At 39.7% G+C, this 144,179-nt stretch overlaps 4 protein-coding genes across 6 annotated transcripts; 2 read left to right on the top strand and 2 right to left on the bottom strand.

Annotated features, from left to right (window-relative positions):
* The first annotated feature begins 21,874 nt into the window (after window positions 1-21,874).
* On the top strand, window positions 21,875-40,176 carry IVNS1ABP (influenza virus NS1A binding protein). 3 transcript variants are annotated; one of them, XM_082484332.1, is made up of 15 exons: window positions 21,875-22,094; window positions 29,118-29,365; window positions 30,655-30,781; window positions 31,001-31,170; window positions 31,256-31,331; window positions 32,027-32,200; window positions 32,589-32,714; window positions 34,089-34,196; window positions 36,356-36,482; window positions 37,040-37,264; window positions 37,425-37,546; window positions 37,729-37,855; window positions 37,943-38,074; window positions 38,236-38,409; window positions 38,755-40,176. In XM_082484332.1, exons 3-15 carry the CDS (start codon window positions 30,671-30,673, stop codon window positions 39,006-39,008), a joined length of 1,926 nt encoding a protein of 641 aa, XP_082340458.1. In that variant the 5' UTR covers window positions 21,875-22,094; window positions 29,118-29,365; window positions 30,655-30,670; the 3' UTR covers window positions 39,009-40,176. The 3 variants fall into 3 exon arrangements, with proteins under 3 accessions (XP_082340458.1, XP_082340457.1, XP_082340459.1); XM_082484331.1 differs by lacking the exon at window positions 21,875-22,094 and adding an exon at window positions 28,461-28,732; XM_082484333.1 differs by lacking the exon at window positions 21,875-22,094 and adding an exon at window positions 28,461-28,725.
* A 901-nt stretch (window positions 40,177-41,077) lies between these two features.
* On the bottom strand, window positions 41,078-81,086 carry SWT1 (SWT1 RNA endoribonuclease homolog; the record flags this gene model as incomplete). The annotated part of the gene is made up of 17 exons (XM_082484015.1): window positions 41,078-42,261; window positions 49,310-49,374; window positions 50,281-50,347; window positions 61,250-61,378; window positions 63,138-63,346; window positions 66,523-66,668; window positions 67,809-67,947; window positions 69,223-69,374; window positions 70,184-70,320; window positions 71,740-71,833; window positions 72,376-72,564; window positions 74,072-74,173; window positions 74,325-74,454; window positions 75,077-75,133; window positions 75,248-76,001; window positions 77,539-77,597; window positions 81,021-81,086. 17 exons carry the CDS (start codon window positions 81,084-81,086, stop codon window positions 42,156-42,158), a joined length of 2,601 nt encoding a protein of 866 aa, XP_082340141.1. The 3' UTR covers window positions 41,078-42,155.
* A 1,304-nt stretch (window positions 81,087-82,390) lies between these two features.
* On the top strand, window positions 82,391-103,561 carry TRMT1L (tRNA methyltransferase 1L; the record flags this gene model as incomplete). The annotated part of the gene is made up of 16 exons (XM_082484151.1): window positions 82,391-82,511; window positions 85,489-85,641; window positions 86,818-86,928; window positions 88,802-88,915; window positions 89,912-89,976; window positions 90,508-90,637; window positions 92,972-93,095; window positions 94,258-94,337; window positions 95,602-95,848; window positions 96,808-97,020; window positions 98,470-98,660; window positions 99,956-100,034; window positions 100,775-100,941; window positions 101,583-101,642; window positions 102,075-102,201; window positions 102,322-103,561. 16 exons carry the CDS (start codon window positions 82,391-82,393, stop codon window positions 102,635-102,637), a joined length of 2,298 nt encoding a protein of 765 aa, XP_082340277.1. The 3' UTR covers window positions 102,638-103,561.
* A 4,649-nt stretch (window positions 103,562-108,210) lies between these two features.
* Window positions 108,211-113,691, bottom strand: RNF2 (ring finger protein 2; the record flags this gene model as incomplete). The annotated part of the gene is made up of 6 exons (XM_082483862.1): window positions 108,211-108,312; window positions 109,256-109,427; window positions 110,564-110,836; window positions 111,650-111,865; window positions 113,084-113,244; window positions 113,605-113,691. The coding sequence occupies 6 exons, from the start codon at window positions 113,689-113,691 to the stop codon at window positions 108,211-108,213; spliced, it is 1,011 nt and encodes a 336-aa protein (XP_082339988.1).
* Between the last annotated feature and the right edge of the window lie 30,488 nt (window positions 113,692-144,179).

Here is a 144,179-nt window from a genome sequence, read left to right on the forward strand (position 1 = left end):
ATCCTGCTTGCTTCAAAAATCTAAGAGCTCTTCATCTCTGTGTTAGTTTTCTTTTCATCATTGTCATCATAAAAATGGATATGTAGTTGAAACTGGGTCATGTGAAAAAAAAAAGACCTTCCAGAAACGATGCTCCAAGACATAATCAGAACCCTTAAATACCTATATTTCACTGGATTCAGTGGAGCTAAGTAATTCTTTTCATGTTAGTCAATGATCAGAAAGTATTTCTGCATATTCACTAATTCTTCATCACTCATTCTTTACACACTATAATAGTTTATTTTTCAATTTGTACTTACAAATTTTGTCTCAGGAGGTTAGTGATATATTCACATATTCATATAAACTCTTAGTTTCATAAACGTAGTGTCATGAATAATTGTCATCACCCAAGAGGGATAAAGCCTACCAAGTTCTTCCTTAAAAAATTGAATAAACCTTATCTCACACTAGGGATTTCTTGGTTTTAAGTGTCTCCAATTAATTACTGTTGCCTAGTAGATTCATAAACTATTCAATATTTCCTGGAGAGATATAGAGGCAGAATTCTGTCAGACAAGCACATCCAGAAAATAACACTTGCTCACTACAGATAATACTTCCCACCGATTGCGTAAACAGCTAATGTTTCTGATGTCTTGAACAATTTCAGTCTTGCAAATATTTACAATTTATTTTTACCCTTCCTTTTTTCCCCTCTCTCCTGTGGTGTCATATGAGATCTGACTGTGTATCACTAACTTCTTGAAATGTCCTTGATGTAATTTGGAGCCAGGCTGTTTTCATGTGAAAGCATTTTAATGGATTTTAAGTAAGAAGCTCTTACTCCTTCTACTAAATATGGTTTATGTTAGCTTCACCTTTCAAACTGCCTGAATGCATGAAGTCTCCTGAAAATTTACAATGTATATACTATGAGGTGATACCTAATTCAGTTTATGCTATGGAAGTCTGATCCAGTTCCCATAGAAATAAATTAAAAACATTGTGTTGACTTAATGAAAATTGTATTCAACCCTAAAAGGGTAGGACTCTGCTTATATGAAAAGAAAGGAGAATATGGTATTTCTTTCAGTGTTTAAAGTGAGAATGAAAATTCAGGAATCTCTTATTAGAGAGGAGAGTGATAAAGACATAATACCAGTGAAGTCAGCAGAGATAAACTGATATAAATGTGTTCAGATGAATCGTACCATTCTGAGAAATGATGCAAAACCATAGTAGCTGTTACAGCCTCAGGTTAAAATCAAGACATAAAAATGTTTTGCATGATAGAGACTGTACTGCATTTATGAATGTATATTTAGCTCAGCATATATTTTATGAACATATATTTAGCTCACCATTTTCATCTTTTTCATTTTATACTTGCATTTATGATGTCATCTAGGTTTCCTACCCTTGTTTTCTTAGCAGTCATAAACTTGCTATGCTCCTTGATTAGGGACTTCATGAGCTATTATGGATTCTGCTTGGAGAATATATGTTTCAATCCCTATGGAGAACTGCATCCACACTATAAGATGGCTTTTTGTTGAACTCATATGCTACAGCTTTCATATTTTGCAAATAGTACTTCATGTAGGAAAAAAGAGTTCCCTGAAAAAAATCTTTACCACCTCAAAGTTGGTCCAAAGTTGTTGCTGTGTTCCACATAGAATAAGTTGGAGAAATTCTTCCTGAAGTTTCTGGCATGTTGTTCTTCCTCCCTTGGATCTTCCAGAGAGAAGCAAAGCAGCTGAAAAAATTGAATTGTTCTGTGCCATTAAAACTGTGTGACTGGGCATTTTGGGCTACACGTAATTAGCTATGAAACCCTTTCTGATAGCTTCCACATAGCATCAATCAGTCCAAAGCTATTATCACTCGGCGAGTGTGAAATGAGGTGGCACCCATTTGTTCCCTCTTTATCTAAAACTCTCTGCAGCATTAATCTCTAATAGGATAATTACTGTGTATCTAGATCCACCCTGTAACAAAGCTGGTCCTTAGAATGTGAATAATCATCACCAATGACATGTGGAAGCAGAATCTATTAAAGCTTCAAATACTTTCATACTTACAAAGACAGAGCAGTACACTTATCCAGAATCTGGATTTTTGGAAAATTGTGCTTAAATATAGCACATTTGGCTAGTAGTCACCACTAGAGAAAATAGAGTTGCTGAGCCTACAGTCAGCTTATACACTTTTTCTAGTTAATTGATCTGGTTTCGCAAGTGAAAAGGCGTATCAGCCATTTTTGGCGGGACAGCTCCCATAACTGGGAACTACAGAGAGACAGATAAATCACATGCTCATTTCAACTTTGAGGTTCTTCATTAAGAAAGCTATACATTAAGCATAGAATATAAATATTAATTTTAGAATAAAGGCAAATGAAACACTATTAGTAAAGACAGTGAATAACATAGCTGAGATGGACTTGATTAATACATTAGCAATAACAAAATAATTGAAGTAATGTTAAGTTTTCCAGCACTAAGTAACCTTAATTACATTCTACTTCTCTAATACAAACATATGTATACCACAGGGCAGCTATCCATTATGTTGAACAGTAAATTTATGTATTTATTTATATAATTCTCAGTATCAGCAGTCTGTTTTGAAAAGCAAAGATAAGGTAACATAAAGTTTTGTCCACCGAATCCCCAGCACTAAACTGAGCTTTATTAATGTGAGATGTTTTGTACCTGAGACCGTAATTGCTCTCAGGTCTATCTATCTGCCATCCACTGAAATAGTGTATTTACCACTTTTCTGTAAGTGACAGTGAGAAAGTGAGTACCAAAATTATGACTCCAGCTCTCTACCAGGTTTTACAGCTCTGTATTGCTGGGAGGCTGTAGAAATCAGCAACGACTAGGAAAGATTTGCTGCTGCTCAACCCTCAGCAGCCCCATCTCAGCAAAACCTGAAGCAAAGGCAAATTTCTCTGAATTCTCCCACTTGCATAAGGCCGGTAATGAACTTTATGCCCATGGATGTTGTGCGTGGTGGAGCCAGGGACCACACTGGTGCTTCCCAGCTGCGCTGTGTCTTTTCCTCCTTCAAGGGGAGAAGGGTGGACAGCCTCATACTGCTGACTGTGCAGCTCCAAGCATCTGCCATCTCTCTTTAGCAACAGTGTGCTGCCAGTTGACTGAATACCCAAACCCCAAATGAACTGTTAAAGGACAGGGAAGGACAAGGTAAGAGTTAACATGAAACATTTGAAACTATATTTTCCCATTTGCAAATTCTCTATATATTTTGCTGAGTGAAAATTATTTGTGAAGGGAAAGAGATAATAGCTGTTTATAAAAGTGCCGGTATGTGTTATTACTGTTAAATAAGACCAAGTCCTGAAAAAAGCAAAATTATCTAAATTATGAGAGGTGGTTGAACCCACAGCACTGACATTTAAAATTGTAAATATTGGAATGAAGCAAACGAGTGAATAATGCCTTTCCACAAAACACTGCTCATAATAATTGACATTTGCAGTCCTTATGTTAACGCCTTGTTGTATGTTAAATGCAATTGCCACATTAAAATATAAATTTCAAATTTGAAACATTACAGAAATAACTCCTCACTACCTTGAGGAAAGATGTCAATGCCAAACAAAACTAACTCATCAGCAAAAAACAGCTTGTCTCCGTTTATGGATGGACTGTAAAGAAATAACACATTTGTACAGAGGTGAACAGATTTGGAGTAGGGCATTATATTTACTATTATACATTATATTTTGTCTGTGTTGTACTGAGGCCATCAACTGCTGTGCATCCAGTTTTGGTCAGTGAACATCTGAGGTTTATTAATAAGAAGTACTTTTAATATTTAGTTTACTACAACCAAAGCCAGTTTTGCATTTCAAAGGGAATAATTGTATTTGTTCCCTCATTAAACAACCTATTTTTTCAGCTGGAGACAAGTTTCGTAATTTGAAGTGTTAATATTTAAAACTAATGTCTTCTTATGTTGACGATGTTACCTACTGATTAAAAAAGGATCCAGCTCAACTGGTCAAGTTACTTCATATCTCTCCAAGATGTCAGCACTCCTATAAGAGGAGATTAATAATACCTGCCTCCTTCAAGCAAAGATGGAGCAAGGTTTTTTAGCTCTTTATAATGTTTAAATGAAGGATGTTGATCCTGTGATATGAGGAAGATTTTGTTCTTCCTCCTAACCAGCATAAGATTTGTGTTTCACAGTCTGAAGCTGGCGTAGTTGAGCATTAGCCTATTGACCCACTGATTCGCTCAGACCTTAAGGTAAAATAAGCAGCACTTAGCTGAGCATTTTAACACCAAAATGTCTACTGTAAAGGTAAATTGATGCCAGATTAAGTCGCTCCCATGAAGTTTAGCTTCCACACTGAATAACGCATATCACATGAGGCAGACCAACTTTTTCTGAGTTTTGCTGTTACAGATAGCTTTTCTCAGCCTGTCACCACCCTGAGGGTGAAGGTTCTGCTATAGTGCGATGTTTTTAGGGCTTAACATATTTTTTTATTTTTATATTTGTTGTCAGGAAGTATTTGCCCAAGACTTTACAAGCATGTTATTTTCAGTGAAGGAGGTGTGTTTGTTTATTCTCAGATTGCTTTTGGACTTACAGACCTTTCCCAGCTTAACAGTTATATCTGAATTACATTCCTGATTCCAAGCTTAAGCAGAACAAGCTAATTGCTAAGAGACTTCATGTACACAGAGCTATTAATTCCAATTAGAGTATAATACACAAGAAGGCTGACAGAGATTAAATTTTGTTATCTGGCCTCAATCAACTCACATGGACTGGGGTTGTAAACTTTATTTCCCATCACATGACTCCTCTGTATATTCCTTGGTAGTCAGCCTTGAAAGACACCATTATTATCTACAAGCCCTATTAAATTTTCATAAATATTCAACTTCAGTGGTGATTTGCTGAGCACCCTGTACTTGATGTTCTCTTTCACCCTGGAGTAATTTCCCTTGATAAACATTGATGAAAATGCAACCAAAGTTAATTGACACAATTTCCCTGTTTCATTCTGAGTGTAGTTGCACTCAGTTTTACTCCGTTTGCACACATCAAGCATCAGTTGTCTTAAAGAAGGACTTATTCTGCCTGAGAGAGAAGGCTCCCTGTTAACCACAATATCTTGCCAGAGTCTGTGACAATGTCCTCCAGTCATCCAGAAGTCTTTTGTCAGCCATTTTCCTACTCAAGGATAGCATTAATATTGTGGTGGACAAGCTTATCAAAATGAAAGCTGTTGTCACTGTTAGCAATCAAGAAGCCCTCCTTCCCTTTCACACAACCTTGCAACTTCCCCCTGAAAAGATTCTTCCCAGAAAACAAATATTTCTAATTCTGCTTTAACCGGAAATAGCTAGGAGTGCTTTTTTGAAAGGTACTTTTTAGAAGTTTAGTTTATCTCCAAGAGACATGGTATCAGGAGTTTGGCAGTGTTTCATGTCTCCTAAACAGAATTCATAGTACTGATTTGTCTCTAATCAAAGCCCACCCGATACTTAGTGTCGATACCAGCTTCACTTGCTTAAAAATAACAGCACCGATTGCTGCATTCCTGAAGATTTTTACAAGATTTGATATTGAGATTTCAAAATAGGAAGATAACCGGAAAATATAAATGTATTTTTGTAATGCTTAACTTTGTTTATGATGACGTTATGTATACAGAATGCTTTCTGCAGACGTGCCTCCAGCTTACATATTATTTCCTTGCTCAAAGCCTTCCAAAGATTAGTGAGTATGTCAACATTGGTTTATACAAAAGCAGCCTCCAGGGCCAAAATGTGATGTTTGTAAGATTAGAAATTCTACAGTAAAAATGTCTTTAAACATATGAGTGTGTCACTTTATTCTTAGCTTAAGTTAAAAAACATCATCATTACATTAAGAATTTCAAATGTTCTCCATTGCCTTCAGTTTTACAGGAACCTTGTCACCATTCTTCTAAAGATTCCTGACTTTCAGAAATTTTCAAAAGCTTCTCTGCAAAAATTTCCAGTTTTGTTCCCTTCCATTTGCCAGGTAGTATTCCTGTTTTCCTTTTTTGCTGTGGTCGCAGGGGCCACTCTGGTTGCCTTTAGTTTGCATGAGCAAGACCATGCAGAGGTAATCAGACAAACAAATATGGACAGAATCAAAGAGCATCAAGAAAATTTGAGCCTTCAGTTCTCTCTGATCTCATCTTCCAGCTCACTGATCGCTGCAAGGCCAACTCCTCTGAGTTCCTCCTGCTATGGGAACTAAGATGTCCCAGCACCTTGCAACACTGGGCTCACTGTTTGTAGGTTACCTGTGATCAAACTGTAAGGGAAATTGGCACTGATGCAATTTTTAGGGGTAAAAAAATCACAATTTCCCTTTTTTTTTTTTTTTTTGTTACTGGAATTGTATAGCAAACTAATCCATTCCCTATTGGTTGGATTTTCAAAGTAAGGCCAGAATTTTAGCATCCAAAGTTGTTTTTCTTTAACATTAATTCCTTAATACCAGGTGTATGGAAGTATTTAAGCCTTGAAGGAAAGGAAAAGCTTCAGGTGTTCTTGAAAATATAAGCAGGCCTCTATATTTTTCACATGCTAAACAGCAGCCTCTTTTGTTGGAAAAGGCACAGGAGTCAGTCTCTTTGCACCAAAGATCAGGAGATAAAGAAAACAGTGGTCCTTGTGGAGAATTTATACTTCTTTATACAGATATCGGGCCATGATTAGATGTATTGCAGTTAAAAAATATAGAGAGATGCATACGGAGATGCACACAGAGAACAATCCATAGGGATTTACTCTACAGCCACACTGGGAAGTAAGATGTGAGGGGAGCATTTGGACAGAGAAGCTTTTTTTTTCTGCAGACTGTAAAACTTCCACATTACAAAGCAGACACAGAAAAGGAAATAGAAACCATGTCATGGGTAGGACTTATTGACAGGTCAGCAGATCTGAACCAGGGATTTTCTACATCTGGGGCATGACACGGGAGTGGGCAGGTGAATGGAAGTGGTAAAATAGCTGTTTGTGTAACCGGGAGACAGTCTGTGCCAGACTGAGGTGTGCAGGCATCACTCTCAGAAAGGATGTGTTCCCTTTGGGTTCTCCATGTCATTGTCCCTCGAACACAAACCAAGAGGCTCATCCGCTTGCAGCCCCTTGTGCTCAAAGACTATTATTTCTATATCATATAAACTAATGTAGAGTAAGAAATTACCTGATTAGGTACCCTGCTGCACTCTCCAGTCTAAGCTGATACTTGAAGGTGCGCATCCTTCCATACAGAAGCTGTAGGATTTGCTGTTCAGGGATACAAAACTGGTGCAATATAACAATACAATTGGTACAATATAATAGCCTAATTCAAAACCTCCTGAAGTTAGCGGAGTGACTCGCATAGATTTCAAGGGGATTTTGCTGAACCTCAGAGGACCAGATTTTTCCAAAGTTATTTAGATGCCTAATGAGATTTTTAAAATTAAGCATCTAGTTGCCCTGAGATTTAGGCACCTAATTCTCCTTTCATTAGAGTTTCTTTTGAAAATGCAATGTCTGGGTGCCAGCAGCATTTCTAGTGATACAAAGATCTCTGAAAATTGGACTCTCAGCAATTTGCCAGAAAGCACGTGCTATGTCAGTAAGCAAACTCAAGAGCACCAGCTCTGTAGTCTCTGTAGGGGCTGTGGCTCTCTTTTTGAAGCTCACCTGGTCAGCCTTGGGCGCTAATGAAATTTCAGTGCATAAGTACATCTGTTTGACATGATTAAAAATAATTGTAAATAAAGATACCAAAAGTAACTCCTCGTCCTCTCCATTCCACATTAAGTTTTAAGGAAGAAATAACACATATTTGTAATTATTACTCATAAAGGAAAATTTTAAATCCACTTTAATTTTTGGCTTTAACAGTCTGAATTAATTTATTTTTATCTCCTCTGGAGGTCTTTTTTTATTTTCCATAGTAGCTGAGAATTTCCTGTACATCATATTTACTCCCTATTTATTTAATTTTTAAATACCTCTTTTAAAGCTCTGTGTCCTCTTATTTTTCACAGGAATTTTTACCACTGAAAAAAGAGGAGCTGTCACAGTTAGGGTAAAGGATACCACTTTATTTGACTTGGCCTCTGCATGGACCTATGTATTTGTTTATGATTTGCAAGGTTTCTGCTTTCATCCAGGCAGAAAATGGTTGCTAAGCAGCAGCATTGCTTTTTAAAAGGCAGAGCCAGGATCTGATCCTGCACTGACTTGTGCATGTGGTTATTCCCAGGGTTATGCCCAAGGAATAGGAAGAAGGTAACTTATCCATACCTCCCACCTTATGCACTAAAATATGTCTCTGTATAACTCACACAGGTGTGTACATGTGTGTCTGTAGATATACGTACATATAGAGATAAAAATAAATGTTTGTATATGTATTTCTGGGTGCATCATTACAATTTGACTCAAAACCTACTATCTATCCTCTTAAATGAATTGATAATTGCCTAAACTGTGATGCTGGTTTGAAGCTGATCCACTGATTTTTTGCCTTAGAAAAATCTGTCATAAAAACCTTGCATCAGGTTTGGTTTTTTTGAGTTTCTCACCAGACTTCAAACACAAAAGTGAAAAGCTTTGAAGCAAACCAGAGAAGTTTGTAATACGTGCAAGAACTATCAAGTAATGTCTCAGCCTTTCTTTCATTGTCATGCCCCTGCCATTATTTTTACTAAAAATTACTCATTTATTGAAATTTATGCAAACGTGCAAGATGCATGAAACTAAAAACATTTGGAGATTTCGCTCATTAATCCTTCACTGAATTTTTACATTTGAACTTGAACACAGCAGCCAGGAGGATGCATGCTGGCTTCTCAGCTCATAAAACAGACCAAAAGCCTTAGAGGAGATGAGTGCGAATATATAGATTTCATACATTTATCATATGAATATAATATAGTATGATATACAGATATCATATAATTTTTGATGTGCAGGTGATGTGACTTTGACAAAACCAATCTAAACTACTGGAAAGCCACTGTTCCCACATGGTACCTAGCACTGGGGTGCTTTTAGTCTTCAGAGTGCTTTATACATTTTACCTAATTCTCAGTATTGCTCTTGAGGGACAAGTTGAGTATCTGGGTGCTGGTGCAGCACCTGGGAAGCCAGTCAAAACACTGCAGTGGCTTTTGTAAGCCCATTAAGAGGGAATTAGATTGAGGAGAGGTGGCATAAATTCCTCCCTTCATGAGCCTTGTGGTAAATAGGCCTGACTGCAGCCCATAAAACTAATGCATAAAATTTCCCGGATGTGGCACAGATTGCCAGGTGACTTGGGAGGAATCACTTTTCTTTGTGCATATAATTCAGTGGTCTGGCTCAGCTCTGGAGGCAACTTGAAGATACTGTGATAACAAACAGGGTGACGCACACGTGCCAGACCGCTCCATCTTGGGATCACGGCAGGACTACACACGGACACACGCTTAGAGAACTCTGTTTTCAGATCACTGTGCTCTCTCTTTTCTCCACCACCATCTGCATCTTTGTGGCAAATCACACAGTCACTAGTATTAAACGACAGGGAGCCAAACATTTTCAAGTGTAGCCACAATGTCTCACAAGAAACAAGGTAATTTTTAAAACAAGCTTCTGCCACGCTGTCTTCCCCTGTTGTTTTTATAAAAAACAGGAGGCTAAGTGAACGGTCAAGAGGACTGCAGCTTCTTTGTACCACTGGAGACGTTTTGGTCATCAAACAAAGTCTGTGGCCACAGTCTTGTCCAAATGAGCCCCTGTATGCAATCCCAGGGACCCAGAAGAGGAACGAGATGCCATTACTTCAGAATAACACAAAGAGTTCCTTTTGGATATACATCCAGGTCAGGTTAGATCCCTGGCACAAAAGCTGGAGCAAAACAAAACAAAGTTCAAAAGCAAATACAGAAAGACCAAGTTGTTATACCTCTGTTTGAAATACTACAGAAAGAAGACAAGGAAAAGCTGGTCTTAATCATCAGTGGTTGTTTTGCTAACCCAGATGGGATTACACAAGATACTTCAATGAGAATGTCAGTCTCACTCTGTTTATTATTTTTTCAGTATACCCGCTTTCGTGGGCTTCAATACTTAATTAACTATATACGAACACATTCCCCAAAAAGTGGGAGTGCAGCCTAAACTTCTCAATTGTTCCCACTGCTGCTAACATTAATTTGCTCCTACAAGGTTTTCTAGCAACCAACATTTTAGCCACTCTGATGCCTAACTTCATCAGAAAAGTTCTACACTGTCTGGTTATCTAAAATAGCTCCAGCAGCCCCTCAGCAGCTGTGTTTCACTATTACTTAAATAAGACAATTCTCGTACCTCCAATCTGAATTTTAGATGTACGTAATCATATATATTACTTCTCCCATTTTCTATAACATTGTGCCAATGTCAGAGTTTAAAAAAACTTTGCAACACAACCTTCTTAGCATATGAAAACTTACCGTTTTGCCCAAATCTCCAGTTCTTGAGAAAACTTATTGCTGTTTCTCTTTGGTGTTGAAAAGAAAAACTGATTTAAAGTATATTTTTAAAAAGCCAGTGGGAAGTTAAAAAGAGAAGTCATACACATGACTCATAGTCCTGGAAACAGCTGTACTGCTTTTGGTGACAAAGGGTTGGTTTTATGCCTTATTTAACTTCAGGAAAATCAATATGCAGCAAATGTACTGAGCCAGAAAGGAATTTGACCCAAAATTCTAAAAATAATACAAGCTGTCTCATCTTATATCTTTAAATGGGGGTTCTTTGTCCCTCCAAATATCTTACTTTTTGTCATGTCCTGAGAAAAGGATGAATGTTGTGTTTGCAGTAGATTGGGTCACTTGGGAACAGCATAGACCAGATGATAGGTTCAAAGTTAATCACTGCTATATCATGAGCGTTTAACAGTTTCAATAAAGAGTATGTTGGTCAATAACAAAATGCCAAAACTCCAAGTTGCACCCAGCCTAACTGCAGGCATCTTCATGAGAGATAAAAAGGGCTATATGGTACAACTGCATCTGTACAGCAGCTACCTTCTTCTGGACTTCATTCTCCAGAAATCTCTGAAAGTACTCCCAAAACCGCTCATTTCCACATCTCTAAAGCACTAAGGATTTTGTCATTTCAAGTGAATGACAACAGGCTGTGCAATAAACTATGGTAGTTTATTAACTCCAGTGTTGTACAGAAGAGTCCTGTACAGCAGCAAGAAAGGGAACCCTTCTTGTGACAGCTGATATTCTCATCCTCTCCCATTCTCCTTGAAGGGAAAGTTAGTATAGCTGCAGCTTGTATCTCTTCCTCTTTAACTCATTTTCTGTATTTCATTCATTTGAATCACGCATCCACCACAGAAATTAAAATTCCCTGAGAGTGAAGCACACCACCTATCCAAAAGCATGTGGCAACGCTCCGCTAGTACCTGAAACCTGCAGTGCATCTGATTCTCAGCCAGTATTCCAGTCCCACAGCACAAAGAGGAGGCAGAAGGTGAAAGATGCGGGATTATTTTGCACAGCTGACTTTCTTCAACCACCCAGACTCAGGACACATGTTTTCCATATCTAGGAATAGTTTTCTCGCCACCTGATCTCCTGTTCCTCTAGATACAGCAGCAGCTGCATGCACAGCGCAGGTGGTCCGAGATAGGAGAGCAAGTGTTTCTGCATCTGTCAGTGGGTTTGTGAAGGAATAACATCTAACTTCACCAGCTGCTTCTCTGACCTAAACTCTGAGTAAGGGAGAAAGGCAGCAAGGAGCTTGGGAGCATGCAGAGAGAGTCCAGAAGTGAGCAGTGTTGAAAGGTTTGTTAATAAATGAAGGGTTTCAGGCAGTGGAGCTAGAGGTGTGCCTGGGGATGTGAGTGGAGACCGGAAAAACGGCCACGGATAACAATGAGCTAAGCAAGTCCAAAGTTACAGAGGAATCAGGACTGGCAAAATCAAGTTCGTCAAGAGACTTAGGTTGTGGATGAAGACGAATTGAGTCTGTAGGTCAAAAGGGTAAAGGAAAATCATGTAGTGGCTACAGCTGAAAAGAAAGATGTCACAAAGTGTCAAATAATATCTCCTTCATTCTGTTTTTCGTTGTTTGGTTCTTTTGGTTGTTGTTTTTTTTTTTATTATTTTGAAATTCAGAAGTCCTGGAAAGCTCGAGAGTATTTTCTTCTTTTAATCCATCCACAAGACTTTTCACTATGATCATGCCATTACCCATTCTTTCACCAAATATATAGTTTCCTGGTCCCAATATTTTGTTTTTCAAAGAGGTAGCTAGGAAGTATAGGAAGATACTACCTGCAGCTAGCCATTTTTTTGGCCATCAACCTTCACTGATGACCTAAAAAATCACAAGGTTTTAATCTTATCCAAATGATAATACCTCTTTCTGGATAGTTCCTCCCTAAGATCATGCTGAGTTAATTCATATTTGTAAGGTGGTCCTCTTCTACATGGTTATATAGAAGTGAAAAAGAAGCATAGAGGCATGAGTCACAAATTATTCTTTGCATCACAACAGAACAATAGTTTTAGGGTGAAAGTGTTGATATAGCACTTGGGTGATACAAATTTAATCCACAATTTTGTTACATTCTTCCTTTCTAACTTGAACCAATGACTTAGTCTTTTTAAGCCTCAGTTTCTTAAACTATGAAATGAGGTCTATAAAGCTCTCTGAGTTGTTGCAAGACTACAATCATTAATCTCGGTGATGGGATCAGACATTACAGTAGGGAAAACTTTAAGAAAAGTAGCTACAGTAGAACTCCACATAAGGACAGGGCATAATCCTGATTCTCTCATAAAAAGGGAATGACTACAAAACCAAAAGGGATCCAGCTTTCACTTACAGATTTGAAACCTGTTTTCCTTCTCAACACTGTGGCTGCAACTTTACAAATGGTTATGCCACTTCCCCCTTCCCATCAAACACATTTCAGACCTCATTCATTTATAAACAAAAGGAAAAGATAAGGTATCCCATAAAAGTACCACAAGAGTCAAGCCACTGGTGATTCTTCTCTCTAATGAAGAGGCTGTAATTTATCACCTTCGGGTTTGCCAATTGACATAAAAGCAGACAATGAAAATTACTGAAGAAAGGACATTCAGAAGACAGACTGTAAATGAACAAGAGAAAACCAGAGAAATGACAAGAGGCAAAAATTAAGAGATTAAGAGAGTTTATCTGTTAACTTCTTTTGAGGAAATGCAAGCCAACATTACCAGTTTCTTTTCAGAACTTCAGGCCTCAGTGCTACAAAGTGAAAATGTTTTTTTGGACTGATTAAAATAAGCATCTGCTTTGTTTGCTCTAGTAACTATTAGAATTCACAAGAGCTGAATACACACTGTATATTTTGGAGCAGCCTAATGTTTTGTTCGGTCTGTGTGTATTATCTGAATACTGCTTGTTGAAAACCACTAACACCTTTCCCTCTTTTTCTTAAATTCATATAATTCCTAATGTTAGACACTTGCATGATAATTAAAATTGTAAAACTGTAAGTAAACCGTGCTGCAATTACTTGAGTAATTTGGTTCAAATCAACTCAAAGGGCTGATTGGATAAGCAAAGTAAATGTTACTAAAGTCTATTATTTCACACAATTACCCGAGGGGCCACTTCTTGTTCCCACAGAGTTCAAAGGTAAACATGCTTTTAACTATTATAGGAGTAGGAACTTGATGTTGACTGGTAGGGATGGCTGAAGAGCTTTGAAGCTGGAACAAAATACAAATGACTATCACACATCAGTAATTACCTTGGCACCATAAATATTTACACATCAGCATGCTACAAACTCTTCATGTTAGGTATGATAATAAAATCACTGAACCCTTAATGTGAGGACCAAAATATGGTATTTCATCTCAATAAAAATTTAGTTTATTCTTTAACTTCCTCTCCCAAATAACCTGGTATGTTAACATACAACACATAAGAATGGCACTACGTAATGCACATATATATATATATTTAAAGAAATAAACTGGTCATTTCACCACAGTATTTGGCCAGATAACCACACTATTAATAGTCTAGTATCATCAGGCGGCCTGTAGCAGTTATCATTCTCTGTGCTAAAAGGATGGATCCAAAAAGTGAGATGTATGACCTTATAATGGAATCTGCCATCCTCAGGAGAGCAGATATACATGACACTGAGTCTACGTTACACACTCTTGTTGCATTTAGTTTATTCCCATTGGCAGCCATCATGCTGGAATTTTAAATCTCTGCAGTCTTTTTGTCTCCTCTCAAGGCTGTGCAGTAATTCAGATTCTTGAAGGGACACTGGTGTTGCAGAAAAAGTAGTTTCTTGCTCCAAGTGTGCTCCTTTACAATTTCCCCCTGTGCTGCTCTATCTTCCATAAACCTTTCAGTGCTTGTCCTATTTACACTTGTGTGCATGTCTTCAAAGTGTATGGTATTTTGATTATGCACATTTTCTGTGACTGCATTTCAAGGTGTTGGCAACCTAAGGTGGCTTCTGTACATGAACTGATTCCTGACTAAATCTATATGTGGGCTGACTAGCTCTAAAATATGACCACTTTGTTCCTGTTTACTTGTATTTAAATTGAATATCCTTGTTAAGGGGAAACTTGCAGTTACTTGTGCCTAATGGGACAATTTCCTTAAGTATAAACAGGTCACACTACAGACATTAAATATGAACATCTCCCATTTAATTTTGAGAGATTTACTCATCTTAGAATTGTAATCAGAAGCTACCAGCCAAATACAAAACAAATAAAAGCTGGAAACCGTGACCTGCTCAGTTTTCAAAGGAAGCATGCAAGCAGAGGGGCCTCAGCTGCCTCAGTTATCTTTTTAGCCCAAACATTAAAGTGACTCTCACTGCAATAAGGTGTAAAATAAAGTCCTTATAGCCCCTAACTATTGTACAACTTATACAGCCCCTGTCCTCCATATCCCTTCCAGTGAGCCCTAGTCTCTTTAAGGCTCCAAGGAGAGTAGAAAGGTGCTCAAGACACAGGTAGTTACCACCCCTGCAGAACAGAGATCTAGGCAGAAAAGATACATATACACACACCCCTACCCAGCATATCTCAGGAGGGAGCACTTGGGTTGATACGCTGGAATTACCAATGCTACAGTCAGGACTGTGCTGGAAGCAGTTCGTTATGGCTCAGCACAACCAGATGTTAAAATCACAGGCAGTTCTCCAACCTGCCTTTAAATACCATTCCCATCATTTGCTTTCTGCTGCAGCTCCTTCTCATTATTCCCTCCCAGGTATTTTGGGTCATCCCTAGAACAGTGTGCCACACATATGCTGCAATTGAAGAAGTCCCACAAAAATTCTGATGAGTGCAGACTGTCACGATTTTTGTTTTATTGTATTCTCCCTAGATTCAAGAGTTGGGAAACTTAGTTTCTGCCAGTGTTGCCAGTTCTTGCACTTTTGTGATCTCGGGCAAATCAGATAGTTCTCTTCATGCAGTCCACTCATCTGTGAAAACAAACAAAAAGCAAAGCATAAATATAAAATAGTTATCTCCTCCTATGCATTTCTATGCTGCTGGATTAATTTACATACAGTTCTGAGGTCTTCAAACAGAAAGCATTACAGAATTGCAAAGTATTATAACTCATGTGAAAGAAATCATTTTAACACAAACTCTGATGGCTAAACTCTACCTTCAGCTCAAAGAGATCTCATTTTCATGGAAGCATTTCTCAGCCCTGTCAAAACCTACAATCTATGCCAGGACAGTTGTAGCACTTATCAACATTTTTGGAAACAAATCATACCAATAAAAGAGACCTGTCCCAAATGTTAAACAAAAAAAAACCCATGTTGAATGGACTCATGACATGGATGAAATCGAAGAGGATCTATATATGAGAGTTATTTTTTCAGACAATATCAAGCTGCTGCATAATACAGAGTGAGGACACAGTTATAATAAATTTCTGTGTTCTTTGGAATAAATGATGATTTTTAAAGATTAATTCATTGCTCTTGATCAAGAAACTATATAGCTCATCTTTGTCTTGTCCCTGTGCACATCTGAAAAACAACCTTAAAGGAGGCTTTCTCAATAACCTTCTGCCTTCCTGCTAGCATGAATATAGAATGGGAAAAGCTTTCCTTTCACAGGACATAAAGGTTTTTCTACATTTTTCTTCCTTTTTTTTTAGAGGAGGTTAGTCATAGCATTATTGTGGCTAAAACATACAAGCAGAGTTAAAGTGACTTTAGAAATAACGTTACTCTTCTGCTTGTGCAGAGATTACAAATGCACAGTCCAACTCTTAAATCAATTTTGTTCTCATTAGCTTTAGATGTTAGCATTAATTAAAAAAAAAAAAAAAAAAAACAAACCCAAAACTGAAGGACATCGTGTTCCTCTGCAAAAGCTGGAAAGAGAGCTTTACTTGAAAAAAAAAACACAAAACCAGGAGCTTTGGACCTATAACTACAAATCTTTGGTCATTACCTGGAACATTTTCTGAGGTGACAGTAGAACAGGATGTTTAATTCTCTTTTACTTTCCCAGAAAAGCAGATAAATCACTACCTGGTCATTCCTGCACTTACAGCATTTACATTATTTTAAAAGCTAACCTGTCTTGGAGATTGAGATGACTGATAGTGTATTCCCCACAGCTCCAGGAATGAAAACGGTCTGTCTTGGAGCACAGACATGATCTCCCCATCTGTTAGGATGGCGCTGTGCCTGCTACCAATGTTGTATTCTAGTGTTTCTAATTACAGTCATCACTTAACGACCAGATTAGGGATTTTAAAGTCTGCAGAACCATAAGTGACACACCACTGGCAAGAAGCAGCCTTTTCCAGTTGTGGTGGCATAAGAGGAGTCACTGATTCTTTGGCACAAGAGGCAGCTGCTGGGACATACACATTGCCCTTTCTTTCACCTCTGTGACCCCATACTAACATAGCTTTTCTTTGGGTTACAGGCAATTAGGTGTTTACTTGTTCGTTTTCCAGAGATTTCCAAGTTTTACCATACTTGATGTTTAAGAAACATTCTCATGATTGAAAAATTCTAAATTATTTTTCTTTACATTTTAATTTTTCATTAGGACATGAGTGAAAGTAATGATGTAGTTCTGGGGGGAGGGGAGAATGAAAAGCAAATTGGGAGCTACCAGACTGCAGTACAGCCAACAAACATATTTTGTGAATGCAACACCAAGGACAAACAGTACAAAGCTCTTACTTGCATGCACAGTCAGAAGCTGGCAGAAAGCTTCAGGGTCATGAAGGCAAACAATTTAAGAGCAAACTGGTTTACAGCCTTTTATTGTTAGCACTCTGAACAGGATGTTTCAGCCAAAGAAACTATTGTCCTTATGGAAGCAAGAAAGACACAGGTGTATGGAACAAGTCAGCATTTTTATAATGAACAAGTAGAAAATATTTGCAAATATCACCACCCAGCAATCGTAAATTAATACAGCTGGAAAGCATGGGAGAGGTAGTTTAATTTTAACTAGGCTTCCAGTTCTAAAGAACCAATAACAAAATTCTAGGTTCTACAGGAAAGCTATAAACTAGATATTTTTTAAAAGGCTGATTCCTGATCCAGCCCTTGGATTAGGATTCCCTTATGCAAGTGCTCTTGAACATGCACAGTCCAAGGGGCCAGACTTTAAGCAAGTCTCCTTAATATGTCCCACCACATTTGCTGGGGAATGAGATCTGAATATAAAATTTTGACTTGTTGGCTCAGAGAATAATGACAGGACAGATACCGCTTTGTGAACACTACCATGCAGTTGACATACACACATCCATACTTTCAAATTGGTGTTACATCTGGGTTAGCTACTGTGACAACTGACCCAGACCAAGCAAAAGCGACTTGTAACATAAATAAAGGTAGCATCTCCATGCATAGAATGGATGTGCTGACAGTTGCCTGTTGAGAATTGTCTTGAAAGAGCTAGAAAAGCTATAATTTTTCAAAAATCGTAGCTATTTTCTCTATGCAAGATATATTTGCAGCTGAGAGCTCCCATGATACTTCATTCTAAAAGCTGTGTTTTTGAGATCGCAGGATTGATCCTTCAAGGACAGGTAGTAAGAAGAAGGTGGGTTTTTTTAAGACATTAACTAGTGGCTCTGTCAGAATCCTCTGGATTCATCTCCTATGTATTTCATCCAATGTAATTAATTAAAATGACAAAAAGACTTCTGTTTGCTTAATGAAAATTAGACAAGACAGAATTTATAACCTTTGTATGGAAGAGAGTCTCTGGTTTTCTATCCAACACAAAACTATTTGAAATAAAGGAAGGTCACTGTGGTGGAAGAATGGTGTCTCCTGAAATGAAGGAGGAAAGTTGATTACACTGTTTAAGAAAGATGAACAGAGACTTGATGGAGAACCTGCCTTTAAAACTTCAGGTCACAGCTCTTAAAACTGGGTCTTTTAATATTCTCTCATACTGCATGTAAATTTCCTACAATCTTTGCTCCTAAGTACAGAAGCCATCCAAGATTATCATTGCTTTGCCTAAGAATAGGGAAAGGAAAGGAGACAAACTGCCCTCCTCCGAGCAGCTGTTATCAGACAGACAGATGGCAAACGATGTGCCGGAATTTACAGGAAACAGTCCAACACAGATCATTAATTCTAACACAGCCTCTATACCCTAAACACCATTAAAATGTCACTGCTAAGGACTCTGAGAGCCAAGGCACCAACAAAACATGTTCTACACAAGGATTTCTGCAACCATAATGAATTGTTGAAAATCCTTCCAAAGTGCCGTAAGGAAAAGTTATGGAATTAGTAGATTGGTATATGTGATAATTATGGAGAAGACAAGTAACCTTCAATTGCAATACATACCTATATATATTTTAAATTTATACTTAATAAATTATGTTTCACTAAATTGTATTCAGTTTCACAAAATGTTTTGTTTGTTCATAAAAACAATTTTCTTTTTAAAATAAAACCATTGATCAGATCCTTGACTAGCAGTGTCCCTCACTCAGGTGCTGTACTTCACTGAGCTATACTAATCTGTGTCCAAAGAGAAATGCTACATGATACTAAATTTAAAGATACATTGTAGAGTGGCTTATGTGAAGACAGGTCTTGTTCTTACTTCTAGGACTAACATATATTTTTCTACAATTTCTCCATTTTTAGTGCAGCAATCCAGGGCACATATTTTGCTCTCACCAAACAGAGTATTCTCCCCTCTCAGGTGATCTCCATGACTAAGCTTTGGCAGAAGCAGGGATTAACATTATGACATTAAGCTTTTGCAATGTCCAGAGTTAACAAATTCAGCCTTTCCTTTAGACATGAAATATTTAGGTGAGACATCTGGAGGCCCTTACAACAAGACAGAGACCCACAGAAGAGACACGTCAGACTCAGGGACACCTACAAACCGCTTGATTTTGGAGTAAGACACCATTTGGAAGAAAAGCAAGAGGGCTTTCCATTCATTAATTAGGAAGACTGTATCTTTTGTGGTGGGAGACAACAGGTATGCAGAACACCCAGAGCCTTCACAAGCATAACTTTACTCATTTTTTTTCTAAATACAGAGTAATTAAAGAAATGGTTTTGTTAAGGAAGTGTTCTCAACATCTTACAAACACTGTTACAGGGTAGGACAGTTGTCAAACCAGGACATCTAAGATCCTAACCAACGTCACTGCTCTGGTGGTTGCACACATGCTAACTAGCTCTTCTGGCTCAGCTCCCAGTAACTCAGTCGTCTGGTATCAACTCAATCCCACTGGTCCCTTTCAATAAAGTGTTCTTAGAAAAGTTTTAGCGAAAGCTTCATTGGGAAGGATTGCACAGTATCTAGTAAATTGAAATAAAGTTATTTGCATGTTACAGAAGTCTTTTCCATCATCATAGGAAATATAGTCACATCTCAGCTGGAACAATGGTGTTTTAATGATGTAAACTAATTTCATGTTGATTACAAAGCAAGAAGCAGAGGAAAAAAAAACTTTTTTTCAGTGGGAGGTAAGTTTGGGGGATCAGAATGCAACTGGACCAAAGGAGATGCTGCCTGAGCTACCAGCCTAGCCACGGTTTGCAAATTCCCAAACATGTTCCCCTGTCACAGGGATCTATGTATAAAGAACTGGAAACACCCATCCACTAACTCTGTATTGCCAGTAAGATGCTACACTTGCTCTTTGACGTCACTGATAATGAAAATTAATGGTGATTCATAAAGACATCTCCTAAGAATACTGGAACAGCAACTTACGCAATCCTGAGATTCATTTAATTAAGGAACATCCCCAGCACCAGTGATGCTTTATTTGATAACAGTTCCTGTCTCTTGTCTTCTCCTTCCTCTCCCTCCCAGCTTTACCACAAATGCCTTTGATTAGCACAGCCCTAACAAGAAGCTTCATCCAAAAAGAAAGCAGAGAGGGAAGGTTGACACTGAGGTGTGGCTGGTGATTCAAAAATTTGAAGGAGGGAGTGGAAATATGTCAGAGAGGTGATAAGTTGAGATGGTCCTGTTTGCTGCTGGCAAAATGAGAAGCTGAAGAGGGGGCCCAGCTGCAGCACGGGCACTGTGCTATCATATAATGTCTCCAGAGACAGAGGGATTCACATAGGTGAAGAATATACCTATGGCTTAATGCCTCTGCTCATTTCTGATGAGACAAGACCATTATTTTCAGTATTTTGAAGCACTTTCTGCTTGAAGCCTCAGAATCATCTAACTTCAGTCTTTCGAAACATGCTTGTCCACCGAGACTCTGGAAGAATATTAGAGAAATGGGTAAGCATCATATGTGTCATACACATTTGACAGCTGAGACACTGAAGCTGTATTTAACATAATCTCCTACAGGTTTCCTAGTTTCTGACCAAGGTGGCCACCGAATCAGGAGAAAGCAGGGGGCAGAAGAGTATCCCTGTCTTCCAGGTGACCTTGGTGTTTTAAATCAGGAAGCAAGCAAGGAACCTCAGGCTTCATCCAGCCCCGTGTTTTATTTATTATGATACTGCAGCAGCACTCTGGGCCCCAGCCATGAATCAGAAACCCATTACGCTGTCTAGCATGCAAACACGTAACAAACAGACAAGACTTCAAACACCCCTCATTTATCAGCAGTGATGTTTTAAAACTACTTTGCCTAGTAAGATAGGATTTATTGTGAAAAGTGGGGGGGTGGGGTGTGTGTGTGTGTGTGTGTAGATATTTCTCATTCAGATAAGAAAATGCCTTTCCCAGAGCGATTCAGGGGTGCCGGAGCCCGAAGCGGGGCAGAGCGCAGCCTGGCCTCCTGCCTGTACGGGACAGGTTCCCAGGGAGAGTTTCCAGCATTAAAAATGGTATTTTGTGGTAAAGTGGGTGTCTGTCTTTGCATGCAGATACGACGCCTCGAAGTACAGATCCGAGCGACGAGAGAAAAGGCAACGCCGGGTTTGAAAAAAATGGAATGACTGAACCAGGTGGGCCCGCTGCCGAGAGCTGCGAGTGACACTGCGGTGGCACTGACTCGCGAAAACGTGGGCCATCCCCGGCTTCTCCCGGGCCTGCGGATCCCGCCCCGACCCCTTCCACACCCGGCCGGTTTTCCCTCCTCGCAGCCGCTACCGACGCCGACGGCAGCACCGCCAACCGCCTCCCCCTCAGACAGCGGAGCTCCGGCCGCAGCACCCCCTCCCGCCTCCGTCACCTTCCCCCGACCGCTTCAGACGCGCAGGGAGGGGCGCGGCCGGACTTGTTTCTCGGCGGAGCGATGCTGCGCTCCTCAGCTCCGCCTCCTTCCCGCCCGCCCGCCCCGTCGGAGGCGGAGGGTTACGGAGTGAAGTGCCACGACCGCGCAGGCGGTGTGGGTTCCTCCAGTTCCAGCGGCGGATCCGTCTGCGCTGTGGCCTCGCTGCGGTTCGCTCCCACCGCCCTCCCCCTCCCTCAGCAGCGCCTCGCCTCGCTCTCCCTGCGCCCTCCGTTCCCTCTTCCCGGCGGGCTGGGGCTGCGTGTCTGCGTCGGCTTCCCCCTCAGCCTGGAGGCTCCCAATATGAACAGCATCGTCTGCGCTGAGAGGCACCAGGTACGGCGGGGCGGGGGCGGGCCTCAGCGGGACGTCCCGGGCGGCCGGCTCAGAGGCGGCCCGCGCCGGCTGTGAGGGGAAGGACGGCGGCGTGGGGAGGGGGGGAGGGCAGGGGACCATGAGGCCGGGGGCGGCCGGCCCGGCCAAGCCCCGCCGCTCTTTGTTCCCCGCTCGGCGCTGGCGCGGGGGGGTGGCGGCGGCCCGGGGCTGCGGGCGGCCGGGGCGGGCCCCGCGGTGGTGGCGGCGAACCCGCGGTGGCGGCCCGGCCCCGAGCCCGCTCTGGCCGCGAGCCCTCCCCGTGCCCTCGGCCGGAGGAGCCGGAGCCCCCCCACTGCCTCCGCGGTTTTTCGTGGGTTATTTGGGGCCTGTTTCTCAAAGGCTGGCCAGATCTCGGAGTTGCCATGCCACGCTCATCTAGGCGAAGTTGTGTAAATGGCCTGGATGGCCTGAGATGGATTCCCTCACGCCTGCCGGCTCCTCGTCCGGCTTGGGGGGGGGCGGGCGGGGAGAGTCGCCGCCAGGGGTGTGGGGGTGGTCGGCGGCGCTGCCGTGGCCCGGCGTGGGCACCAGCGGCTGGTGGGAATGTCGTGTAGCCCCCGGCTACAGAAAATCGGATGTTCCCCACATGGGTGGGTATTGTTCCAAGGTCAGGCGTTGCCTGCGCGCCTTGCCAAGCGCCACGCTGCAATCGCCTGGTGGCACCTTTCTTAATCCCTTTATAGTGTGTGAGGAAATAAAGGAGGATCGCAAACATTTTAGACTTTGAGTGAAGGAAATAGTCGTTGCTGGGTGAAAAACATGTGCTGACAGCTGGCTGCCAATGTCATGACCCTCCCTGTCATCTGTAGCAGTTCTAGGAAATAGGAGATAATACAGCGTAAATGGTGGCTGTCAGTCCACACTAGTGCTTCTGGAGAAAGGTGATGAGTATGAATGACCAAAAGGGTGGGGTTTTTTGGGGGGGCGTGGGGAGAATTACAGTATTTTCTGCCTGCATGCCCAAATTTCCATCAGCTTTTCAGAATTTTTCGGAGGTGCTTTAAGGTAGAATATATCTCGGCATGGGCAGCTTCACTGTTACTCCCAGGGCTCCCATAGACATAAAAACTGAATTGGTTGCAGTTTCATGCAGGGTGGAAAAATGTTGACAAAGTAGGAGACAAGGTGTCCGAGTTATTTACTAAGGAGGATAGCAAGACTAAGTGGTGATAGACTAGTGGAAATTCAGTATCATGTCACTCTCCTTATTTGTTGTGGTTTGTGAAGGGGAGGATTTTTTTGTTTCCAGTGATGGGTGTGTAGACATCGCATTTATTCTCCTCTGTCAGGGATATACAAAATAAGAAACCAAGCAGGATGTGGTGCTTTGATGGTGAGATTGGTTTAATTTTAGAAAGTGGATTTTGTAGCCACAAGCGTAACTCTGGAGCACAGGATGCAACAGTCAGGGAATACTTTCCAGTTAGGAAACAGTACTTTAGCTACTGTAAATAGGTCTAATTTTGTTTTCTTTAGCTTGAGTTCTTAAGGAGCAGGAGATGGTAGAAAAGCGAAAACTGCCCAGAATGGAGGGTGGGAGACGACAATGACACACCAACAAAGCAAACAAGAAATCAGTTTGCTAGTTGTGTGAAGTGTTTGAAGAACTACTGGAAGTGTGTGTTAGTAGAAAAAAGAAACCCATGTGGAGGGAAAAAAAGGAAAGAGCTTTCAAAGATTAAAGATTAATTAATTAAAGATTTTAAGAGAGCACACATGAGGCAGAAAGTAGAAAAAGAGGTGTGGATAAAGAGGATGACAACAACAACAAAACATAACATGGTGGAAAAGGAGAAGAGGAAACGCAGAATTGGTATGGAAAGGATATGTAATGACCAGTGCTAAAACACCATGAAAGAGAGTATATCAAAAGCACAGGGGGATAGTCTTGGAAGCAAGTATTAAATGGGCAGTTGGTGTGTTACAGCTGAGAATTGTAGTTGAAAGAGCAGTTACATTAAAGCATAAAACCTGCTTCTCATAAATTTTTTAATTCTATATATGTAATTTTGTGTTTGAAAGAGCTCTCTAGGCTTGCTCTCTATAGAGGATAGTCCAAGTGTTACATCTTTGGAAAATTTGGAAAATGTCCATAGTACTTTTTCCTTCCCCTCAATTCTTAGCTGGTGATAGCAAATATTCTCTCCCCGTCTCCTTGCTGGTGGGGGGGGGGGGGGGGGGGGGGCAAGGACAGCTGAGGTTGATTTTTAATGAAATAGAACAATTTTGTTTACAAGTCATAGCTATCAATGAGACTAAATCTTTAGTAGAAAACAACTGAAAAGTAAATATGCAAAACAAAATTGATATAAATTCTGTGAGTCTTATCTTAAATCACTGATGTAAAGAAGTTGAGCCTGTCTAGTGGTGTAAAATATGTTGATACATGTCTTGGTCCATACTGTTTTGTCCAAATGCGAACTCAGACATGAAAAGATCATGTGTTTTTACCATAAATAATTGCTAATGTACGAAAGAAATTTTTTGAGGACATCTGGCTTTATCTCCTGATACAGGTACAAGTAGTCATAGGTGTGACCTACATTTCTTCTGAACTAGGCTGTGGAAAGCCAGAAAGCCCACGGCAACTAAAAAGCACCAACTGTGGTGTTAAATTCCATTTTTATTTCACTGTACTCACAAGTGTCAATCAAGTGTCCATCATTATATCAACAAGTATTAACTTTTAATCAAAAGATAAAAAAGTATCTACCCCAAGTTAGTGTTTTACTTGTGAGTTGAAGAGGTAATACCTTTATCTGACAAAATAGTTTGTGCAAAATTGGCACAAAGCAAGAGCTTTGTTTATGTTTTTAATGAAATACTGCACATGGGAAGTACCAATGCAGTATGTACTAAAGATGAGAGTTCTTAGATAGGAGGAAAAATTAATACTACCTGTGTTGTTAGGTCATGGGCAAGGTGACTTTTGCCTTGGTACGTGGCTCTGGGACCTGTTGTCTTGGTATCTCACCTGAGACCACAGCTTATATGTCCCCTGGCGGTGGCTCTGCAGTGGAGAGTGCTAAGGCAAGATAACAGTTTTTAGATCTCAGAGAAATTCAACAGTAATCATCCTGTGGTGGGTTTTTTTAGATGTTGGAATGTTTTCTGCAGTGGACAACTGTTTAAAAAAAACTGTGATGAACAGATCCTAAATTGTAAACACAATTAACAATTTAAAGTGTATCAATGATGACATTTATTTGCTCTTGTAACTGAGCTAATCATATTTCAGTAGTATTTGCATTTGCAAGATACATATAAGAGGATAGTGTAGTGAAGGATGAGAAGACTTAGTATCGTTATTTAGGTGAGTCTTTTTAAATGTATCTTTAAATGTATATATAGTGAAATGGAAAGATGAGTTGAAAAGGGGGAAATTTCTCTTCTGGAAGTGGGTTGTGTGCAGTGAATTTGTTTCTGAGTGTATTATGAGCAATGGATCTTTCATGGTCCAGTGGTACATATATGTAGCAAATGAAAGTCTCAGTCTGTGCATGACTATGTGTGTTCAGGAAATACAAGTATTAGAACACAATTATGTTTAAATCAAGCAACTGGGCAGACATTTGAGTACTGGCGTTCCTCTACTCGAGTACAGCTGTATCATTGAAACATACCACGTGCTTCATGGCTTGTGGCCTGTCTCAGTCCGCTGTGGTATTACACCTAGTGTGATCGACTCTTGATTGATCTTGATTGAAGGTGCCTCCAGGCTCAACACCAGAACACCAGTATCAATCTTTAATATTACAATTAGAATGGAAATCCAGAGCTTATATATCTTTTTTTTTTTTTTTTTTTTTTTTCTTCATTTTAAAAATAAGTGCAGGAAATAGGCCTGGTCTTTCAAGTAAGAATTTTCTTGAATGTAGTAGTAATTTTCTTGAATGTGTAGTTCCCATTCCAGAATGCTGTAGCTTTAACGTGTTTGAATAATTGCATTTTGATGGAGTTTGAAAAGTAATAATTTCAGAGGCATCAGACTTCAAACTTTACCTGGCTGACAGTGATCTGTGAACATCATGCTTGGTTTAAAAAAATCAAAATCCTGGAAAACAACAAAAAAGCCACTGGCAGCTCTTCATGTGGTGAGCTAGAAGGGAGTATAAGTAAGGGGATGGGAAAAAGATAATGATGAAGTTATTTATATGCTTAAAATAAGAAAGAAATGTGTTTACAGTACCTGTTTATAAGCTTTAATGCAGAAAATGCATAATTTTTGGCTTTTCATAGAATTTTGGCTCATGGTTTGGCTTTTGTTCTAGCAGTAGTATACCAAACCAAAAAGAAGGCAGAAAGTAGTGAATATGCTTGTGATATTTAATGCCATTTTAAGTATTAATGTTAGCCGTGGTTTACACACAACAGTGTTGAAACTTTGTGGCAATAATTAAGACATTCAAATTCCTAGATATTCAGATTGCACAATACTGTTAGGTGCAGAAATGCAAAATGTGTGGCTTTGACCTCGTACACAAAGGAGTAATTCAAATACAAATCTTCCATTTCAATCCAGAATTATTTTGGATGTCCTTTATAGGTCTTGAAGGTCAATAAGGAAGTACTGCACTTGAAATAAAGTTCTTTTGTTACAGTAAAACGTGACAAAATGTGCCCAGATATGTAAACTGTACAAGGATGATTCTTGAATTTAGTTGAAATTTTTGAATAGTTGTCGTGTAACTTGAAATCTCCCCGAAACCTCAATATTGGGAATTAACAGCAATCCTAATGAATATTGAGGGAAGGAATGCGTAATGTGATGTGCGAGCAGACCAGTAGCCTGTTTGTCTGAACTGTGGTAGCAATACACATTTAATTTGCCTTGGTAATTACAGACCTCTACTCAGTTAACAACAGAACTTCTTTGAGAGAGCTGGCAGTTGAGAAGATGGTTTAAACCCAATGTGAGAAAGGTGGATAATCTGATGTGTGATGCGTCACTTTCTGCTCAGGAAAACTGCTTCCATTCTTAACAGCTTCTTGCAAGCCTGAAGATAGAATACTGGGTTGGTCTAAGCCTTTTCACCAAAATGGTCTGACTCAGTACAGAGCATCCAGTGCAACTGCTGCCTGGAGCTGAGTTTGGTTCCCTTGGCTTTCCTTTTTAGATGCCTCCTATAGTTTGCATTTGGCTAGGTAAGTCTAGCCATCGTATCTTTGTAATTCCTACAACAGAAATGCAAGGTTTAAAAATCTGAAATGATCAAATCGGAGGTCTCTTGTTGATAATTCTCTTGTACATTCATGAATAGTCTTGGTGAAGCGTAACTTGTAATTGATTCTTATAACTTTCTTTATAAGCTAATTCATTGCAACACTTGTGTTGAAATACCTCTGCATCTTTGAAAAACAGTGTCTCAGTTGAGGTGAATTTTTGGGGAAAGCATGGACATCAGACTATTTGCTTCTGTTTTTGAGAAGTGAAAGGTTTTCATTGCTTTAGAAACTGAAATGGTTATACCAGTTGTACCAACAAGAGGAGTGTTGACTTCCATATGCTTAGTTAAATAATACTTGGTAAATAGAGCTTCGTTTCAGTTTCATAACTTGTATGTTCTTTTATAATCCTACAGTCATTTAATCTTTTTTTCCTAGCAAAGTATGCTGACGTTAAAGCATGTTGTAGAAAGTTGTAGTCCTCATGGTACTGTTCCCCTAGTCCTCCCTGCGTTCAGGGGCTACTGTATTACAGACAGACGCCGCTGCTGCTGTGGAGCAGTTGTTTCCTTCTTTATATGTATGTGTTTGTGTCTGTTCTAGTAGCCAGACTTAATTTAATATTAACTCTTTCTATGCAGTTATCTGCTGGCTGAAATATTCTATCTTCAGGGTTGCAAGAAGCTGTTAAGAATGGAAGCAGTTTTCCTGTGGAGCTGGTGTGTTGTGGGATAATGCCCCCTGCCGCTCTTGAGAATCAGCCTCATACTTGAGCTGCTCAACTACTTAGAGATGAAGGGAGGTTCAGTTCCTGCCAAAATGATCCCGTGTGTAAGTGCTGGCCAGGCAGTCAGGTCGCGAGGCTCTCTTGCGTACAACATAGGTGACTTTTAATTTTTGACATGGAAAAACAAGCTGCACCTATTTTTAGGAAACCTGATTCCCAATGTGGCATTTAATCTGTAGATATAAATATAGTTTTGGAACTGCAGTGGGAAACTCAAGTGGATGAAGTGATTGATGTTTTCCCGGGGTGGCATCAGGGTCATGGAAAGTTCCAGAGTGGGTGTTTGTTGCCTGTTCCCTCCCTGCCGCTGCTCCTCCCCCTCCTTATCACCCCTCCCCAAAAAATCCCGGCATAAACAGCCTACCCGCATACTGATTCCCGGCAAAGCTACCCTAGTCTGCACTGCCAGTGCAGAGCTTGAGCAGAACTTAACAGATTGTCTTTGCAGGGTAGCAAAGAGACTTTTTATCAGAGAAAGTTACAATCGAAATAGTGATTTCTGACTTTATAATTTTTTGGAAGCACTGGAGACTGGAGACATGCCCAGTTGTTTCAGACATGTCCTTAATCCATCTGCGGTCCATTTTAGGCATTCAGTAGAAGAAGGATATAAGTAGATGAGTACAGGAAAAGTAAAAGGTAGGAGGTATGTGGACTGGTTTCTTTTTTAAAATGTAGTTATTTTTGTTGTGTTATTTAGGAGTTATCTACTTGTGTAAGCGAGCAGTAATGATCTAGATATAGGAAGTGCTGAATGTTAGAGTTGGTAAGGAATTTTCTAAAAATGAGATTCCGCTGTTCTAACTTTTTCTCTAAGTACTAATTTAGCCACTTTCTTGTCTCTGTGGGTATAAAAATTGATGTGGTTGACCTCTTGTTAGGCATGAGAATGTATTGGTGTCAATATGGATTTTTTCGGGCTGTTTTCTTTTTGTGAAGAAAAACTTGTTTGTTACCCTATTAAAGTTTCATCTGAAACACTTGGTAATACTATCTATTGTCCTTACTTGATAACTTCTCTTTTATTGCAGATTATGATGCATGATTATCACAGAAGAAATTCATGTCTATAGCTCTTAAGGACTTTATTACATCATCTTCAAGCCTGATAGTTTTGGAATCCATATTGCAGCTGCAAAGACACATCTGCTTTTGCATTTCAACAAACATCTTCCCTGTCAGAAGATACTGAAACTGAAGTGCTCCATTTTAACACAGTGATACCATTGGATTATTTTAAGATCTCCCAGTTAAAAATTTACAATAGTACATTTACTAGGTAAGTTGATACTGTTAGCTGCGTGTACAATAGTAAATACTTTTGCTGAAATTCTACAACTTTAAAACCTTGCTGTCATTTTGTTTTAATGAAACACAGCAAATGAAAGTGTATACAAATGGATAATAATCTTTGTAAGTAAGGTTATTTTTTCCAGTTTATGATCAAATGCTTTCAGTAGTAAGTGAATTTAAGATAAACAGATTAATACTAGAATTATTTTGTGTGGGGTTGCTATTTTTATTACTGATTTTTTGCTGTCCACATTTTCTGTTTTCGGGGTTTTCTTGTTTAGTCTGATCTTCAGAGTTTTTTTAAACTTAAGATGGAAATATAAATTGTTGCTGGTGGTGTTAGTAGCATCCCACATATTCTTTCCTCTAAAATTGTTGAGCAAAGTATACTTCTGCATATGGTAGAAGCTCCAACTTACAAATGTGATTTTTTTTTTTTTTTAATATTAAATATTATTTCAAAGTCATTAGGTCACCTCAGGGTCATATTGTAGTATTCTTAATTAACTAACCTACTTGTAAAGTGTACTTTTCCTAAAAGTGCTTAGCTGAAAAAAGAATTCTTTAAATGACCTATAAAATAGCTTCCAAATTCAAAAGTTAGTTTCCTGAAGTTATTTTTCCAGTCTTGGTCCAATTTGCACAAGGTGGTATGTTTGTATATGTGTAAGATCTTCAGGGGAAGTTATTTTAGCTTCGTGATGGTCATTGTTCAGAATGTGTTTGGTTCTGTCTGGGTTTTTTGGTGCTAATGTTCTTTCACAACTTCCAATTACTCTAAAATATTCAATTAAGTCATTACTCATAAAATTAAATAAAAAATATTTCTTTAGCTATTCTTTTATTTCACCAGTCACTTAAAATTCTCAGTTCTTATTTTTCAATGTATCTGGTTTTCAGGTCTGAGCAAAAAATTAAGCTGACCAGTATGACAAATTTCATACAGTGAGCAGAAAATAGGAATAAATCTACCAAATCTGATCTTTATAGAGAGGAATAAAGCTTCTTGCGTAGTCCAGTGGTTTCCAACTTGCTCCCACAGAGCTAGCAGAGGTTCAGCATATAGTTGTGGAATTGATACCTACTGAAGTGGTGTGGATAAATTAAAAGTTGTGGCCTCAGTCTCTGAAAACCATTAATCCAGTCAATCCAAAGGATTGTTGTCAATATGTACTTTTTTAATTCCCCATGAATGTTTGTTTGCAGACAGCATAAGAGTACTTCTATACTGAAGCAAAATGTCGTATCTCTAAACTTTAGACATTCTATTTACAGCCAGACCAACACCAAAATGATTCCTAATGGGTATTTGATGTTTGAAGATGAAAACTTCATCGAGTCATCTGTTGCCAAACTGAACGCCTTACGTAAAAGTGGACAGTTCTGCGATGTCCGTCTCCAGGTAGCTTTTTTCTGTCCGTGTATGATGGTTGAATGTGGTGGGTTTTGTGTTATACTATGTAATACTATGTGCTGACCTAAACTGGAGACTGTATTGATTTAAAAAATTGATTTGAATTGTGACATTTACTTGGATAGGCATTTATACTATTATGATACAAACTTACTTTAAAAAAATTCTTACCGGCATGTGGGTTTCTTTTTTGTGTTTTAAATAAAGGTATGTGGACATGAGATGTTGGCGCACCGAGCCGTCCTAGCTTGCTGCAGTCCCTACCTGTTTGAAATCTTCAATAGCGATAGTGATTCTCATGGAATTTCCCATGTTAAATTTGATGATCTCAATCCAGAAGCTGTTGAAGTTCTGTTGAATTATGCCTATACTGCTCAGTAAGTAGTTTTCACAGAAACTAGAGGAGTAGATTTGAATTTAAAAAAAATAAAAATAACAAAGATAAATTTCTTTCTTTAATAGGTTAAAAGCTGATAAAGAACTGGTGAAAGATGTGTACTCTGCAGCAAAGAAGTTGAAGATGGAGAGAGTTAAGCAGGTACAGTTTTCAGCTCTTCCAGAAGTACATTCTGCTTTCTCAGGCTACAGCATTATGCTTTTTGGTGTTAATGAGACAAAAGATTATTCTGTGGAAAAAGCGGTCAGCAGATAAGCTTCTTCAGATATTCATTAGCATTGTATTGATTTGAGTGACATCAGTATGTATCACTTCCACTTGTGTTAAGTTTTGTATTTGTGCACCCGTATAAGCAAAATGGCTTCTGAATCGTAGCTGGTTACTTACCTTCAGGTTTGTGGAAGCAGTGGTGTGCTTGGTTGTGTTGGGGGCATAATTAAACCTGTAAATCTGTGGCACTGAGATGTGGAAAAAAAGAATAATCCACGCATGCCTGAACATAAGTTTGGTAGAGCTTGACTAAAAATACTCTTGCCGCAAATGGGATTCTTATCTTCACTTGGCTGCAAATAAGTAGTTTTGAATAGGTGTTCAATAGAAAAGCATGGGGTCAACGTATATGTGAGTAGCTTTTGATTGTATGACTTTTTTCTTTTAATATAAGCATATTCCTATGGAATGTAATGTTCATTTACAGCTCTGTCGGAGGGATGACAGTGGGCACTTACTGTTCTGCAGTTAGAAACCAGATTTTGCTGTATGTTGGGGTGGATAATTTTAAACATATAAAAAACTTGTCTACTTGTAAACTAAGATGCAGCCTTCTTTCTTAAAAGGTTTGTGGTGACTACTTGCTCTCCAAAATGGATGTTCAGAGCTGCATCTCTTATCGGAACTTTGCAAGTTGTATGGGAGACTCGCGTTTGTTGAACAAGATCGATGGCTACATTCAGGAACATCTTTTACAGATTTCAGAACAGGAAGAATTTCTCAAACTTCCACGGTTAAAGGTTAGCTTAAGTTCGTAGACTTCCTTCTGGTATGTAATTTCCAAAAAACAAGGAGCAACTATTACGGCTTCCTTTATGGGAAAAGGAGGACATGGTGCACTGACTTTTAGCAACAAGTGAAAATTCTGACACTGTATAATATTCATCCTACTGTGAACCTTAACTGTAAAGCATACATACCATCATCCTTTCTAAGTGTAAAAGATAACTACAGTTGTACTTAAATGTGCTTCCTAGTTTCAGTGGCATAGGCTGAAAGCTCCTTGTAGATGGTGTTTTCTAGCTCTGCGGTACAGCGAGAGTAATGCTGACTACGTAAAGTACAGTATATTGCAAGTACAAGGGTAATACCTATAGAATAAATCATCCTTTCCTCTTCTAATTCAAGCTTGAAGTAATGCTGGAAGACAATGTTGGCCTACCTAGCAATGGCAAATTGTACACAAAGGTAATCAACTGGGTACAGCGCAGCATCTGGGAGAATGGAGACAGCCTGGAAGATCTAATGGAAGAGGTTAGTCTTTAAGAAAATGGGATTAAACATCTCTTTTTTTAAAAAAAAAATAATATGAAGGATGATCCCTTTTTCTTTTTTTTTTTTTTTTTTATTTCACTTTTTTAACTATGACCCTAAAGAATTTAAATTTTACTGTAGGTACCCCTAAGCTGAGAAACTGGGGGGGTATTCAGGTGAGCTGAATGAACTGTTCAGTCTGGTCTTCTGCTTTCCTTTTTTGCTCACTATGTGCTGTACAGTAACCTCAAAGTGGCATGTATCTTGCTTTAGAATTGGGGAGGTGGTACTGAAACTTGCTGTAGGTTCTTGATGTTTTCCTTTGCAGGTTTTGCTTGTAAATGTGAAGTAGGTAAAAGCTTCTAATGGTTGTTCCTCCCCGTTGATTTATCTCCCCATAGGTTTATTAACAAAACTAGGATACCAAGGCTGAAGAACCAAGAAGAAAACCTCAAGTGTATTGACACGTACAGAAGCAGCAGTCCTGCCCCAGTTCTCCTAAGAAAATCCGCTGTGGGCAGAGAACGATGATGATGATTTAATGGTGTTTACTTACTCCTTTACAGGATACATTCTTTTAAGTTGTGTGTTATTAAATGGCTTTACTCATGAATACTAATGCTAGATGTAGCCTGGGCAATTTTTTATAGAAAAATGAGTGGGGAATCTAAATTCTTAATTGGCTAGAGAAAATGGACTTTACAAAAACCCATGAAACATCAAAATTTTCCGTTTGTTATTACAAGCACAGTATATATTTTACAACGCTTGTATAGGCAAAAGTACATGTTGATACTGTCATATATTCTCAAGTGTATATTTCCTCTTGGAAAAACTCACTTTAAAACCTTTGATCGTGTTGAAATTCAGGTGCATTTCACTGTGAAACAGTTGCATCTGATGTATAGTTGTGGACAACAGTTTCCTCCAGAACTTAAATTTGTGTTGTCTTCCCTCATCCCCATACTTTGAGAGTCCACTGTTGGCTTCTCTTTACTTTCTTTGATCAAGATAAATATGTATATTTTTCAAAGCAGAAAGCTTGTTGGCGGGGATAACGAAAATGCTTGCATGAAATTGTGAATTTGTCTAATTCTGCAAATTAATGTGCATCTTGCTTGTCTAATGTTTCTGTGCTGGAAAAACAGTAGAAGTCCTTGGAAAATGAAGATTTCTCTCAAGCTGAGAAAGTAAGGAACCTTCATCCATTGTTGAAGATTGCCACCATGACATCTGCTTCCTTTTAGTTTTGCATTCTGCTAGATTGAGATGAGATGACGAGAAGTATGCTGGCGACTGCCTTTTGTAATCTGCCTGTAGCTGAGTAGCAATGGAGACAGTAGCCACATGGGTATTCTGTTGTTGTTTTTGCAGGTTCAAACGCTGTACTACTCAGCTGATCACAAGCTGCTTGATGGAAATCTGCTAGATGGACAGGCTGAGGTGTATGGCAGTGATGATGACCACATTCAGTTTGTGCAGGTACAAATTGCAGACAGTCTGAGGTAACTCCAGATAGACTGTAGCAGTTTACAGCACACCTGAAATCTTGTGTACTGTAGCAGAGAAAGCTGCAGTAGCTTTAATGGAGAAATATATGATGAGAAAGCTTCTTTCTCAAAACTGCTGGAGGTGATGATTTAGTCTCTGCTTCTGTTTTTTTGGCAGACTGACTCTAAGCATTTGCAAAACGGAGTGCTTTAGGTTTGACTTCAAAATAAATCATAGGCTGATAAAAGAAAGAGGTAGAAAAGCAGTCAGCTGTAGCAAGTCAGCTGTGTCTTTGCAGAGATAGTCAAGAGACTGTAAGGAATCACAGAGTACTTGGCTTACAGTGGAGAATGGCTTATGCGTCTGTTAAATTTTGGCATGGGAAAAGACTCCAGACATAAGTTCTAATCCTTCAGCTGCCAGCGTCCATTTCTTTTGTTCAGCTGCACTGGTAACGTGCAAGAGATTTTAAAAAAGCAGCAGTAGGTAACTTCTGATCTAGAGATGACCAGTGCTTTGACTGTGTACACATCAGTCTTGTGCTTTTTGAGATGATGATTTTTTATTTTTTTTTGTTGTTGTTCTAGCCAGATATAATAATTCTCAACTACTGAAAAATGCACAGCTTAGCACAATAGAGGCTGTTTAAGAAGCAAAGAATAAACAATGGCTAATAGACGTAAATTATCAATTGCTGTATACAAATTAAGGTGTTTAAATTCACTGAGTTGGAAGCAAACATACTGTAATATTTTAACTCATAACGATGGAATGTGCTTCTACAAAAGTAGACTTCTTGAAATTTTTAGCTAATGTTTACGTAAAACACTCTCCATCCCAGAACATGGAGTTTAGAAGTGAAAAGAAAAGAAAATGAAAAGCCAGCTAATTTTCCGGTTTCTTAATTGTTTTTAGTAAGCCTTCACAGATTTCAGCACCTTCGGATACTACTCCTTGTAATACTTAGAAGCTGAGAGGTGACATCCAAAAAGTTTGTTTTTTAGCAATAAGGCTGAGAGTTCTCAACTTCTTTTAAATCCTTTCTGATAATAAGAATTGCTAACTCTAGACATTCAAAATGTTTGTAAGAATTAACACCAGAAAACCATAGATAACAGTTCTGGAAAAATTGTAACTTTTAAATTTCTGAATTATGAAAGTTTGTAATTTCTGCAACTGTCTGGGTAATTTAAGGATAACAGAATAAGCTCTTAATTGGATGAAGGTTTAGAAATAGCAAAAGTGCTATCCACAAATGAATTAGTTTTCATGGGGAGCTGAGTATAGCTGTCAAAACTCTTCTGTGTAAGGTTATCTGTGAGTTAGATGATGTATTGTAGAAGTCTTATGACAGTTTCCATAGAGATCAGACTCCAGGGAACTGTGCAAGCATTGCAGACTTGGTACTGCGGTCATAAACATTGCTGCTGAACAGAATAGACAGAAGGTTACCTTTTTGTGTTTGGTTCTTACGACTCAGTAAAAGCCTGAACAACCCAACCAACTGTGCCATGTAATCTGAAATGTGAAATTTTGGGGGTTTTCTTAATTGAGCAAAATAATGTGAGCTAGAGTATAAATTTAATTGAAGAAGAAAAGAAAGCAGAAATCTCCTGTTAGTGGGAAGTATCAAGGGAGTAAAATCCAAGAAACAGCTAATCTGAGCACAGAGAGGAACTGAGGCGAAATTAATTTGTCTTCAGGGAATGAAGAGAATAGTTAATTCACTTCTAAATAGCATTATATAATTAACTCCAGTTCCAGAAGCAGAGCTTGCGAGTGAAGCTTCTAGTTTGTAGATCAGTTGTCTCCAAAGGGATGTAGGTTTTTCCATACAGTTGAAAATCTTTCTAGTAAGATATACTCTCTTCTAAGAATTTTAACTGATTTCTAGTCAGACACCAGCAGTATCAAGGTGCAGTCCCAGGATGAAATGAGTACTAAGATAAGATGTAGGGGGCTGAGTTTTGGCCACTGTTGCTGAGTAGGCAAGATGTTCTGTTGAAAATTTAGGTGTGCTATAAATGATGCTCTGAGGAGGTGGTAGACAAAGTGTTCTCTCCAATAGTTACATATTAGCTCAGAGAAGCAAAGGTAGAAGGAAGTGTAGTCTCTGGCTAGGTTTCTGTAGCTGCCTTTTGATTTTGCAGAAGAAGCCACCACGTGAGAATGATCACAAGCAGAGTAGTAGCAGCTCCTGTGGAAGTCTTTCTCCAAATGCTACTGTTCAGAGTCCTAAACACGAGTGGAAAATCATTGCTTCAGAGAAAACTTCAAGTGAGTAACTGGGGCAGGGTTTGTCTAAAAGATGCATCTGGTATTGTGTACCTACCACCTTCCACTCCCTGGGGATTTCCTTCAACATCTGTAAGAAATGCAGAAGTGCTTTTTCTTACTGATGATACAAATCAAGTCAAGTCATCTACCCAGTAATTTGTGGGACATTTCTAACATAACTGGGGCCAAACTGGGATCACTTACATCTGGATTCCTTATGGACAGGGCCATCTCAGATCCCGTGGTGTGTATAATTTTACCCAGAAATTCCTAAGGAGATAGGCAGTCTCTGATCAATTAACAGAGCTATTTGCTGTCTGTGTGTGAGGAGTCTGTCTCCTAGCACATCTTCAGATTGCTGTCTTGTGTCCATTGAGCACTATATTAATAATCTAAACCTTGCATTTTTCAGTAACTAAGCTAATAGTTGGAACCAGCAACCAGAAAAAAAAATAAAGTTTTCACGCTTATAAGGAGAGAAGCCTAATCAGGAGACCCTAGTTGGCGTTCACCTAAAATTTTATATTGGTTGGTCTTTCCTTTTCTTCTGACAACAGGTAACACCTACCTGTGTCTTGCTGTTCTGGATGGTGTGCTGTGCGTGATATTCCTGCATGGCCGTAACAGCCCTCAGAGCTCTCCCACGAGCACGCCGCGACTGCTGAAGAGTCTGAGTTTTGAGCTTCAACCGAATGATATCATAGAGAAGCCCATGTCTCCAATGCAGTATGCTCGGTCTGGACTGGGCACAGCTGAACTTAATGGCAAGCTAATTGCTGCAGGTAAAAGAAATATTAACAATTCTATAATCAACTTGCTCAGTTGGATTGGGGTGGGGGACAGTGGCTTCTTCACTCTGTACGCTTTATTTGAGTCGGTGTTCTTGAACGTCAAAGCACTTGGTCTTTGGAAATGTGATATCCTCTAACCTTTTGCTTTTAGGGGGATATAACAGAGAGGAATGTTTGCGCACAGTGGAATGCTACGATCCGCAAAAGGACACTTGGACTTTCATTGCACCGATGAGAACGCCAAGAGCTCGGTTCCAGATGGCAGTTTTAATGGTGTGTGGTGGGTGGAGATCAGATGGAATGTGAGATTATGTAAATGTAGGCGGGACAAATAGGACAAACTTTACAAAATGGTAACAGAAGTTGCTTAATTGTAGCTACACGGTTACTAAAGTGCTAATGATTTGAATTGTTGTGTATGTACATGTGAACAGGTATTTATTTTTTCCGTTTAGGGGCAGCTGTATGTTGTGGGAGGATCAAACGGTCACTCAGATGACTTGAGCTGTGGTGAAATGTATGAGCCAGAAATAGATGACTGGACTCCTGTACCTGAACTGAGAACCAATCGCTGCAATGCAGGTAACATATCTGTAGTTGATCGACTGTTGGATTGTTAAAAATGTATTAATTTATTAGCTTACTTATTATTCTTTCCTATATGAATAGGAGTATGTGCCCTGAATGGAAAACTGTACATTGTTGGTGGTTCAGATCCTTATGGCCAAAAGGGACTTAAGAACTGTGATGTGTTTGATCCTGTAACAAAATCTTGGACAAGCTGTGCTCCCCTTAATATCCGTAAGTTTGCTGTGTAGTTTGGGAGGGAGGGGGGAAAAGGGTAATTGCAGAAATGCATGTTTAAAACCAAACAAAAAAACCTGTTTAAATTTCAGCTGCTGTGGAATACTGTTAGTGTGTGACTTCTGTGCTGGACTGTAACTCCTGGTGTTTGATTGCAGGGAGACATCAGTCTGCAGTATGTGAGCTGGGTGGATATTTATACATAATTGGTGGAGCAGAATCATGGAACTGCTTGAATACAGTGGAGCGTTACAATCCAGAGAACAACACTTGGACCCTGATTGCACCTATGAACGTGGCTCGACGAGGAGCGGGAGTGGCTGTTCACGATGGTAGGCTTCCACAGGCTTAAGCAACCTTTTGTGCTTGACGAATTTTCTGTGTTAAGCCACGATGCAAGTAGAATACAAAGCTGTGTTCCTTCTCGGGGAGGAAACAGTATAGCAAGAGCCTGGCTATGCCTCCAATTTAATTAAAAACTGTAACCAGAAACCCAAAAAAACTCTGTTTTGGGGCATTTGCCCTCAATTCTTTCTTTTCAAAACGTCACCATGCAGCTTAACTGCATCTGTTTGAATCTGGACTTTTTGGCTTAGTTTGCCTCCCCAGAAAGGAGACTGTTCAGCAACACAGCTGGTGCCTAGCAGTGAAACATTCACTTTGTTTCCTTTTGATAGGAAAACTCTTTGTTGGTGGAGGCTTTGATGGCTCTCACGCAGTGAGCTGTGTGGAGATGTACGACCCTGCTAAGAACGAGTGGAAGATGATGGGAAGTATGACTACTCCGAGGAGCAATGCTGGCATTACGACGGTGGCAAACACTATTTATGCAGTTGGGGGATTTGATGGCAATGAATTCTTAAACACAGTTGAAGTCTACAATCCAGAGTCAAATGAATGGAGCCCCTACACAAAAATTTACAAGTATTAAGTGAATTAAATTCCCTTTTCAAACTAACAGGCTTAGTGATGTAATTGTGTTTTAGTAGAGGTACACATGTGAATAGGGTTGGGGAGGGCATAGATGTTGCCAACAGCAACACAGAGCTTTTGCATATTGCATATTAATGTGCTGTACATATTTGTTTTGGAAAGAATATCAAGATGAAGGGTTTTTTGTGTATTTTAGAACTTTGTCATAGGGTTGTTTGTTTTTTTTTTTTTAAGATTTTGAAGATAACGCAAGAGAAACTAGACTGGGCATATCATTTCAGGAGCCTCCCCCAGTGTTTGTTTTGTAACTTTGCATGTTAAATGACTTTTCCTGTAGGATGTGTTCTTGAGGCAGGAAGTGTAAGGTTTATGGGGGATCTTTCTTTTTCATCAGGCCTTGTTTTCCTTCAGTAACTGGAACAATCTGTAACAAGAAGCCTTATTTAAATAGATATAATGGCTATTTTTTTTATTAAAAAAGCTGACATGCCTGCCAATACCTTATCTTTTATGATTGCCTTTTTATAACAGTTTTTATATACTCAGCAGAGTATTTTCTCTGTTGATGTGAAAATGGCAGATAAATGGTTATTGAAGCAAAGAGACAACCTTGGAGTTCATAGAGACTGGGTGGGAAAACATTTACCACTGTACATGAGCTTCTGAGCTTTTGCCTCTGCTACAATATTGTAACTTAGTATGCAACACCTTCCTCAGAGCAGAATGGAGTTTCTGAACATAACATAGCTGTGACTTTTTAGGGTGGGAAAATGCAGAGGGTGCTTTCTCTACAGCAGTTTTGTTACTATGGGGGAGCTAACGTTTGTAAACCAAAAACTTACGTGTGGGGTTTTTCTCATGGTTTTTAAACTCTTGCCGGTTGGCAATGAAAATGTATTCATCTGATTAGTAACTGTCTTAAGTTTATTTTTCTAATACTACAAGCTGAAAGTGTGATAGAACGCAAATAACTTGATTTCGTATGTGCTCATAGTACTATGTTTTAGTTCACTTTCTCTATTCATACGCATAAAATGTTGGTTAGGATGACTTGGTGTCTAATGTGTAGTGCTGCACATCTAACTCCTGGTGCCAAAACTAGCACTGACTGCTTGCTGCTGATGCAAACACATTAAAGGTACCTTCTGGGAAATCCTTGCACCACAGGATTGCTGTCATGTGTCTTTGTGTCCTTTTCTTTAACAAGAGTTTACAAACAGAAGGTTGCAATATAAAAATAGACATTTCAAATGTATGGAGCTATAAAAAAAACCCAAGGTATGATGTTTATCTGACACCCCCCCTCAAGTAGAACCTCATGCCTGCCATTTGAGAGTTACTTTCCAGAAGTAGGTGTATAGGTGTAATATCCAGCAGGCACCACCTGGCTCCTTGAGCACTACTGCTGTTGGTTCAGGGAGATCTACCTACTTACAGGCTGCTCTCAGGATCAGTTTACTTAAAGGCTCTGTGCAAATTCAAGTATGGTTTTCCAGAGGGGAGATGAGAAAGGGGTCAAGTGAAATTGAAGAAGTGCGTAACACTGTGGCGTAAAAAAACTTCATCTGCTCATTCAACTCTTTCCTTACCATTAATCAAGTAGCTTCAGGAAATTAAGCAGCCAGTGATGGCACGAATTTCAGTCACCATCACATTCTTTACTGCTTTGATTCACGTCTGAGGTGTAAAGCTGAGTGCATTTGAAAAGGGAGAGTCAGTATAAGAGTCACAAAATAGTTGTCTTCATCTGTGTCAGCTGTCTTCCCCTATCAAAAGTAGATGGGAGCTAAGACAGACATCATGTGCTTAAGTTGATCCAGCTTCCTGGATTTATCATACAAATTGCCAACGTATGCTTGTTTGAGCGTAACATGTTATCCCATGGTTGTGGGATAAGTAACTTGAATGGAAACAGCCCTTAAATTGAATTTTGCTTTGACAGTAACTCTGCCAACCCACTTCTCTGACTTTGAAGTGTCTGGGGGCAAGAACTGCATTAAACTTGCATCCACAGGAACTGCGCCAAGTGAAAACGGAGCTATTCAAAGCAGCACTGCCATGTAGAATTAACTGCTATTTACTGTAACAATAAATTAGATTTTTACAATAAAGATTTTACAAATACATCCAAAAGTTAATATCAAAATAAACACTTCTAGAGCTTTGTCAGTCATCTCATCTCTGTACAAATACATACATAGAAGAGGTAGCTTTAAAGGCCACAGCAGCATTGAAAATGGCTTTTAGAAAGTTTCATGGACTTAAAGCAGTTTTGGAAAACAACAAGAAGTACATTCAAAGAGAGATGTCATCTGGAGAGCAGAGATGAGACCAGTCATAAGAGTATAACCCACAGAGGGAAAAACTGCTTGCACCTTTACAAGAGAAGATGGCAAAAGAGAACGCTGAGGCCTTTTCCAAAAGAAAGTTTTCAGATTTCTGCTGTATGAAGATTAAATAGGTATCTTAACAAAGGAAAACCATCCCTTTCCTTTGAAAAGAGGTCCAGGACAAACAAACACACCAGCATGAGGCTGGTTTTTTTTTTTTTTGTTTTGATTTTTAGAACAGCATCAATCCATTTATTTCCCCATTCTCTATCCTCTCTTAAGCCTTATATGGTTCATTACATAGGATACACACATTGCACCTGCATTTTAGTCCTTCGTGTCTGTAGAGGTAGCACAGATCACAGGTATCTGGCTTTGTATGCTGCTGCTTTCCGTTCAGACCCCCGGGTGTCACAATAGATTCCTTTTTCTCACTTGTCACTTCTAAAGTATCAGCAAAACAAATACCTTACATGGATTTCTCCTATACAACTATTAACAGATCAAGTTCCTAACATGAGCCTTTGGCATTTAGAACAGCAGCCCATCTGCTGTATGCCAAACCAGCTGTATCAATCCAGAGACCCTCACTTGAGACAGAAATTTCCACTAGCTTCCGATTCTTAGCAGAAATTTGGACATTTAATGTACACGTTGTTTCCCTTCAACTATAATACAGAACAGCACCATGGAGAAGAAAGGCAGATCTTTGGCTCCTCAAGTATTTCCCCCCCACATGCCAGAGGAGTTTGACTTCATTTGGACAAGGAAAAGGCAGAGGGTGAGCACTGGTGCTCCAAACCTTGACCCAGGTGTCACAGCCAGCCCCTGCTCTTGGCTTCTGTGTGAACCGATGCATGACACTGCTTAATAGTGTGTTCTAGCTGGGCCAGCTGGCAACATCCAACTTCTAATCTTTCCCTAGAAAAAAGAAGATACAAAATTTATTGGGACACAATGGACTCATTTTATAGGCAGCAATCTTTCAGTATATTCCTTTACAACAAAATCCAAAGGGATTCTAATACCAAGCTTTAACTCTGTCAAAAGCAGCAAATACTCAATACCCTCTGGAAATCCAGAGGTATTTTTATCTTTGCATCAAAAGACGAAGTTTATTACAGAGCTGGCTAATCATTACATGTTCCCAGCTGTATCATGCAATGACTTCTTTAAAAAGGAACAATCTAAGAGCCACACAGCAAACATTAGTTCAGTCTTCTCAACCCAAAACTGAGCCTAAAACATTACTGTTTTTTACTGAATGCGTTTAAGCTGCAAGTCAGCTATACGTTTCCTATAAGATAGAAACAAGTTCTATCCACAGTTACAACATGGTCAGAGGCTGATTTTAGGCTTCTGGGATAATCTGACCTCAGTCTTTGCTGGGTGCAGCTAGTCCTTTTCCTCTCGCACTTGCCAGATATCTCTAATTTTTCTGATAATCTGCAGAATGTCACCAATCAGAGACAACATTTTACAAGCTTATGCTCATACAAGTTAAATATTGTTTAAATTAGCTACTCCTAAAGGGACTTATGGTCACATATTCAACATGGGACACCTGCACGGAGAAAAAAGTACTATAAGCAGCATATTTTTAAAAAAAACAAAAAGCCCCCTAAGCGTGCATTTACAGTAACCACAGCGATTCCTGTTTTGGAACATATGGCAGGCTGGCGAACGGTGTTGCATTTTTAAATAGCAGCCGCTCTAGTTCAACACATGAAAAACCTTTCCAATTGGAATGTTCTGAAAGACAGTGAAACAAAGCTTCCATTTTTCAGAGAGCTTTAATAAATGTTGGCAAAATGACCAGACCCAGGATGTCATTTCCCCATGTCTAGTTTCATAAAAATCACGCACAGACACTGAACAACTGCAGTTCTACTGCATTTTTATTTGCTCACAGTTTGACTAGTCTTCCCTGTGCAGTTTGTCTTTTTTCCAGCAATAAAATTGCCAAAATACCTGCTCTTGCTTTTCTGTTTGAACTTGGTACTAGGTGGTAAAATTGGTTAAATGGTAAACAGCAAGAAAAAAATAATTCTCATTTCAACACTGGAGTATTTTGCAAACGTATTTGCTATTGCACTTGAGGGGAAAAAATAAATCAACTATAGAGAAGGCAGCTGAATTCTAAGTTGAAAAAATAACCTCATGTGTAAGTAAAATGGTTACTTTAAACAATTAGCACAGATTTTTATGTTCTTGCTTGTACGAGTACGATGTGCAAGAGATGCAAAAATTCCCCTTCACCCCCGTGGGGAAAAGGAGCACGTGCTATGCCCCTAGTACTGCGTATCCCTCCTGCCTACTCACACCCTTGCAATAGCCACTCACACCCCTGGCATCAGCACATGAGGTACTGATGAAATAGCAACTGCTCCTACACCTTATCTGCTGGGTGATTTCTGTGGGCTCTTCTCTCATATTTGCAGCCAAATGTAACCTCTGAAGAGGAGCCGCTAGTAGGAATTATTTGTTGCTTTCCTACTAGGAGTGGCTACAAAGCCTGAAAACCAACCAGTTGCCCTGACTCAAAACACAATTTAATACAATTTTTAACTAAAAAGGAATATGGCAGAAGAGAAACTATGCAGTTACGATATGTATAATCGAAAAGGCCATTTCCATAAAACCCAGGAAGTAGCAGTGACTTCTGTTCTAAAGCTACCAAAGTCAAGGATTTTATACAAACACCTTAAAACAGCCAAACCACAACTCAGTGAAAAGAGAGCTTCTTTTTACTTTTTGCTTTTCATGGTATTATGTAAAGGTAGTTTTAAAAATTAATCAGCATTGAAAGGTCACTTATAGCAGTTTTCTTGACAGAATGGTGATTTTGGAAGGTGCAATTCAAACTTCCATATACTTGCATATAATGTATTTGCACACAAAATAAGTCTCTTGACTACACTGATTTATTATTTGGACTTCTGTTTCAAAAGAGTAATCTAAACCTGATTAGATAGAAAACATTGTGTAACTTTAGCATTCCAAAAGATACTTTCTCAAAAGACCATTTAAAAGGTACTCCTCAAAAAAAGAGAAAGCAAAGTTACACAAGTACAGCCTGAGGGCTACCAGACCAGCCTCTGAAGTAATTACTTTTTTTTTTTTTATTATGCTGAGCATGAATTTACACATTATTTTCTTTATGCCTGTATCAATGCAGATCTATATTCAACAGCTACACCTGTTAGTTTGTTGGGCTTTTTTCATGTGATCAACTTTTAATATATATACATATATTTCTTTTTAATACAAGCCAAACTAAGTGATGCTTTTAAAAGGATATACGCCATACCCTCCCAGTATTTTTTGGTCTCACAGCTAACATAAGCTTGGCAGATCAGCTCAACATGATGAAGATGAATTCTATCACAAACAGCAGTGTAAATGTATAGCATTTCTCCAGCAATAACCTATAGCACTGGCACAGCTACACTGACCAAAGAACATCCATCCTCCTGATGAACGAGCTCCATTCATCAGCTACAAACTGCGCCTTGCCTCAGTTTTGACACAGGCAAGTTAGGCACTACTGGGCAACCAGTAGTGAGCACACAATGTACTTCCTCGGGCTGGCAGTCAAGTCTGCGTACAGAACAAGAGTGAACATCGGGACGCCTCAGCAAACCCTCCGCAGCAGTGAGTGCACTGACAGTTTTCAAGAAGAATTCTTAAAAACTAGCGCAGAAAAACCTCTCAGCTGAGACATAAATATTACATTACTCTCTATCTCAATTAAAACTTTCCCTATGTTATTCTAGTGGCCACTGAGTAATGGTTAAAATGGTGACTAGAATGATACTACATGCAAACTTCTATACCCCAGACCAGTGAAACAGGTTAATTCAAATGTAGTTACTGCAGTAACTAGAAATAAACAGGTGAAGAGAACTTGTTTCTGCGCCCTCAAAAACACACTGGTGCATACTGGATTGCAGATAACTTCCACTGAAACATGTGATGTCGGTGTGGGACACCCAGCTGTGCCAGGCTGGCAGAAAGGGACATACACAGGCACTGAAACAGACTGTCAAGAAACAGGAAAAGGGATAAGGTTTGCAAATGATGCAGTTAGTACTCCTCAAGGGTATCCTCCGGGCAGTCCTGCGCTTCATCACCATGTGTATCAGGACAATAATCCAAACCGTTGCTCTGACCGCACCACACAAAATCTGGCACCAGGGTTGGTAGGACAGGGGGAGGCACAGGGTGCTCTCCCTGGCTAGCGGAACGCCTGGCCAGACGGATGGAGCATACTGGTATCGCTGTGTCAGTGCCCATTCCAGACCTGAGGCATCAACATCTACCCCACCACTGCCTAACACAGTCAGCTCCACCTCCTTTCCTAGTTTTCTGTAAGGTAGCTGCACCAGGTGGAACAGCAAAAAGAGCAGTATGAAGGTCATACATAGCTTTCAAGCATTCTACTTAGATGCCCAGGCCTCTAAACAATATATTTTCTTAGTTCAGACAAGATCGTAGGCTTGTAAAACAAAGCCTTGATAACTCTTTCTACCTTATCCTTTACATCAAATTGTCATCTATTAAATGAGACAAACTGCTCATTGCTCAACAGTGAAAATTCAAAAGCCTTAGAAAGTACTAAATGGGTGACTTCTAAGTCTTCACATTAGCTGCTTGCTGTGAAAAACAGTGACTCTTCTTGCAACCCAGCAACCCTACTGCCCACAGTGCATGCCTGAATGGGAAGGGAGGGAGGAAGAAACAAGGGTTTTAACTAAACCTCCCGTCATCTACATAATTCTTCTGCTGAAGCAGCTCAAGACTGTGGTGTGTTCCCACTATTCAGAATGCAAAAAACTTCATTCCAACTAAGAAAGATTCACCAGGCTAGGATTTTTGTAAACCCGTTTTATCAGGACTGAAGAATCTGTACCGAGGAAGAAATTAGTGGCCAGGCCTGCCCTTTGCTGCTTTCGTCTAATCCCGTCTCCTCCCTCGCAGGCTACTGCCTTGCCCCCTAGCAGCCACCTTAACTGTGACAGATCTGACTCAGTACAGTGGCTTGTTACAAGGCTTTGCTCTCACCACATCTCAGTCTGTAACAACATAAGGAAAAGGGACATGTGGAAGCAATGTGGGGGGAACTGCACCAAAAAAGGAGAGGTCTTTGGTCAACACTACTCAGACCTATGAAAGAAAGACTGGAATCTACCGGGTGACTAGCAGGCAAGGTCAGAAAAAAAAATTAAAAAGTCACGTAAGAGTTTCTGATGGAAAAACTTATTTTGTGAATTTGTTGAAGATGCAAAAAATTGTTATAGTGGATCTCTGGGACAGGGTTAGGCTTTTTGCTCCATTTATAGCCTAAAGATCTGGACCCTAGTCCTTGGCTGGCATCTTCTAAATGCTACTTTGATACCAAAGCCTATAGTACCACTGAGGGATACAAAAGCAGTGAGAATTGTTAATGTAGCTTTTGCTATTTAGCTCCAAGTAGTCCTTTTCATTCTCCAGATATGGAAAAACCCTTTGGATCAAAATTTCAAGACAAGAGCATCTTTGGTGCACCCTGAAAAAGGAACAATCAAAGTACAAATATTCTAGATAGGAATTTGTCTCCCAAAGAATTCAGAGGCCAGGTTGAAGTAAAAACGTTCACTGGTAATTGAAGAAAGGGGAAAAACACTTTGTTCAGCATGTTTCTGCCAAAGCACAAATTAATTCAGCCTGCCTTAAAGGAGCCTCCTTTCCTGTGCCTTTGCTCTTGGAACACCTCTTTTTAATTGAGTGCTTTTAAAACCTCATTCAGCATCTCTGCTTTATTGGGTGGAGCCATATTTTATTTCACTTCTCCAATACCAAATAGTTTCACTGCTGTAATAACTGGGAACAACAATTAGACATAAGTAGTACTTTGAAAATCTGTGGATTGAATTTATAGCCACAGATCTTAATCTTTGCTTCATTTGCTTTGCATGTTTTCAAAGGATATAATGCATATGTAACAAAAATTATACCCTCACCCTGTACCGCTCATCCAGAAAATCAAAGTTCTGATGAGAATGTTTGTTTTGGCCATGAAATCTATGGTGGCGCACAAAATTCACAACAATAGACCAAATTTTTAGGCTTTCTGATAAAATATGGACCTTGGGACATCTTTCAATCATCAAGAAACAGCAGTCCCCTTGCTACCCTTAGCACAATACGAAAGGCTGTATATATACTGTAGATTTTATACAGACAATGATGGAGATGTCCACAAATGTTTGAAAATTTGAGAACTACAGAAGTGCTGGTCATCAACTCAAGACAGTTAAGCTTCTAAACTAATTTTCTCTACTGATACATAGATTGTTGGAGCAAGTCCAGAGGAGGGCCACAACGATGATCAGAGGGCTGGAGCACTTCTGTGAAGACAGGCTGAGAGAGTTAGGGTTGTTCAGCCCGGAGAAGAGAAGGCTCCAGGCGGACCTTATAGCAGCCCACCAGTATCTAAAGGGGGCCTACAAGAAAGATGGGGAGGGATTCTTTATCAGGGGGTGTAGTAATAGGATGAGGGGTAACGGTTTTAAACTGAAACAGAGTAGATTTAGATTAGCTATCAGGAGGAATTTCTTTACTGTCAGGGTGGTGAGACACTGGAACAGGTTGCCCCGGCAAGTTGTGGATGCCCCATCCCTGGAAGTGTTCAAGGCCAGGCTGGATGGGGCTTTGAGCAACCTGGTCTAGCAGAAGGTGTTCCTGCCCATAATAGAGGGCTGGAACTAGATGATCTTTAAGCTCCCTTTCAACCCAAACCGTTCTATGATTTTATGATTGAATCTTTCTCTCCCTGCATAACTTTTCGCCCCTCACCTAGCAATTAGCACTTTCAAATTCACAGAAGATTTAGGAAATCAGTATCAATCCAGGCAAAGTAAAGCTTTTTAGAATAATTTGCCTACTCAGATTAAAATAATCTGCAAGCCTTTAACAAAGCTGATGGAACCACGCTTTATATTCTGGCAAGGTACAGCTAACTCATACATCCATATAAAAGCAACAAAGAGAATATTTACCTGTTTTTATTATCCACTTAAGATTTATGAAAAAAAAAAAAACAACCCAACATTATGGCATTTTAAAAACCTCACAGAACCTGGATTTACAAGATCTCAACTACACAAATTCAGAAAGAAACCTTTTATGAGCCAGAAACTTTACCACAAAGAACTTTAAGGCTTGCATGATACTCATTTTTAGACTAAAGTTTTCAATGCCTTTAACTCTGCTGTACAACAGAACATTTATTTTCCTGTGACTAAACTTTAAAAAAATCCTTCTAAACTGGAAACAAGTACTTACATTTGTTTCTCCTTTTTGTTTTCTAGCTGTACTTACAAATGGCTTAGTAATACACAGTGGCCTAATTTATGACTTTAATAATGATGGCCCCAATGCAGCAGAGCAACTGCAAATATGCCCAGTTTTCACGGTACAGTTCAATCACTCAAATCGCCTTGAGAATTGCAGGGTTTTTTCCTCTGCTGATTTAAGCAAAGTTCTTATAATAGCAAATTCTGTTACAAGAAATACCTCACCAAAACAGAATTTCAGCTATAATCAAATTCATTTAAATGCAGTCTCATGCTCTAACCTACCTTACAACAAATGCTGACCTATACTGGCTCTGCCACTAAGCCATGAATCCAAAACTGGTAGAGGAGAGAGGGACCGATATCTCACCGCAAAGTCAAACAGCTGAAAATCACTGCGTAGATGCTAATGGCTCATCTCTAATTTAACTTCTGTCCCCTTCCACTCTGTTGCAATAGTAGGTCATTTAAAAAAAAATAAAACATCCTCAATCATCTTCTCAATGCCCTTCCTACAATGGTGATTTTTTTTTTATTTATCCAAACAGTTTCTCTCATGGTACTTTGGTTAATACAGTGCATGTGCAAATACTGTCTCAAAACCCATCTGATGTGGTCACTAATTGGCTTACCGATAGATCTCCTGTGAAACACACTCATAAAGCTCCTCAGCAGTGAATTTTATACTGTTATTTATCTAAAACAAAGAACAAAGAATTAACGTAGTAATTTACCAAATATCACGTATCAATTAAAATTATACAGCTGGTATAACAGACATGCTTAATGTATTACCTAACAGGCTCTCAAGTTGAGACAGTACATAAAAAAAGTCATCCTATGTATTATAAAACCAAATATTACAAATTAACAATCATGACTGTATATAATGGGAGTGATAGATATCACTCCAGCTCCCTTTTCTAACAATTTCTGCACAAATCTAAAAGACCTTAAACAATTCTTCCTCCCCTCTTAATTTACCCTGCAGTTCTACAGCAAATGAAATAAATTCTGATTTGCATTAATTCCATAAATATAGTCACCCTGTATGTACAGGGCCAAAATCCAAATATGTTTTTCTGTATAGGAGAGGACTGCAAATCTGAAATACGTAATATACTAAATGGAAAATACCTCCATTCTACTGCAAACATTCATTTTGATTTCTCTTCTTGAAATCCTTCAGCACAAATGAGTTAAAACTTCATGAATAACTAGTAATTTCAATTTGTCTTTCTTCCTTTGAACTGCAGCCTTTATTCTCCATAGTGCAATGTACTCCCTTCTTAAAATGACTAGGTCCGGGGTGTTTTGGTGACTTCAGCTTCAACGCTTTTTACTCTCGACAGCGAGTCATTCACAACAAATGAGTACTCTGCAAGTCACGCAAGCAACCCAAATACCAGTGGAGATTCAAACAACTTTTGGTAGGTGCCAACCAAAAATATATTTTTATGTCCCATGCCTAATAAGTAAGAGCAAATCTTCAAAACTCCAGCTTAGTGGAAACACAATGATGAGACAGCTAACCTCATAACTAATTTAAATTAAAAACTGTAACTGAAGCGTTTGTGATAAAACATTAAAGAAAACTTCATACCTCGTTGCTTATGAGTACGTTATAGAGGGTCCAAATATCTTGGAAACTACTGGTTGGGGTCAAAATTCTGAAAAAGAAAAGTTTGGGGATTTTTTTTAAGCAAGTATAAAAGGATTCTATGGAAGAGAGAAAAAAATAGTGAGAAATGCTTCATGGAAAAAAAGTCTAATTACTTTCTTTAAACAAAAAGGAAATTCTGATCTTTGAAGAATTTTCCCTTCCGCCCATCCCTTTCCATTTGTCTAAAAGAATTAAATGAGCTTATTATTTTTGTAAGGACTTCCTATGAAGGTTTTTCCTAATTAAAAATTCAAGTGATGTTTTTATGAGCAATTTCTCTATATAGACAGGAAGAAACCCAGCAATAATTAAAAGCCTTTTGTTTCACATAAGCAAAGCCCACTGTATTAATGTGCAGCAACAGAAAAATGACGTGCAATACAAAACTTTCCCACATTAGCTAAAGCTTTAACTCCCTCTCTCCAGTATTCTAATGTACAGCTCAAATGCTACAATTTACATACCAGTTTTGCTACTTCTAATAACTAATTCCCACCCAATATTGAGAAGGGAAAATAGGATTTGAGAGCCGAAGAGGTGTCTTTATGAAAAACCTAGTATCATGGGAAATACTAGTATTTTATTTAGCCACGAATGCACCCAGCAGCCAGCATTTCAGTCCTTCCCAAAATCTAGTCCTTGTTCATTGAAGATACCTTGTTCAAACGGAGATACCACCCGCAGAAGAAAGCGTTACTTTTGGTCTCTCCATAAGGTTTTGTGAAGTTCTGAGGTATGTACACCCTTTTTCACAAGGCTCCAAAAATGATCCAATAAGGAAGTTATTCTCTCAAAAATTAATTCTCCTAATCTATTTAAGCAGATATAATTCAGTTACACCTCAGTGTAACTTAATTTGAATTTACTACTCTTACACATTACAAAATGTAAATTAAAATCTACATTAAAAACCATGTAACACTTTAGATATATTACAAAATACTGATAAAATTATGCCTTATGTAAAGTTTCAAGTATGTAAATAATGACTAAGAAAATGACTGAATTTGGGGGGAAAAAAAAAAAAAAAAAATCTTTTGGGGAAGCTCTATTTACTTTCCCATGGGAAACTGCTCAATTTCTCCCCTCCCTTGCCTTGCAACCTGTAAGCCTTTATAAATGAAGTAATTAGGAATTGAAAAAAAAAAAAAAAACAACCAGAAAACTAACAGAGGAAGTTAAAACTCCCAGTTAAAAATGACACTGTACTTTAAACAGGCTGGAAGACTGTGACACACCACAGGATTTATTGTAAGTAGTAAGCCCACTGCTTATTTTCATCATGATTTTATATAGGAATTATCACTGTTACAAAAATTAGTCACACATTTTTTCTCCCTTCATAAGAAGATGTACCCAGATTTTTTTTTCTTAAACTGAAACACTTAACCTGCCAACTAAAAGTCAGCAAGAGAACCAATTGGCTAGTTTTCCTAAAAATACCCCAAAGCCTTCAACTGCTGCCTCAGTGAGAAAGCTATCAGCTTTGACAGCATAAAACCCCGGCAGAGACAATTTGGCAAATGTGCTTGGAAACGCTGGGAATCTTGGCAGCTTGGACTGCATCACAGTTAAGATTCCCACCGACCAGCTCCATGTAGCCATTAGCCAGCAACCCTGTCTGTGTGGGACAATGCATCAGCTTTAGCTATCGCATCAGTCATCTGCAACACAAATAAATGAGCTTGGGAAAGTGTGATTTCTATTGCTGATGATTTTTGTACTGCTCTGCCTTCTATTTCATGCAAAAAGGAGGAAAGCTTGCATGTTTGTTTTCATAAAACTCAATGCAGAGCCGTATAAAACATAAAAGGTAAGATATTACTAGTAACTTCACCTGAATGTCATTACATATTGCTACACAGTATATTGGGGCAAAATACGTTCATCACTATTTTTCCTGCGGTGCCAAGGACACACACGCAAGGGTGTAGGACAAGTACAACTACTGCCACAGTTGAGCTGCTGGTGGGAAACCCAGCCAGGTAAGCTTTCTATAGGAAGGATGGAGAGTGGGGGAAGGGTGGCTGGTGAGAAAAGAGCTGTATTAATTATGGGCTTCTGGATTTTCTGGAAGAAAAATGTATGTATGAGCTACAAGAAGGTGAACGACGAGACTGAGAGCAGAGTGGAAGGCAGGATTAAACGGTGCTGCCTTTCCCTTTGACTACTGGGCATCTCCCCACGGCTATTTCTGTTCATCTGACTTCTAATTTCCCAAGGCAGAGAAGCAGCTAGAAACTTCAAGTTTCACTCGTTTCATCGTTCTTAGCAAGACTACATTTAGTAAAAAACAGTTTGAAAGTAATTTCTGAAGCAGTATTAGACGAGAATTCCAAGGTAATTTTAGCCACAGACCTCTAATTCTACTGTGAGTATGAAAGCAGCTAACATACCACTTACATTTCCTTTCCATCTGCAAATGTAACACCATGAAAGCATCAGCATCACATACACTGTATTTGATCTTTTCTCACTGAAGGGAGCATTTTTCAAGAATTACTAGAGAAAGTAAATAATTTATTTATTAAAATTTCTGATTCTTGACACCAGTTAGAATGCTGCAGACTTAATTATTCCATTGGTGTTTCCCAGACTATGCAGTCTATGCACTCAACAAGGTAACCCTCACCATCCATTGTACTCATTTCTTGTGAGGGCATAAAACTGACAAACATACTTATTTTTGTACTGCTGACCAAAGTGTATTAGCAAACTGCTAAAATTATCAGTTTAGCTCACTAAAAGTTACCAGACCCCAGGTGGATGTACAAACCGGCTGTGCTTCCAGTTCTTTAGAAAAAACAAAGTAAAATGTGTAAATAAACACACAAGTAACAATGTTAAATCCTGTAACTTATTTTATGGCGTTTGCTTGGATCATGACATTGGCTCCGGATTTATAACACGAAATGAAAAATCTGACATTTGGCTCAAAGCTTTACAATATCTTCAAATAAAAGACATTTCTGTTTTCAAGGAAGAACCATTGCTACACACAGAGTACTGAAAAGAAGTTGGTGAGAAAAGCTTGCACAGTAACTTCCCCCCACAAATTCTTAACAGGTCAGCATTCATAAAACATGCTTATTGCAGTTTTCAACTAAACAGGAACTTGAATAAAAGGCTCCAGTCTTGGAATATATTTTTCTGTAGAAAACTGTGATACATTCATGACTGCAGGGCAATGATTTCACACCACCACTGCTGTCTACTGGTTTTAATCATTATCTGTTCTTTTCATCTTGTGTAGCCACCATTCTGTTTTATGGAAAATAGAAATTTTAAGAGAAGATGTACACTGGGAAATCTGGACATGTTTGTATGCACATCGACTGCATCTATTACTCCATTAAATCAAGTTGATCTCATTTTCATCAAAGTTTCTCCGTGAAAAAAGTCTGCCTCAGCCATCAAACTATGTTTAGAGAACACCATCAAAGTTAATAATACATGAAGCAAATGGGCTCTTCTGTGAAACTCCTCTAAAGAGCGATCTGAAATCTCAGTTTTGTGACCATTGCAATATTTAACCACTGCTTTTTTTTCTTCTCTCAACATGACACCAAATGTATTTCAAAAGCAGAGGGTAGAAAGCCACTGAATCATTTTGCCTTTCCTACCAACACAGCCATGCAAAACCAAACTACAAACAACCCCACATTATGTACTTTAACATTTAATTAATCTAAACATCATACTTTGAGCAGGTGTTGGCAAGGATGCTGGGTAACATGAAAGCTGGATTGACATTAAATGCATTTTGTTGATCAAGCTAAAAACTACAGTATGTGTCTATGTAGTTTTCTGAAAATATTCAGTACTTGAGGTAGAGAAAAGCATGTCAGACACAAAACATGACTATGGGTACCAGCTACAAAACGGAGATTAGATATTGTTCTTGGGGCAGAAGGGAGAACGAAGAGAGTGAGACATAATGATTTCTATCTCATAAGCAACAGGGCTTCTCAAGTCACTTGGAATGTTTCTTTACCTACTGTCCTGTCACTCATCTGATGCCAAATGCATGCATAGACTGTAAGATACGATAATCAAAAATGGAATTGGATAGGAAATAGCTCAAGATGTGGTTCCTCACTCGTGCAGAGAAAAGATTTGGAAAACAAGCAAAGCCTATTTGAAAAGGATCAGAAAATTAACTTATCAAATAGAAGAGGAAAAATAAAAAAACAACCCACAAGGCAATTTGGCAGTGAAAGCAGGTCAGCCTGCCAGCTACTCACAAACACTAAAATTCTGGGCAATGACAAGTAAAGCATATGGATAAAAGTCATATGAGACTACATGGTAATCACTCTCAAATCTGGCCAAACTTCTATACCTCAGTGTTTGTCACACTGAGCCATTCCTCTTTAACAGTTCTATGCAATTGCCTGTGGTGTAAGACTGTCATAAAGCATTAACCAATTTAATAAATCTGTACAGTGAATAAAAAAAGCATATGACTTAACTGCATAAAGTCAACTTAACCTATTAAAAGTCCCATTTAACCTCACTGTTGGAGGATCAGGGAAGCAAAAAAGACAAGAAATGGAAAAACAAAACTTCTAAGCAGCTTATTAACAATGCCTCATTACACTGCACTGCAATAAGGCACTCAAACTGGTCTTACAATGAGTTTTGTTCAACATCAACCTATTGGGAAATGAAGGGTATTTTTCCCAAAATAAAGTCAAGCTCATTCTTTCATCTATTGTGGAAGTGCTTCAGATGTGCTTCAGATCCTAGGGCCACTTTGTCTAGATGCCCATTCTCCAGCTTTACAAGGTCAGAAAGGACCATGGCTTTTACAACACTACCTCATTTATTTGAACTTTTCTGCTTTCTGGACTGGCTTAAAGGCAACAAGGCTTAAGCAGCTGCCACAGCATCACCTCTGCCCTGTACCTTGTTAAGCGCTGGCCAATTTCAGCTGTATTTGACAGAGGCAGAGGTCTTGAAACTTTTTAATTTCTTACAGCTCTCATTAAAATAGGCAGAACGGTAAAGGACAAATTTGGACCCTGGCAGCAGAGAAGGCTGCAGGTAAATTCAAATATAATAGGAGATGGCAAAGAATCCATGTAGGAAAGGAAACACTAACTAGGAGTAAAACTTTTGTCAGATACTACACATTTTCAACTATATCAGACATGATAATTAAATTAAATGATATAATACTACAGAAAGATGAGCTTTGGAAATGCTATTACTGATGTAAAGTGTTTTTTTAATTGGTAACCAAGGGGATGTTTCCACACTACTGCTGACCCCTGGGGAGGGACATTTCTACATATAATGCCTCTCTGCAAGATGCCTTTCAGCTCATCCAACCGTAGTCCCGCTCTCAGCTGTGCCAATCTGACTATGTGTGGTCAAAATGCCTCTCTAAGAGGAGGTTATAAATCCTCCTCTTGCTCACCATTTGGAATTTACACAAATTATGTTACACATGTTGTTCAAGAGATCAGAAGACAGCTGACAGGCAGGACCGTCAGCCAGATCTGCCACTACGAAAAGGAAGAGGGAATCATGCTCTGTGTTGTATAATGTTTAAACACAGTATTTCCAAAACCCATTTCTCATTCATAGCAAACTCTGTATACCTTGGAAAATCTCACAAAGCCCAGCACCCTGAGGCTGAAATTTACATATGAAGTAAGTTAACTGTTCTCCTTTAGTGATTTAAGGACATTTCAGGTTTCATGTAAATAAATAAAAAAATAAAAATCAATCAACTAGTGCTAGGAAAGTCTAATACTTTTTGAACTGGGAGTCAATCTCCATTTTATTTCCAGAAGGAGACTGCATGTGGAGGAAGATTAAAAGTAGAGCTCTTAAACTAGAGACTTTAAAATAGAAATTGCTATAAATGCCATGGCAGTCTAAGGGAAGGATGACAATTTCTAACTAGACACCAAGAAAAAGAAGTATCAGTTACTCCATTAACTAGCTGAATAAACAAAGAGCAAACAGTTTCTCTACATCTGTAGTATTCTGGTTTTAAATTAGTAAAACTGTAGAACTGGTTTTAAATTATTTAATCCCAAAACATTCAACTCAGGGATCAGGTCTCACACAGTAATGCTTTGCTACATTACTGAGAAGATCTTAAAAAATTATGCTTTTAATTTACAAATGTTTTTGGAGTCCTCATCTAAATCAGTGCTTTCCAAACAAACAAATCATTGGGAATTTGAGAGGAATTCCATTTAGGTAAAATATTAGAAAAGCAGAATTCGGGTTACTTACTGAATAAGTAACAGTTAAATATTTTTACAGCTGACACTACGAGTATTGTATCTAAGAGTATATGCTGTAAATTGTGAGTGATTTTAAAGTTGGCATGTGAATAAAAGAATTATTTCTTAGCAAAAAGATGAAAAAATCAAACTAGAAATAACTGTAACAATTTGCCAAAGACTAAAATTGCTTTTTCCTTTACATAAGAAATTCTTGTAAACAGAAAAGGAAACTTGGGCAGGTAACATGAAGATAGTAAGGCTTCCATGTGAAATTCCCTACGTGTGCATATAAACCCTTGAATCAGAAGTTACACTCAGCCAAGGGAAAACGTTGGCTAATGTAAACCACTACGTGTAAATCTCAATGCTGCTGCTGAAGCCTTTGGAAGGGTAAGAAAACTATCTGTATCCAATATTCCAATCATCATGTTAATAGGAAGATTTAACAGCAAAAAGACACAAAATATGTTTCAGTTGACTGATCATGAAAATCTAAAAGTACTTCCAGTCTTCTGCTGGTATTGGTGCACACACTGACTTCAACAGGTGAAAAGAGAAACACATCCTGCATGCAAAAAGTGGAAGGACGTTATGGTGTAATTTAAGGATAGAGTCAAATATACCTCAAGTATATACACCGCCCATTAGCGATACCTTGCAAGGCATTCTGCACTACTTAGAACAAGATCTGTAAAAGTTAATGTTCTGTGATAAGTACTTAAACCTTTCTTCTCTCCAAAGATGAAAGGCCCAAACAACTTCCAGCAGAATCCGTGGAAGAATTTCTACAAGCAATGAAACTTGAAAACCCCAAGTTGTAGAAATACTTCTGTTGCCTCAAAGAGTTTCTTGAAAACCAAGAAGTTAAAGATTTTGAAAGATAATTATTTTAATTTATTTGAAAGATTTAAGAGATCTTAAATTATGTCCCCTAATTAACTGGTTCCAAATAATACTCAACATAAATACAAGTATAAACCATCACTGAAAACACCCAGAAATATTATTCAATCCAAAATTATTCAAAAACATGTCACGGTTTTACAATTTTATGTGAAGTATAAATTTTAGAGGTTTAATAATCTTTGTTCATAGCTAGTCAATGTAATTATATCAACACATATAATACCATCTACTGTCAGAAGTGGAAAATAGGAATTTCATGCTCCCTTGTTAAGTGAGTAAATCTCAAGAACACACTGCTATAACAATGGTTGCGAGGATCAGCTATATTTGATGCGATGATTAACACATACTTGTTTCAACACATTCCTGCTGCCAAAAGAAGCAGGTAGGTTATCAATAGTTGCTAACCATACCACTTATTGTCTTAATTTTAGAGCTGAAGTACTGTAAAACATTTATGGCATGCAGTATTTTGCAGCATAAATACCACTCTGCTACCAATATTGTCAGTGGAAGCAAAGCAAAGAAGAAGCAAAGGTAAAATTAAAAATCTGTATATCAAAAAAGTTATAAAAATAGGATAAGATGGAAAAAGCTGTCAATAAGACCTCTTCCATGAAACAGCTCTTTCCTCTTCTCCCCGCTCCCCCCCCTTTAAATATCTGTATTTGCGATAAACATGTTCCGGTCATCAAGTCTGAATAGCTGTAGTACTGCCACTAGTGTAGCCCTTTTTTTTGAGGAAGGGTATCATTACACACATTTATCTCAAGAAGAGTGATTGTGCTTTTCTAATTGTTTTTAACAATCTGAAAATCTGAACTTTCAATGCAGCTGAACTTTCAATATAACTTATTTGTAAAACTTCCAAAGTTTCACAAGACAGTTTCTCTCTTCTTTGCTCTGCACAGCAAGGAATATAAGGTAACACAGAAAACACTTGTATTTTATCACTGAAAGCTGTATTACCACCAGATATTCAAGCTAAAACTTTTTCACTACTTTTTCTCCAGATGCCTCCTTTTCTGCAATCACACCATCAGGTTAACTATAAGTCACTGAAAGCAATTTTTTCAAAAAAATCAAGACAAATAAATATACTCTAAGTGCAGTTTTAAAAAGGTTGAACGACCTAGGCAAAATTAACCTTTTTTGAAAACTTCAGACTTTTTGTTTTAATACTCTGTAATATATATAAAGTTACAGTGATTCATAAATACGGGTTCTGACTCTTCAGAAAACCTACTCAAGAGTTCTCAAACTAACTTAAATACCTACAGTCAACACTAAACCAGATTACATGTTACAGTGTCTCTAAATTTCTTGCTCCACGATGCCACCTACTGCAAATCTGTAACAAACTCAGAGCAGGCATTTCCAAATGCAACTGTGCAGGAAAATTACTTCACTCCAAGAATCATTCTGTATGCGTAAATAGTGTATTTCGATTGAGTAGTAAAAAAGAAAATTTTTTAAAACAATGAAAGGAATTTTTGAAGCCATTTCATACATTTCTTTGAGTGTCATGGCAATCACGTGGAACAGAAAATAGCCTCTCCATTTCAAATAAAGTCAAATGACATAATCCTGTTTATCTTTGCTCTAAATATACTAATGGCTTTAATCAAGAGAGTACATCTTTTGTAAAATAGATTTCTCTGATATAATAACAGTCCTTTTTATTTTTACAGCACTCTCCCATAATGGGAAATACGGGAAATAAACAGCTTTTGCTAAAAGAAATAAAAAATGTCTTTTGTTATAGCCACACGAAGTTTTAATGAAACACCTCTGTCACACAGAAATAGTGACCTTGAAGCACCATATTCCCATTAAATCTCATCCACCACATATATAAATTGGTACCACAGGATTTCATGCAAGAACTTTAGGACTGGAATGAAAAGAACCAAGTTAAGCAGTAACCTGCTTTATTAAAACAATTTCTTTAGAGAAAAAAAACTGACATTGCCGCTACTAAAATCTAATCTCAGTTGGGAGTACTAAGACAATAAGCAATGAAAATGGACCATTTATCACCAAGCCATTCTAGCTCACATTTCTACCTATATTTTTCAGTTTCTACGTTCATAATATTTAGGCCATCAATCTTTGAAAGACAACAATTCTTTGAATAGTTTTGTTCCACTATTAATATGCTGTACAGAAAAAAATCAGACCTATAACTGAGGCTACAATGCTACTGATGCAGGGATGATCTTTAATGCTCATGTGAACACACTACTTCACCTAAGTGTACCTTCAAGCTTGTTTGGGACTTACAGAATATATATTTTACTGAAACACTTCAATTAAAGAAATATTCTTCTGACCATAATGAAAAAAAAAAGGCAACAAAAACTTATTTGGAAGTGGTGACAAGTGAAGCAAGTGTTTGCATGTTTTCATCATAATTTTTATCAAAGAAAAAGAGAACTATTCTAGCAGTTACAAATGAAAACTTAGCTCAAGTCCCAGGTGACTGAGGTCCAGATCCCTGCTCCAGACTTTCAAAGTGCCTTGACAGGTCGGACCTCACACTTTACAACTGGGATAACCATATGTCCATACTCGGCAGGACTGTTGTGCTAACTGTAGCGTAAGAACTGTGATCCTTCAGAACAGATTGTAATGAACATTGCTAAGTACTGATAATGCAAGTTTAAAAGCTCACTACTACAGTAGGGAGATGGAAAAAACACTTGAAAAAATTATATGCTTATTAGGTAATCTCTAACAATGCTGTAAAAGTCTACAGTAGAAACGTAATATACCTCAACGTTTACTTAAAAGGCAGATTGTTAATGCACAGGGCAAGCCCAATCGTTTGGATGCATCTATTTCACAGCTTTCTAATCTTGTTGCATTGCTACTATGCAAAAAAAGTGTGTGAAGTGGTGTTGTTTTCCCAAATCAAATAGCTCCTGCCACTCAGATTTGCAGCCTGTAACATTTTAGGATGCTCACTGCAGTTACTGGAACTTTAGCCACAATTATAAAACAGTTCCTACAAACATTCTTTAAAGTCAATGGGAAACTGAGGAACTCCACAATCGTAAAAGTGACAATGTAAAGCACTCTTCTGTAGCTGTTCACGCTGGTGAATAAACTTCACTGATATAAAAAAGGACTAAGTTAAGACTACACAGAAGATACCTTATGCTTTCCAAAGCTTCGTTTTTATTATTCTGCACTTTAAAAAAAAAAAGAAGGAAGACAGAGGGAATATTATCCTTTCTAAACTGAGTGTCCAGCTGATTGATTGTCATTGTTATTACTGTAATACAGGTTTTGACTCACAAAGAATACTCTAGAATTGGTAACAGTGAAGTCCCAAAACTTTATATCCTTCACTATATGGGAAATTTGCCCCAATTCCAGTGGAACTCACATTTGAAAAACAGATGTTCTAAATTATTCAAAATTCTTGCCATCAGACCTAATGTATTAGTTGTTCATGTTGTAGCTCCACTTACACTCTGAGCAGAGGCAAGTGGCTCGTCATCAAATACTGGAAAACAAGTTCCAAGTCATAAAAGAGAAAATTAACTACAAGATCTGAATGTCTGCAACAGCTTCTTACTCTTTTGCTACCAAGAAATGGTTCTAGGTAGCTTTGATATCAGGATTTTTACTGGAAATCATGTAGCTAAGCGCACATAATAAACTGTAGTTTGGCATCAAAAGTTTTCAGTGACTTTTATGACTTTAAGTGACTGTTACTATCACTAGCTTTTATGACTAGCTTAAATGCTTACCTACTAATTCCTTCACGGATACCATTCACAGCTGCCAACAGTTTCTGCAGACCCAAAAAAGCTTCTTCAAACGAAGACTTTGTAGTCACAGTTACTGCATTGGGGTCCAACTTTTGGAAAACTTCAATACTAATATTATAAAGAAAGAAAGAAAAGACATTGAAAAGCAGTTAATAAAAGTCCTCAAAATTCAGAGAAACCCAGGATCTTTTACAGGCACTGTATTTTGACTATTAAAAAAAAAAAAGTCAAATGTAAATCTATACTAAAACTATGTTATTTAAAATAGTCTTAGAATAAATAGCAGAAAGATCATGCCCTACAATTGTACTTCTCCGTTTTAAATTTTCCTTGTTGACTGCATTCTATAACAATATTTTACCTTTGACTTAAATTTATCATTAAAATTCACTTGGGAATGAAAGTCTCTTCATGCACAACCTGAGTGCTTAAGCCTCTCTTAGAAGATAATTGTTAAGTTAAAGAAGCAAAGTAAAGTGCTTTCCATCAATGTTCCAAGCAGCTTCACTCTCCAGATTTACTGGAATGGGCTTGACACCTTCTCTGCAATGGTTGCGTTAGGATGATGAGCTGCAGTGCACTCGTGAAGAATTATCCCCACAGGTGCGAGGTAAGTAGTATTTTCTTGACACGAGCAAGAAGGGTGTGAAGTGATCCTTGATTCTAAAATTTTATCCTCTCTTCACAGCATGATCCTTAACAGGTGTCAAGAGCCAACAGTTCGGTTGCTGTCATGGTTTAGGCCAAATCCACCACTGGGGACCCGAGGGACCCCAGACGGGACCGACAGACGCTCCCCTCTACCCCTCTTCAAAGGGAAAGGCAGAGGAGGAAAAAGAGACTTATGAGTTTTTCATAATAAAGTGGTACACTTGAAAGAGTTTTTCTTTGATGCCTTCAAATTCACAATTACTATCCCAGTAAGAGAACTGTTAAGTAAGAGACTGTTCTCTGGCACAGATCCTTAGCTGACCTGAACACCACACCAAGCCACCTCCTAAGCAGCTTCAATTCAGATTAATTTGCACTGCTGCAGCTCTATACTACATTCAAATGCTAATGTGGAAATGGCATTGGTAGCTATTATCCCTGTTTATTAGGTGAATCCTTAACAGATCACCAAAAATGGAGTTCCTTTGTGCTTGATGTAACTGAGTGTCACTCTGAAAAAATTTCAGATTAAGACTACAAAAAGAAAACACAGTATCTATTCAGATTTTGTGATAGCACCCAAACGCATGGCATCTTGGTGATTTTCAAGACAATTTTTCAAAAATAACCAAAATACTAACGATGGTAAAACATCTAGATGGAGGGTGGTTTGATTTTATGCAATTTTGAGTTTAGATGAGAAAGGAAATTCGTCACTAGATTCTACATTTGGATTTTATAGCGTGAGGGGTTTTGCTTAACAAGAAAAGTTATTATATTTCAAATTGATTTAATTTTTTTTTTTTTTTAAAGTAAACAGTTTTGCATAGGCTAGTATACCTCTACAGATTTTGGAAAGGAAATAACCATGAGAAAACTTAAGAGCCTGAATGCCTATTTTTTATGGATAAAGATGAGATTTCCATGGATGTCTCACATTCGTGGCTTTTACAGGGTTTTCAACACCATTCTCTAAGGCAACACTGTCCAGAAACAGCAGCACGCTAGACAGATCACTGATTGCATCCACATAACAATTTGTATGCTCCTAACTTCTTTGTGCGACAAGCTGTGTGGGGGCTTTTTGTCAATTTTGATTAATTACTGATAGCTTCTTCTCTAAAATAGGAAAAAAAAAAAGCAGTTTCTAAAGTGTGTTTGTTTGAAAATCATGTAAGATTATGTAGAGGTTCTGAATTGCTTTAGCATACCGTACCTGTACAAGTTCATTGTATTCCATACACCTTCAAGGACTGACCAGATTTCCTGGTGCCTGTTTTCTTGAGCTACATGAAAGCATGGATGTAACTTTTTTTCTTCACAGTTTTGAAGATTTGGTGTCATTGCTTCCATTTTTTCACATACAGCATTTTCTGAAAGAACCATGATGTCTTCTGATAAATCCTGCTCACTGTCTGACCTCACCTTATAAAACAGTTCAGCAAACAAATAATGAGTGTATTTGGTTCCTAACTTAAGAAAACTTGAACACTTCTACTTTTTTTTTTTTTAAAGCAATGCTCAAAAAAGCAAGGCAGATCTCTTCTAGTCATAACCACCTTTATTATAGTCTCTGGATCTAAAGCTTCTCTCAGTCTTTCACCAAGTCCTTCTACAGGAGTATATTGGTATTTCTACAAATAGGAAATGGAAGCAAAGGGAAACCCTGTGTCAAAGCTTCCCAGGCATGGCAAGCTGGTATAAATGAGAACTACTCCTTACTCTTACTCCCTATTGCACGACTGATGGCACATTTTCCTCTGCAACAGCACAAAGTATTAATCTACTCATTTGGTAAACTGGTTCAGAAATTTTTTCCAGGTCAAACTGAAACTGATCTGGTACAACCTAGTCTGTATAAAGGCTGTTCTTTGTGAAGTCAAACACCTCTCAGGACAAGGACAGCAGGAAACGAGTTTTCAGACAGAAAGCCTGCTTCTTACAACAGCACTGTTCACGGAACTGTGGACTAAGTGGCTGACTGCAATGCATACTGAAGTTACAGCACAGCGGACAGTCAAGACTCCCCAGGTCATCCTTCCTCTCCTTAACCACCTTCTTCCTTTCCCCTTCAGCTTTCTCCAAAGCTGAAAAGAACATTTAACAGATACTCTGACCTGTATTCTTTCCCAGAAATAAATACTGGGAAACACTTCTGTGCTCATTACTCCATTCTTTATGCCATTACATATGGAACTAACAGTAACCACTAACCAAGACACTGAAATTTCTTCCACAGCAAATCAGAGATGAGCTGGAAGTAAAGACATACTTCTCAGAGCACAAAAGGTGTCAGGCCACCCCCCATTAACTACCACAAAGCACATGATAGAAGCGAGTCCTTTCTTCATGTGCAGCACCAGAGCTACCAAGACAATGAAACAGCACACCTAGGAAGAGCAAAGGTGCTCTTCCAAAGGTGCTTGCTTCCAAAGATGAAAAAGGAAGACTAGGGAAAATGTAGGCCCACTGGTGAATGAGACAGGTGCCCTAGTGGTGGAAGACACAGAGAAGGCAGAGTTACTGAATGTCTTCTTTTCTTCAGTCTTCACTGCTAAAGCTGTCCCTCATGAATCCCATACTCTGAAGGCAAAGGGGAAGGTCTGGAGAGAGGAAGATTTTCCCTCAGTTGAGGAGGGACCGTGTCAGAGACCACTTGGCCAAGCTGGACATTCACAAGTCCATGGGCCCTGATGGCATGCATCCGAGAGTGCTGAGAGAGCTGGCGAATGTTATTGCTAGACCACTCTCCATCGTCTTTGAGAGGTCATGGAGAACAGGAGAGGTGCCTGAGGACTGGAGGAAGGCTGACATCACTCCGATCTTCAAAAAAGGCAAGAAGGAGGACCCAGGGAACTACAGACCAGTTAGTCTCACCTCTGTCCCTGGGAAGGTAATGGAGCGACTCATTCTGGATGTCATCTCCAAACACATTGAGGAACAGGAAGTTATTGGAAGTGGTCAACATGGATTTACCAAGGGTAGATCGTGCTTGACCATTCTGATAGCTTTCTATGATGTTATAACTGGTTGGCTGGATGAGGGGAGAGTCATGGATGTCATCTACCTTGACTTTAGCAAGGCTTTTGACACTGTCTCCCATGACATCCTCATTAGGAAGCTGAGGAAGTATGGGCTAGATGAGGTGACAGTGAGGTGGATTGAGAGTTGGCTGCGGGACAGAACTCAGAGGGTTGTGATCGGCGGCACAGAGTCTAGTTGGAGGCCTGTAACCAGTGGTGTCCCCCAGGGGTCAATACTCGGTCCAATTTTGTTTAATATATTCATTAATGACCTGGATGAGGGGACAGAGTGTATCCTCAGCAAGTTTGCTGGTGATACCAAACTGGGTGGGGTGGCTGACACCCCAGAGGGCCGTGCTGCCATCCAGCGTGACCTGGACAGGCTGGAGAGCTGGGCAGAGAAGAACATAATGAGGTTCAACAAAAGCAAGTGCAGGGTCCTGCACCTGGGGAGGAAGAATGCTAGGCACCAGTACAGGTTAGGGGCGGACCTGCTGGGAAGTAGCTCTGAGGAGAAGGATCTGGGGGTTGTGGTAGACAGTAAATTATCCATGAGCCAGCAATGTGCCCTTGTTGCCAAGAAGGCCAATGGAATCCTGGGCTGCATAGGGAAGACTCTGGCCAGTAGGTCGAGGGAGGTCATTCTTCCCCTCTGCTCTGCACTGGTGAGGCCACAACTGGAATACGGTGTCCAGTTTTGGGCTCCCCAGTTCAAGAGGGACAGGGAACTGCTGGAGCGAGTCCAGCGAAGGGCAACTAAGATGATTAAGGGCTTGGAGCATCTTCCTTATGAGGAAAGGCTGAGAGAGCTGGGACTCTTTAGCCTGGAGAAGAGAAGGCTGAGGGGAGACCTTATTATGGCGTACAAGTATCTAAAGGGTAGGTTGAAGGAAGATGGAGCCAGGCTCTTTTCAATGGTTCCAAGTGACAGGACGAGGGGTAACTGGCACAAGTTAGTACACAGGAAGTTCTGTTCAAATACACGGAGAAACTTCTTTACGGTGAGGGTGACAGAGCACTGGAACAGGCTGCCCAGGGAGGTTATGAAGTCCCCTTCCCTGGAGATTTTCAAGACCCGCCTGGATGCAGTCCTGAGTAATGTGCTCTAGGCAATCCTGCTTTAGCAGGGGAGTTGGACTAGATGATCTCTAGAGGTCCCTTCCAACTCCGAAAATTCTGTGATTCTGTGAATAGTACTACTGGAACAACAGCAGAAGTAGAAACAACAATTGTAATCTTAATCTTTATGGCTCTTTTCAATCAGCTACAACTGCAAGAGAAAACCAAGACATTTTTCCTGAAAGCAGCTAAACAACGTTTTTCACTCTACCAATACACATTTATATTAGGACCAAAAAAAGTCCACCAAGCATATACATAAAGGAGGATATTTGCTACATGAAAATAAAAATTAAATTTGGAGTCTATTAATGTTGAAAACACCCTAATAACAACATTTTGTGTGATAATTTGTTGAAATTATGGGAATAATTTAGAAGTCTAAGCCAGGTTTTGTAATATGAACACAGAGCAACAGCAAGAATATGTCAGGTGAACGAATACTAAAGCTCCCCTTACCTCTGTAAGTGTTTGGTATAGCTTATTCACTTCAGTGTAAGCCTGGGGAAGTACACCATTATAGTCTGACCTTGAACTGAAAGCATGGAGTAATTTTTTGGATTCCTGGAGCAAGATACACGCTGTTGAGGAGTCAACTGTTTTACCTGACATTTAGTTAGTAATACGGGAAACAGAAAGAAAAAAGTATTAGACGTTAGGAATTATCAATCTGAGGAGGCAAATTTAATACTCAAATATCTGGATTAACTGAAGCACATAAAAAACCTTGAAAATGGCTGAGAAGCATTAGATAAAACAGTCTCAAGAGAAACACATGTGAGGTTAAGATTTCTCACTTCTTAATCAAATCTTCCAGATTTATCCCAGGATCTGGCAAGAGGATCAACTGGCATATCTATAATTCTGCAAAACAGCAATATCCCAAAAGAGGTATACCTGTTAAAATCAAATTCTTAAAGACATCTTTAAATAAATGAATGGATTTTGGTGGGTTTTTTTTTGTTGGCTTTTTTTGAAAACAAACCTCCTTGCCCTCATCTATCAGATCAAGTAGCCTTTACTCCTCCATAATTTATTTGGCAAATGCAGATCTCATTTGGCTACACATAACATGGTGGCAAAGGAGGAAGAAAGATTATTTCCTGTAAAAACAGTTCAGAGACTTTGGTGACCATTAATATATATATTCATTAAAATGTTTTTCCCCTGATTTTTGCAGGTACATAGAGTTGTATGAAATAAATTCTTACATGCCTGATAGTGTCCATATATTTGCTTTTACTGTCTTCGTATAAAAAGCAGAAAAAAGCCAGCAGAATATTGAATTTAAAAAAAAAAAAAAAACAAAAAACACCAAAACATTTCAGAAATCATAAATAATTTTCGTGATTTTTGCAGGTGATATTTAGACCATCTGGGACCGGAGCCTGGACAGACTTGATCTTGGCACAAACTTACTTTCTTTTCTTTTTATGTTTTAAATATAATTCATAGCTCATCAATTTCAGTTCAGTTCTGGCTTTAAGGCTACAAAAACAGTGTTGGGATTTTGTCACCCATCCAGTGAATAACTGTGGATCAATACAAAAGTACATAAAGACTGTCCAACATATAGCTCCATTTGGATAATCTTACATTGGAAAAAAAAGTAAAAAAGGATGGAACAAATTACTATTTAACCATACAGAGTATGTGCTTTTCAAAATATCTACTTCTGTAACCACTAAAACCAGAACAAGGAGGTTTTTTACATGTTTACAATTAACATTCTCAGAGATTCTTACCTGTACAAAGGTGTTTATAGAGACATTCAATGGTTGAAAGTAAACTCCTTGGCACAACATAACCAAAAACGGCCATCCAGTGTTTTTTATAACACTTCAGCAAGTTTGCTAATGTCCATGGTGGCTTCAGATACAGTATCTGAAAGACAGTATGTTATAAATTCAAAGGCTGATTTTCATAGACATATTCCTATACATTTCACAACTGCTCTATTCTTCAATACTGTTATGATTTCTGCTTGCTGAAGTAGAATTTCAATGATTCATCAGAAATAAGGCTATATTTAGATTTAACAAGTTTATCTATTAAAAAAGATTTGATTCAGCAGCATCATGGGTTAAACAGTGATGCTTATGTAGAACTATCCAATGTAAAGTCATTGTCATGATTTTTGGTTCCGCTTTCCTCAAATGCTCCAAATACTCTTGAGTTATCTCTTAAAGTGATTTAATATGTTACTGGTGTACAAAAGTAATGTACAAAAAAACATGCCTTTGATTTTCTAGTATTGTTAGAAGTAAAAATAAAAACACTCTTCCTAGCTGTGACAATATATACATGAAGTAATATATACATATTGCAATAGAATTGAAATTTATTACTACCAAGTGAAATCAGAGTTTGAAAAGATGTTTGAAAAGAACTTAACTAAGTTAATCAGAAGTGCCTAAAAGCTTAACAGCTAATCAAAGCTCTGTCTTGTGGAACAACAATCATCAGGCATTGGTGTTTTTTTTGAAAGCCACAGAGGCTTATCTGCAATAAATGTAAACTTCTAGCTAACCCCTACCAGCTATAAAATGGAATCTAAACCAAAGAATGGATAACTTGAAGGTGCCTTGTACATGAGTATTTATTTTCTGTTAACTATACTTTTGAAAGAGTGAGTGTCTGGAGGTTTTTGTTAACACCCTTGTAATTCTGTAGCTGTATTGTAACCAACTTAGTTGTGAACAATTTTATCCACATGGTATTAAAAAATATCTGTTCTGATGGGGAGTAAGTGCCTGCAACAACAGTACCTCAATATTATATAAAATGTGATGGAATAATTTCTTGAAGGACATATTTACCATGCAGTGATTTAACCATACTATAAAAGCCAAAATAGAAATTAAATGCAACTAATAAAAAGAGTTCTGAAAATTCACACTGAACATCCAGCTTCTCTGTTACCACCTTATTAAAAGACTACTAAAATAGTGCACAGTCATTACAGGTCAAATAGAATAATCTTCTTATAAAATGAAATAGTAAATCTGAACACTGAACTGTTCACTGTTAGTGAACTGTTATGTTAGTGAAATAGATGACTTAGCTGTTTGGCTTAGCACAGGTACTAATATCAAACTACCAAGGACATTTAAACCTCTTAATACATGAAATATCAAGCAAGATGACATAAGAAACCACCTCCATCCATAGGTTTCCGAATGCAATTTTCATTTCAGTCTCCAAAATACAAGATAAAGCTTCTCCTAAGTTCTTTTCAAGGTCTGGAAGTATATTTGGGAATCGAGCAGCAAGACTAGCATCACCTCTTTCTGTTTTCTCGAATTCTGTATCTGTCAAACCAATGACAACAAAAGGTACTTATTGCAATTGTTTCTGTATCTAATTTATGTTGATAGTACACAAATAACTTGTCCCCATAAATAAAGACAGACTGCACTTTATATTTATATTATAAAGCAGATGGGCTATATCTAATTAGGTTTCACATATTTCTAGTTATACCCACTTGTACTGTGGATATTTTTAATTATGAGCTACTAACCAAGATTAATTTCCCCAGAGCATTATTCATTTGTGATCTTACTCCACATTTCTTTTTTCCTTAAATAACTTAGATTATATATGCCAGTGGGGTTATCAGCAAGTATAAGATTACTGTTAATACTGTATGCTGTATTTGTATCTTTGGAAAAATGAACAGGCAACTAAGAATCAAGTTCTACTGTGTGGGATGCAGATAAAGGTATGAGCATAAAATGTAAGGAGTGATCCTAGCAAACTGAATTTTACAGAATAGGACCCAAACTGGCTCAACTGGAAAAACCTCTTTTCAGTCCCAAAAAGTTCAGGACACCTTTTAAATGACTACAAACACAGGAAATTCATGCAGTGTTTTTTCTATAAAACAAAAATAACATATTTGAATTTCCTACAACTCTAAGCGACAGATGTTTTAATAAAGGTCTCAAACTTTTAGAAAACCATTTATGTCTGAAAATAAAAACTCTGCCCCAAACAAGTCATTCCTAAAGATTCAAAGTACATGAAAACTGAAGTTTTAGTAGAAAATATTCTCCCTCTCCTACACTGATTATTGTCTCAAAAACCAGCATATTAAATGCATATTAAACAAACTTACCACATTTTGACTGTTGCAATTCAACACAGTTCTGGTGCCTGTTTACATTCAGATTCTGTAGAGCAGTAACCAAATCAGCTTTGCAGAATGCCTTGACCTCACTCACAATGGCTTTATTACATAAATTTTTATCATCCCTAGGAAAAAAAGAATCAATTGTTGACATAAAAATGACATTACTACATAGTAAGCAATAAAAGCAACACATTGAAAAAATTGTCTTGGGTAAGCTTATTTTATATGCTTAATTATATATGAAGTTTTCTTTCTCAATTAGAAGCAGTTCAAAAAACTAAACCAAAAAATTAACTAAAGCATCTATTCTGAAAAAAATTATAAACATACAGAAAAATGTTTCAGGCTCTAGATTTGCTTTAAGAAAAAAACCAGCTATAAATACTACAGCAATGATGCCTAGTTGCTATGATCTTACAATGCAAACAAGGCAATAATTCTAAGAGAGTAATATCTTATTTGATTGCTACAATAAATTCTCATTTTTACACCCTTTTTTACTGTTCTACTGGCCAAATCATTGTCACAGATGCTGCCCTGAGGTATACACTGCTCCAGCAGAACTACTATAGAGTATGAAGCTGGATCCTAGTACTTTCTCAGAAATTCCCATTGCTTATATTGATAAAGGATAAAGAGTTTTGCAGATAAAACGCACTTCTGAAGTCACGTCTTGTTCTTTACTCGGAGAAACCTAAAATCACTATCAATAGCCCTACCAACACTGTGATTGAAATAGTATTTTCAGCAGCAACCCAGTCCACACATGTCAACTGAAACAAACCATCTGATGCTTACTGTCTTAACCCCACTTACTGAAACTATGCAGGAAATGGTTCTAGCAAAGACCAAAACAAGCTGTTTACAGTATATTAAAGGAAAGGAGTATTCATCCTTTATAAAACTAGCTTCATGTGACTTGTATAAAATTGAGAATCAATACCCAGAAGTCAGCTGTTACCTCACAAAACAAGAACAGAGGCAAACCTATCTCCATCTTCCCTCTTTCTAAGATCAACGCTTAATGCCGATCATCCTTCCCAAACCAGATGCAAATCTGTCTCCGTCTTCCCTCTTTCTAAGATTAACCCCTGACAATGTTTAGCACTGTTCTCAACCAGGTCAGCAGAAAAAGTATCTAACTGGATCTCAATCATTAATACAAATATTTCTTTTTGGTGTTGGAACTCTATGATCTTCAAGGTCCTTTCCCACCTAAACCATTCTATGATTCTATTTTGTAACTTCAGTAAAATTTTATGACAAATCAGAATAAAATCTGAGAAAGCTTTAAAAAGTTTTAAAATTTAATATTGAGTAAACTTAATTCTACTTCAGGCCTCAAGCACATGAAGGTGATTAAGTCTACAATCTTTGTGTTTTATTATATCCTTCTACTCTAGCTTTTAAGAGGGTGATTGCTCTTCAAAAAGCTTACTTTAGAAACAGCTCTTCATTTTCAGATATGATTTGAAAACAATGTATTTGGCACGAGACTAACTTACACCTCATAAGAGACCTAAAACCACACAGGAACTCACGTGCAGAGTATGACAACAGCTTGAGGAAAGAGGTTCTGATACTGCAGACAACATTGTAAAACACGATCGTCATTGTTCTCATCACTGAGGCCATCTGGAAATTTAGGCAAGACAGTGCTGATATGTTCAGAAGTAACATTAGAAATACTTCAGTGTAGTCATGGTACTGTTTTTAAATTTAATACTCCCCAAACAAGGACAGAGAAGTGTAATCTAAACACAAATCTGAGCTTTGTATTCTTAGGTACTACTCCACTCAAAAATGCTATGGTTTTGCCAGAAAACATCAAGTCAGCCACAAGTAAATTTGAGTATGTTAGATTTTGTGATGACTGAGTCAAAAGCAGAAGCACACAATATATCCTTAGCTCATGGGCAAAAATTTTCATTAAGCAATCCCCCACTTACCAACAGATATAGCTAAAAGTGAGAAAAAAATGATAGAACAATAGCGAACAAAGCACTAAACTGAGTAAGGTATTTGCATCCTATAGCCTTGAATATGCTCTGAAGGCTGCTGTAAGCTATTAGCTTGCAGAATAGAGACTGTATTAAACTCAAAATTTCGTGCTAGGGTTCACACTAGGTGAATGCCAAGGATTAAGTACCCAAATCAAATGATTGCACATATATTACATATTTTTTGAGAAGCAAGCTGCATGGATTGCCCCCACAGTTTTGCATCTTGGTTTTTGAGACACGTGTAGATGAACTGGACTGCAGGGATAGCTTTGTCCCGAACATGCTGCAACATTTTGCCCTTCTTCAAGTTGTCCAGCTCTTGCAGAACGACCCAGGGAATTATTAATGCAAGTCTGCCAACACCTGGAAGGAAAAAAAAACCCGCCACAACTAAAAACCAAAGACATTTTGAAGAGCCACACAAACTACTACCGATAACTTTTAACTCAAACATCATATTTCTGTAAATCCACACTTATCTTTTTTGCCAGTAGTTTTCACATTCCATGCTTAAGAGTATCTAGCACTAAAAAATAAACTGAAAAAGGTCAAGTTCCCTCTTTCTAATCTAACTAACGCTACATTGGTTACATGTAAAAATGACAATATTAGGCAAACAAAAGGAAGTCACAATTTTAATCAACAGAATACTTTAACAACACTGTGTAGCAATAGTATAAAATATATCTGCAGCAATTATCAAGTTGTCACACACTCACTGTAAGATGCTAAAGCAAGGTGACAGCAGCTGAAATAACTGGCTGAAAATACCTGAATGAACACAACAGTTACTGTACCAAAACAACATCAAATAAAAGGAGCAATGGTTTGTCCTAATTGCCAACCAGCAAAATTCCTAAACCAGGAACAGAAAGTATGGATATTGGACTATGGTTTTATTTGCATATAAGTATGGTCTGAACTTTAAAACTATTATATATGAAATATATGGTAAATCAGAAATTTAATGACTATTTTGTTTGTCTACCCAGGATAAATACTTCAACTGTTTTCCTTCTCATTCACATTGTAAGAATACAATTTGAAAAAATATATTAATGTCCATCTGCTTTGTAATAAATAGGTCAGGAAGCAGCAGCCTTCTGAACATAATGGGTCTGGTGCGGGACCAGAAATAGGGAACTGCAATATTCTAAAAAAGGTATCCCAGTGTACACAATGTAACTCCATTCCTAATATGGGGAACAGAAATAAAGTCTGACACACGCTTGAAAATTACTCAGGCTCTTATTAAAGTTATTTTCCAGGTGGCTGGAATAAGTGTATTCATTAGCTGAAAGCATCAAAGTATTCTGATAGATTCCAAATATGCCTACCAACAACCGACACAAACAATCCCAATCCTGCTAATGTTCAATCACTAAAAGCTTCACAACATATTAAAGCCAGGGTCTGCAATCTGAATTCCTGAGAAATTGCTCACACATCTCATGCATTCTGTGATCTTCACCAACAGAAATAAAGCACTGACTGACTGATTATCAGATTTTAAATGTTTACAGATTTCCAGAAAAAAAATGCTAAAAAGACTGGAAAACATCATTACCACTAGTAATGGATTAAATGGTTAAAAGTACATTCTTACAATAGGTAAGACTTAATTTACCTCTACAAATTCATGCATATTGCTTGGAACATCGACTGTGATTCTCTGTAAGTAAGTAGGTTTAAGCATAATAGGTTCTACTTTCACGGCTGAACTTTCCTTAAGAGGCTGCCTATTTGGGTTCTATGTGAAACCTGCTGCCTTTTTAAGGAGCCCAGGTTTGTTTTTTCTCACATAGCCTGAAGATTCTACATCATCTGTTTTTTCTTAAAATGTCTTACTGATCATCATGTATTCACATACCTGGTATATCCTCAGATTTCAGGGATCTGACAAACTCAAGGTGACTAATCATTATATTTGTGTCTATCACCACTAGTATGTTCAGACCAGAAGTAAAAGCCTCTGGGGGAAAAAAAGAGAGGGGAAAAAGAAACAAAACAGAAGAAAACAAAAAGTTGTGTAAAAATCAGTTGTGTACTCTCTACTCAGATCATTAACCAACTGTAATAACAAGTTGCAAGTAGATACCGAAGAACATCAAATCATGACCTACCAGCACAAATATTTAAATCCTGTTCTGGAAGATCTATTTCCATACTTGTAAGTTCTCCACAAGTCTGTACTACAGACAGCGCCATCCGCTTCTGAACACGAGCAACATGCAAATCTTCAACTATCTGCATCTACAATGAAAAAAAATTGCATATATGAAATCAACTGTAAGTAACCGCTTATGAATTGCTCACAAAAAAGATACTTTTGCTTTAAAGTTGTGTTAAAACTGACTAAAAATGAAACATCTTAAGTTGGTATAGCAAATGTAAAAGCCATGAGAACCTCCTGCATATCCTCCACTATAAAAAGTCCACAAAAGACAACCAAAATTCTGCCTAGACAGAAGATTTATTTATGACCTTTCTACCTGGTACCCAAAAACTGTTCCATTTTTTGCTACATAGACTGCAAGTTTCCTGACAGGTGCTTCTTAAAAAAATGCATCTCTTTCAACTTGAAAGTTAGAGCATGGAAAATGAGATAGTTAGAGTATGTAAGAAACTGTGAAGGCCCCCTACCTTGCAAATAATAACAGAAAGGCAATCTTTCTATCTCAGAAAGTTCCTGATTAGCAGTACTTCAGCAAGTTTGTTTAGTATTTGAAAAAAATGCTCCACATTTTTTGAAGTGTCGATCATAAGCTAACAATGCAAAATACTTGGAAAGGTCATGGAATAGTCCAGCTACACAACCTCAGTGCTGTGAGTTTTTAATACAACTTAGAAGTGTTAATTTAAAGGCATTACTAACCTCTTGGTCTGTTTCCGGGTTCTGACTGTCTTGAAGGGGTGGAAAGACTTCAAAGCTCTGTAGGAAGAATTAAAAATAACATACCACCAACACCAAATACCAATTTGGTGCCATTCAGAAACTAGCCTAAAACATCTACCTGCATCATACAAGGAAGTAGGTTCTCATTACCTGCTTAAAACATAATGCTGTGTCTTCAAAGTCCCTTTCTTCAGTCCCTGAATTACCAGTAGCTTTATCAGAATCGCCATCCTGTTTCTCCCGTTTACAAGAGTCCCATTGTTGTGGTGTTTCACTTGAGTAGTGTGATGGTGTACGTTTATGCGCATGCCTTTTTCTCTTAGAGAACTCCGTATGTTCTTCTTCATACTCTTCTTCCCAAGTCCTAGATGATGTATTTGGCTTCTTGGTGAAAGGCCTATCATCATGCACAGTCCCTGCAGAGGTGTCAGAAGGCTTTTTTGGAATTCTGACACCTTCACTCCGTTTTTTTGATCCGTCTGCCTTTTTATGTGGTACATGCAAATTGCACGCAGATGACTTAAATTTTTCCAACATAGTTTGTTCTGCTTTTAACTTTAGTTTGTAGAGTTCAACTTTCTCTGTCTTTTTCTTCAGTGCTCTGTCCCTCTGAACTGCAAAGCTATGCCAGAGTCTCTTTCCTTCTGTTCCATCAAAACAACTTTTGTTACAACTTTTCCTGCTAGTAGGCACTACGTCAGGAGTGCGTGTACTTTTCCCATGTTTAATTTCTTTGGCTTTAAATTGGATAACTATTCTCTTTTGCTTTTCAGTTTGGATTAAAGAATTGTCTGTGGTTTTGCTTCTATTTGGGGATTTTTCTTGGGATCTTCCATCAGTGCCACGAGAAATATTAGATCTTTGGTCTTGCTTCTTCTCTTGCCCATCTTTCTCTATTTTGAATCTATAAAGACATTACAAAAAAATGGAATGTAATCTAGCTCCATTAATGTAAAAGATGAACAAACACAAAAAAAAAAAGCCTGATACGTTCTTAAGTATGAACTTGCAGCAACATCTGTCCTTTAAAATAGTTTGATACAGCATTTTTAGTATTTACATTTTTCCTAGCTGTACAGCTATTTTAGCTTACAAAATTGAGAAAAAGCTTTTTCTGTATTCACAATCTATTGGTTTGAGAGATGCCCTACAAAGTCTAGTTTAATCTTATCACACAAATGAGTTTTAACAGCAGTTTAATGATATACGAGGTGTGTCACCTTAAAATTCGAGTGTGCAGCAGTTCAGCTTGTTTGCACAGCACCAATCACCACACAGCTTTCAAACAGTGCAGGATAAACAGGCTGGAGAACTTAGAAAAGGAATGATTGATGCGAATATAGTAACATTCTCCAGGAATCATGAATGGTAAGAAAAGTGAATAGGAACCTTTCTCACAAAAGCAGAGAAAATAATAAATTTAGCATAGACTAGGTTTAAAATAGCCAAAGAAAGTTCCTACCCTACTCTATAATAGTGTTGTCAAAAATGTTTGGGAGGTGAAGGCCAATTGACAAACTCTCGTAGGACAGGTAACTTAAATGCATTGATTGGCATCCAACTTCTGACTTAGGAGATCCCTAACTGGTTCTTAGAAACTAGAAGGGTGTACAACATGAAAAAAAAATGTACTTCTCTTGTTTCACGTATTCCTTCCTACGCAAGCCCTATTAGCCATGGTCAGGGATGAGGTACTGGACTGGACAGAGTTTTGGCATGAACACAGTTACTGTTTTATGGTTATATCATACTGTACTAACAAACAGTGCTTAACAGCATGCATACATGCAGCTAAATATCCTAAGATTTACAACTCCAATCTAACAGAGAAACTGTGACAAAATTTTGCCATGATTAAGAAAAAATCCCAAGCATTTCCATCTCAGGATTCATGAGAACATTCTCACTTTATATGAAGTAGTTTTAATACACTGTTTACATTTACTACACTCAAGGTGAAGTATTGCTTGCTTTGCCTTAGAATCAATTACTTCAAACATCAGGAGAAATCAATGATTTCAGGACTATAGGAATCTATTAAAGGCAGTAAGTTCGCCGCAAAACTATCCTCCAGACTTCACTGGAGCCCTTTTTTGCTAACAAAACGTGTAACATGCAATAGAGATCAACAAGGTAGCGCTCAAGACAAAAAAAAAAAATAAAATCTTTTTATGACAGCAATGTTTGAAGAATGTAACTCCTACCTTATTTGAAGTATAGTAACATACTATGGAGTTAAAACAAATACTGAACTCTGTCTTCTCATCTCAAACTGCCCAGCTTAGATAGAATCCACACATTAATGCAATGCCAACACTTCATCAGTTAAAATTCTATATTATATTTGGTGAACAAGTAGAACAAAATTCTTAAGTTCAGTATTAAAAAAAAGTCTGTGACTGATCCTTAAGAAATTCCATTTAATGACAGCAAGAATTTACCTCTGAAATTCTATCTCTCCTTTTATAGCATGTTTATAAGATCTTGTGTCTTCAGAGTTCTGAAAGAAGAAAAAAAATCCAAGGGCTTATAGAGGAAACTGCAGTTAAAAAAAACCAACATTCATAACATTGAACAAGCTATTATTTCATACTAGATTCACTATGATTTTGAATAAGATAACCTTGAAAAAGGCAGCCAAATACCTTGCTATAATTTAGTACTTAGATTTTGTTGTATTTAAGAACACGACAAGGGGAAAAATTGAATGTAGCACATCATTCTGGGTTATAAATAGAGAAAGCTCAACTAATTAAACACATTTAGGATTCATGCATTTCAGATACTCTACAAGCATATCAGTAGGTGAAATATACACTTCTGTATCTTTATAAAAATTCATAGGGAAAAGAAAGTTACCTGAAGACTGTTTCCAGCTACCCCCTGGGTAAGGCCAAAGAGACAGTATTTCTATGGGAGGTTTTTGCGCAGAAAACATACTATTAATTCTCATCATATTTACTAATTAGGTGGAACTGTGTGAAACTGCAGTTATGTAGGCCTGGTTAAGAGGAAAGATAGTTCCCAAAGAACAAACTTGAACAGTCCTTGTTTAGAGAGCAGTTCTGTATTGGCATATCTATATCGCCAGCTGCATCACATTCATGTTGGGGAATAACTGGAAGGCAACTTTGAACAGGTCAGAACAGAAAGCAGTTTATTATTGCAGCTATGGGAGAGAACAGAGAGCAGGAAAATGACAGACATGAACTCTGCCCAACAAGGCAGTTAATTTTTACATACCTTTGGGTTATATGATTCAGTTTTCCCAAAACTACAGCAGGGTGTAGGTAATTACAGAGAATGGCAACACATGGATTACTTCAGATAAGGAAGCTCCAGACAGTATATCCTTTTACAAATAATTCACTCCTTCAATAATTGTGTCACACTGACTCAGTGAGGGCATTGGGTCACTGTTGCAGAGATTTTCCTAACTAGAGAGGCCTGCAAAGGCCTATAAAGCCTTAGATATTTTACTTCCACACTAGAAAGCACTTCATTAAAAAATAAAAAGGTTGCAGAAACCAGCGGAGTCCTAATGAATTAAGGAAATTTTCAGAACTTCTGCTTATGGTGGTTCTGGAGGTGTAACAGCAGCAAAACCAATGAAATCTTAACTTATGAGGCTGTTAAAGGATGCTGTCACTGAGAATCATATTGATGTAACTTGCTGCAGGAAGATCTGTTCTACTCACATGATTATAATCAAAGTGTTTTATTGGTTTATTAACAACTCAATTAACTGGCAACAGGATCAATACTAGCAACACAACAGAAAAACTATAATAATAGACAATTAAAAAATTATACCAGATCAGATAACTTGGTAGCAGAAAGTTTTAATCTTGCACACCTACACAATACACTTTGGCACACACACTCATGCTGTTGAAGACGTGGGTGCTCCAGTCGTGTGTGCAGCTGTACCACCTCCTACAATCTGCTAATGCACACGCTGGTGCGAAAGGCCCCCCCACGAGCTCACGTACACACACCCAAGGTGTGGGACCCTACGTGATGCCCCCCCTGTACTGTCACTATACACCAGCTGGAACGCAGGCTGCTGACCGTGTCCAGCAGCAAATGTGCTCCATCAGGGCAGGTGGAGGTCGTGATGCTGGTGGGACAACTTCTGGCAGTATCAAGCCCAGTTTAGCTGTTACTGTGTTACCGCTTTCTCTCTTCAAGGCCTATTCACTTAGAACCACGAGTTTTCATGATGTTTTTAGTATTTCTTTTCAATCTAGTTCCCTCTTTTCTCAAGTCTCTTGATAATTCCCTGATTTTCACTGAATTTGGTCATCTTGTGCAAACTTCCTTGCTGTTACTTTCCTTTTAGCATTACCAGTTTGGGGTAAATGTCCTCTTGGAGCAGAATGGTTTAGGTGTTCTGTTTACAAACCCATGGCTGTCATATCACCTGGTGTTATCCAGGCCACGTTACCAAGAGGCAGCTGTGCTGACTCCTCCAGACAGCTCGGTGTAAAGCTGTTCCAATTTATACTGTGACAAATGTCCTTTCACTCATACTTATGGAATTACATGCCAAACTGCTAAAAGCCAACAGGCATAAGGCTTTCTGTAATCTGTGGTCATGCTTACACCACACAAAAAAAAATACCCAAACAAAAAACAAACCACCAAAGTCCCCACACAGTCATGCCTAAATATGACTACTTAAATGGCTTACTGTCACCTGGAAGAGCTGAAGATACCTCTTATCCATACTGTGATCACACTGAAGAAACACCTGCTACTATTCACAGGTTTCCTTATCTTTTTGCTATTATTAGTTTGTGTTCTCACTGTTGCTTGCACTGGTCAATGTCTGCAAATAGCAATATTTAATGCTGTCTTCAACAGACTGAAGTCACGCAACAGTTAAAACTCTGTACTGTTCTTCAAATGGTATAGACATTAGCAATAGCAATACAGCTACAGTATGAGGTTTTAAGCTAAGTGTTTACCTTTTGTATTACAGAAGTTAGAAAAACCAAAACAAAACCACCTTAGAATAAGTCAGTGCTAAAAGAGAAACTGAACAATAATAAGGAATTCAGGAGAAAATAGTTACAAATATTTGACTTTGAACAACATTTTCTACATACGCAAAAGACTTCTAACATGTGTAACTCAGTTTACAAGGCCATAACATCATGCTCGTTTATAAACACTTCCAAACATTTTGAGACATTTATGAGAAGACAGTTAAAAACGCTTTTATTTTATATATACCTTAAAAAATCCAAGGTAAAAAAATCTAGCAAACTCAAGTGTAGATTTATTGTATATATATTACACTATTTGCAGTAAATAACTTCCCAGAAGAGGAGACAAACAATAAAAAAGAATGGGAAGATACATACAAGCATGAACAGAAAGATTATCACCCCTGTAACACCTGCATTTTACAAGCAATTCAGTGAAAGCTTACTCACTAGATACAAATATGTACCAGAGTATACTAAGAATTTTGGTCATCAATTTACGTCTCAGTGGTTAAAAGGAAATATTTGAGGGTTCCTTGCTAAAATGCTGTGAAGTATAATTTGTGACTAATCACAAATTGTAAGATATATGATCCAAGATAAAGAACAATCCAGGAAAACAGTAGTGGTTTTGGTAACAGTTTTAAGTCCCACTTTCCTCAACCAGGAAGATATACTAAAAAAAAATAAAAAATCTCTTATTTTCTGACACCCACACTACTCATAGACCTTGGAGAAAAACATAAGCTAGTTACCTGGCTAGAACTTGCAGTTATCTGACCAATTCAACCCTCCTGCTGTTCTTAGTGACCCCACCTTTAAATTTGATTCATCTTTTTTATCACAAGACTGCTAAACAATACATGCTCTTTTCTTGAATGTGGGGGTTTGAATTAAAATAATGATAATAGTCATAATACAGCTGCTCCTACTTTGTCATCCCGGCCATCCAAACAGCCTTCCTTTCCAGTTAATTTCTTCAGTTTCTTTTTAGACATCTTCAAATCCTAAGAAAAAACAGTGTTGCCATTATTATTTATTTCAAGTTTTTGTTTCCAGCTAGTATAAAAATAAAATTTAACTGCATAGTGAAGAAATACTCTAATACTCTTCTTCTGTTTTCTCATTAGAGATCCACAGCAGATTTCAACAGGGTTAATTATTCACATCTCGCTACTAAAAGAACTTCACAGAAAAAAAAGGATGGCAATTACTTTACCATCTACTCCAGAAACACACATTTTGTACCAACAAACATACCAGATTAATAGAGACAAACATCCTTTAACATTTAGCCATACAACCGTCAAGTTTTAAAGCAGTTCCAACTACATAACTCTCACCTTAGCTCTACCCCCCACTTCCCCTGGGGTAGGGGCAATATCGTGACATCTCGCAACAGCTACACCACCACACACACTAGTCCTGCGAGCCTGCCACAAACAAGAGGTTTAAGACGGCTGTACGAAAGCTTCACCAGAAGCTCCCGAAGTTCTGGAGGTGAACTTCCAGAGTACAGGTCAACTGCCTACACAGATAAGCCGCAGAAGTAGCTCAGCTATAAAGCAGGGAAGACTAAATAAACACACGGCTCTTTAAGGCAGCCTTCAACACGGCCCGGCTGAAGTCACCGAAAGAAGAACTGCTGCTCCGCCACGACTACAAGGGCAGCGGCCTCCTGCCTCCAACCCCACGCGTGAAGAAAAGGCAAATACAGGGGGAACCCCCCGAGACCCCCTCAGGCCGGCCGGCCGGCCTCCCCCACCCCACCCCACCTCACCCCACCTAGCAGCTGCCAGCACACCCCCTCCCTCTCTCCCTCACACACACACACTCCTCCCCGGCAGCAGGACACAGGGACAGCCGCACCTCACAGCCAGACAGCTCGGGCGCACCTTCCCGTCGAAACCGAAGCAGGCAGCGACGTCGCGCCGAGCAGCCTCAAGAAAGACGGTGCTGGCGGAGGGGCCTCAGGGGAAGCCCCGGTCACGGCCCCTCTTTCGAGCCGGGGACCTCCCGATCAACCACACCCCAACCCGCTGCTCGCCTCCGGCCCCTCCCCGCCGCGGAGCGCGCTGGGCAAGGCCCGGCCCCCACCCCCCGACCCCGGGAGCTGAGGCCCCGCGGCCCTCTGGGAAATGTAGGCGGTACAGGCCCGCCTCCTTTCCCGCCGTACGTGCTGGGCCGCCACCGCCGTGCCTCCCCGCCCCCCTTCCCAAAGAAGAGGCGTGTGGGTACGGCGGCCCGTCCTTCTGCCTCGACTCGCCTCCCTTCGCCCGCCACCGGGCTTTCTTCGGAGAAGATGGCAGCGGAGGAGGCTGCGGAGGCCTCGTTGGCGCGGCTGTCCCCTGAGCAGAGGCAGCCGGGGTGGGAAGGCGACCATGAGGAGAACCCCGAAAGCAGCAGCGAGACCGCAGCACTCAGTGAGGGCCGGGCGTGGGGGGGGCCGTGAGCGGGCGGTGTGGCGGGAACCAGGCCCTCCGTCCCCCTCCGAGGGGACCGGTTCGGTTGTATCCCCTCTTGCCGGGTCTGCGCGGCACCGCCGTGCGCGGGAGATGCTGCGGGCGGAGGCGCAGGAGGGAGAAGCGCCGTGAGAGAACCCCGTGAGGGTTTGAATTTACAGCCGAGCGCCTGCAGCTGCCTTCGCGCCCTCTCCTCTCTCCCTCCGCCTGCGCCGTAGAACCCCAGGGAGGTGAAGGAAGGCCGGTTTTCCCCCCTTCCACCCGACTCTGTGTGGAATTGGGCCGGTGCGGGGCAGGCGGCGGAGCCGCACGTGCAGCCGGCGGCGGGCCGGCCCGGCCCGGCCCGGGGGCTGAGCCTTGGCGGCGGCCTCGGCGCCTCCCTCCGTGCTCGGGGAGCTGCGGAACAGCGAAACCGGGGACTTGTGTCGCCTCTTTCCTCCCTTTTAGATCTAATGAGGTTTTTAGTTGTCGTTGGCGATGGTCTTTCATTGTTTCGAAACCGTGGTCCACGAGGTCCCGTTACAACCCGGGGCCTGTTCGCGGCGGGATGGGGATGCGGTGTGCGCCATGCGGTCGCTGCCTCCTCAGTATTTTGTTTTCTCCTCAGTATTTTGTTTTCTCCTCAGTATTTTGTTTTCTCCTCAGTATTTTGTTTTCTCCTCAGTATTTTGTTTTCTCCTCAGTATTTTGTTTTCTCCTCAGTATTTTGTTTTCTCCTCAGTATTTTGTTTTCTCCTCAGTATTTTGTTTTCTCCTCAGTATTTTGTTTTCTCCTCAGTATTTTCTGTTAAATGTGTTTTAAACTGGTTGTGCCAGTTTTCCGGCCGCGCCAGATGTGGCATTGATGCCAGTTATTTGCTTCGCAGTCTTATAGGTGAACTGACTCTTCTAATTCAAAAAGGAAAAAAAAAAAAATTAGGCTTTTTAAAGCACTGTTATGTTTGTGCATAATCAGTGATTCCTGATGGGCCTTTTAAAAATCCTGCAATCTTGCTTTGGTAACAGCCTCCTTTTCGTAATCATTTCATGTGAAAGTTTACCTCTCTTCACGTAGATGTATTTACAAACTATATGTACGTGTATGCGTACTCGCTTTTCTAAGCATTTTAACCTATCACTTGCTCTGAAGATGCATACAGTCCAACTGGTGGACTTCGGCCACTGCTATACTCTCACTATACGTTTTTGTAACAGTATTACCAGTTTTTCTCGCAGCACATGTAGTCATAGTCAATCATTGTTCTTCTGATGGATTTCTTACCAAAAATCCTTTTCCTTCTTTATTTTCTTTCTGTCTTTCTATTAATAAAGTGCGTAGAAACTATAAGCAGGCATCTTGCAACTTTTTAATTGAGAACTAAGCAGGAAATACAAGTCTGTCTTAGGTGAGTTGTTACCTTAAAAATAGACCTGAGTGAATTACAGCAATGGTCTCTGAGTAGCAATGGTGGTCTTGATATATTTTAAGGTAGAATATACCTTAATATACCTTATTCTACCTATTTTAAGGTAGAATAATTTTACTCTGTGGTTCTATCTTTCTAAACCATTTATCTAGCTCCTGTCTTCAGGCATTACTTCAATTTCCTCTTTCGGTTCCGGTTTTTATTTTATTTTATTTCTTTTAATAATAGCAAAGATTTGTATCCAACTGCAATGTTTACAAGCAAACAAAAGACCCTAGGGGAATCGTGAGAACTGCTGTAAGATCCTTCCAGCCTTTATTCTGTCTTAAGTAGTGCCCAGGAGTAGATGGCTAAGGAAGACTAGGAGAACAGAGCAACCATACATTACTGCATCCTCCAGAAATATCTTCAAGCACAAAAGTTTGTTACTCCCTGTTTTCTTGAGCCATGGGTCATGTTTTCAAATTTAAAATCCCAAGTGGCTTTCTCTTCCATAAAATTCTCATTTTGGCACTTGTAGACTTGCAGCATCCACTGCAGCCATTGGCAGGCAGGTCCGCAGCATTAACAGTAGGTTGTGTAGAGAACAGTCTTCTGCTCTGAATTTCCAGCTGATACCTCCATTTGCTGCATCCTACTTTTTGTATTGGAATAGACAGTGAATGGTTGAGTTGTGTGCTCTCTCTGCAGGTAGTCCTAGCCTGCTCTGTTAGCTAAGAAGTAATGCCATAGCTTTGTTATTTCTTGTTAACCTTTTCTGAAACTTAACTAGTTCTGCTATGTCCCTTTGAAGCTTGGGGGATCAGGGGCAATAGCGTTCAATATGCAGACCTAGCAGGGGCTTTCTGCATCCTTTCCTAGTATTTTTCTAATGTCAGTTGGTGAGGAAAGCCCATCTATTCATATGTGAAACCAAAATTAGGGTTTTTTTCCCCCAAGTCCACCACTTGACAATTTTTTGTCATTTTATTGCCTAACCCCTCAGCCTTCAATTATTCAATAGGCCCATCTCTGTGCTACCCAGGAGAAGTCATTCATTTGCAAATGCTGATGGCACTAGCACTTAACCATCATCATGGCCCCTGATGGTAGCAAATTCCTTCCTTATGCCCCTCCTTTTTTCAGATTGTTTAACTAGTCATAAACAATTCTAAACTTCTGTTTTCAAATTTTCATAGTACATTGTTAACAGTATTTGGACTGCCTCCTTGTGTGCTTTGTTTGTTGCTAGGGCTGCATTGCCAGAAAATAACATGTAAATATTATTTCGTTAACTTTAAACATCCGATGATCCAGATGGGTGAATAGTTTCCTCTGTCCAGGATGGCATTATTTCACAGTGGTTTTCCAAGGATTAGCAATAATTAATCTCATATTATTCTCCAACATGCCGTTATATTTTTTTTTCTCCTTCACACTTGTAGTCATTTTTGCCTGTTAGAAGCACCAAATTAATGGAAACAAATTAACATATTTGTACAACTCCATTATATCAACAACACTTTTAATGTTTTTTGTTTGATTTTCTTAAGATGGTGTGGTTGCTTCTGGAAAAGTCAAAAGCAACGACTTGGATGTGAAAGTTACTGGATCTGAATTGGAAACTGAAGAAAAAGAAACAGAGGAAGAATCCACAAGGGAATCTGATAGCAACATTTTGGATGTATCATCTGATTATCCAAGAGGTTAGCTAATAAACTCTTAAGAATATTTATGTTGTGTGCTTGAGGAAAGGAGGAGAAAAGGTAGAAATAGTAGGGAAAAGAAGGCAAAGGGAATGTGTGAAATCTCATATTCCTTACACCTGATAGGTATGGATACTTTTTCCCGTGCATCTGAATAAAATATTTTCCAAAAGCATTGGAAATATCTTTCAAATTAGATGCTATTTTCCCCTTACCAACATTTCTAGAAATCAGTGTGGAAATTAGCACGTACACAGTGACAGAAGTCAGAATTAGATGAGGTATGATCTACATCAGGCTCTGATGCAAAAGCACCACAGAGAGGAGAGAAAATCTATTTTATCTAAGTGCAGAAAACGCTAGAAATTGTTTTTAACCTTAGTTTAAAAACTCACCTCTGTATCTTGAGCACATTGATCAATTGCTATCTTTGTTTCACATAAGGAAACCTGAAGACTGATCTGGTAAAAACATTGTAAAAGTTTATAATTGCTACAGAATCAGTATTACTGTAAACTGGGATGTTCTGTGTGCTGGAACCAATGAAGCTGATATATACGATAAGCTAATTCTCTTGTTTAAGCAAATTCTCCACTGTTCCTATTGACTGGTATGTTGAAAAATCGGGAGGTAAATTTTAAAGGTTAAACAGTCTCCTAAGGCGGGGGAAGAGTGATAGAATTTAATATATCCTGGCTATACAGTTAGACTAATTGTAAGTAACAAATACTACTTCTAGCTGATATTTTAGTTTTGTCAGACAGTTCATAGGTTGTTTTTATACTGCTTTGTGCATGATTTGCATTCACTAACAATGCCAACCAGTAGAATCAGGGGTAAATGGAATGTGATGTGATCTTTTCAGCTTGGTTTTTTTTTTTTTTCAAATGAAGGTCTTTCCAGTTTGAGAAATTTGATGTGTGTCAGCGTTAAAAAGCAAGTAGAAATATGTGGAAACATATGGATCTTATTAAAGAACCATTCTGGGGATGAATTTTGCAGTCATTCCTTCTACCATGGAAGTTAAAGGATACAAACAAGTATTCCTAGTACAATTGGTACTATAGTCATTCTCTAATAGTGTTAGATTTGAAATGATGCATAGAAAAATAGCAGTAAACTAAAAATAATCTTTAAACTAAGAATGTTTGACTTCTAAATATCTCTGCTTTTTAGAGAAACATATTTCAATTCAAAGACATCTTGCTGATCTAGAGAAACTAGCTGACCTGAAAGAAGGTGAGTTTACCGTGGCAGTATCCCAGAACACAGTTCTTCATGTTACAGGTATTTACATTTTTTCTTAGTCTTTATTTTTAACCCACTACATATATTTATGCTTGAAGACTATTTGTTTTGTTTTGTTTTGTTTTTTAAAAAAAGCTTTATGGTTTGTTCCCTTGCTTATCAAATGTTGTACTTCCTTCAGTACATTTAGGGCCTTAATGATTCCTTCCCATCTTTTTCCTCTGCATTGTAGTATTTCTAATGTTACCTAATGTGTGCACGGATCATCAAATTGTTAATTCTAGCTATACATCAGTAGCTTAGTCTCATTTTTATTTTACTTCAGGTGCCATGATAACAGGGAAGCTAACTGTTGTCTTTGCAGTGTTTAAATATCCATTTAAATATGTATTCCGTTTTGGATGTTGTGGTTTTTTTTCCCCCATATTAATTTCCAATTTAGATGTATGTTGGAGGATTGCTTTAAGACTGCAAAGTGGTTTTATTGCAACTTTTAGTTTTTCCTCTGATTACATGTGTGTATTTAGTGCTGGCAGTGGCAGCCTTTGCAACTGAAACTAGTTTTTTATTCACAGATCAAGAAAAATGATCATCAAGGTCCACATAGGCTCTGCATCGTATGTCTCTTGCTCCTTAATGATCTTTTAGAGTGGCCACTGATGGAAATAATAGCCTACCTACATGTCTGATTAATTTTACTAACAAATATGCCAAAAACTTACATAGAGAGTTTGTTCTCCTTTTAATGAGGAGATAGACCATAAGTATCTCATAAGTCTGGTACTTGTAGCTGTTGCTAAGCCCCAAGTTATATGTAAATCCATGGTAGTGATAAGAAACTCATTATTCCCTTGCCTGTTCTCAGTAGTAATTATTTTTTCTTCTGCCACATGTATTAATGAACTGACTTGTATTTATTACTATCACCTCATGTATTTGATACTCGGTAAATCAGTCAGTAAAAGAGGCTGATCAACATCAGAGAACACTGGTGATTTACTTGGTGAGCTGTAGGCTGCCTCTGTTGGCTTCCGTGGCATGGGACTCTGCATGGATATAGTAATCCACTCAAAAAAGTAATAAAAAAGGAATTTTGCTGTGGTGCAAGCCTAATATTATAAGTAATTATTATTATAGACCCCCATGTTGTGTGGCGTATTCCAGTATCTATCTTGTGCCGTGCGAACACATACAAGCTTTTCTGTGAAATTCTGCATGAGAGGTTGTTTGACATTCAGCAATCTTAGGACTCAGCAGGAGATGTGTGCAGGCTCTGATACATAATTACTATGTACACCTCTACAACATACCTCTCCCAATAGCTAGTTTTTATTTTGGTTAGTACTTCAAGTGCTTTGACACCTTTGATGTCAGACAATCTTGCCTTTGCTTTTTTGTCCCTTATGCAAGATTTCCAAGCAGAAAAGTTTTTTTTTAATATAAAGTACATTATCTTTTTTTCAGCTTAAAAAGATACCAGGTGCTTGTTTTATCTAAAAGAGTCAGGAGAGGGGAAGACAGATTCCTGTTCTAACCTCTTGAGTTGGGTTGGTTGTTTTTTTTTAACATGGCAAGTCTCTAGACTTCATATATAAAATTCTGCTATTCTGCAATACTCTTCAGAAGTTGCATTAGCCTCATTTTGCTGGAGTAAAAAGTACTAGAAAACAAAACCTAAAAGTTGTAGAAGTTAATGATTTTTAAAGTAATAGTGGTTCTTGGCTGTATTCTATGGAGTAGAAAGAGGCAATCCATAAATTTAATGTTTGTAGTTGCTTGAAATAAAATATACCCTGGGGAATTAATCTCTTGCAATACCTTCAGTCTTTTTTCTCTCAACATGCATCCCTATTACCATCCGTGGTAACTGCATTTCATGTTTCTCATACTATTTCTTTATTTGTATTTTCAGATGAAAAGAAACGTTGTCCATTGTGTCCTGAGGAGAAATTCAAAGCTTGCTATAGTCATAAACTCCATCGTCACCTTCAGAATTTGCACTGGAAAGTTTCTGTTGAATTTGAAGGTAACTGCAATCATATTTGAATAATAAATACTAGAAGAAATTGTGGACATGTAGGACATTGTTCTGTGTTTAATCTTTTTAAATTCCTCTTGACTTCAGCATCTTGGTACCAGCTCTGAATTAGAACCATATTATGTCTTAATTAATTTTGACGTGGGATGCACAATATAAATGTAAAATAGCTCTATATGCTACATGCCAAAAAAGTTACAGTTGTGCATTTTCTCATATAAAAAAAAAATTCTTGGCGAGTTAATCAGACACACGCGCACGTCTGGTCATTTTTGGCTCATCATAAAGATTCCATGGTTTCAGATAAATACTTAAAGTATTTAATTTTAGTATCAGTATTTAGTAGCTTTATCTGTTTTTTACAAACTCTGATCTACTTGTAAGATGCATTAAAATTCCTACAGGAAGTTTAGGAAGGAAAAGTAAGTGAGCAGTATGTTTTTGAAGAACTAGGTGTATGAGTTTGTGGGAAATAAAATGATGAATCAGAAGATTGACAAGATTAAAGTTAAATTAAAAATGGTCTGACTGGAGTTCTGGTTTTGCATGCACTAGCAGATGTCTTTTTTATTGTTTGAGGTTTTCTTTTTTTCTTTAAACTGTGGAACATATGTCTTGTAGGTGTGTTTACTCGAGTCTGTTAGACACCAATACTTATGTAAAATACTCACAAGTGCTTTTCAGAGTTACATACCACATAGCCTGAACACTCACTATAGCTTTGTAGGATTCAAATGAATTGCCTGTATGTATTTTTTTCAGATTTTAAAAATTTATAAAGTATAATTAGATGATAAATTTCTCTGTGGGGAAGGTGAGTTTATCATAGGATTGGTAATGTTCTTTTGTTGTTGTCTTGTGGCAATATTTGGGAGTCTTAAATGAGACCATACCCTAAAACATTTTGAATTGGAGCTTGTGGTATAGGACATATGCATTCTGTTTATTTACTGTACTGTGATGTGACAAGAATTTGTTTTCTAGGGTACAGAATGTGCATCTGCCACTTACCTTGTCGTCCAGTAAAACCAAACCTCGTTGGAGACCAGGTAAAAACGCAGAATCGCAGAAATAAGTTACCCTGCAGAGTGGGGGGAAATGGGTGATTTAGGACAACCTTTGTGATCTACTTACTCAAGATCTGTCTTGCTATCCAGTGTGGGGTACCAAAAGCTTATCAGTCCAGTATATAAGTATGTGATGTACTACCTTTGGGTGGTTGAATGTAGTTGTATCTCTTATTTTGGTGGATAAAACACTGTCACGGTTTGGAGTAAACAGCAGCTCTGTGTGGAAGAGAGAAAGGATTCATTAGGCCAGGAAATGGATGCTTCTCAGTTCCTTCCCTGTGTGCTGAGTATATGGAGTATTGGCAGAGTTTAATTGGTTGTGGTGCTGAGGCAGGAGAGCTGTGCTGTGCTGGCTCTGCAGGTATGATTATTTACAGTCTTTGTGGTTATAGATTCAAAATATTTTGTATGCACTAGAGGTAACAGATGACTTCATGTGCCTGTGTTCGGGTACAGTTCTACTTAAAATGTGTTTATGTATTCTGAAACTACACATATTATATTTTACAGACATTTTCAAAGATGGGTGCCCATTACCATTGTATCATCTGTTCAGCAACTATCACACGAAGAACTGACATGATAGGTCATATTAATCGTCATGTGAATAAAGGAGAAACTGAGTCAAGGTTTATTACAGGTAGGTTCTTCTATAAAACATTCAATTTTTTTATACTATCTAGCACACGGAATAACTATGATATGTGGGTGAGAGACATGAGAAAAATTCCAAAACAGATTTAGCTTTACTAATGAGAAATCTGCCCTTAATATTTCAGACTTTCTTTTTTTCCTCAAAGGTGTAGCAGTGCTGTGATTTAGTCTCTGCATTGACCAGCTACTCTGCTCTTACTGTTAAATAATATTTAGTTCACAATTAGTTAAATGTTGTAAATGTAGGTTTCTGTCTCCAAAAGAATGGAGGGTGTGGATTCCATGAAACAATCTGTATAGAGAATTTAATGCCTATGTATTTGGCTGTGTGTGTTTGTAAATCAGTCTTGAATAAATCTGCAATATAAAAATCCCTTGCTTTTTATTCAAACTGCATCAGCATGGATTCACAAAACAAGATTACTTTTTTTCATTTCTTGAGAGTCATGGCAGAGCTGTTCGTAGTTCTATGGTAAATAACAATTCTGTCTGACTTTCTCCAGAATTAGACTTTTGTTTCTAAACTTGTATAAACTAGATTGGAAGCATTGTAAATAATTGGAATACCGAATCTTTATTTTTGGAAGTTGTGTGTTCTCTACAGCTGTCAGGTCAAAAGCACATTATTGATGAGCTTGTGTGTAAAAACTAAGTCTTTTTTGCTACAGCCAGGACTGTTACTGTTGAAAATTGGTCTGATTTTTTCCTCGCTGTCTCTGTGTAGACGTATGGATTTTATTTAAATATAATATTGTCGTGGTTTAACCCCAGCCGGCAACTAGGACCACGCAGCTGCTGGCTCACTCCCCACCCCACGCCCAGTAGGGTAGGGAGAAAAGGGGGGGGGGGGGGGGATTGTGGGTTGAGGTAAAGATGGTTTAATAGAACTCTAACAGAAGATAATAATAACAATAATGGTAAAAGAATATACAAAACACAGCGATGCAACACAAGTCATTCTTACCACCTGCCAGCTTGTTCCAAGGAGCAATTGTGGATTCCTCCCCCACCTCGGCCACCCTGCATTTATATACTGAGCATGACATCTGTGGTATGGAATATTCCTTTGGTCAGTTTGTCCTGTCTGTGCTCCCTCTCAACTTCTACGGGAAGCTGAAAAAGTCCTTGACTTAATATAAGCATCACTTAGCAACAACTAAAACAATATGTGTTATCAAATTATTCTCGTTCTAAATCCAAAACATACTAGGAAGATAATTACCAGCTGAAACCAGGACGAGTATAATGAAGATGAGACTGGGAGCTATGAGAGTCACACTTCTTTCTGTTGCCAATACGCAGTGTAGGAGTAGTTTAGTGTCTAGGCATCAGTTTGTAAGTCTAAGAAGTGATAGTGGTACATGTTCCATGCCTTTAACTGAAACAGAGACTGTGTTGTGAAATATATTAATCTCTATATCGTTCCCTTCAGAGCTGTCAGTAAAGAATGACCCATTTGTCATTTTTTAAAAAAAATGCATGTGGTTTATTTTTCTCATGGGGAGAGGAGAAATCCAGAGGTCAAATATTTCATGCTTTGGAGGCACTTCAGCAACACTTGGGGGCTGTGAACATGGAGCAAATGATAAAGCAGATCACAGAGATGCAATCTGTGTATTTGAAAGCACTGAGAGACAGGCAGGCTGAGCACTGAAGTATCTAGTTTATAGCTAACAATTTTTTCCTGGTCATTCCTGGGTAAATTTTGCTACTGTTAGACTGGGGTTAAATGCTCAGAGGAAACAGAATGTGTTTACAGCTGTCAAATCAGAAAGCTTGTTTTCCCACAGACTATTTTATACAAAGCTTAAGTGCTGAAATTATCCCTAAGCTTCTGCTGTCTATACACATTTCATGAATCTGTTTGATAATTTACAGAGATTAGATCAAAGATTTTGAGGGATTTTTGGAGTTCACTGATACACATTCAGGACTATGTTAATAGGGTTTTAATTAATTAGCAATGTATTATGTTTGAACATGCAAAACAAATGTGCTAAGCCTCAGGCTCAGGCTTGCTTTCTTTAATTTCAATGGATACATAGGAGCCCAACTGAGAAACAAATCTGGTGTTTTATGGGAAGAAAATTGTGGTAGAGCTTGATTCTTATCTGCCACTTTTGGGACTAGAAGATAAATTGTTACCTGCTTTTTTTACCCCACGTACTAGTTAACTGATATATGTGTGCCAGTTGGATTACTGCATAATCCAGACGTTTTGCTATATGAGAGCAGATTTTCAATTTAATTTATCAAATGTGCTAATACTACTTTCAATTCTCAAAAACTCTTACCTTCCCCCACAATTACTTTCTTTTAGTTACTGCTCCCAAGTCTTCTCATGAAGTGTTGAAAGAGTCGGCCACAGATGTGCAGGTTCTTCCCAACTACTCCACACCTCAGAAAACAGATTCCTATTTCAATCCTAAAATGAAACTAAACAGGTAAGCAAACAGGGAGTGCGAGGATGCACCAGAGGAGTGGTGAGTTTGTAGTGAAAAGTGCTTGTGTGTTTTGAAAAGCTAACCCTGTGAAACTTTTGCTCAAAGGGCAGGAGAAGTAGCATTGGTGAGTAATAAGATACAGCTCCTGGGATAAGAATTCTGTTTGGAACTGCTTTTAATTTATCTGCTTGGATAATTTCTGTTAATTTGTGACAGTTTTCCATCAGAAGTCTAGAGAAATAATATTTACACCCAGGAACACAATGTGGGAAATACTGTCATTTCTGAAGCAATTAAATATTTTTATGTAATGAGTAGTTTATGGAAAAGAACAGGATTTGAAAAGAAGAGCACACTTGAAAGCTAACTTCACTGTATACACTTAAGATGTTTTTCTGTGAATTTCCACAAGATACTATGGATAGTCACTGCTCTCCTCTAACAGAACAGCAGCGTACCTATAATTTACAGTTTTCATATTTTAGGCCTTTTTCTCTTGGGACTCAGATTCTCTCAAGTGTCTTCTCTCTATTTGTATTAAAAAAGATTAAGGAAGAAACATTTTCTTTGTTTAAGGAGAGTCAAAAATAGTGTCTGTAGCTCAACTGAAAGGTGCGATCGTTGATACCAATGCATGGGACTGGGCTTCAGCCTGTGCTGACCCTTCATGTTCTCAGTGCTTTTAATATTTGAGCTTCCAGATTTGAAGTTAGCTCAGATTCATCTGTGAAAGCTAAGGCATGCCTCTGAAGAAGGCCATTGCAAGTCAGGTTATGGCTATGTCTAAAAAACAAGGCCTATTCCTCAACACAGTGGAATTCCATTGCTCTACAGTAGTTTCTGACATGTTTTTAAATACAAAGCCATTCGTAGGATAGTACCAAATTGTGCCGGGAGAGTTAAGAAAAACACTATCTACTTTCGAACGCTAGCCACTTTTTCCAGTGTTTAGTAACTATTGAGTTGATTCATAGATCTTACTTTATCCTGCTGTAGAATTAAACTTTCAAGGGTAGGTGAGGTTTTTGATTTATAATTCTTCTGTGTAAAAGGTAGGGTTTAGCATAAATGTTCTAGTATTATGTTCAAGGGAAATAAATAAGGAAAAGGAAGGAAAAATATTTTCTCAACTTACTTACTATGACTATTTTTTATTTTCAAGGCAATTGATATTCTGCGCACTAGCTGTTCTAGCTGAGGAACGTAAACCAATAGAATGTCTGGATGCTTTTGGTGCCACTGGTAAAGTCAATTTCTTTAATCTTTTGTCTAATATCCAATAGTAGGAAGCTGCAGAAATCAGTCATAACTGATATCGCGTATTCAAAAATAATGTGAGGTACACAATGTTTTTTTTCCTTGGGCAGGCAGTCATTAGCTTCCATACCAAAAAAACCCAAAACAAAACAAAATAAACCCAGCCATTGAGAGACTGGTATTATGCCTTTTAAAAAGATTGTAAATAATATTAAATCAAAGTTTAGTGGTCTCCTTAAAATCAGTTGCCTTAATGTCTATGGCATCTTCCTAAGCTTGCGTCCAAGGCCACAAATCTCTTGTGACTCCGGCTGTGGAATTTGGCTGTAAAATCAACCTGTGGTTTAAAAATGGTGATGAATCAAAGCTGCTTAATCAGAATCACCTCATAATTGACTGCAAAATTTCTGAACATGAACTAAATGTAAAGTTTAGACAATAGACAATATTAGTGTCTAATAACTACCTGGAACAAAAATCTGAAGAGATCTGGATTGCTGCCTCATGATCAGCCAGCTACTGTAAACGTAAGGTCATAGATGAGAACAGCAGTAAGTGCTCAGAATTGTGCATAAAAATTCCTGATAATAAATTTATCACCATTCTGTACTAAGCCAGATTTCACAAGTGCATTGTGCCCAGTACTTCTGCAGTGTAATCATAGCCTTGACTACCAACGTCACTGTCCTGGTTTCAGCTGGGATAAAGTTAATTTTTTTCCTAGTAGCTGCTGTGTTTTGGATTTAGTATGAGAATAATGTTGATAACACATTGGTTTAGTTGTTGCTAAGTAAAGCTTGTATTTTTTTTTTCAGCTGAAATCAGGACAGTCAGCAATACATGTTTGGAGGCAGCCTAAAAGCGTTCACAGTACCTATTCTCATGTTTGTGTTTTACTATTGGTCTGTGACAGCAGTCTGTCTTTTACTCTGGAGTGTTAAACAAGCCAAGGGGCTTTTCTGCAGATTGTGGGTCCAGCTTGCTGCAAAAATCACAAGACTTTCAGTCTATAACCCCAGTTATCATATAAGAAGGTGACAAATAGACTGTCACTTTATAAACTCCATTGTCACTCTGTGCTGAGGCAGAATGTCACCAACACGTTTTTGCAGGAACATGGCAAAATTTGCATCACACACACTTCTGTATTATAAACATTTAAAAGGATCATTTTTTTTCTTAACAAGTTCAGCGACCCAGAAACCAACTCCTTATTCTGTCATGGAGTTACAATTCTGTCTTTCCTTAGGTATAATGGGATTACAATGGGCAAAGCATCTCAGAAGTTCTGTGAAAGTTACAATTAATGATTGTAATGAAAATTCTGTGACAATGATTCAGGAAAACTGCCATTTAAACAAAATGAAGGTGAAACTGAACACTAAGGAAGAAGACAATGATGAAGCTATGGGAGATGGAGAAGAAAATACTGACACCATTGAGGTGACAAAAATGGATGCCAATGTTATAATGCATTTGAGATCATTTGATTTTATGTAAGTGTTGACTGTTTCTGTTAATAATTTTCTGGTTTGGTAATGACACACTCCATCTCCCAGTGTATGATTATTTAGGGAAGTTGGAATGAAAGAAGCAACCAATGGTCACACAGTATTTTAAATGTAATTCTATTGTCCCAGAAATGGTGTGGGAGAACACTAACCTTAAATGTTTTAGAAATTGCTGGAAAAAGCCCTTCTGACATCCAGAATGGACTAAAAATGTACGTGAAAATTTTAAGCCAAACTATTTTTTTTATAACTTCTGCTTGATAAAGAGAAATGTCGAATTAATCCTTTTTTTTTTTCTCCTTAAAACTTCTAATTAGTTTAAAATTCACACCTCTGCATGTCATTGTGTAGGACTTCAGTACATCTCTTCTTTTAATCCTTTTAGCAGCATATTCAATTTCAATTAAAGTAGGCTAATTCTTCTGATTTGAGTTTATAGATATATACATTCAAAACCTATAGAGATATCAAAGCAAGTGATTGGATTTTTTTGGTATTGATTAATATGTAGATCTCAGCTAATCAGGCAAAAGTCTTCAAGCTGAAAATTAGGCTAATTATTTAGTACATAAACTGGAATGACTGCGTTTGAAGATATTTTTGGTTTTAGAAGTTTCCCTTTGTTTTAAGGATAAAGGTAAGCATCAGGCCAATGTTCTTATAACTTGAATTAATCAGTGGGGCAGGATGCAAAAAAAATATACTTGCTGGCTTTGTGCTGATGTGGTTTTCTCCAGCATAGTGCTGCCCTGGCTCTTGCAATTTGACACTTAAGTATTCCAGAGTAATTCATGAGAGGTGTGCTGTAAATTTTAGTCCCCTTTTCTCATTTTGTTTTAAATATGACCATAGGTGAAGCTTATAAAATTGTGTTTTCCTGACATTAAAGCTAAACTCTTGAGCATCTATATATAGATACTCAGTGGGACTTCTTTTCTTTTCAGCCATTTGGACCCCTTTGGAACTTCTGTGAATTATCTGGATTCTGCCTTTAGAAATGTGAGAAATCTTGGAATTGTGTCATTGACATCCACAGACACCAGTTCTTTGTATGCAAAGGCTCAACATGTTGCCCTGCGTCATTATGGATGTAACATTGTCAGAACGGAGTACTATAAGGAACTAGCAGCCAGAATAGTAATTGCTGCTGTGACAAGGTACTGTTAAAACAGTATTCAAATTCTGGTAGAAATTTATTAGAAAAGTATTAGTGATGCAAAACTTGAGACTTCTGCTGTAGCTTCTATGTGTTCAGTTTCCAGAATTCCTTAATTCTAAAAGCCAGACTACTTACTGCAAAATTAATGTTTCATATTTTTTGTGCTGCTATGGGATAATGTAAATTTTAAACTTAAAGACTGGGCAACGTGAAAATGCATAAATAGGGTAGGGGTTTGGGATGGCGGGTAGGGGGTTTTTTGGTGGTGGGAAGGGATGGTAATGTAAAAAGGAGAATCATAGAATAGTTTGGGTTGGAAGGGACCTTTAAAGGCCATCTAGTCCAACCTCCCTGCAATGAGCAGGGACATCTTCAACTAGGTCAGGTTGCTCAGAGCCCTGTTCAACCTGACCTTGAATGTTTCCAGGGATGGGGCATCTACCACCTCTCTGGGCAGCCTCTTCCAGTGTTTTACCAAGTAATATCCTGACTTGCCTATCTGCAAACTGTTTTATTCCTTTGTCAGTTTTTGGTTGGTTTAGTGCTGCATGAGACTTTAAAATATTAATTAAACTGCTTGAATGGCTTATAGCCAAGCATTACAGTTAGACTTGCTTTAATGGAAACCAATATTCACTTCAGATCCTTCTGCTTGAAGTTAAAAAGATTTATTTAATTACTAACTTGTAAAATTGTCATTTGCATATAGATATTCTCAGTAAATTCAGTCTATTAAATAAATGAAGACATAAAACTTGGTCCCTAACTCGGGGGGGAAGGGGGAGAGGGGAGATGCAGGCAACAGGATGGGACAACTGCTCAGAAAAGATGGGGAGGAAATAAAGTGCACAGAGGTCTTCAAAATGCCAGAGTAAAATGCTGACCTGCGCATGTTTAGACTTCTTTATCACCCTACATAAGTGAAGTTGTTCCCTGTAGAATATTCTTAGATACAGATACGCTGCTCAAGCAAAGTTTTAATTGTGTTTTGGGTTACATGTTCCAACTCCCCTAAAGATTTCTTCTTCCTCCTCAATGCTTACCTATTCAGGAACTGCTCACCTACCTTTCCACAGTCCTTACTTAATTAACATTTGATGATTTACCATCAGGTGTGTCCCTCTACGTGTCTACTTTCTTGGATTTTCATTTAGTGTGTTTGTATTTCTTCTTACAATATCCTGGCAATAGGTAGGTATTTGGATATAAAGATGATGCAGATGGCAGACTAATATTTCTAGATGTGATAAATGGAAGTAAAACAGGATTTGCTTAGCCTGACACCAAGTAAACAAAACCAGGCACTTAAAAAAAATAATGCTTTCTCTTGATCGGTTTCTCAGATCTTTAGTATCTCTTTCTCAAGAATCTTTTGGCAGTTGCAGGTGTCCATGTCAATCTGCTGAATTCAGTACAGTTTGGTTTTGTGTTTGTTTTTCCTTCATAGAGCTGCAGCTCGCTGTAACAAAGGCATTGAAGTTTTACTCGCAGTAGCTCTAGAACATTTTGTTCTAGTAGTGGTCAGAGTTTTAAGGGGACCATCTCCTGCAGATGATTCAGCAAAGAAAATAAGATACCTCATCCATTGCCAGTGGTGTGAAGAGAGAATTTTTCAGAAAGAGGGTAATATGGTAGAAGGTAAATGGCTTTTACTTGCACTTTCTAGAAGATCCAATTCCTGTATCTCCCTTTTGTGTTTGTTTAGGCCTTGTTTATATTTACATCCTGTTAGTAAAGTAATAATTCCAGTTAATTTGGTGATGGGTGTATTATACGAAGGAGAAGGTATTTCTAATACTACAGTATCTGCTTTATGGTACTGGGTTAGATTAGTTGTCTGCATGGATTTTGCTGTTTGTAGACTGGACATACTCCAACTAGCTGTAGCTTCTGGGATGCCTGATATGCCCGTGGATCTGTCCTTTCAGTAAAGGGCATTGGCTTTGGGACAGTCTTGGCTACTGTTCATTTCCTCCATACAGTGGCAGCTTGATAGATTTTTGGTGTCAGATTGCTTCTCTACTGTTCCTTTCAGTTACCTTAAAATGTAGGGAATTAAACAGTGTCACTTTCCCCTCAGATGAGGGTGTATTCTGCCTGACCTTGGGCAGTATCTGTAAATGCCTGGTGGAAATATCCCAGCAGGTGTGGTAGGAAATGTTAATGCATCTAACACTTAGTGGTAAATAAAGGCAGCCTCTAGGTTATAAGTTAACTGTTTGTGGGCTGTCTCTATACATGAGTTAGCAGATGTAGGAGACAAAAATTAAGCTAAGAGGTAGCTACTAGCCAGATTGTAGGTTTTGGGGTGAATATAAATGGAAAAATCTTGTTTCAGAGTTAGGGGTTCTTGGATATCTGGATATGGTGGTGTTTTTGACTGCCCTGCTCAAAGGCAGGTGTAGGAGCATGCCTTGAGCTTGTTATTAAAAAGATTTTAAAAAGCGTGATAAAGTTTTAAGAACAGAAATGAGTAACTGATAAGTACAGTGTTATAATAAAGATGAATTGTTTACTTCATGCCTTACTTGCAAGCAAGCTGACTTACAACTTAGAAAACTTGTAGGTGGGCTGTATTTTGTAGATGTAACTGGCTGATGTTTGAAGTTTTTGTTGTTGATATTTACTGTTAACCTGGACAGCTACTCAGTAGGAAGGCTAATAATTTCCTTGTTACTTGAAATCTGCCAAGAAACATAGGAAGTTGTATGGCTGCTTTTTTTTCTTCAATGTTTTAATAATGATTAAAGATCAAGTCATCAATCACTAAATTCTTACAAGCACTGCTTGGCAGAAGTGAGAATGGTGTCACACTTCTGCTGTTGCTTGCCCTTCCAAATACCTGCACTGAAGTAATCTATGTCATCTCTCCCCAGTAAAGTAGGCATTGCTGACTATTTAAAAACAACTTAAATCCTGTTTTTCTATTGTAGAGAACCCTTACCAGCAGCTACCTTGTGATTGTCATGGCAGTATGCCTGGGAAGACAGCAGTAGTTCTTGGTCCTCTCTGGTAAGTCCAGAACACAATACAGAATCGGAGGATAAGTTAGGGTGGAAGGACCTCTGTGGAGGTCAGCTGTTCAGTCATATAATAAAAATGCAAGTCTGATGGATATTTTAGCACTACAAAAGGAGGTGCAGCAATTGAGAGGAATTCAGGAAACTTTTAATTGATTTTAATTTGTATTCAAACCAGTTAATAAACAATAGCAAACTTGCTTTAAATTTCCACATCCAGTGCAACTTACATAATACATCCTGCACAGAACCTGGATGTGTGTTCCTCTAGTCGCCAAATGTTAAGCAAGATTAATAGAATTTATTTAGTAAATCCTTGCCTGTGCTGACGGCAGTAAATAATAATACAGTGCTTGATAATTAATACTTAGAATTTTCTCTTGTGAGAAAGAATAATAAATCTTTGTCTTTTAACCATTTCAAAACAGTTTTAAAAATGGTTGATAATTGTCAGTGCCTTTCTTGTGGGGTTTAAATGACTTCCTCATCTGTAGGGCAGAAATAAAATTACCATTAAGATCTTGTTAAGAAAAATAAATCAAGACCAATATTACGGTCATTGCAAACAATGCAATTCATAATCACTAATTTAAGATCACAGTCAGCCTGATGCAGCACTTCAGTGTAATGTAATTGCATTCAGTGTAATGTAATTCGGGCAAGAGATCTTTAGAGCAACCTTTTTGATTTCACTAGAAAGTCTTAACTTTTCACTTGTCTTGCATTTCGTAGGTCAGGAGCACTGTTTAACACTGGATTCCTCAGAAGAATGCTGTTTGAGGCTGTCCAATATGGTTTGGATGAAGCTCAGCCACTGCTGAAGACATTAGTTTGCGAAGCAGAGTGCACAACTTTAAAACATTTTTCTACTCATAGTCCTTATGATGAGAACAAACAAGGTAAGAAAAATGGCAGACTTCACAAAAAGAACTGGCTTTGTGGTGATTTAGAGAGATGCTGCTCTTTGGTAACTTACTACTAACAGCAGCGTATCCACAAAATTGAATGCAGTGTGGGCTTTGTCAGGTGGTTTCTGGTGCTGTAAAAAGAGCAGGGTCTGTCAGAGGCATAGCACTGGATTAGACATATTTAATCAGAATGACAGATCCTAACCCAAATAAACATAATGCGGGAAGGTCGACAGCCCTGAAATCCATCATTTTCCCTGAAGGAGATGGAAATACTAAGTGTCTGATAATTCTTTAGTGTATTCTGATCCTGACCTCAGAGCACATGCTGCTGTTAGGAAGAGAGGACTCCAACTGTTGTGCCCTGCATACTCTGCAGGGATTGCAAATCAGTGTGCCAAAAGAAATGGCTTTCTGCATGGGAACGCTGTTCTACTTATTACATGAAATCGTATTTTGAATATCCCCTCTAAATTCAAGTTACTGAGCTGTATGTAAAAGTTACCCATATGTATGCTTCTTGCTACACTTCCTTCTTTAGGCCAGAATGTATTTCTTTCTTCTTAACCAAGGCATTTTGCCATTTTACTGTCTAACAGTAGAATTAATTTTGATTTTTAATTGTATTCTAGAAGAATGTGGCGTATATATTAAAACACCAAATACTTCTGCAGAATCCTCCTTGGTACATGGTAAGTAGATCATTTTGGTGTAGCTGTAGCAGTTTCAAATTAAACTATAGCTTAAGTGATGGCTAAGCCAACCTAGTGTTCATGTGGTGGAGTTTTTTTTTTTTTTATTATTATTTAATGATACTGGTACTCGGGAGTTTTTTCCTGCTGAATACTGATTTTACTTTATCTTCATCCAGAATCATATTTACTCGTAAAAGCAGAATGCTAAATACTCCATGAAGCCTACTTAACTTCATTTGTTAATACTGAAAATGGGATGTTAATTAAATTCAGGCTCAATTTTTAACTCTGTAAAATACTAGCTTATAAAAGCAGACACAAAGGTCTAGTTGCTATGTGGCTTTTTTTTTTTTTCTGTGTACTGTCTTTGGTATTTTCTGTGCTCTTACTGAACATTCACTAGTTTCACTGGCATTTTTTGTGGTCCAGGAAAAAGAAAAAGTGATGAAATTATTCGAAACACGGCGAAGCGACAAAAATCTGAGAACAGTGCTGAGCACCCTGCATTTTACTACAATATCCACAGACACAGTATTAAAGGAATGAACATGCCAAAGTAAGGGTTTCATTTAAGTTCCAACTTATACTACTGTGATAACTGATACAACACTTGTATTAAATCAGCCTTATTAGCATTACCTTCTTTTTAAATGAATTATTTTGGTGTTTTTTTTAGGTTAAATAAGTTCTTATACTATCTCTCTGAAGCTGGATACAGAGTAAGTAGAACCCACTTTGATCCTATGGGAGTTCGCACAAATGCACCCTTGGCACAATTTAAGACTATTCTTATGAAGTACAGCACTCCCACGTACACGGGGGGGCAGGCAGAAGGCCCTGTCCATCTAGCTGAAGATGTCCAGGCAGGAGAACAGGTTCAAGCTGCTGCAGATGGCAAGGCAGAAGATGTCGAGTTTCTGGAAGATGATAAATCTGGAGTTGCTGCCACCACGTTCACAGAAGATTATGCTACTCACTGTGCAGCTGATTAATGCAAATCATCTCGTTCATAGACCAGGATATTACAGACTTGCAACCACACCCTGTTCAAGTAATCCAGTACTTCTTACCAAACTGGATTTTGAAAGTTTGAGTTGCCTGCTATTTTAATTTGAAAAGACATTTTAGAATTATGTAGCAGAACTTACCCCTGATCACAGCGTGTGTGGTCAAGGTACTGTTACTGTGAGAAGGTCTCCGAGACAGTTACTTGCTTTTATGCTCACATCCACTTTCACACTGAGGCATTGTGGCTGCTCCTGAGTCTTTGTTAAAGCCTTATTGCTAGCACAGAATCCAGAAGGGTGGATGGGGCCAAAAGTCTTAAGCATTTCCGAACGTGAGGTTAATATGAAATGGAATATTCCTAAAATGAATCATTCCTAAAACCTGACTAGTTACAATTGAGAGGGAGGTCATGTTAAGGTAAAATATTACAGGATAAAATCTGATCTGACTTTAAGCAAGCCAGAAAGTCCTGACTCGGCGCACTTCTAACTCCAGATTGCACATGTAATTTGGCATTCAGTTCTGTTTTCATAGTTCTGTCTACAAGCAAGGACCTAAGACAAGTGAGAACAGAAAGGAATGGTTACATGACTGTTACTGAAACTTCAGTTTATAACCAAACTTCAGTGAATTGTGTTAGTCACTCTAGGTAGTTGTTTGTTCAGAGATTACATTTGGTTGTGTACTGCAAAAAGGTACAGTGACAAGACACCACAAGTTGGAAGTTCTAGGTGAAGTTTTGCTATGACTTTGTCAATAATACAATCTTAGCTGTTAAAAAGATCTCTTCTGTGAACGAGCAAAGATGCTGTGTGTTGGTAGTCAGTTCTGGTTTCCTTAAATATATGGCAGAATTCCAGCCAAATAAGCTTGACTTTGTCCTTTCTTTCCCCAAAACTTTGCTCAGATACCTCCATATGTTTCACTTGAATTGGGAACAACTATTGCAATCGAACTAGTTGTTCTGTTTTTTTTTCCACAGGTCTGGTGTTCAGCCTGGCCCAAGGTGAGGTTTATCTAAGAGCAGAATATAATTATGCTTATTTATCCACCTCTGAAACTTTGCAGTAAAAGTATTAATTGCTCCCCTCATTGAGTGCAAACCAAGAGTAACACAACTGATACACCCCTGACTATGCAAAACTTAAGCCAGAATTAAGTTACTGCCTCTTACACCATTTTAAATTCAGGACTGCTTTGGTAACAAGTTATTTTCATCTGTCTTAATGAAAAAAAGAGGAGCCCACTAAAGAGATAATAGATTGCATTTCAGCAGTGATAAAGCAACAAACTTCAATTTCCTTCAAAATTGTAGTGCTCATAGTTCGTTTTTAAAGGTAACTTGAGATCAAATTGGAAAGATAAATGCAAGTAAAAAGAAAAGTTAGCGTTCCCTAGTTGTTCTGAGCTCAGTATTTCTTTTTTAAGTGGAGAGACTATTGAAAGCCTTTGTTTGCAGGTAATGCACTCCTCACTTCAGTGTTAATGTAAGTGGGATAGAATCAGTCATAAAGTTGGTTAACTGGAGCAAAATATTGTTCCAATTACAATAAAGTAGGCTAAAAAGAAAGTTTAACTGAAGCCTGTTGTGGGAAATATTTTTGATTACCTTCTGTTATTTAAGAGGAGCCATAAAGTATTTTGCATCTTTTTCATGTCAAAGCAAGTCTCTTGGTGTTCACAGCTGTGCACAAGAAGGGGCAGAGAAACTGAAAATCAGGCTTGTCCGTACAATTCAGGCTTTTTTCCTCTGTCAGAGGGGCAGAAGCAACTATAATCTGGGACGAGTTTTGCCAGCAGAAGGGGTATTTGTAACTCAGGCCTATGAGAATTGTCTTTCTGTGCAATAGTTGTCACAGTTGTTCATCAGGTAGGGTCAGTCCTGCAATAATTAGTTAACAGAACACTAGTGTTGGTTCAATGCTGCTGTTTAAGGGATTCTCCTTGTTATTTCTTGATTCTATTAGAATGTAGGACTACTGTGTTGTCCTTGTGCTGTATGGAAACAGGGTTTGGGGAACATAGCAGTCTGCATGGCTGTGTCTCAAAACAAGTCACCAACAGCTCAGCATGACCCAAAGCTGTTTTGATCAGGTTGGGTAATCCATACTGCCACGGTTGGGTATTAGAGTAGTAAATAAGTTAGAATAATGCAAGTGTTAGTAGCAAGGTTAGTGCTAATTCTCTTCAGATCTTAGAGCTGGGCAATGTTGTACCATGGGGCCTAAGCTGATACTTGCTGTGGTACTTTGCCAGGCACTCTGTGCCACTATCACTAATGACAGACCTTCAACATGCAACAAATCTTTGTTGGATCAAGGTGCTGCGTGTGGCTTGGGCTGAACAGAAAATCAGAACTGATGAACTGCTGGAACTATCAGGGTACTGAAGTCAGTACTAGGTTACCAGCTGATCAGCATGCTGGAGGACAAACAACAGAGGATGATGGAAGATTTAAATTTTAGGGTATGATCTGGTTACCAGTAGGGGTAGTACAGTAGCCCCTCTAATGCTTTGTAGCTGAGGGGCATGTCCACCTAGCCACTGTATACAGCAGAGAGTAGGTGTACATGACCTCTTCTGGGTGTCTTCTCTTTACCTGTGATTAAAGGAAGCTTTAATGGAGTTAAAGCTGTTCAAAGAAGGCTCTGAAAATCATTGTCAGCACAGTGAGCAGCAGGAGTACAGGCAGAAAAGTGACCTCCTTCTGCAATCAGAGAGGTTAAGTTCACTGCATCTCAAGAAACCCTACTCTTAGCGTACACAAACATTCCCTCTTAACTCAAGGTGTATCCTTCTGGTTAAAAGTTGTAGTAACTGTGGAAATAAAAGCAAGGAAAGGAACATCACTGCGCTTCTAATGAAGTACCTCAACACAAGTGATTTGTTACAGTTATCCTACGCTGTTTTCTGTTGAAGCTGCTTTATATACCAGTACAGGCAACCAGAGTTGCTGGGTTTAATTGGAGCGCTGTGAAGATCCTTCATCCCATTTCTCAGGCTTACAGGATCTGATAAGAACAGCAGCACCTATGGCCAGTGCCTGGAAGAGCTGCTATCTTCTATGTACCTCTGTATTTCTCATTCAAGGCACATAACACCCACAGGAGTTCAGTTGGTTTCAATAGACTGTAACTGTGCTCAGGCCCAGATTAAACTTCAGTCACCACCAGTGGAGGTCACCTGCACCTACTCACCCTTCCCTCTGGATAACCACAAACATAGCAGCAGTAACAAACATTAATTTCTTTTATGAATTGTAAGAGGAAGCAGCACTGGAATTTCCAATAGGTTGTTGATAACATTTTTGCTTTTATTGTGTGACTTAAGTTGGATACTAGAGCTATTAGGCTTACCCGTACCTAACACACATCATGTACTTTAAAATAATATGGCTTTAAACGGTGGAAGAGTAAAGTAATTTTGAAAATAAAATAGTTTATAGCACTAAAGAGTTGCAGTGCAATCAATGGTTTAATCAAACAACTACATTATATAGATAATATTTAAGGAACATAAATATTCAGTAAATTCACTACAACATGAAAATAAAAGCTTCACATTCTCCCACACTTTTTAAAGAACTGGGGACAAAGTGACAGAGAGCTCCTAGACAGACTGCTCAGCTTCACAAACACCTCTTGCTTAAGGGACTGGACATTACCTTAGCTATCACAATGGGAAGGTATGCTGCAACTAGTCTAGAAGTTAACCCATAAAGCATTTATAATCCCTGCTCCCCCACCCCCCAAGATTATATTTAGTGGACATGCACTACTAGTCTATACAATGCAACATTTCACCAGAAAGTCACAAATAACACATTTCCTTAAAAACTGACCCTCTGTGTTCTGCGGCCTGAAAACTTCTGTTTCCTGTCAGAAAAACACAAGTCTTTCCAGTAAGAGAAAATAAGTTACTCAAAGAAGCCTGTGCAGTTTTCACATCGGGATAAAGCTGATCTGAAACAGCAGTCGGAATGGACATGTATTTACAAGTGCTAGGCCTTGAAAAATCGAAGCAATAGAAAGGTAATTCCTTCCCAAGAGAATCCCCGAGCATCTGAATACTTACGTACCACATGCCAAAAACAGTCTACTACAGGCAAGACAAAGAAGGAGCAATACCATACAGTTTAAAGTATATTACTTCTCATCCATCAATCAACATTTTTTGCATCTAGCTTCAGGTGCAAATGGGTGAAGGCTTCATCAGCAAGTCTTACAGCAAAGAAAATCTCATGGTAACATCATTTCCCTTAAGACAGAATGCTAATAGGTAGGCAACCTCCATTAAGTGACAGCAAGGTCCAGAGCAAGGGAAGAGGAGTTTAACATGCAAATGAACAGTAGCTACTGGACTTTACACAACAGCCTACTGTCAAGTTTTAAAACTTTAACCTAAATTTAAGACACTAAATGGTAAACTTTGTCAAGTACTAAAATTGTCTTCCAAAGTGCTAAGCCACATTTGTTAAAGCTATGGAAAAAAAAATAAATTAAAAAAAAAAAGTCTTTGAGCAGCTTATGGTTGAAGTCCTCCTTACTCAAACTGACATCCAGATAAGCTCACAGCTGAGGTGGCACAAATTCCATAAAGCAAAGCATTTTGATGTTGCGTTATGTCGGTGTGCTGGAATTTCTGGGATTTGCTTTAAAAAAAAAAAAAAAGGTTTCAGGACAGTTCTTTAGAGAACATTCTAATACATTCACAATAAAAAAAAAAATCTGTTATTACAAGGAACAGAGTAGGGCTGTAAAACTTCCAGATTTTCCTTAATTAAGCTTGTGAGGAAAGGATAACACTGCAACACGGGTCAGACAGGAAGTTGCAGCGTGCATCAAGATTGGCATGTTCTACATGGGAAAAGTTATGGGTCTGGCTTGTTTGGGGTTGTTTTGACTGAAATCCATTAAAAAGCAAACCAATCTTGAATCACCTTGCACTGAAGTATTAAGCCCAGTAAACAGCAAGGTTTTAAAGTGTCAGTTTTCTCCCTACAGCTCTATTTGTTCATAAGAAAATGACTAATAAATCTGTTCTAGGGAATCAGATGACCTCTAGCTGCAATACTATCAGAAATCAATTCTCTACCCATCTTTTATATGGATAACCATTAGCAAATTACAACATTTAACACATTCCTTGGTGTATGTTAGTATTGAATAGACTTACTTAGTCATCCAATGCTCAATACTTCACAGAGGCTACTGTAACTGTGTCAAATGTATTAGAAATCCAGATTTACCTGGACAAAATTAAGACATTCCAAACTGGAACACTCATTCAGTTATCATGCATTACAAACAAAAAAGCATGTCAAACACTGGAATGCACTGGAGAAGGTCATTTAGTCTCCTAGGGAAAAACCAAAAACCCAAGACAAAGACTAAATTAAATATAACCCAGAATACTGTCTAATCATATTAATAAGTATACTGAGAGCCTGAAGGCATCATGTGTATTGTCCATGAAGATAATGGTGGTGCCTTCTTTTAATATTAAAGAAGTCATAGCTATAAAAAGAGTGAGTCCCATCTCAGTTTTCCAGCACAGCTTATTTATGTTCCTTTGTTGGTGCATAGTACAGTTCCATAGGTTTGTTCACTTTCCAGTACTTCTCACTGACCAGTTCCAAGGAAAATGACCCATTTAGCACCTAGAAGAGAACACCCAAACAGAAATGAAAAAATCTGGTGGCTTGCATGGGTAGTACTGTAGAAACATTAAATCAGAGGAATGCACTGATTTAAAGTCATCACTGATAATGTGGAACAACTTATTAGCTAACTACTCAGCATCAAAAAGCAACAATGCTAACTATTCTGAACTCCTGCTGATCTCACTAAAACAGCACCAAAAAACACTTTTGCAAGGTGAATATAGTTGCAAATAAAGCAAACCTCCGTTTTCCTCTTTCATCTCTGTAAACAGAGGGAGTACTATACGTGCATTGAAACCAGAAACATCTCTGCTTTTGTTAAAGAGACAATCTGTGGTGATGTCTGAAAGCTGTTTGAAATAGATTCTTATTTCAAAGCATCTGTCTCTTAACCAGAAGACTTTATTTTATTCAGATAAATGCCCAAGTGAAAGACTGGGCTCAGAGTTCAACCTAATTGTGATATTGCCTTGTTGTTGTATCTGTATATTCTGAAGTCAGCAACTGAGAGAAGAGATTCTTCCCTAAGTGTACTCTCAGCTGTGAGTATTAGAAGCCTACATACAAGTGGAGAAACACCGCTTTACAATAGATGCTTCCTGGTGCTACAGCTATCTGCTCCTGAAACAAGATTCTCAGATGAAGCAATATTTTTCCTCTTCAATTTTAACTGTAAAGTTATGGAATAAGTCAGCTAGTAGTTGCTGGCATCACTGGATTTTTCCCAAGTAATTTATACACCTCCTTTTCTACTAAGCAAACTTTTGCTGTATACATTTTTCCACTAAGGAATTGGTCTGCTTCTAAATAAACAACCTGGTGCTATGAATTGTATCCCTAAGCCAACTCAGGACAAGTCCATCTGAGTGGATTTTAATCAAATCTCTATCAAAGATGTATTAATGCTCAGTTTTACTCTTAAGACAGAAGTTCTACTTACAGTGAACTGCCCATTGGCAGTAGCAATGTAAATGGTATACTGCTTCTCACTGGCTGTGTCAAGGTTCATCTGGTTTGATTCCCCCTTGCTACGAAGCTCCTCCAAAGCCAGTCTCACAGCTAGGTACTTGGACAAGTGATCAACAGTGGCATTGCCTGAGGTCTTGATGTATCTGCAACAACAACCACAAAGATAATCAAAGATATTTGAGTTGCAGGTATGGGAAAAAGACATCTGGAACACCCCCAAATATTAAGAATCAAGTGTGAAAAGGCCTGTAAGAGATAGTTCACAAACAAGAATATTAATTGCTTTCACCCAAGATATGCAAACAGCTTACCAAATTATATTGTTCCAAAGTGTCCTTACATCTTTTTGACACTTCCCCCACAAGCCCTCCTGCTCTCTGTTGACAGAAGACAGCACTGCCCTGTCATCAGCTCGAAATGAAAAACCTAATAATAGCTTGTCAAGGGGTTTTGAGAACTCCTCACAACTGCTGAAATCTTCTGAGCATAGACAGTCTGAAGTGCCTGGACAGAAAGCCGTAAGGTGCAAGAGCTATACATGCAACACTCTGCACCTCATAAAGTTACTTTCCTTATTTTCTCACTGTATGTTCTCATTTTAATTCTTCGCCCAAGAATTAAAGATTGACATAAATGCTGCAGAGGCCTCTCCCAGAAGCTTAGCTTTCTCTTTGCCACTCAGAACAACCCCCAGAACTCCCCTGCAATTCCAAACCAAAGAAAAAAGATGGCTGAAACTTATAATATATTTATAGGCACTATAGAGGAATGTCTCATCAGGAGAGAAAGCCAGGAAGAGATCTGAGGAAGCTCCAGGAGAATGCTCATTGCTGTGATCCAAAATCTGCAGTCTGTGCTTGGACTGGATCATGAAAAAAATGCCAGGAAAAGCTTCCAGCCTACAAATCCTGCTGACACAAAGCTGCTCCAAAAAACGCTGACACACAAGGTTTGTTTATTCCCAAAGAATTTTACAATAAGTAGAAAGGGGCTGATATTATACCATCATCCTCGTACCCACTGTGAACTGCAATACTAGAAACCCTTAAAAACATCTTTGTGATCAAAGGCTTAAAACAGACTGTTACTGTATGCTTGATAATAGTTGAGCAATACCATGTACCTGACTTGCAATGGAAAGAGGGAAATAGTGCTTATGGTAAACAGGATGTGGTATGACTGAAGTAAATTGATTTTAGAAAGCCCCAAGGAGTGACAGAACACAAAAGCAACAGAAAAATCACAGCAGAATACATGAAGAGGAACAGAAGACATTTACCTCGTCTGTGCACTGTCATCATTCTCCATGAGGGTTGGATGAGGCCTGAAGACTAATTCGATTTCACTAGCACCATCCATTACAGGGTCTATTGCCACAGTTGTGTTGTTATTGTCCAGTTCTAGCCCAGAATCATCTGATGTTTTGGTCCTCTTATTACTAGGCCCTGCTTCCTGGTTGCTGTGTGTTGAGGCATTGCTACAGTGTGAACTGTCACCATTATCTTCTGCTCCACTGCCATTCTCAATCTGTTGTTTCTTGCCCCTCTGTAACCTGATCAGAAATACGGAGAAATGAATGTGGATTAGCATTCAGAATTCACCTAATGTATAGGCACACACTGCTTGTACTCCTCCCTCTCCCAGTCTGTCATGCCAGAAGTTAGATATACGCATGCACAAGCACTAAAGTTTCAGAGATATTTAAAGTTTAAAGAATTCATTCTTTCTTATAAAAAGATACGCATATACAAGAAAACAGATTTTTTCCTATCCATCAAAGACCTTTTAGACATATTTTAAGATAATTTTTAACTTCATACATTTATTTTTATTTTTCAGGCAATTTCAGACCACAAATCCACATGTGATTAAAAATATAAATCACACCACGCCTCACCACAACAAAGTTTGAGGCCTCTCTCCCAGTTGACTCTCTTAGGTTTAAATGCACACCCAGAATTTCAGTACTGTATAAACATATATACCACCCTTGTGAATTATGTCACAACTAAAACCTAAATTCTGGCATTATGTGCATTTATTTGCATGTAATGGTAGTACGTTGGTACAGGATTCGTGGTATTACAGTTTATTATCAAAGACATGATAGCCATAATTTAGTAAAGCTAAGCTGAAATCTGGTGTTTACAACAAGCTCCCACAGAAGTTGCAGGGGGTGATACAAAGGTTTCCATTAGTAGAAAAAAAGGTTAAAAATTATTTTGCCAGAGGTTAAAGATTATTTTGGCAGACTTCAGAGGAGCAAAGAGGAATCTCAAACTATACAGGGAGAGAAGACAGATGGTGTATTTTTAGTCTTAAGGCAAACAAGGTTACACGTAGACAAATTACATGGATTACATACCTGTTCATAGCCTGAATCTTTAATCCTTCCTCAATGCTGTGACTTAAAGCTTGCTGGTTATTGTGCTTGCTGATTCTTGCTAGCACTCTCTCCTGATGAGCTTCATATTCATCTCGGCTTGGATAAATTTTACTGATAAGAGCATCAAAATTGGGATCTGGTCGCAGGGATCTTTTTGAAACTAGCTTTTTACGACACGTGGGACATTCTTTGTTGCTGGACATGAACAAGAAGGAAGAAAACAATACTAACTCTCCGGCAATAACAAAAGCCTGCCAAAATGTTACAGTTCTTTGTCAAAGCACTCATTAAGACTCAATATTTATAGTAAATCTGAAATGGGGCTTCTATATTTTGACAGATCAGGTAGTTCCAGATATTTAAACAAAAACCCCAAACATATATCTCCCTGCTTCATTTTTTTTTAAAGTATGTTTAAGCAAACTGTATTTAGACTGAATGGCTGAAAAGTTCCACTCCACAAACCAGTTCTTCCCTTAATCCTCTGGATCGATTTTCACCTATAAAAAAAATGTATGTCTAGTGGAAATTATATTAAAGCATAGTCTTTCTAGCACTCACAGGACAAAAAAAAAAGATTAAGGAATCTATTCTATAGTTCAAGCACTAATAACTGGGAAAACTAAACCAGTCTTGTCCTTCTACCATTCTGTTCTTATTTAACTAAAACATCAAGTTCACACATTTTATTTTTTCCTGTAAGAGGAAGAGGCCTCAATAGTTGAAACACTGGTGTCTTTACTCCTGATGGTTTTCTTGTTTCCCTCTAACATATTTTTGCTAATTACTCAACAGAATTTACACAGGCACAGCAAATTAAGTGTGACCTCTGAACAAAGGCAATTGCTGTTATCAGAGAAAGATGCTCACGTTATTGACTTAATCACTTTTGGTTACCTCAGAATTCTATTCCTTTTGGGAAAATACGAACTTGAAGAATACAAGAAAAATTATTTGTACTTTAGCATAGGTTGTTACAGTAGCGAAGCTTGAAAGTAGGACTACTGCTGAAAGGCCACACAATTTGAAAGGCCACACAATTTGCAATTTATTATTAGGAAAAAGAAGAATAAGGGAAATGAGACTAATTTTTGTAAGTAATGTAGTATATTTTTGTTTTGCTGTTACGGGATCTAAACGAAAAAGAACAGGAAAAGAGAAAAGGGGTTTTCAAATCCTTACAAAAAATGAAGTTATGGGATGATTTTTCACACAAGGAAAAAGGCCAGGTCTATTCTGCCACAGATGGCTGAACACAAAAGAATGAAATATGAAACCTGTGCTCCACATTCAGAAACTTGCAGTGCACAGGCACGTAACTGTTCCACGTCAACACCCAGCACTTAAAGGATTTCCTTGATCACATTTTCATCTAAAGTGAAATCCCTTTTCCCTGTAATAATATTTACATACCCACTCCTGAGGGCTGTAATGATACAGTCAGCACAGAAACGATGCAAGCATTCTTTTGTTGTCATGGTGTTTTTTAACATATCCAAACAGATGGGACACATCAGTTCACTGTGCAGGCTCCTCGGCGACACCACTATTTCCAAGCCATCAGTGATTGCTTCCTAGCATAAAATAAAGTAAAAGTTCTTTAACGGAATTTAGTAACATCCTCACGAGATTGCATGTTTTACTATTCTTTTAAAGAGAAGCACAATAAAAAGACAAAAAAAGGCACATACACAACCACATCAAGCACACACACCCATGCTACTAAAGAAAGGAAAAAAAGAAACAAAGATCAAATGCCTTTTTTTTAATATTATGAGAAAGGTTTTGTTTTGTGAGGATTTTTTAAAAAATATTCTATCACTTGGAATACTGTTAGCACTTGTAAAGGAAAATCTTAAACATCAAGCTTCAAGTTCTAAAAAGTATAAAAAAAAAAGCCTTGCCATAAAGGACAGCTCTTTAGAACGTATTACCTGAGGTGTTCTTTGCAATTCGTACAAACTGAGCTCCCATGTTTTGCTTAAAGGTTGCGTCCCATTCGTCTGCACGGCTTGAGACATGGCTGGGAAGAAAGAGAGAAACAAGTTGCATGCTTGCATACAGGAGCCAGCTCCCTGTCCCGAGCAGGCTTTTCTGGCAAGTGAGGCAACCCCGGGTCCATACAGACACAGCAGTCTCTGTGCCAACAAAACAGAAGTACAGGGGCAACACTTGTTCATCCAAGTACCAGGCTCCACTGTGTTACACACAGATAATCCCACGCTCTGTACCACTCCAACGAAATTGAGGGAGTCAGTGAGCCATGAACACTTTGCAAAAATTCATTAAGGTTGTTAAACAAAAGCGACATAGAACTGAAGGCCACAAAATTTTGGCTGTGTGGTCCAAAAGCTGCAAATGACACCTGATGTGGAAACCATCCACTTACGAACATGCGTATGGTTCAAGTAGGGTCTACTTACTAACTGAGTAGAAGGTCAAAATTATACATTCACACAGAAAACTAGCTAAACATGTTCACTGGAAGCACAGTATAATGCCTTTCTTTTTCCTCCTGAAAATATATGGCTAAGGATTTCCAATCAGAAGTTTAGAGAATACCGGAAGATCAAGTAAAACCTAGTCACTGCATAATTTCAATCAAGACGTCCAGTTTTCCTGTGCAGTCCTGCTGGGCTTCAGCGGATGTGCACCTGATCTGCAATTACACTGGGGGGGGGTCAGCAGTTAAGTTTCAGAAACACAAATTATGCACACATTATCAGGGCTTTGCTCATTTTTTCTATCAGTAGGAGTAGACAGGCATTCCTGGAAATGGACAGGGCTAAAAATAACTGCATTCAGCAGGCTGATACGCTCCACAACCCCTGCTGCAGAATTTACTTACAGCCAAAGGCACACATCACCTTATCATTAATACAAAACAAACACACACACGCACAACAAACAACATAAAAAGACCATGCAGAGAAACTATAATGCTTTCTCATTAAAATTTTGGGATCATTGTATGAGATGAGGCAAAACTACTATACATGGTCACTGCAGACATGTGAAAGAAACTCCGGTCAAAATGACAGAAGAAAATGACAGTTCTGGACAGAAAATATTTTCACACTGGGGGAGAGAGGGCAATCCTCCCCATCTCTCCAAAAATGCCACCCTTGAAGCAGGAAAACTTATTCCAAATTGTGTCATATGTTTAAAAAAAAAAAAATGTAACCATGTAAGATGCAAGATTGCCATTGCAGACATTTCTACTAGGTGGAAAAAGTAGAAATGCTTTCTTCCTTTCTTTTATGACTTTTTTTTTAAAGACCCTTCAAATCAGCAGCCAAATGCAGATTCTACGGGCATCTACTAGGTACATTATAATCCAGTTTATCAAGTTCTACATAAAAAGGGTCAACCTCTCTGGAGAACAAGGTTACTTTATAAGTTTTAATTAATTGTTGAGGGAAAAGTCAGAGAAGCAGTGCAGCAAAGATTATTATATCTGCTTTTATCCAGGCACAGAAATCAGAGTTTTCTCCCCTTATGAAAAAAGGAAAGGGGAAAAAAAAGCCTGACATAAAGTAGCCACATCCAATATTATGTCTGAAAAAGTAACAATGGTCTGAAAAGACATCAAAAGAAATAATTAGGAGATGATAGACTGTCAACTACAATTTATAATATACAAATACTGTGCCCTAAAAATACAGTTTACTTGTCACAAGAGACATGTTCCTCTGTGTGGATCAGAAAAGTAGGATGTTCAGTCAGGGTCATTAAAAGTGACCAGTTATCACAACCCAGCTGCACACTGTCAGGTCCCAGTCTGGCCAATCATTGGACTATCTTGTCAGGATTCTGGGTATTTTAAATTATTCAGAGGTATGAATTTAACTATGGTATTAAATAACACGTCTCAGCAAAGAAGCAGTGTTAAAAAGTATACTAGTAGCAAAGAAAGGAAACAGTATTTCTCTGTGTTCTAATTTCTGCTATTATTTAAGGTAATTCCAGGCATACAGGAAGTCAAGTTCTTCAGGCTAAAGACTTTTGGTATGTGTTTTTGCCAGTTGGTTGTCCTAACAGAGGCCCAACATTATTATTATTTGTCTGCACTGGATACTACTCTTCAGTGCTTTTAAAGCTGACACATTTAATTTAACTATCATTCAACTACTGTGAGAAATTTGTGAAGCTGCTAATCATTTACACTCTTCCCAAAATCTGCTGAAGCATACAGTCAGACTGCAGCAGATTAAGACAACTAAATCCCAGTAAATCCAGCCTCTTGTAACAGAAAAGCCTGCTCCCAACATTACATAGTTCCATCACAGTAAACAGCTTGTCTAAGTGGCCCCATAGTAAAGAGATTATCGCGTGCACAAGTAATATCTTGCCTAAACTTTCATGCTTACACTTGCTAACACAGAACAGCAGCTCTTCAGCTGCCAGACTGTCAGCAAACCTATCAAGCTGGAGAACAAGTGTATTAACACTATAATTTATATTGCAACCTTGCCTACAAGCCCAAGGCTATACTGCAGAAGGCACAGTACAAGTGTCATGATAAATAATTGACCAGCTTTACTCTAAAGGCTTCTAATGTGAGTGCTTCATTCTCACCCTAAGGTCTGCAGTGATAGCACTTTCAAATTTGAAGAGGAAAAACACTGGCCTTAAAGATAGTTGAAAGCTAGAGAGTTCCACATAGCCCACTTTATCACTAGTAAACACCTCCTCTGCCTCCAGTATGTATGAAGTTGACATCTGAGGAACAGTGGAAACACGGTCAATTCAAACATGCTGAGCCCCCCGACACCCCTCTCCCCCCCCAAAAACCACAGCAACAACAACAACAAAATCACATTACACTGCATGGAGTTTTTAATCTGCTTGTTGATCAATAAATAAGCCTCCTTAGCTTTTTCCCTGTTCCCCTACAATTTCCATATCTATACTGGGCCTGAAAGATGCATGTGAATGAGGCTTGACTGATCTTCCTTATGACATTGTTGGATGTCAGATTGGATTACGTTTCTTCACACTGCTGAAAAGACAGCAACATCAACAGTTGGCACCAGTATCAAAGATCAAACTCCACAATCAGGAGAGGCATTGTGACCTAAAATTGCACTGACCATGTAATAGCCACCAAGTATCAACCAGCAGTCTCAAAATCATAACCAGTAAACCATCTCTTTAGATGTTCTCATCAGTGACTGATCCTCTCCATTCGCTTGGGACTCTCAAGTCAAGCTTTACAACCAATCAGGAGGAGACTGCACTGGCTCCTTGCTCTCAGGTTTAACAGCAAATAGTTAGGCAACTATACTGACATCTGTTTTAAGTAAGCAAGTACTCTTTAGAGGCAGCCATTTTTGAAGCACATCCCAAACAGCACTGCTTAGTTCATTTTCAGGCGTCTTTTAATCTGTTCATCTCCAGTAAAAAAAACCCTAATGAGCAAGCCACAACTGGACTGGACTCCACCACACTCTGTTCTTGTGCTGGCTGTGAGATGAATTGCTGCAGACAGACAATCTTTAGCTCTCCTCGCCTAGCATGAAGGCGAATCTGACAGGAGGGCTTTTTCTAGCTGTTCTGACAGTGCCAAGACATTCACAACCTGCAGCAATAATACAGCAATTATTCCTTAGTTTAGTTTCTTTTAGGACAGTCCACTGCTACTAAATTTAAAGCAGGCATCTGCTAAAAGAAATCCTGAATGGTGCAGCCAGACTAGCTGATCCTTTCTAAAGCTACGAAATTAGGAAAAGTCTTTCATGAGCCAAAGAAAGGTTTTCTTTCCTGTTGTTGACACTTTGTTCAGAGTTGAAAATATAAAGTGGAAAGTTTCTAGACAGAAGGAACAACAGACTTTTTATTAACTACTACTGGCAAGGGTAAAGAAGATACAGAATAAATATAAAATTTCATATTTATTCTTCAGTCTTGAAATTTATTCCACTCACATTCTTAAGTTGGATCTTCACTGACATAGGTCACTATTCCTCTACATCCCTTTCAGCTGTTTTCTTTTTTTTTTAAAGTCTTACATAAAAATTTTCTCTTGGTCATTTTTCCAACTCACAATATGAAGCAGATTTCATCACAATAAGATCTACTTAAGTTTTCAGCTATTCAACATTTCAGATCATTTCTACTTTATAAACGAAGACTACAAGATCTCTACTTCACAGGTCGCAGGTTTTAGCATTGGGAAAAATGTGAAATCAGATAACCTCTGTGAGCCTTTTTTCATCATTAAGTTCTTGAAACAACTTCTAACACATCACAACTTTATACTTCTTATCATTTTTTACCTTTATGACTCACCTATAACCTCTGGATGTAAGAGGAAAGCAACCAATCACACGACAACAGGGTGATATGAATGGGAGAAGCCACATTCCTGTAGGCAGGTCAAATTCTCAGAGCCACTAACAAGTACTAGTTGTTGTGATTTATGCCATAGCCAGAGGGCCACTCTTGTCAGTCATTAAAAAAAAAAAAACAAACCCTAACCAATATTGTAAGGACACCTGCAACCCTTCAGACTGACTCAGTCTTCAAGCACAGTAAAACTCTTAAGCACAAACTTTGTAATTACAGAGTATGCACATCTGTCACTGCCAAAGCAAGAGCTGACTGATATAACCAAAAGAACACAATACAAATTCGAGAACCAGAAATGCTATGAATCTCTTAAGGTTTTATTCCTTGTCACTCTCCAGCTCCAAACAGCATCTGGAAAAAGGGAAACAAGCTAACATTTAGTATTTAGTCATAAAACTTGCCTTGTTGCTTTGTGTCTTTTATAGAAGAAAACTGGAAGATGAAATGAGGAGATTGCTAAAGATTATTGTAACATGTGAATTTTGATTTCTTTGTACCCAGGATGTTTCTCAGTTCTCCACATTGCCAGGATATTAAAAATGAAAGAAAACAAAACCCACCTGTGCTGTCCTTAACATGTTTCAGAAAGTTTTCATTGATTTTTAAATAGCCAAACTTTATCCGCAAATTGAACAGCTCCCTAACTAGAGCTAGGACATGAGCCTGCTGGCTTCATAAAAAGCAACGCATCACTTCATTTGAAAGACTTGCTATTTAAGCCTGATTTCCTTGGAAAACAGGGCTTATGCAATCCTGCTTTTTATGCTCATCCATCTGTAGACTATTTTCCAAAGAAAATTTGAAGACAAATGGCTGGGGTTTAAAAACATAACAACGTAAGTCTTGTTCCTGAAGTGCTGGAAAACAGGTAGACAGCTATAGGAAAAATAAGAGTATGAAAGACCCCATCAGAAAAGACCTTCTGATCTCCTGCCTTCTTACTGACTGGGGAATTTACGCCTGACAGTCCTTCCAACATCCTCAGAAAAAACTTGAGCAGAGCAACATCCGCACTTGTCACACACATCACATCCACTTTACAAGCTCTTATACTGAAATGCACTTAAATATTTGCTAAAATATAGTCATGAGTCACAGTAGGTCAGGCATTCGGGTATCCCATTCCTGAAACTGTCCAGCAAAAATAAAATCCAACAGGCAAAAAGTACACTTCAGAGCTGCGGGGAGACAAGCTATTCTGGCAACAAGGCTGCCAAAGGAAGAGCTCAGCAGCAGCATGTCACTGCCTCTGCTCTTCTCTACCTTTTCAGAGGTTTACCACCCTTAGACTAGCCTTATTTCTCAAAATCAGTCATTTGTGAAAATTTAACCTTTCCTTAGGTCTAGTTTTGAACTCACCTTGACAGTGGTCCTGCTTTAACCAGGGAGCGGAGCACTTTATACCGGATGCCATCAGAGATCCCTCACAACCTGAATTATTCTCCAAAATGCTTCACAGTGCCTATTTTAGCCCAGGCAAAGGCTAAAGAGCAACTGCACACACATGGTTGTGTCAGCACACCTTGAGATCAGAGAAAGGGTGGAACAGTACCAAGCAGCTGGAAGAGATAACCCACAAACCCAGCTCAGGTGTGGCTGTAACATTACCAGCTGCTATTTAGCTCAAAACAGTGTACTGATCTCTGATACTTTCATGAAAAACACTTTTTTTTTTTTGGGGGGGGGGGGGGGGGTAAGTATCAGGCTCTTGAAAAATAAAATATATAGACTTAAAACAGTAAGAGAGTTAGACCTTAGTTTGTTCTGCCAAGGTCAACAGCACCTTCAATGATTCATATCTTTTTTTTCCAAAGGATTAATTTTTTAAAAAAACAGGTATCATAGTGCAGTTACTTTGGAAGCTTAACAGGATTAGAGTTTTAGATTTTACTCTCTCTGATACTGTAACTAGCATTAGGGACAAATTGCATGTTTTGAAGTATTCAATTCAATCATTCATTTCAATGTATTCACTTAAACTGCAGAATGCTTTAAGTTTTTTCTGCTTTTACTTTCTGTCTAAGACCTTGATTTGAAAAAAAAAAATTCTGGAAAGACACTATTTGAAGAAATTAATCTCCTCTGCAGTTCACTGGCAGCTCAGATTCCTTTACTTCCAGTTGTAATCTAGGCCAACCAGTACTAGATTGCAATCTAGTACTTTTAGTATTCACTCTTTTCTGAAAAGTTTTTCATCTCTGGATTTCAAAATCCCTGGGAGACAGCTGAATCATGTTCTGGCCTGGAGCTCATTTCCTTCCCAGCTCTGAAATTAACTGCTCGATGATCCTGAACAAGTATGTCACTGCATTTGTCTGTGCCCCTCCTTCCTCTTCTGCTTGTTTACTCATATTGTCACCACTTTTCAAATTGTCTCTTGCTACATTTATACTGCACTCACTATAATTATACACCGATCTCAAAAGCGGATAAGCTCAAGAGAGGAATGTCTTAATAAAGTGCTTTTAGTTCATTCAGCTATCAGTACTTGTCCTCCAGATACCAAGTTCAATGTCTCAATGTCTCTTACTGGGAAGGATTTTTACTTTTTTTGTATTTGCAAATTGAATTCAGTATTATATTAGCCATGTGTACCGCCATCTTCTTTTGACACAATCAGTCCTGGTCTATGCTAACAACAAATTCAAGCTCATCAATTCATGTTTAGAGTTGCAATCAAAACACAGCACCTATGTAGTGCAGCTCACCTCCAACGTGCAAGGTTCAAGTTGTCAGTCTTGAAGACATCTACGAGATAAGATATGATTTGGTATCCATCATAATCTCTTACAGTCATTAAAACACCATTTAAAATCTTTAGGAGCTAGTGCTTTGAACTCATACCATAAGTCAAACATAAAGCACCAATTACATAAGCTACCGAAAACAAAATGAGAAAGTATTTGTCATGACAAAAGGCATACGGACAGACAGAATAAAATGTTAAGTGCCAAGTAGTAAAATTCATAAGGAAAACTAACACTATACTGAAAGCATAAAGCCACAACAAAAGGCTCACTAATAAAAGGTCACTTCAGAGCGGTGGTGGCATCTCCACTCGTCAGGACAGTGAAACTTGACTGGACATGGTCATGAACAAACCTGATCTAATTGGCCCTGCTTTTACCAGGAGGCTGTATTAGATGATCTCTGGAGGTCTTTCCAACTCAAATAATCTAATTATGGGGTTATCTCACTATCAAAGACATTTATACTTACTTTTGCTGTATAGGAAATGACACAGCCAAGAAAAGACAATGGCAACTAACACTCATCAGCCAATAAAGCATTGCCATAATAAAAAGCTGAAGAAACCTGAACAGGATCTTCTCCTACTCCACACTTGCATACACACACCTTTTACAATCTATGTGGCTGAATATGATTATACGAACATCCTCCTTACCCACAAAAGAAACATCAGAAGGCTTTTTTGGGAGTACAGTGACCACTAGCTTTGCATAAAGTAGAATCTATTTGAACTGTGTGTAAACAGCAACAAGGAAGGGCCTTCGGATGTCTAGTATGTTATAAAAAACATCTAGTGAGTCTGCTTAAGGTGGGAGTTTCCTCCATAAACACATGATACAACCACATATTTAAGAAAAATACTATTTTCCTTAAATATCTTCTGAGAACTTGTGGAATCATCAGTAAAATTCGCAGCTAGGTTTTTTTGTCTAAACTGGAAAATTAACAAATAAGCCCCAAACCACCATACAAATGTTTTCTGATAATATAGTTTCTTTCTCCTGTACGTATATTTGAAATGGCCAACAGTAAGCAAAAAATGCCTTGGATTTTGACCACCTACTGAAAAGCAGGCCTCTTGAGAGCTGAAGGTATCTGCCCAAATTTAACATTTGTAGCTGTTAGAATAGAGCTGTAAATGGTGACAGATTAGTAGTAAATCTGCAAATTCATGAGGATCAGATATAGATTACAAAATGAATGCTATCAAGTGAATAGTTTCAGCTACTATCACAGAAAGCCTAAAAGTACATTCATGGGCTAATTTAAAAATTATCACCAAACACTTTATCAGTTAATACTCTCTAGTAATGTAAGTGAGCTCCTTTGGAAATGCCTAATACATTTAAAAGTGAGTGGTTAACAACACTTAGATTAAGCCAGTGTTTAGAATACTTTTGTACACATTAACTAGAAGTCTATCATCTGCAAAGCACAATCAAAGCCAATTAAAAGACTATTAAAGATGCCAAATTAATACAAACTATGAAAATGAAACTTCAAATAGCAATTACATGCTCCAGAAGTCAAATCTGATAACAAATAATGAGTATTTACACCATGCTTTCCACCCTTAAGATGTATCAGCTTGCAAACAAACACATCCTTGCACTCTATTTGTGGGGTAGAAACAATAAATCAAGAAAAAACAAGGGAGAAGAGATGTAGCTACAGCTCATTGCTGTATGCTCCATGAAAGAGATACAGCCAGAACACCAGTAACTCCATGGGCAACAGTGCTGCTGGGAAATAAGAAAGGAATTAAATTCTTATCAGGGCATCATCCTTGGATCCTGAACTGGATTTTGCTAGTGCATGTTTAAAACCACCTGTATCATTACAACCCTACCTACCACCTCCATGCCAAAAAGCACTCCTCCCCCGTGCCAGCACAGTCCTTCCCCAATACGTTCCCAACCACCACAAGGAATGGCACTGTTACCCATATGTCCCCCTGCAATCACACAAAGCCTCCAGAGCACTGTAAGAAGCCTCTGCTCTTCCACCTCTCTCCAAATCTACCGCAAGAGCAAGGATATGTCAGCCCAGAGAGAAACCCCCATCTTCCTCCACTGCAGATTCAACTGCTGCCCTTATGCTCTTCCCTGGACAACGGAATAATAGTATAAATACCGTATTTATGATTGCTTGCAGGCTGACATTATAACCCGTACATTAGGGAAGCTGCCAGAGAGTGTGCAGGGATGAAACAAGGAAAGCCAAGGCCGCCTTGGAACTAAACCTGGCAAGGGATGTCAAGCTCAACAGGAAGGGCTTCTTCAAGTATATTGGAGGCAAAAGGAAGACCAGAGAAGCTGTGGGCCCACTGTTGAATGAGTCAGGAGCCATGGTGACGGAGGATGCGGAGAAGGCGGAGTTATTGAATGCCTTCTTTGCGTCGGTCTTTAGTACTCAGCCGAGCCCTCAGGAGTCCCAGGCCTTGGAGAAAGTAATGGGGAAAGAGGAAGACTTCCCCTGGGTTGAGGAGGATCAAGTGAGGGACCAGTTAGATCAATTAGATATTCACAAGTCCATGGGCCCTGATGGGATGCACCTGAGAGTGCTGAGGGAGCTGGCAGAGGTCATTGCTGGGCCACTCTCCACCATCTTTGAAAGGTCCTGGAGAACAGGCGAGGTGCCTGAGGACTGGAGGAACGCCAATGTCACTCCGGTCTTCAAAAAGGGCAAGAAGGAGGACCCGGGGAACTACAGGCTGGTCAGCCTCACCTTCATCCCTGGAAAGATGATGGAACAGCTTGTTCTGGGCGTCATCTCAAGGCATGTGGAGGAAAAGAAGGCTATCAGAAGTACTCAGCATGGATTCATCAAGGGGAAATCATGCCTGACTAATCTGATAGCCTTCTATGATGGTGTGACTGGATGGATAGATGAGGGAAGAGCGGTAGATGTGGTCTACCTTGACTTCAGCAAGGCGTTCGACACGGTCTCCCACAGCATCCTCATAGGGAAGCTTAGGAAGAGTGGGTTAGATGAATGGACAGTAAGGTGGACAGAAAACTGGCTGCAAGGCAGAGCTCAGAGGGTTGTGGTTAGGGGCGCAGAGTCTAGTTGGAGGTCAGTGATGAGTGGTGTTCCTCAGGGGTCAGTACTGGGTCCAGTCCTGTTCAATATATTCATCAACGACTTGGATGAGGGGATAGAGTGCACCCTCAGCAAGTTTGCTGATGATACAAAGCTGGGAGGGGTGGCTGACACACCAGAAGGCTGTGCCGCCATACAGAGAGACTTGGACAGGCTGGAGAGTTGGGCAGAATCTTAAGAAATTCAGTAAGGGCAAGTGTAGGGTGCTGCACCTAGGGAGGAATAACCCCATGCAGCAGTACAGGTTGGGGGGCTGACCTGCTGGAGAGCAGCTCTGTAGAAAGAGACCTGGGAGTCCTGGTGGACAACAGGATGACCATCAGCCAGCAATGTGCCCTTGTGGCCAAGAAGGCCAATGGCATCCTGGGGTGCATCAAGAAGAGTGTGGCCAGCAGGTGGAGGGAGGTCATCCTCCCCCTCTACTCTGCCCTGGTGAGGCCGCATCTGGAGTACTGTGTTCAGTTCTGGGCTCCCCAGCTCAAGAAGGACAGGGAACTGCTGGAGAGGGTGCAGCATAGGGCTACCAAGATGATTATGGGACTGGAACACCTCTCTTATGAAGAAAGACTGAGGGAATTGGGTCTCTTTAGTCTGGAAAAAAAGATGGTTGAGGGGGGACCTGATCAACACTTATAAAGGGTGGGTGCCAGGAGGATGGGGCCAGGCTCTTTTTGGTTGTCCCCAGTGACAGGACAAGAGGTAACAGGCACAAACTTAGACAGAGGAAGTTCCACCTAAACACGAGGAGAAACTTCTTTACCTTGAGGGTGGCAGAGCACTGGAACAGGCTGCCCAGGGAGGTGGTGGAGTCTCCATGTCTGGAGACATTCAAAACCCACCTGGACACATTCCTGTGCAACCTGCTCTAAGGTGGCCCTGCTCTGGCAGGGGGGGTGGACTAGATGGTCTCCAGAGGTCCCTTCCAACCCTATGATTCTATGATTTTATTCTATGAAGCCATGAGGCACTCATATTTAAGTGTCCTCTCTCCTTGGTCTCACTTTCTTCCCAAATCTGTTTTTAAGGGGTTCTATACTTCATTCTTAAAGAGCAAACCTGGAAACCTTTATTTGAGCTAAACAAAATAAACAGAAACTAAATCTGAATAAAAAGGTATGAAAATAAAGAATGGCTGGATATTAATGCAAGCAATCTGACTGCAGTGCACATTATGGTCAATGTTTAATGCGATGAAACATCTTAAAGCAGGTCTACCCTTTCACTACTTTAAGTCATTCCAATTTCAGTTACACTTGAAGGATAGTGTGATGCTGTCATGGTTTGGCCTCAGCCAGCAACAAAGAACCACGCAGCCACTCGCTCAACTCCCGCAGCCGTGGGAAAAATCGGCAGAAAAAGGCAAAACTCGTGGGTTGAAATAGTGCAATTTAACAGAACAACCAAAGGGAAGAAAGAAAAACAATAACACTAATAAAGGAGTATAACGACACGATTACAGTACTGCCGCGAAGCGCACCGACCAGACCCGAACTGCCGCAGCCCGCCCAGGAGCGGCAACTATCCCCCCCCGCCCCGGCTAGCGCCTCTTATACTCTTCTAGCTGGGCACGGGTCACGTGGTATGGAATACCTGCCTCCCCTGCCGGCTCCTTGGGGAAATTAACCCCATCCTTGCTGCAACCAGGACATTATCCACCCCTTATTCCATACCATCTATGTCATGCCCAGATCTTACAGTTCCCATAGTCTATGGTCCATCCCTCCAAAATGTCCATTGAGCTCACTTAGTCCATGATGGTAGGCTCCATCAGTGAGACCAGTCTCTCAGGGCACATAAGCTGGTGTGTGGTGCTGGACTGGTGTTTGCTGTATTTGAAGCTTGTAACTGGTGTACCCGGTGCAGTCCATGCCCATGGTCCACAGGTTGAAGATGTCGATCTCAAGGAAGTTGCTGGGTGACAGCTGCTGAGGCCAGTTCTTATTACATCATCACTGCACTTTACTCAGTCTCATCAAAGTCCATCTGTCATTGATTTGGGTGATTCTTCTGTAGTACCATTGATAGCAATGATAATGATAACATACACCAGCAAGGTTATTTAACATTTAACATCATAAAATTTATTCATTGGCTATTCTCACCCAAATTCAAATCCCCATGAGGTACACATTGGACCTCCCCGTCCTCTCGCATCACCCACCAAGCGCACCCGGATCCTTCTGCAAAAGCAATCCCACAGATGGGTTTGCCTTTGCCTGAGGCAGGGCTAACCCAGACTGTCTTCCCTAACATATTCTTCATATGCACTACAGGGACTTTATCCTCTTCTATTGTACATAGAAGTTTTGATTGGGCAGGGCCAGCTCGATTGGCAGATCCCCTGGTGTTAACTAGCCAGGTGGCTTTTGCTAAATGGGCATCCCAATGTTTGAAGGTCCCACCCCCCATGGCTCTCAGTGTAGTCTTCAGCAGTTCATTGTATTGTTCTATCTTACCTAAGGCTGGTGCGTGATAGGGGATGTGATATACCCACTCAATGCCATGCTCTTTGGCCCAGGTGTCTATGAGGCTGTTTCAGAAATGAGTCCTGTTGTCTGACTCAATTCTTTCTGGGGTGCCATGTCGCCATAAGACTTGCTTTTCAAGGCCCAGGATAGTGTTATGGGCAGTGGCATGGGGCACAGGGTATGTCTCCAGCCATCCAGTGGTTGCTTCCACCATTGTGAGCATGTGGCGCTTGCCTTGGCGGGTTTGTGGGAGTGTGATATAATCAATCTGCCAGGCCTCCCCCTATTTATATTTTAGCTATTGTTCTCTGTACCAAACAGGCTTTAACTGCTTGGCTTGCTTAACTGCAGCACACATTTCACATTCGTGGATAACCTGTGCAATAGCGTCCATGGTCAAGTCTACCCCTCGGTCACGAGCCCATCTATATGTCGCATCTCTTCCTTGATGGCCTGAGGCATCGTGGGCCCACCGAGCTATTAATAGTTCACCCTTATGTTGCCAGCCCAGATCCACCTCAGCCACTTCAATTTTAGCAGCCTGGTCTACCTGCTGGTTGTTTTGATGTTCCTCAGTGGCCCGATTCTTGGGGACGTGGGCATCTACATGACGTACTTTCACAACCAGATTCTCTATCTGGGCAGCAATATCTCGCCACAGTTCAGCAGCCCAGACAGGCTTACCTCTGCACTGCCAGTGGTTCTGCTTCCACTGCTGTAACCACCCCCACACCCCCACAGAGCATTTGCCACCATCCATGAATCAGTACAGAGGTAAAGTACTGCCCATTTCTCTTGCTCAGCAATGTCCAAAGCCAGCTGAATGGCTTTTACCTCTGCAAACTGGCTCGACTCACCTTGTCCTTCAGTGGCTTCTGCAACTCATCATGTAGGATTCTACACAACAGCCTTCCACTTTCGATGTTTTCCCACAATACGGCAGGACCCATCAGTGAACAGGGCATGTTTCTTTTCATTTTCTGGCAGTTCATTATATGGTGGGGCCTCTTTCACAGGCGTCACCTCTTCCTCTAGTGATACTCCAAAATCTTTGCCTTCTGGCCAGTCCATGATCACTTCCAGTATTCCTGGGCAACTGGGGTTTCCCATTCGAGTTCGCTGTGTGATCAGTGCAATCTACTTACTCCACGTAGCATTAGTTGCATGCTGGCATGTGGCAGGGACCCTTTCTTTGAACATCCAGCCCAGCACCAGCAGTCAAGGTGCTAAGAGGAGCTGTGCTTCAGTGCCAACCACCTCCGAAGCAGCTCGAACCCCCTCGTATGCTGCCAATATCTTCTTTTCCGTTGGGGTATAGCAGGCTTCGGATCCTCTTTATCCCCGACTCCAGAACCCCAGGGGTTCACCTCGAGTCTCCCCTGGTGCTTTCTGCCAGAGGCTCCAGGTAGGGCCATTCTCCCCAGCTGCAGTGTAGAGCACATTTTTAACGTCTTGTCCCACCCGGACTGGCCCCAAGGCTACTGCATGAACTAGTTTCCTGCTTAATTTGTTCGAAAGCTTGTCGTTGCTCAGGACCCCACTTAAAATCATTCCTTTTCCATGTCACTTGATATAGAGGGCTCACAATCAGACTGTAATTTGGAATATGCATCCTCCAAAACCCCACAACACCTAAGAAAGCCTGTGTTTCCTTTTTACTAGTCAGTGGGGACATAGCTGCTGTTTTGTTGATCACATCCATTGGGATCTGACGGTGTCCATCTTGCCATTTTATTCCTAAAAATTGGATCTCCTGTGCAGGTCCCTTGACCTTACTTCGTTTTATGGCAAAGCCAGCTTTCAGAAGGATTTGAACTATTTCATTCCCTTTTTCAAAAACTTCTTCTGCTGTGTCGCCCCATACAATGATGTCATCAATGTACTGCAGATGTTCTGGAGCTTCACCCTGTTCCAGTGTGGTCTGGATCAGTCCATGGCAAATGGTGGGGCTGTGTTTCCACCCCTGGGGCAGTCGATTCCAGGTGTACTGGATGCCCTTCCAAGTAAAAGCAAACTGTGGCCTGCACTCTGCCGCCAAAGGGACTGAGAAGAATGCATTGGCGATATCAGTCATTGCATACCACTTGGCTGCCTTCAACTCCAGTTCATATTGAAGCTCTAGCATGTCTGGCACAGCAGCGCTCAGCAGTGGCGTGACTTCATTCAGGCCACGATAATCCACTGTTAGCTTCCACTCTCCATTAGATTTTTGCACTGGCCATATGGGACTATTAAAGGGTGAGCGAGTCTTGCTAATCACTCCTTGAGTCTCTAGTTGATGAATCAGCTTACGGATGGGAATCACAGAGTCTCAGTTAGTGTGATATTGCTGCCAATGAACCGTTGTGGTAGCAATCGGCACCTGTTGTTCTTTGGCCCTCAACAACCCTACCACAGAGGGCTCCTCCGAGACCAGGCAAGGTGGATAACTGTTCAATTTCTTCCGTCTCCAAGGCAGCTGTGCCAAAAGCCCAACGGTATCCTTTTGGGTCCTTGAAGTATCCTCTCCTGAAATAGTCTATGCCAAGAATGCATGGAGCCTCTGGGCCAGTCACAATGGGATGCTTTTGCCACTCATTTCCAGTTAGGCTTACTTCAGCTTCCAGTACAGTCAACTCTTGGGATCCCCCTGTCACTCCAGAAATACAAATGGGTTCTGCCCCTCTGTAATTTGATGGTATTAAGGTGCATTGCGCACCAGTGTCCACTAGAGCCTTATACTCCTGTAGCTCAGATGTGCCAGGCCATCGAATCCACACATTCCAATAAACCAGGTTGTCCCTTTCCCCCACCTGGCTGGGGGCAGGGACCCTCTAATCCTGATCATAGTATACGTTACTTGTTGCAGAAATGACTTGGAATTCCCTTCAAGAGGATTGGAGGTGAGATCAGGCCTTCCACTCTGTCTGGGGAGCTGTCTGCTGGAAACGGGAGCAGCACTTTCCCTGGAGGGATCCCCTTTTGTGATTGTTCTTCCTTGCAGCTCATGTACCCGTGCATGTAGGGTCGAGGTACATTGTCCATCCCACCCCCTCATGTGCTCTCCATGGTCACGCAGGTAAAACCACAGGGTGCCTCGTGGTGCATACCCCCATACTCTCCCTCTTGAGTAGGGAAACGCCTGCTCCTAATAGTTGAGATGCTGGCCTGTACAGGTGGGGAGTAGGACATACTCTCTTTAAGTTGCTGGACCTTCTGGGACAGTTTCTCCACAGCTGAAACGAGGGGGGAAGACAGGCTTTCTTCATATTGACGGACTCATCCAGCCACCTCATCCACCGTTGGTCCCTCTTCACCTCTCCATTCCATCACTGCCAAGGAGTTGGCATATGATGATGGTGTGCTCTGTACAAACTTCCGCCATATGGGCCTTGTGCACTGGACTTCATCAGGATCTGTGGGTAACCGCGTGTTATCTGGGTCGAAGTAAATCATCTCCCGTACAGCTAATTCCCTCAGGTACTGGATACCTTTTTCCACGGTGGTCCACTTGCTTGGACGACATACAACATCTTCACTGAAAGGGTAGCTTTCCCTTACACCTGACAGGAGTCACCTCCAGAGGCTGAGGGCTTGTGTCTTTTTCCTCCCAATCACCTTGTCAATGCCCGCCTCCCTAGACAGGGATCCCAGCTGCTTAGCTTCCCTGCCCTCTAATTCCAAGCTACTGGCCCCGTTATCCCAGTTATCCCAGCATCGGAGCAGCCAGGTGACAATGTGCTCACCAGGAAGTCGACTGAAATCTTTTCGCATATCTTGCGGCTCACTCAGGGATAGGGATCGGGTGATTATCTCTGGTTCTGTCTCTTCCTCCTGTTCCTTTGATGGCCCTGGTTCGTCATCATCCTTTACTATGCAAACTGATTTCTTGGTGTATTTCTTCTTCTGTATAGGAGCAACTGATACTGGCACAGGTTGGTTGTCTGGTTCAGCTGCAGTGCCTGCCGCCCGGGTTGGAGTGGCCGCAGTGCCTGCTGGTCTGGTTTTCCCCTCTTTCCCCTGAGGGTCCTGCATAGTACTGAGCAGTGTTTTGTAGATACTGGCCAGGGCCCAGCACAGTGCCCTAAGTTGTGCCTCTCTGGAGTAGCCACAGCATTTTCCTTTCAAATATTCTATTACTGTATCAGGGTCCTGTAGTTGTTCAAGGGTGAAGTCCCAAACCATTGGAGGTGAGAAGTTCTCTAGATACCTGCCCATATTCTCCCACATCCCATGCCACCCCTGACTATCTGGCCTTGGGACAGATCTCTGAGTGGTAGTCTTAAACAGTTGTTTAACCCTAAACAAAACTTGAAAAACATTCAGGAGGCATAGCAATAGGAACATCCTGGTTTGAGCACCCCAAGGATATTCAAAATTCTCAAAAGGTGTCATACCTGGCCTAAAGGAGAAAAAGGGAGGCAAAAGAGCTGAGGAAAGTATCTCCCCCTGTTTCTCCCATAGACTGGGTGTGATTATTGATAACTTCTGAGAGACGGTAACCAAGGTATGGACAGGACAGCAATACTGCATAGAGAACCCAACAAAGCCACCTGAATAGTGATATGACCATATCATAAGCTGATATTGCACAGGACAGCAAAATGATAGTCCTGATCCCTCTCCCCGAGATGACAAACAGCATCATGGGGAGTACATACAGCATATTAGAATTTACATAACACAGCCATGCAAACAAACGAAGCAACATTGTAACCAGCTACTATCTAACTAATAGGAGAAATGCATATAAGAAACCTGTTTTAACAAGCTCTGGTCAGATCTGTCGTTGTTGCAAACCTTCTCGCCCCACATTGGGCGCCAAAAAGGACTGTCGTTAGTTTGGCCTCAGCCAGCAACAAAGAACCACGCAGCCACTTGCTCAACTCCCGCAGCCGTGGGAAAAATCGGCAGAAAAAGACAAAACTCGTGGGTTGAAATAGTGCAATTTAACAGAACAACCAAAGGGAAGAAGAAAGAAAAACAATAACACTGATAAAGGAATAGAAGGACACGATTACAGTACTGCCGCGAAGCGCACCGACCAGACCCGAACTGCCGCAGCCCGCCCCGGAGTGGCGACTATACTTCCCCCCCCCCCCCACGGCTAGCGCCTCTTCTAGCTGGGCACGGGTCACGTGGTATGGAATACCTGCCTCCCCTGCCGGTTCCTTGGGGAAATTAACCCCATCCTTGCTGGAACCAGGACAGATGCACACTGAGAAATAGATACAGTGTGATAACCATCCTGACAATCCCATTTTAACAATGTTTGCATCTGGTTCCTTGCCATTCCATTTTCCTACTTTATTTACAGAAGTAAATAAAGGTATTACCATTCAAATGTTTTGATCAATTACATCAACATAGCTCCATCACAGCTGAGAAAACAATTTCACTTTAATAAAACCAGAAAATTAATATTAAAATGAAACACAAATTTTACTTTCAGATGGGTACATCCATCTCCCACTGGACATTAGATAAATCAGCTGGCACAATGAAGAAGTTATTAATACAATAATTATTTGTACATACATGAGTGTCAGATTTTCCCCTCATTCAAGGTTGTGCCAATTTCTACATTTAAAATATAAATCCAGCCTGTTCTGTATGAACATATTCTTCTTTTCTTTGTAGTATTCTGTCACTAGAATGCATATTAGGAGAGGTTATAAGTATGAATTTCTACAGGCTGCTTGAAAGAACATAATCTTTAAGACAGTTTGTCAGATTCTCTCATTTGCCACTTAAAATTGAGTCTAGATTTCTCAAAAAGTGAAGCTCATTCAAATCCATTGTAAAGGTCACATTAGAAAGATTCACACTTTTTCCTCTTACCCCATTACTTTCAATAATAAAACCTTTCATCTAGAAGAGGCTTGAGTACACGAGAAGTTACTTTATGGCACTCAGCACTGGAAGTACAGAAAAATTAGGGAACCGGCATTTATTCCCAAAGCAAGTATTATAAAGCTCTGCATTTTCATATGGTTTAACTGATAAATTCAAAGTTTGTCAGTCCATAAAGACCAGCTAGCAAAGAGAGACAACCTAATTTCTGCTCTAAGGCACTACCAGCCAGGAGGAAAAAAAAAAAAAAAAGAAGTTGTATAATTAATTCAAGACCACAGACTCAAAAATGTCCCTGAGTAGCCAAAACCTGAGGAATGCAGATATCTGAGGAAGTGGCACAGTTTAACAGCCTCAACAGTCGGTAACACTACAGACTTTTCCCAACATGATTGTCCCTCAGTCACACTAGTTCTGAGTTTTTAGTTTTCCTGATAACTAGTCCCAAACTCCCATTTTCCTAAAACCTGTCCCATAAACTGAATAGGCATTTTTCTTCATCATAAAAAGAAATCCTTCCTTGAAACACAAGTAACACCACCTGATGCTGTGATTATGAAACATCCAGTAGGCTATGGGACAGACGACATCTGACAGGGGTGGGGGGGGAACAATACTGGCATTTCTGAAACACACTGGCTTGCTAGCACATGGTCTTTTACAGTTTCTTCACTGTAATTATTCTCCTGAGGAAGAAAGTGGTTTTGCCTGGTGCCTTAAGATGTGGGATCTTCCAGTTAATTGCCATTTACCTTTTACTGGACCTGAAATGAACTGATCCATGGAGTGTGGCAGCATTTCCAATCTGGCCATCAAGCTGCTCATCCTGGACTTTAGAAACATTTGCGCTATGACCTCATACAAACCATCTGCTATACACATGTATACTTACAGAAGAATTGAATGAATCTAATGCTAATAGCAGTGACCAAAGAGAGAGAATCCTCCTGTTTTAGGTGTCAAGAGCATTATCAGGAAAAAAGTATCAAATTAAACTTTTGGTTATACTCAAGGCTGTTTTATCACAGTGTTTTAAGAACAGTCATGTACTTTTGGACATGACAGAAGTATGTGATTTTAAGTTGGTGCTTCTCTGTATATTTATTGTAGTAAAGGATAATAGCGTATATGCATTATATGTCCATGTACATTGCTCCTATGTAGCTGATGCTCAAATTCAAGTTTATTCTAATGAGTTCTATACTCCCTGCCCCATCAGTGGTCTCTTCACTGAGGTCAATAACCTCAGTCCTTATGTTCAACGTCTTATTTACAGTTCTGTATCATACCCTCCCGGACATCTTCTGAGCTACAGAAAATGGAATACACAAAATTATCACATTTACAGAGAGCTCACTCCCATGTTAGTTGCCTCCAGATAGTCCAGAATTCACCCATCTTCCTCTAGCTGTCATACCTATAAATGTGCAAACTCATCACATTCCAAAACCAGGATGTTCCTAAACTAAAAAGCTTTGATTTTTTTTTTTCTCTGAGAGGGATTAAGTAGAAAACTTTTCAGTTTTGGGTACCAAAAACAAAACAAAACAAAACAAAAAAAATCAAACATTGCCCACTGTTCTAATGCAACAGGTAGTAATATTATTTTAATCATTAAAGCTAAAAGATCATGGTACTTACCCTTTCACATTATCTATACCTTGTCCAAAGTGAGTACTAAAATATGGTACAACAGTAACACCTTCTGCCAGGTGTGAAAAGAAAACTGTTACAGGAACTGTACCTTTTCACTCCTCGGGTGGGCCAACAAATCACACAAGCACTTGACCAAAAATTTGCCAAAGACCTTCACCAACAATTCATATAAAAAGGAAAACAGCCATTATCGAGCCATAATTTAGCCCTGTGAAGTACCAATATTAAGCAGAATTCTGTGGGGGAGTAAGCAGAATTGCCATTTTCTCTGTTATTTGTTAAATTTTATGCAAAGTTTCTCATATTATGAAGCATGCTATATAAAGCATAATAAAGTTCTTAAACTCTTAGAGTTAAATCAATCTTAGACTTCAGAATTAATAACCAACTGTGAAGGAGAAAAGCAAAAATGCTCTTCTAAAATCCTGCCTAAAATTCATTTCAGTGCTGGATCAGATCAGAGTAGGAGGGATAAAGGACTGAAAACTTCTGGGAGCAAACAAAAACTTCAAACTCCAGAAAAGCTGAATCCATCCTGGCAACTAAATACACACAAACAGGCCAGGAATGATAGATGTTGCCTTAGGATACTTTTAATCAGACTTACTTTTTTTTGTCCCTTTCTTAAATTCATTGTCTAGTAGCATTTTTATAGTGCACTGGACCTCACAATCTGCAGTAACAGACCACATTTACATGGATGTGACTGTATCAAAATACCACATACCCTGTTATTGTGGAGTGTATCCCCTTGCCATAGAATTATGCTTCAGAACCAGTTCTTTGGTTTTACAGTACTTTCTTACCCTCATAGCACTGCTGGCACATTTTTTGAGGCTAACCAATTTCTTGTTGTCTCCCTGAAATAACAGCTGCAGAAAGTGAGAACTGGCCACTCCAATCAATAAGGTTAAGTTTGATAATTTCAGTACCCCTGTTATTAGCCTTTTGGTTTGCCGTATATTTTAAAAGAAATCCTATGAATACACTTGCTCTCCAATTCAAATGATCTTTCCTATCTCCACAAATGCTGTTACTAGTACAGCAGCAAAGGTTAGGTCTCTAGGAAACTAATCTTCGACTTTCAGTTTTTATATTGGAAATGTGGAGAAATGCAGTCCTTGACTGATGACTGTGTTGTTAGAAATCACTTTTACAGCTAGTTACATCAAGAAAAAAAAAAAAAAAAAACAAACAACCCTGGGACAAGAGCTAGCAGGGCTCATCTACAGGGCTTTAAACTAGGTTTGAAGGGGGACGGGGATGAGACCAGGATTACAAAAGTGGTGCCTGGGAGAAGCGTACCAGTGCTTCTGGGTAAAAGTGTTAGCAAGGTCTTGCAGCCTGTCCCAGTGATGGTGGGGGATGGTGAATTGTGTGACAGCCAAGACACGAGGGGTAGTGATAATTTGGTAGCTACAGTAGTGCCTGAGTATGATCAGGTGCGAATTAGGGCTTGTCCCCCCAAGAAAGTGGCAGGGCAATTAGCCCAGCTGAAGTGCATCTATACTAATGCACGCAGCATGGGGAATAAACAGGAGGAGCTGGAGGCCATTGTACAGCAAGGAAACTATGATATAGTCGCCATCACAGAAATGTGGTGGGAGGACACACACAAGTGGAGTGCTGTAATGGATGGCTACCAACTCTTCAAAAAGGATAGGCAAGGAAGAAGAGGTGGTGGGGTGGCCCTCTATGTTAGGGGCAGTTTTGAATGCCAGGAACTTAACAGTGTGGATGACAACACTGAGTGTGTATGGATAAAAATTAAGGGGAAGGCCAATAAGGCAGACATCGTGATGGGAGTTTGTTATAGACCTCCTAATCAGGATGTAGAAGCCGATGAAGTATTCTACAAGCAGCTGGCAGAGGTCTCACGATCATCTGCCCTTGTTCTTGTGGGGGACTTCAACTTCCCAGACGTCTGCTGGAAATACAATGCAGCAGAGAGGGAACAGTCATGGAGGTTCCTGGAGTGTGTGGAAGACAACTTCCTAACACAGCTGGTGAAGGAACCAACTAGGGGAAGTGCCCTACTGGACCTACTGTTTGTTAACAGAGAAGGTCTTGTGGAGGATGTAAAGGTTGGAGGTCGCCTTGGGCAGAGTGATCACGAAATGATAGAATTTTCAATTCTTGATCACGTAAGGCGGGGAGCCAGCAGAACTGCCACCTTGGATTTCCGAAGGGCAGACTTTAGCCTGTTTAGGAGCATGGTCGAGAGTGTCCCTTGGGAGGCAGTTTTGAAGAGCAAAGGTGCCCAGGAAGGCTGGGCATACTTCAAGCAGGTGCTCTTAAAAGCTCAGGAGAAGGCCATCCCCTTGTCTCGAAAAACGAGCAGACGGGGAAGACGACCAGCCTGGCTAAATAGAGAACTTTGGCTGGACCTCAGGAAAAAAAGAAAAGTTTACATTCTCTGGAAAAGGGGGTTGGCAACTTATGAGGATTATCAAGATATAACAAAGCTACGTAGGGGGAAAATGAGAAGGGCCAAAGCTCAATCAGAACTCAGCTTGGCCGCTGCAGTTAAAGACAATAAGAAAAGGTTCTTTGAGTATATCAACAGAAAAAGGAGGACTAGGGAAAATGTAGGCCCACTGGTGAATGAGACAGGTGCCCTAGTGGTGGAGGACGCAGAGAAGGCAGAGTTACTGAATGCCTTCTTTTCTTCGGTCTTCACTGCTAAAGCTGTCCCTCATGAATCCCACCCTCTGAAGGCAAAGGGGGAGGTCTGGAGAGTGGAAGATTTTCCCTCAGTTGAGGAGGACCGGGTCAGAGACCACTTGGCCAAGCTGGACATTCACAAGTCCATGGGCCCTGATGGCATGCATCCGCGAGTGCTGAGAGAGCTGGCGGATGTTATTGCTAGACCACTCTCCATCGTCTTTGAACGGTCATGGAGAACAGGAGAGGTGCCTGAGGACTGGAGGAAGGCCGACATCACTCCAATCTTCAAAAAAGGCAAGAAGGAGGACCCAGGGAACTACAGACCAGTTAGTCTCACCTCTGTCCCTGGGAAGGTATTGGAGCGACTCATTCTGGATGTCATCTCCAAACACGTTGAGGAACAGGAAGTTATTGGAAGTGGTCAACATGGATTTACCAAGGGTAAATCGTGCTTGACCAATCTGATAGCTTTCTATGATGTTATAACTGGTTGGCTGGATGAGGGGAAAGTCGTGGATGTCATCTACCTTGACTTTAGCAAGGCTTTTGACACTGTCTCCCATGACATCCTCATTAGGAAGCTGAGGAAGTATGGGCTAGATGAGGTGACAGTGAGGTGGATTGAGAGTTGGCTGCGGGACAGGACTCAGAGGGTTGTGATCAGCGGCACAGAGTCTAGTTGGAGGCCTGTAAACAGTGGTGTCCCCCAGGGGTCAATACTTGGTCCAATTTTGTTTAATATATTCATTAATGACCTGGATGAGGGGACAGAGTGTATCCTCAGCAAGTTTGCTGATGATACCAAACTGGGTGGGGTGGCTGACACCCCAGAGGGCTGTGCTGCCATCCAGCGTGACCTGGACAGGCTGGAGAGCTGGGCAGAGAAGAACATAATGAGGTTCAACAAAACCAAGTGCAAGGTCCTGCACCTGGGGAGGAAGAATGCTAGGCACCAGTACAGGTTAGGGGCGGACCTGCTGGGAGATAGCTTGGAGGAGAAGGATCTGGGGGTTGTGGTAGACAGTAAATTATCCATGGCCCAGCAATGTGCCCTTGTCGCCAAAAAGGCCAATGGAATCCTGGGCTGCATAGGGAAGAGTGTGGCCAGTAGGTCGAGGGAGGTCATTCTCCCCCTCTACTCTGCACTGGTGAGGCCACAACTGGAATACTGTGTCCAGTTTTGGGCTCCCCAGTTCAAGAGGGACAGGGAACTGCTGGAGCGAGTCCAGCGAAGGGCAACTAAGATGATTAAGGGCTTGGAGCACCTCCCTTATGAGGAAAGGCTGAGAGAGCTGGGACTCTTTAGCCTGGAGAAGAGAAGGCTGAGGGGAGACCTTATTATGGCATACAAGTATCTAAAGGGTGGGTTGAAGGAGGATGGAGCCAGGCTCTTTTCATTGGTTCCAAGTGACAGGACGAGGGGCAATGGGCACAAGTTGGAACACAGGAAGTTCCGTTCAAATACACGGAAACAGTTCTTTACGGTGAGGGTGACAGAGCACTGGAACAGGCTGCCCAGGGAGGTTGTGGAGTCCCCTTCCCTGGAGATTTTCAAGACCCGCCTGGACGCAGTCCTGAGTAATGTGCTCTAGGCAATCCTGCTTTAGCAGGAGAGTTGGACTGGATGATCTCTAGAGGTCCCTTCCAACTCTGATAATTCTGTGATAATTCTGTAATTCTGTGAACCCAAAACGCAGCTGTTTGTTACCCAACAGCTTAACACTTTAGGTGGTGATAATGAAACACACTGCTTCAATTTCACCTTCAGGACTTTGCAGTTTTAATACAGCACTGTGCTTACCCAGGCAAAAAACTCCTGCCAGACACATGCATATTCAAAGCTTTCAGGTTCCTTCCTGACAGTTGTGGTGGTGTCAGGCACTCCATTCAACTGCAAACATGAGGATAACTTTAATAAGATCTTAATAAACAGGAGCTACAGAACTGATATAGTTCTTCCATTTGTTGGAGTACTATTCAGGGCTGTACCTTCTGCTCCCTCCACTGCACTGCAGTGGCTGTTCCAGCCCTCAGATGCCCCTGAGCCCACGGCAGAACAGCTCACTCACCATCCAGTTGCCAAGACAGCATAAAACTGAAGGCACGTTGAAATTACCATGCTAGACCTTGAACTGCAATGCTTTAGGAGCCAGCACAGATCTGCTTCCACTTCCATTGGGAAACTAATGTGGGTTTGTTATTTTTCATTTCACCAGCAGAAAAAATGAAAGCCTGCTCATCAGCTTCTTGGACTACTGCTTTGGCTGCTTTTTTTACAGTGCTACAGGATCCAAGATGCTTCTAAACAAATTTTAAGAAATATCGTAGAAGCTCAAGCCAAATATACTTTAAGTCAGGTGTACTGCTCTCCCCAGGTGACTGTGATCACATCAAGTGAGCCACTTCATTATCTTTCCCTTCAGCATACAGCATTACCTACTATCCATCACATTTATTAATATAAATGGCAGTAAGTAGTAGTATTCTAATGAGTTTATATTGTGGGAGAAATTCTGAGAGTATCAGATCAAGACATATGCTTGGGTTTCAGTTTTTCCAGAGCTATGTTAGATTGCCACAAAAATTTCTCACCCTCTTACCAGTTATCATAGTGAAGCTAGCCACAACCAATAGTGATATAAATTTCTTAATGAGAACAAAAGACAGCTTGGTTATTAATGAACAGAAAATAAACTCCCCCACAACACTTGCAAGACAAAAAGAAAGACTCAAGTCATCTTACGTATGATTCACTTAATGACTACAATAAATATACAGAAACAAAATTGTTAATTTGGCAACTGGACAGCTTTCATCTAAAGCTGAGTGACAGATAACAACAACTTGTGTTTTAAGGACTCTCTCTCAGATAAAACTGTACATTTTGTAAACAGTACTGCAGTAGCAATACTTACAAAGTTTAAACCCAGTAATCATCCAAAATAGTTTAATGTTATTCCAGAGTGGTAAAGGGTAAAGAATGGATTAGGTTTTTAATTAGTTAGCAGAATACTACTGCTAACTCCCAGCTGTTTGCAAGAGCTCCACAATCCAGAAGTGAGGGGAAGACAGATAGGGACAATTCCTAAAATATTTCTCTACTGCAACAAGTCTAAACAGGTCCATAATACTGAATGCTGCTCATTCCTCAGAAAATTAAGAATTTAAGGTCAGCTTCAAAGGCCAGTTATTTTCATCAACAAGCAGAACCAAGCTTAGGCTCAACAACATTCCTTTTCCAATCTCTTTTGTCTCTGTTTGGATCATTATTAAACTGCTGATCTATTCAGTAAAAAACAGGTAGTAGGTATTTAAGCAAAAAAAAAAAAAAAAAAGGAAGGGATCCTTTTACTCCGATGCTTCTTGCATGCATGTTCTTTGAAATGATACTTCAGTAAGAGTAGATCCAGTACTCCTTTTATGAAAAATACAATTGAACAGTTGTAGACTTAAGTCTCATTTTTCAAGCTCTCTTTTCCCTATGCCTTTCCTGCCCCCCTCCCCCTTGCATTCTTTATATTAAGCAAAGGAAAGAGAAATATTTAAAGGAAGCTGAAGAAATTAATGTATCACAACATCTATTTCACATATAAGACTGCTGGCTTTCTTATAGGTGCCAACCATATTCCTATTTCATGAAAAAATAGCCCTGAAAACGCCAGAATTCTGCTCTAATCACCCAAGATGTCCAACCAAGTCTTTATACTCAACATATTACCACACATCACTCTTAAAACACAAAGTGTCATTGACAAAGGGAGCCTGATGCAATTTATTTCACTGGCACTTGCATATTATTTCAACTCTAAGACATGACGGGCAGTGCTTTTCTTGGCAGCTGTGGTAAGTAAGGCTGGTGTGTTTCAAAGACTTGAAGCCAAAGGTCAAAATTTTAGCCACTGAAGAAGTTAAAAAACTCCTTCAATGCAAAATCTGTGTCCCGCTATTATTATGAAGCTGAATACAGAAAATAATAAGGCATTTATTAAACATTGTAAATAACAATTCACAGGGTCAATAAGGTCTAAAGATGTTCTAAACTTATTTAAGCATCATCACCAAAGTGTACCATGTCAGATCCAGCCACAAAGCTTGATACCCGACACTGCAGCTCATGCTATCATCTGTCCAGTGAAAATTCCTCCCATCTCCAAAGAACAAAGCTAATCCTTGAAACGGTATATCTTTTAATGCAAAATATACTACTTATCGATACCCACTACTTTCAGAGTGACTCTGTCTTAGCTGACAAGTTGAATGCCAGCTCTGAGCTTGACGTGATGTATAAAAATGTCAAATTATCTCATTACAAAAGTTTTTAATGAAAACATAGATGAATAAAAATGAGAGTACCTCTGCAGGGAACTCCTATGACAAATCGAATCTTTGTCACTGAATGAATGACACATTTGATTAAAGAATTTTCCCCAAGCAAAAATAATTTCACCCGCACACCAGTCATGTTTTTTTCAAATGCAAGCAATTTCCTTTAATCCTTAAAAGCCTGTGTGCAATGCATAGTTATTACACAAAGCCATAACCACTTCCAAATAGGACTGGATTATGATTTATCACACTGGAAATCATCTTTCTCCACTAGCTGTCCTCTGGATTTCTATGGAATTAGGCACTTGATCCAATTATTTTCCATAGAAGAGGGTCTGAAAAACAAATAGCTTAACAAAAATCTTAAGAAGAATACTGCTCAGAGTGTTCATTTCACATATACACCAAGGAGGTGAAATGATTTCTAGGAGCCAGCTACCACTGAGTATAAAAGTTGGCAAGAAACAGGTGCTAAATTCATATCGGAAGCAGTGAGAGCAAGTGTGAAGGGATGAGACACATCTACAGCTCCCAACACAGTGTCTTTCTCCAACTGATGTCCTGTTGGACACAATGACATTTTCACAAGAGCAATCAGGTCGTTCCCAGGAGCAGTTTATCAGCATCACGCCTTGCAAATATTGTTCAGCATGGTGATGCGCACAGGCTTTAAAAGAAACAAAAGACTTGGAATGCGGAGCCATAAATCATATTGAATACTGCATTTTAAGCAGGGGCAATTTATAAAAACAACAATAACAGCTCATGACTCCGTTAATCAGCTCTCCTTTCCCAAGTAAGGCATTTGGTAATGCCTCCTCGCTCTCTGGGTTGGTGTTACAGTATGAGGTTGTGATACGGAGCTATGTATGGTACCTCTGCCTGCAGTTTCCAGAGTATGTGTGTGCATGTACATATACACGTATATATCTCACACGCCGCTCCTCCCGGGGATGGTTCAGGGCTTGCGCAGCTCCCGGCGGCCCTGCAGCAACGCCGAAGGCTCCAGGCTGGGGGACTGCAGAAGGGATCCGGGCAGGTCCCACGGCCCCACCGCCGGCCCCGGCAGCCCCCCTACATGCGGGGCCAGCAAGCGGGGGCGAGCAGCCCCGGCCCGGCGGGGGCAGCCTGGCAGGGGCTCAAGGAGAGCGCATCCACCTGCGCCGCGACTGCCCAGCCGGGGCCGGGGGTGCCTGACCACGGCTCCTCTCCGGACAGCCCCCCCCCCAAGCCTTCAGGGGAGTCCACTGCGGGGACACCCCCCCCCGCCATAACAATCACCTCAGGAAAGCGCAGCCCCTCCTCCGCCTACCTCGCACCAGGGTCAGGCACCGTTCCGGGCACCAGACACCCCTCCGGGGCACCCCGCCGCAGCCGGCGACTCCGCACCTCCCCTGCCCCACTAGAGGGAGAGACTCGGCGATGGCGACCGCAGCGGTCCCGGCCCCCGCCCGCCACCCTGCGCTCACCACCCGCTGGGCTCCCGCCTCAGGCCGCCGCGCCTCACTGCACCGCTCGCTCCCGTCGCCCTCTCTCGCCGGCGGAGAAGCCGCAGCCCCAGCAGCACAATATGGCGAGCAGCAGCCTCCGCAATGGAGCTCGGGAAATAGAAGGGAGTTACATATTCATAGCCGGGGCTGGGCAGGGGGTGCGCGGATGGGGCTGCCGGGACCGGGCCGCCCAGTGCCGTCCTCCCCCTCCCTCCCCGTCGAGGCGCGGCGGCGGCTGGGGGCCGCTCGCTCCTTTCCCCGCCTTCCCCACACCTCCGCTGCGGCCGCCCGGCCCCCTGCTCCCCGCCGCCTGTCAACGCCAGCGCCGCGCTCCCACTCCCCTTCCCCTCGCCGCTGATCCCAAGCGCCGGGCGATGCGGCACCGAGCCCGGCGGCGCTCCCCACCGCCACCCTCCCTTACCTCAGCCCACGGGCCTTGCTCTCCCGCGCCAACGGCCCCTCTCCATTAACGGCCCACGCCGGCACTAAGCCCTATAGCGAGCTGCGGCCCCCTGCCCGGAGCCGGCGCCGCGGGCCTGGAGCGGCGCCAGCCGCCGGCGGTGTCGCTTGGCGGAAGGGGGCCGGGGGCCGGGGGTGGGGGTGAGGCTGCGTTCCCTGAGGTAAATCCGCGAGGGGCGATCGGTGCGATCTCGTATTTTCCACTCAGCGCCGCCGAGGAGGGGATGGGGGCCGGGGGCTGAGCCTCCTGCAGCCCCGGTGCCTGGCCGGCAGCTGGCGGGTCGGTGTGAGGCGGTGCCGGTACCTCCGTGACGAGCAAGGCAGGCGGGATGGCGGCGGTGGTGTTCTGGCTGAAGTCGGGACTGACCCCTAGCAGCCGTTTGCGTCTCATCTCGAGGTGAAGCGCTTGGGTGAGGTTATTAAATTGTCTTTGGGCAAGAGCAAGTCCGCCAGCTGCAGGACACGGTGGGCCAAACACATGGCCTCCAGCTGGCTTTTGCTGGACTTTGATCCCTGAACATGCCCTCTAAACTCCACGGATTTTGGCCGGTCTTGCTCTTGGCTGCCTTTCTGAGGAGAGGAACGTGACCGCCATTCATAGGCCGTGAGACGAAGCTGGACCCCTGGCCAGGGGTGAACGGTGAGGCTGTGTCAGCGTGGCATCGAGCCCAACGTAAAGGCATGCTGCCATCTTCACACTCAGAGAAGGGTTGGAAACTGAAGCAAGACTCGGTGTTGCTTGTATTTATGATACAGAAATGTGTGTTAGATGCTTTCAGGCATCTCAAGTTCGCTCTGCGGTTGTAACGTGACATAAGCATTTGTCTTCTGGTGTCTGCATTTTAATGTTTGTTAAATTAAGATAGTTTTTATGAGCTTTGTGTCCTCAGTGGTGCCTTTATTGGTCTTGTCATTAACTGTTTTATAGCAAAAGCAAAGCAGTACGCTTAGTGTAATTAAATCTGGTGCGAGTAAAAAGTGAACAGAGATCACCTTGTGAGATGTAAATTTGAATTAATACTTCAGTCTTTAATGATGCAGCAACTCCATTCAATATGGAGTACTTAAAGCAATGCAATATGGAATATTTCAAGTTTTCCTAGAGTTTTACAGTTAATATTCTCATAATTGGCATATTAACAAAGTCCTGGTTTGGACTTTTTCCCTCTTTGCAAAACTTCACATGTTTTTAAGAAATTTCAGCCTCTGTCAGGTTATTCCTGGTCATTCTAAGTAACTATTTTTATGTAGTAGCTTTCACTCCCCCTCACTCCCTGTGACCTACACCGCAGCCTATATAATTAAATCTTCACAAGAGCTTGATAAGGTAGTCAGCAATAACATCTCTGTTTTCTAAGTGTGATCAAATGTCTCAGCTAAGTCTCAGAGGAAGTCAACTGAGAACAG

The sequence above is a fragment of the Vanellus vanellus genome (genome assembly GCF_965231255.1).
Source record: "Vanellus vanellus genome assembly, chromosome: 5".
Lineage (NCBI taxonomy): Eukaryota > Metazoa > Chordata > Aves > Charadriiformes > Charadriidae > Vanellus > Vanellus vanellus.

Bases quoted from the DNA above. Each gene is read 5' to 3' on its own strand.
- IVNS1ABP (XM_082484332.1), top strand. From the start codon at position 30,671: ATGATTCCTAATGGGTATTTGATGTTTGAAGATGAAAACTTCATCGAG. The intron at 31,171-31,255 runs GTAAGTAGTTTT...TTTCTTTAATAG, and splicing joins AATTATGCCTATACTGCTCA to GTTAAAAGCTGATAAAGAAC. The intron at 37,265-37,424 runs GTAAAAGAAATA...TTTTGCTTTTAG, and splicing joins TGGCAAGCTAATTGCTGCAG to GGGGATATAACAGAGAGGAA.